A 144,179-nucleotide genomic window follows, 5' to 3' on the forward strand; every position below is an offset into this window, starting at 1 on the left:
CTTTGAACACCTGCAGAAGACAAATCAAAGTTTAGTTTCTTAATAGCCCAAAAGGCTTTATGTTCCAATTCAACCGGGAGGTGACAAGCTTTTCCATACACAAGGCGGTAAGGAGACTGACCAAGATCAGTCTTGAACGCCGTCCTATGAGCCCACAAGGCATCCACTAATCTAACGGACCAATCCTTGCGGTTTGGATTCACTGTCTTCTCCAAAATTTGCTTAATTTGCCTATTTGAATCCTCCACTTGGCCACTCGTTTGAGGATGATAAGGAGTGGCCAACTTATGAGTAATACAATATTTCTTCATAAGAGCTTCAAACGGTCTATTACAAAAGTGCTTACCCCTATCACTAATGATGGCACGAGGTGTACCGAAGCGCGAAAAAATATTTTCTTTAAGAAACTTGACCACCACCTTGTGGTCATTGGATTTGCAAGCAATGGCTTCAATCCATTTTGACACATAATCTTCACCTAACAAAATATACAAGTTTCCAAAAGAGTTGGGAAATGGTCCCATAAAATCAATACCCCACACATCGAAGATTTCTACCACTAAGATCAGTTTGAGGGGCATCATATTTCGCTTTGTAACTCTACCTAATGACTGACAAGATCTACATACCTTACAAAAATCAAAAGCATCTCTAAAAAGACTATGCCAATAGAAACCACATTGTAAAACTTTGTGCGCGGTTTTCTTTGCACTAAAGTGGCCACCACAGGCTTGATCATGGCAAAAAGATAGAATCGATTGGTGCTCATGATCGGGCACACATCGTCGGACAATCTGATCCCAACAAGTTTTGAACAAATAGGGATCATCCCAAAAGAAATACTTTACCTGTGAGTGAAACCGGTATTTGTCTTGGTTGGACCAATGATCTGGTGTAGCACCTGTAACCAAGTAATTCACAATATCCGCATACCATGGCTCACTAGAAATAGCAAACAATTGCTCATCAGGGAAGTTTTCATTAATTGGACCTTCGTCATTTTTTGCATTAGGAAGTCGAGACAAGTGATCGGCAACCAAGTTTTCCGTACCTTTCTTATCTCTAATTTCCAAATCAAACTCTTGAAGAAGTAAAACCCACCTTATGAGGCGAGCTTTAGCATCATTCTTTCCAACAAGATACTTGATTGCCGAATGGTCGGTATAAATTATCACATGCGATCCAATCAAGTAGGACCGAAACTTCTCTAATGCAAACACAACCGCTAAGAATTCTTTTTCCGTAGTGGTGTAGTTGAGTTGTGCATCATTGAGAGTCCTACTTGCATAATAGATTACATGCGTAATTTATTGAATCTTTGACCCAACACGGCTCCTATTGCAAAGTCGGAAGCATCACACATAATTTCAAACGGTTCGGTCCAATTAGGTGCTCGAATGATGGGAGCCGTAGTTAGCTCATTTTTCAAACACTCAAAAGAATCGAAGCATTCTTTGGAAAACTCAAATTTTTGATCTTTTGCTAACAAGTTGGTTAGAGGCTTAGCATTTTTAGAAAAATCTTTTATAAAACGCCGGTAAAAGCCCTCATGGCCCAAAAATGATCGAATATCCTTCACACTTTTGGGCAGTGGAAGATGGACAATGAGATCCACCTTGACTTTATCAACCTTAATTCCCTCTTTAGAAATCACATGACCTAGAACTATGCCCTCTTTTACCATAAAATGACACTTTTCCCAATTAAGGACAAGGTTCTTTTCTCTACTCCTTTCTAAGACCAATTTTAAGTGATGTAAACATTCGGCATAGGTGGAGCCATGAATAGACAAATCATCCATAAAAACCTCTAAGAATGTCTCCACCATGTCAGAAAAGATACTCATCATGCATCTTTGGAAAGTTCCCGGTGCATTGAATAACCCAAAAGGCATGCGTCTATAAGCAAACGTTCCAAAGGGGCATGTGAATGTCGTTTTCTCTTGATCTTCAGGAGCAATGGGAATTTGGTTGTAACCGGAATATCCATCAAGAAAGCAATAATACTCATGACCTGCTAACCTTTCTAACATTTGTTTCAAAGAATGAGATCCAAAAACTAAACACCCGAGCCTTGTTTCTTTATATGGCTGTGCAACTTTCCTTTTTTAAAAAAAAATTCAATTTCTTGCAGAGAAAGAGAGTGTATCACGTTCTTGACTTCATGTGATAAAGAGAGAAAGTTGGGTTGGCATAACATGGGATGATCCAACCGTCCATCTAATGGGCTGCAATGCCCCTCTCGAAATAAAAAAATTTACTATGGGTCCCACCAATGTTGACCGACTAAGAATAATGGAGAGCAAGTGATATGCTTACCACATTTGGCTGAATGTGGAAAAGTATAAATGGGCTATGTGTGTATCTCCTTAAATAGTAACAACGTCCTTTCCAATTGAAATGTGCTGCTCTTCTATTAGATGGGCCATTTCTTAATTTTTTTTCTTTCTTTCTATCACTGGCCATCCTCATTACTAATTCCATAAAATGCTAATTGGCATTATTTCTAAAATTGGACCATGTGTCCCTTTTTTATTTATTGTGCAACCCATATTGGTAATAGCAACCACTCCCCAAAAGACTCCAAACGTCTATTACTTGCCAATGATATTTTGCATGTGATTGGGCAAGTAGCTATTCGAATGACAAAATTACCCCTCCACCTTATTCTTACAAAGCTCCCAAATTAGTTCTAATATGATGATCCAACCGTCCACTTTTACAGGCAATTTCCATCACTGGCTGCCAAAGTGGGCCCTAGATGAATTCAAAAATTTTGATAGCCATAGATCCAAGCCAACAGAACTTTCCCATAATTGGACGCCCATAAAATTTAAACACTTATCCAACTCACACAAACCCTCATCAAACCGTCCATTTCATGGTCATCACGAAAATTGATCGTGTCCAAAATTATTCCCATTGGCCGATCCTAACCATCCATCTAATGAACTGTAATATGAATTGGTTGCACTCCTTCCAAATTATTTCCAATGGACGATCTTAGCTGTCCAATTAATTGACCACAATATAAATTGAATGGTTTGGATGATCTTGACCGTCCATTTGATAGGCTTGACTCCCTTTATTGGGCTGCAATATTGTGAACTGTTCCCAAATACTTCCTTCCATGGGCTGATTCTAGCTCTTCATTTAGTGGGTTATAATTTCTCAAAAGGATGATCTTGGCCATTGATGCTATTTCCTTGGAATTTCATTGTTTTTAGCTCAATTTTCCTTGAAAAATCCGAAATAACCCTGAAACATCAAAAACACGGAAAACACATCAAATAGCACTGCTCTAAAAGTAAAAAGATAATCATTTCCTACCTACAATTCACACATAAATGTGCTCATCATCTACCCATAAGTGATATATTTTCACTTGCACGAGCCATAGATGTCTCTCTCAGACATAATCCTTCATAGTCTACTTGTATTTTATCTGAGTTCTATAGATTTGTGCTAAATAGACATATGTATATAATCTATAGTTAATTCCCCTTATGTGGTATTAGCTACATGGCAAACCTAAAGTTAAAAATCACTCAATTGGTACTCTTAGTCCTCTTTTCTAGTAAGTTGGAGAGTGTACACTCACTTTAATTAAAACATCTAATCTCTTTGGCTTCTAGCCAACATCTTCACCATGACAAGCCATATGTGCATTGCAGTGTCACTTATATATATGATATATATCTATATATATATATATATATATATATATATATATATATATATATGCACATAATTAGGGGAGCATGGTTTGCTATGTTGTCATCTTCTTTTGGTATTACTTGTATTCCCCTAGCAATCATGCATTTGTAGCCCATGGATAGATTGAAAATCAGTCACCTCTAAATCCCTTAGTGCTTGTGGTTGGACACCACTTTGGATTCATACTTGTATAAGTCTTTAACAAAGGGGGAGCTATACATGTGTATTGTCTGTCCATCCATCTTATCATATGATGTTTGATGTGTACACTACATCCCATATGATAAGTACACGCATGTGGAGCCCCATTGCTCAATTTGTAGTGTATTTGGGTCTTGTCTTATGCCTTCTTGTTTTATATTATCTCTCATTATGGCAAGTACTTTTAGCCTGAGCATCAGTGTCAAATCATCTTAGGCTTTATACTTATCTTGGATGAACTCATATGGTTTCATCATTTCCAATGATAAGTATCCTATTCTAGAGTCGTAAAACTCTCTAAAAGTCTCCTTCATAGGATAATGTTTGAGCTATTTATCTCTTTGCCTATGAAGTGTGTCTCTTATTATGAGTTTTGAAGAAGAACATCTTTCATCATGACAAGACCAAATGGCTATACATTTATAGACATATCTATAGCGACTGTGTATTGTCATGTGTTGCCTCATAGGTTTTATCAAAGCCCACTAACAATCTCTTGGGAGAGAGAATTGATTCTGTAAGCTTCTCATGTTCCATCATCTCTTCCAAGATTCTAGCTTTAGAGGACTCCACTCAAATCATATGTCCTTCGCAGCTTGTCTCCCTCCATCGTGCCAGATGTAATAAGATGGTAAATGTACTCAGTTTTTCGTTGTCCATCTCTACATTCTTCCACAGTGAAGGATGAATATAGACTAAGAAAATGGAAGATTCATGTCTAAAGGCTGGCATGTGCACTTCATGCTCATCCTCTCAAGGATGACCCTTTGATGAAGGAGAAGATTTAAAACAAGTACCCAATCTCTCAACCTGAAAAAAATTTATTAAAAGATGCTCCCTTACATGGAAGAAAGGGTCAAGCATTGATCTAAGCTCTTCTAAACATTCTTCAGTAGAAGAGTTCCGGATAAAAGAAAAGAAGTTCAGTTGTACTTCTTTCGAGAGATTTTCAAATACCACTTTTATCATTTCAAGATGTATTAAATTGAAATGTGGTATCAATCTTCCATCATTTGATCATGTATATGGAGCATTATAGTTTTATCTATATACATGATCTTTGGTTGCCATGGATATGTACCTTATTTGGTTTGATTCTCTTATCCATGTGTTTATTAGACTATACTCTTTTCATTGTCATATCTCATGTCTAATAATCATCCATCCCAATTCAATCCGTGTTTATCATTTGAATGGAGCAAAATTTTAAATGGTTAAGGTGATTTCAAATCAAGGGCCTATCTGCTTGATATTTAAATTTACATTTGGATGCACATAGTCAGGGGGAGCTTCCACTTTCATAAAATTGAACTTTAAGGGACAAGGAATCTCTAAGAGATATATTATAGTTCAGAGCATATTCATGCTCTAGAAGATACTTGTTTGCTCCTTGTCAAGGAATCCCTATATCGAGCAACTTGTAAACCTAAATGGTTGTGTCATTAATCTGAGCATATCCTTGCTTAAGTAGATATTTACATGCTTAAAAAGTTGCTCATGAAGCTCAAGTGTTCAAATCATTCACCTTTTCCATCATAGTGTCCTGTCATGCCCTATCACATAAGTTTCACCTAGGGCCAATGACAAACACATAGGGGGAGAGCTAAATGGTTTCTTATTCATGTTTATATAGACCATTGTGATGTGCTCACATGGTTTACTACCCCCATAGTTGTGCTAAACTTGAAAATCTTTTAGAACAAAAAAAAAGGCTTATCATGCATTTTATTTTATTTTCTATTTCGATAAGCATCATATGAGCTTGAATGGTATATCATATACAAGGCACATAGCTTAGACAAGCTATTAGTTATCTTGACACCCCATTTCCACTTTCACTTGTAGATCCCTACCTTTTCGTTGTTGCCAAAAGGGGGCAAATTTCGGAAATTGATTAGATAGTCCAATTCTATATGCACCATATGTTTTACAGTCATTAATTATATTTGTGCATATAGTGAGAGGGAGCTATGCTCTATTGTATATATTATATCTTGCTTATTCATCTATTTGGTTGAAATCTCCTACCTCCCTAATCAATTTGTTTGTCATCATAAAAAATGGGGAGAATGTAAGCCCAAGGGTTCCCATGAGTTAATCATTCATCTTACCTTCTTGTTTTGATGCTAGCAAACTAAAGTGATTAGCTTTTATGGACTAATGTGTTGCTTTGAGGTGTTATGTCATATACAAGAATTTCATATCATAATCGCCATTACACAACTCAACTCATCACATGGCTTGTGGATACACTCACACATGATCAAAGAGCTTGCACCTACATCAGAGTCATCACCATTCGGAGATGATCAAGTTAAGAAGCTCAAGATAAAGATCCCTCAAGCTATCTAGCAAGTGTCAAGAAGGAGCTTGGAGTTGAACATGCCATGGTGACACCCCATGTACCTCAACATGCAGTGAAGATTACAGGTCAAGTCACAAGAGCCAAGACAAGGTCAAGATGTTCATCCAAGTAGAAGAAGTCCAAGAAAGTGCAAAGGAGCCGACACATTCCAAGAAGACTCATGGTATTCATTTTTAGAATGTATTTGGAGTCCTCTTAATTTTATGTTTAAATGCACTTTCAAAAGGTTTTCAAATGGTTTTTATATTTAACTTTTTACAATCTTTGGAAACCACCAACACACCCTAAAATGTGTTTGAAAACCTAGGACTTAAGCCCAAAGACCAAAGCCCAAAGCCCCTGGATTTTCAAGTTAAAAATGGAATTTTCTCAGGGCCGGTCGACCGGACTATGCAGGGCGACCGCGGGGTAATACTTGGAATTCCAGGGGATCTCTAAATTTATTGGGCCGAAACAGAACCATTCCGGGTTGGGCTTGGTGGCCGACCGCGATAGTGTTTTGAGCCGAAAAGTTATTTCAAACAGGTAGCCTTCACCAAGTGACCGCCCTAGGGTCGGTCAACTGCGACGGTATGGATTTTGAATTTCAAAATGAAAGCCCGATAAGGGCGGGCGACCGTCATGCATCGGTCGACCGCCGCGGCTTGGAAATAGATCCGTTGGGGCTTTCGCAGGTTGACTTTTTTAACCCTGTAATTTACAATTTTACCCCAAAACAGTCATATTCCCTTGTGGGCTATATATACACAATCAAAATGCTTCTAAATAACCTTTTGCAAGATTAAATCCCATATTCTTGAACCTAAACTTTTATATGAAAGGTTAAACCTCTTTGAACTTGCATTTTTACATTCTATCAAGAGGTACTCCATAGGCTTTACATTTTATCTTTCTTGGAGTGTTGGTAAGTTATACAAGGTTTGTAATCCGCCTATCTAAGAGGCAAATAGAGTTTTTCATTTTATTTCTTCATTGTATTTGAGGGTCTTCTCTTCGACCCGGTAATAAAGGTAAAAACGTTGTGAGTGTCTACTCTTCGGCCCGTTAAGAAAAGTGAAGATGTTATAAGAGGGAGTGATCCCTTGCCAAGGCTTTGTGAGGAAAGGGTTTGTACCCTTTGAAGTTGAAGGAGTTGGTGTACGGCTCTGAGATTCGCCCGTTGAAGAATCTTATTGGTTTAGTGGAGAATTCCAAGGAGGAAAACTTGGAAGTGAGGGTGTCAATTTTGGCTCGGGCTCGGCTCGAATCCTTAACGAGCCGAGCCAATCCGGCTCACCAGGCTCGTTAAGCTTAACGAGCCGAGCCCGATTTAGGCCAGGCTCGGCTCGGCTCGGCTCGTTAAGAATTTAATATATTTAATATATATATATATATATATATATATATTATATTAATATATACACTAAAAGGGTTGTCCAGGGAGTGAAAGGGGGAGGCAAAATATGTCACTTCATTTTAGGAACCCCATTTGTTACTTAGACCACCCCCCATAGTGTAAAAAAAGTAGTCAAATTACACCATATAGGGCTGTCCAGGGAAGATGAGGGGTGTGAACTTAATATAACCCAAGCTCAGTAAGGCTCGCGAGCCTGGCCGAGCCTGACCGAGCCGAGCCGAGCTTTTGAGCTTAACGAGCCGAGCCGAGCCTGGCAAAGCTGGGCTCGGCTCGGCTCGTTTACACCCCTACTTGGAAGAGTGGAGTAGGTCAAGTTGTGACCGAACCACTATAAAACTTGTGCCTTGTGGATGCTTTCTCTTCTCATTCTCTTTGCACTTTGGTGTTTGGTAATCTCTACCCTTTACTTTTGTTTATGTTTCATTGAATAAGGGTTAGAGTATATATGCATAAAGTAATATCTAATCCCTAGCCTACATGATATATATATTGATTGATCAAGGATTAGACTTGTTAAGGCTTCATTGGTAAATTAATTTTAATAATCCACTTAATTAAGCCCCAAATTTTTAATTAGCCAATTCACCACCCCTCTTAGGTTGTCACCTTGTATTTCACATGTGCTCAAGCGTATTGGTGAGACTGCTTATATGATTGATTTGCCTGATGATATGGAAGTTTCCGCAACTTTCAACGTGGCTAATTTGGAGGCATATCATGGAGATGATGGTACTGATTGTTCGGACTCGAGGACGAGTCCTTCTCAACCAAGGGAGATTGATGCAGCGGCAAATCTTGAGATGGAGATTCACGATCCTAAAATTTAGCAAAAGAGGGTTATCGAAAGACCTTTTCATTTAAAGGATTACGTTTCCTAGTTTTTTATTTGTTTTATTTAGCAAGATAATGTTCTTTAGGAAATTCTATATTGGTAGGATTCTAAGTAGATTAGTACTTTAGATATTTTAGGATTCTATTTTGGTGGAATTTGAGACTTGTATAAAAGAACGAAACGAAACTGGAGTTGGGGCTTTTGATTCATTAAAATAATTTATTCGTTATATGAACAGAAGCTTGGCTGCTTCTTCTTTGTTACGGAATTTTTTTGCAAAACCAAAAAAACCCGTGAAATTTGTAGTACTTGGATTGTCGGCATCTTCATCTTTCATCCATTAATGTCTAAAAATTGAGAATATGCATTATGCAGCTCAAGATATTGATATTAGCACCCAAGCATAAGGAGGTTGCATCACCAGAGTTCTTCTCAGGGGTTTCATTGTTTCTTCTTCAAAATATTAAGAAGCAATATAAAAAAGAATCTGATTGTCCTTGTCAAAATATCGAAATGGTCAGTCCAAGAGCCTAAAATATTAATTAAACAATGCCAATAATATCAGTAGATGAATGATTTGAGATACAAATGATGAGAAATTACAAACAGAAAATCCTTTAAACATGGATTATCAGTTAAATTTGCACCAGAATCCATACAACCTAAGACTTGTGGACTCATGAAATTAATAAAAGGTAAGAACCATCCATGGCCCCTCTCTTGGCAGTAATAACATGCCAATTCTGTACAAACCAGGAGGGGTACCACAGTTTGAGCCCACATAGACTGTTGAAGCTCAGATATCAGCTGGAATAAAAGAAGACACTCGTCACGCCAGCCACTGTAATTACAGAAACGTGGGCGATTCTCTAAGTGGCCTTCAGCTTGGTGTATTGATGTTGGTTGAATTCTTCAGAGTATAGCATCCCACTAGGAGAAGTAAGCCGTTGTAAAGCAAGGGAAAACCGAGACTGAAAGAAATGCAGCTTTGTTTAATATATATAGTAAAAATAAGGTAGAGACATGCGTTTCTTGTAGATGGACAATCTCAAAATAAAATGTAAAGATTTTACAAGCATGAATTTTGACACATGCACCTCGAAGGGAGAAAACTTATTTTCCCTTTGGTCCATTCCCTGTGAGATGATATACTGGGATAAGGAGACAGGTAAATTACCCATTGGAAAACTGCAAGGCCCCACCAGAAGCCTGGTAAACCACTCCCTCTACTGCTCACAAGCTGATAACAGAAAGTAAATTGGAATTATTAATACATGCCTATCACTGATAGGAAACCATTTCACCAAAAAACAAGGGCATAGGTTCTCTTATTCATCATTTATAAAGGTTCAAACTGTGGAAGCGCATAAATACAAAAGAATTAGCTCGAAGGATCAGCTCTCCAATAGAACTGAGCATGAAAAGGTTGAAGCAGTCTTTCATAGGGATACACACAATATTGCTATAGAAAAAACTTTCCTCAAAGGAAATTTCCCAAGGTGCTGACCTACAACTATTAGGCATGCGGTTAAGGGGATTCTACAACCTTATGATAGGATATAGTCATATACAGATACAAGCAAACTCTTGGAAAAAATTGTTTGAAGCCATGGAAGATGAGATGGGTGCATTGTGCAAAAATGACATGGAAAATTGTTACTAGACCATTAGGTATGAACTTAGTTGGATGTAAGTATCTAATTTGAAAGAAAACTTGATAGTCCAATAGACAGGTATAAGACCCTTCTAGTGGCAAAAGGATATAATTAACACAGATTGGACTATCATGATATCTTTAGTCCGGTTGTCAAGAGCACCTTGAAACAATTGATTACAGCGTTAGTTAAAACTTTTGGACACGGTGCTAAAAGTGTGCTTTTACATGGTGTCTAAAAAATAAGTATACGTTGAATGACCAATGGAGTATGAGAAAATAGGCAATTGAGATTATGCATGCAAATTGAAGAAGGCTACATACAAGCTCAAGCAAGCAAGCCCTCAGAAGCCGCAGTACAAAAGGAGCAAATCAGATAATTCTTATTTGTTAGACACATTCCATAAAGTACGAGACTCGTTTTGATATATGTTGGTGGTATCATAATTGTCAGGTGTGTTATGTGTGTATGTTGCCTAAGGGCATTTCTGTCTATGTATCTTTTCCTTTTACATATAAATACATAAGTGAGGGAGAGCTATCCCTAACTCACTCTCTTTCTCTCATTCCATTGTCTTCTCTACCTTCAACAAGGTATACGAGCCCTAGGGTTGTGGTACCCTAGGGACCACCATTGGAGGCACTCATCCCTTCCATTCTCTTCCTCTTCTTCTTCCCCCTCAACCCTAAAACCATGGTTACCAGGGTGGGAAACGAATTTGGGAAACGAAACGTGAAACGAAAACGGGAAACACATGAAAAAAAATATAGTGGAAACGAGAAACAAAAAAAACGATACGAAATCGTATGAGAAACATCTTTAGAAACGCGAAACGCATTAGAAGCGTTTCAAAAGCGATAGCAAATACACACATGAAACACAAGGAAAAAACGAAATATGTGGTTTTGTAGATTTAAACACGAAAAACATTTCTCCAATTTTTTTTATCATGTTTCGGAAACGTTTCTGAAACGTGTTTCCAGCGTTTTATGGGAAACGAGTTTCCCACTAGTGAGAAACGTGTTTCCTAGCACAATCCAATTCCTCCACTATGATGTTGTTACCTTCGACCCTATTGATCAACCGATAGGCGCTCTCCCAGTCGACAAAAATGGCCTGTAGGAGCAACCCAATCAAGAAACGACCTCTTCAAGACATACTCAAAACAAAAGTGCTCCTATGATCCTATGAATCTGATTTTTTGTGGACACCGTATGTAGGTAACGTCCTTTCAAATGAATGGTTTGGATCACCCAAACAATGTGGGCGCCCACTGTTTTTAGCTCGACCGAGTAGATAAGCTTATCAACTCGACCGAGTACGGTCACTTTTCCGTATATATAATTGAATAATATGCCCTAATGAAGTATACATAACCTGAAAGCCATAAAATAATATTCCACATTTTCTGGGTGTTGAGATTGAACGAACCAAGGAAGCAGTGACAACGAGTCAAAGGAAATACATCACATATCATAAATTTCGAATAATGAACTGTAAACTAGTAATAACCCTTGTTGTTTACAATAAAAAGATTATTGAAAAGGAAGGTGAAAAGATAAAAGATGCTCTTATGTACCAAAGTACATGTGTTCTTCAGTAACTCGCTGTCTTACATATGATATATGTTGAAAGAGAGATTAGAGAGAAAGAGAAAGTGAGATGGGCATCTCCCCCTCACTCATTTATTAATAATAATGAAAAGAGAAGTACAATGACCAAACTGCCCATAGACTTGTAGGCTTATTCTAACACTCCCCCTCAAGCTGGAATGTATAAATCATACATTCCTAGCTTGTTACATATATCGCTAAGCTTGGATTTATTCAATGGTTTTGTGAACATATATCTGCCAACTGTTCTACAGAACGAGTGAATACAACGCGTATCTCCCCTTTCTGAATTTTCTGACGAATGAAATGACAGTCGACTTCGATATGTTTAGTTCTCTCATGGAAGACAGGATTTGTCGCAATATAGATGACTGCCCTGTTATCACAATATAACTGTGAAGGAGAGGGAAACCCAATACCAATCTCAGTTAAGAGTGACCTCAACCAAATAATCCCAATCGTAGTATGCGTCATGGATCTATATTCTGCTTCTGCACTCGATTTCGCAATGACATCCTATTTCTTACTTCTCCATGAAACCAGGTTACCTCCAACAAAGGTACAATACCCGGTAGTCGATCTCCTATCAACAGGAGATCCAGCCCAATCAGCATCTGAGAACCCCTCAATTCGTGTATGACCATGCCGTTTGAATAGTAATCATTTCCCTGGAGCACCCTTCAAGTACTTGAGAATTTGAATCACTGCGTTCCAATGAGATGTGCGAGAGGAGATCATGTACTGGCTAACTACCCTAACGGCATAGGATATATCAGGACAAGTAACAGTAAGGTATATGAGTTTGCCCACAAGTCTTCTATACCTACGAGGATCTTTCAACAAATCATCCTCTTCTCGAACCAGTATCACATTTGGATCCATGGGTGCAGCTACTGGTTTCACACCAAGATTTTCTGTCTCTTCTAGCAAATCAAGAACATACTTCCTCTGAGATAGAGATAAATCATAAGATGAGTACGCAACTTCTATACCAAGAAAGTATCTGAGACGTCCCAAGTCCTTTGTTGCAAATTCTTTTTGTAAGAAGTCTTTCAATTTTTGAATTCCCCCTGAGTCACTACTTGTAATAATGATGTCATCGACGTATACAATCAACATAATGCATCCTGCTGAGGACTGATAGCTGAATACTAAGTGATCTACAACACACTGTTTGAGACCAAACCTCATAACTGCCGCACTAAATCTACCAAACCAAGCACGTGGTGACTGCTTTAACCCATAAATCGCTTTTCTGAGTCGACAGACAGATGAGGACAACTCCCCCTGAGCAACGTAACCTGGCGGTTGCTCCATATACACTTCTTCAAGGAGGTCGCCATGCAGAAAGACGTTTTTCACATCTAGTTGGTGAAGAGGCCAACCATTATTAACGGTGAGGGAGAGTAGAACACGGACAGAAGGTATCTTCGCAACTGGAGAAAACGTCTCGTGGTAGTCTACACCGAATGTCTGAGTGTAACCCATTGGCACTAGACGTGCCTTCAGTCGATCAATCGTGCCATCAGGAAGATACTTAATGGAAAATACCCATCGGCAGCCAACTGGTCGTGCGCCGGCAGGTAGAGAGACAAGATCCCACTGAAGAGCGCTCATTTCAAGGTCCATTGCAGCTCATCAGCCTGGGTGTAGGAGAGTCTCATCCAAAGACTGGGGTAACACAACAGAAGACATAGACAAAACAAAGCTTTTGAAAGGGAGAGTTAGACGATCATAAGAAACGAAATTATAAAGCGGTTGAGCAGTAGAATGGGAACGAGTACGGGAAGCAATAGGAGAGTCAGATACCTGATGAGGGGGTAAGAAGATCTCTAGTTGTGAGGACGATTTCTCGGTGTGCGAGGGACTTGCCTGCTGTGGAAGACGTGTATATTGGACTGTAATAGGGGAACGATCTACCCGGGGAGCACACGAGTCGACCTGTCCAGGAGGGCAAGCAGGAGGATGTGCAATAGGAGTAGGAAGGGGAGAAAGCTCAGGAAGAGAAATAGTCACCTCATGTTCTGATCTGACAGTGGAAGGACTAGAGGAAGAGCCAAAGAATGGTTCTGATTCGAAAAATGTGACGTCAGCTGATACATACCATCGGCGCAGACGTGGACTGTAGCAACGGTATCCTTTCTGGGTGTGAGAGTAATCCAGAAAAACACACCGTTCTGAACGAGGATTCAGCTTATCACGGCCAGGGCCCAAATGATGAACAAAGCATACGCCGCCAAAGACAAGCGGCGTAAGTGGGAATGGGTCCTGATGTGGAGAAACTATGTGAAATGGAGAATCACCATAAAGCACCGAAGATGGAAGACGGTTGGATAGGAAACAAGCAGTGAGAATGGCGTCAGACCAAAAGGATTTAGGAACCCGCATCTAAAAGAGGAGTGTGCGAGCCACCTCAAGTAGATATCGCAGTTTCCTTTCAGCGACGCCATTCTGCTGCGAGGTGTATGCACAATATGATCGATGAAGGATGCCATGAGAAGAGAGATAGTCCTGAAAGCCATCAGTAGTAGAGAAAAATTCACGAGCATTATCAGTACGCAGGCATTTAAGATTAGTACTAAATTGATTTTTTATTTCATCATGAAAATTTTTAAAAGCAAAGAAGACCTGAGAGCGGTCTTTCAGAAGATACAACCAAGTCATGCGTGAGAAATCATCAATAAAAACCACAAAGTACTAGAATCCATTATTTGACGCGACCCGAGAAGGTGATACATCGCAATGAACTAACTGAAATAAACTATCAACCCTAGTAACGACTCGGGAAGGGAAAGACACTCTATGATGCTTCCCGAGTTCACAAGACTGACAATGAAAATGAGAAATAGAACTAGGAACTAAAGATGTCTGCCGGAGACGCTGAAGGGAGGGGTGACCCAGTCGACAGTGCCACTGAAAGGCATCCATGGAACTATGTAAGGCTGACGAATAAGGGCTGCAGTCAAGTCGGTACAGGCCATCCACCTCACGACCCGATCCAATCGCCCTCCCAGTCGAAAGATCCTGAAAAAGACAGTAAGAAGGATAGAGTGAGATAGAGCACGACAGATTTTTCGTAATTTGGCTAACAGATAATAAACTAAAGGGAGACTTAGGTACACACAAAACTGCAGATAGAGGGAGATTAGGTGAAGGACAGTTGGTACCAATACCAGTAATAGGTGTAGTGGAACCATCAGCTAAAGTAATAGACTGAAAATCAGATGGAAAGGAGCGAAAAGACGAGAGCTATGACGAGTTACCAGTCATATGGTTTGAGGCTCCTGAGTCAATAATCTAGGACCTAGAGCTAGAGAGTAACGTAGTGTGTGAACTCCCTGGCTGGGCAAAGCCTGTTGTGGCCTGGGAGGCACTCTGTCGAAGACGCTGGAGCTCCTCATAGTCTGCCCTCGTGAAGGAGAATGAGTTATCAGCAGGAGCAGTCAGACGAACCAGAGGTGCAAAGGTTGGTTGATCGGGACGGGTGAAGCTCTGGATGCAGCGTATAACAAGTCTCAATGACATGGCCATCGCGCTGGCAGTGGGTGCAATAAGGACGACCACGCCCACTGCTAACACGGCCACCGCGTCCACGAGCCCAAGAAAAAGAACCACCACCCCGGGAAGGACGAGTACCACCACCTCCATCATATGCGGCAAGAGCCGAACTATCAGAAGTAGGACGAGAGGGGGTCTTGCCAACACACTGCTAGGAGTGGAAATAGACCTCGCGCAACAAAGGAATATTGCCAGAACCAAGAATCTGATGGTGCAGATATGTAAACTCGGGACCTAGGCTCTCAAGATAGTGTACGACACGAATCTGTTCCCGTTGACGCCGGAGAACATGAACATCAGAGGTTAGGGGCATGAAGACATCAAGCTGCTGGCATAATGAAATGAACTTCCCATAATGGGCCTCAAGTGACATGTCGCCACGACGGAGCCGCATCCACTCAGAGTAAGTAGAGTAGATGCGAGTCAGGTTCTCAGCCTTAGAATACGTCACGGCCGTGTGATCCCAGACCTCCTTTGCAGTCGGAAGAAGAATCACAGTAGAATAAATGTCTGGAGTCATACTTTGCCATAGGAGACTCTGCATCAGCGCATCTTCCTGTTCCCAACGTGTGTACAAAGGATCCTTTAGCGATGGAGGATCCACGCGAAGAAAGCGTACTTTACCCTGCCCAAGAAGGTATGTCTCAATCGCAACCTTCCAGGGTAAGTAGTTAGTTCCATCAAACTTGGCAATATTCAACTGTGGATAGGAATTTTCCACAGGTGCCAATTGAGAAGACGAGGAAGAAGCCGAGGGTGTGGATGAAGCACTGAACTCAGTGGTCATGCCAATAGAAGGATCAACAATGACGAGAGGATCCATACCGACAGGAAATCTAGACAAACAGAGAAACCACTACCCACAGTAAAAGAAAGATGAGAGACGAATAGACAGAACCAACTAATGCAGAGAGATGATCATATGACAATATCCCAAGTGAAAGACAAGAAACTAGAGAAGCCCATAAAGGAACAGGAAGAGGCTAGGGAAAATGAAAGACAAAAAAAGAAAGTGTTCAGCACATAGATCGAGGAGATGAAGAAGACGCGGAATTAAGGGTAGATGAGAAGAAAAAGACCTGTAGAGAATAAAATAGCGTAGTTGGGTTGGAGGGGGGCGTGGGGGAGGGGAAAAAAATTTGTTGGGAGGCTTATCTGGAAGGGGTGTAGATCAGGAGGGTAGGAAAAAAATTTCCGGGAAATTGAGTTTTTTGGGGGGTGGAGGGGCAAATCAAAATTCTGGGAAAAATTTTTCCGCCCTGGAAAATTTTAATCAAAGATCTGGAAAGAATTTTCTAGGAAAAAATTGGGGGGTCACAGATACAAGGTTCTAGGAAAAAGTTTTCCGGGGTGGAAAATTTTCCACAGGAGGGGGGATTGGGGGAGGGGGGGGGGGGGCAGATCAGGGTTGGGGGTTCGCGGCCAAGGTTTAGGGTACAAGTGAGAGGGCTGCGGGGGGTAGCGTGGGGTACAGGTGAGAGGTCACGGGGTGCTGGGGATAGCAGAGGAGGGGCGCGGCTATGCGTGGGGCTGGGGGTTGCAGTGGGGTGGGGCGGGCTGTGGAGAGGGGTTGGGGTGCTGGAAGATGCAATGGGGGCTGAGATAGAGAGAGGGTTAGGGTTACGGTGAGGAAGATGATGGAGTGAGAGAGAAGATGAGGGTTAGGGTTTTCGGGGAGACGGAGAAGATGGAGGCTACGGAATTTCCCTAGGGATCAGAAACCCTAGGGCTTTGATACCATTTTTGAAAGAGAGATTAGAGAGAAAGAAAAAGTGAGATGGGCATCTCCCCCTAACTCATTTATTAATAATAATGAAAAGAGAAGTACAATGACCAAACTGCCCATAGACCTGTAGGCTTATTCTAACAATATAAATAAGGTCATTCAAAATCTCCATGATCCATGAGAGGAGCATTCACATGTAACAAAGCAGATTATAAGGTACGTCCGGGGAACAATAGGTCATAAATTCTTTTATGAGAGATGTCAGAACAACATTTACTTGTTGCAGGATACTTTTATGCAGACTGGGAGGGAGATCTAGACACTAGATGATCTGTGATAGGTTTCTATATTGTAGTTAATGGTTGCTTAGTTTCCTGGAGTAGCAAGAACCAACAAACTATAGCAGGATCCATTACATAGGTAGAGTACCCATTACATAGGTAGAGTACAGAGTCATGACATCAACCACTGTTGAATTTACATGGATTAGACACTTCCTATAGGAGCTTAACCTCAGGTCGGAAGTTCATACTTATTTGGGTGACAATTAAAGTGTCAACAAAATGTTATATACTCCATGTATCCCATGCAAGGACTAATCACAATGAAATTGACATTTATTTCATTTTTTACATTGTAGAGAATGTGGGGTAATACCAGTGCATCTCTAACAGAGACAGAGTAGCAGAAATTCACTAAAGGCATGACTCCATATCATCATATTCCCTTCATTTACAAGCTGAAATGTAATCAGATTCAGAAGGAGAGGGGGGTAGAGAATTTGTTTGGTCATTGAGGGCATTTATGTAACTATACCTGCCGATGCAATAGCTATGTTTTGATTACTAAGCGAGAAAACATAGCCCATAACCCATGAAATTTAACTCCACTCTTCTTCTTCATTGATGTTAGAATAAGCCTATGGGCATTTTAGTCATTGTGCAAATATTTTAGTATATAAATAAATGAGTGAGGGGGAGATACCTCAACTCACTTTTCTCATTCTCTCTCAACATGGTATCAGAGCCCTAGGGTTTCTGATCCCTAACTCTAACCCATCTCACGCCCCACGCCTCCTCCTCTGCTCCATTCCCCACTACAGTATCGCTACAGTATCTCCCATCTACTTCTACTTTTCTTTCTCTTCTTCAAATCAGAGTCCCTTATCTCCTCCGATCTTCGCTTTCCCGACAACCATATTTTGGCTTAATCTTACATAAAACCCTATTTTTCTATTTTCCCTTTGATGTGTTAAATTTGTCTCTTTTATCTTCATCTCGCGCATCTTCCTAGCTTCTCTATGGGTTCATATTTGCACTTGTCCTTTGCTCGTGCGATCGTCCTATGAGTCTCTCTATTGATGATTAGTTGGTTTTATCATCCATCCTCTCCACTTCTACTCGTTGTAGCCGTTGGTGGTGGTCTCTCTGTTTGTCGACATTTGTTGCCCTGACTAAGGTCCGTGCTGCTACCACACCCTCGCCCCTTCTTCTTCGTCTTCTACTTTGGCTCCTGTAGACAACTCTTACCCACAACTGAACATTGCCAAGTTTGATGGAACCAATTATTTTCCCTGGAAGGTTGCGATTCAGACATACCTTCTTGGACGGGGTAAGGTACATTTTCTACGTGAGGATCCTCCTTCACCTAAGGATCTCACGTATACTCGCTGGGAATAGGAAGATGCGTTGATTCAGAGTCTTCTATAGCTGAGCATGACTCCTGACATTTATTCTACGTTGATCCTCCTCCCGACTGCGAAAGAGATCTGGGATCACACTGTCCTGACCTATTCTGGGGTTGAGAACCTCACTCGTACCTGTTCGACTTACTCTGAGTGGATGCGCCTCCGTCGTGGTGATGTCTCTTGAGGCTCACTATGGGAAGTTCATTTTCTTATGTCAGCAGCTTGACGTTTTTCTTCCCTTCACATCTGATGTTAATGTTCTCTGAGGTCAACGAGAACAAATTTGAGTGGTGCACTACCTTGAGAGCCTAGGCCCGAGTTTACTCACTTGCGCCATCAGATTCTTGGTTCTGGCAACATTCCGACGTTGTGCGAGGCCTACTCTCGCGCTCAGTAGTGCGTTGGCGAGACCCCGTCCCGCACTTCCTCCGACGGTTCTACTCTTGCGGCATATGACGGAGGCAGTGGTACTCATCCTCCCCGGGGAGGTGGTTCTTTTTCGTGCACCCACGGACGTGGTAGCCGTGTTGGGAATGGGTGTGGCCGTCCTTATTGCACCCACTGCCAACGTGATGGCCACGTTATTGAGACTTGCTGCACACTGCACCAAGAACTTCGCCCGCCTCGATCTGCTCACCTCAGCACTACTGGCTATTCTAATACAGTTGTTGAAATTCCACTTAGCAACCCTAAGGATTTAAAAACTTTGTTTGCACTAGTTTTAGTTTGATTAGAAAATTAAAAATAAGATTCAAAGACAATAGTGAAGCACTTACCATAAGAGAAGAGAAGAAGAGACAAGAAGCTTGACACAAGGGTTTTTATAGTGGTTCGGTCTTAAACCTAAGACCTACTCCACTCTTCTCAAGTTTGTCTCCTTGAGGTATCCACTATCTTCTTCCAAGGAACTTAAATACGGCGTTCCTTCTGCCAAGTACAATCCGAGCGTCCAAGCTCCAAGGGTCTTAACTACGGTGCCCTTTGTTGCCAAGTACAATGAAGAGAAGAAGGATGTAGCACACTTGCCTCTTAGTAGGCTGATTACAAGTAAATAACATTCACTCTCACTCAAGAAAAGGATGAACAAGTAAAAGCCCTAAGGTCTCTCAAGAACAATCTAAAGTCAAAGCGGGGAGAGTGATTTCCTTGTTAGAATGTAGTAAGTACCCTTATAAATGCTAAAGGAATGTTAGGTTTAATCATTAAGAGTGTTCCTTAAGGCCCAAGAGTCCATATATATAGGGGAGTCAAAGATATGGCCTTTTTAGACTCCTCAACGGTCATCTCGGAACTGTTGCTCGGAATTTCGAGTTGACCCTAACAGGTTTAATTTTTTCAAACAAGTCCTTTCTCGGAGTTCAGAGAAAATGTCTCGTTCCGAGCTCGGAATTCCAAGAAGGCTATTTCAGCAGGTTTTCCAGTTTTGTGTTGTTGATTTTCTTTGGGCCTTCAGAATTCACTTATACCATATTGAATGGAATGTCATGTGGGTCCAAATATGTGAGGACACCACCATGATCATTCACTATCCAATTAAGTTCATTATGGGTTCGTTTTAACTCTCTTTTGTGCCTTTAACCTAGACTATTCATGATTGACCATATACAATCTAATTATAACTTGATCTTCAATATTGTTGGCACTTTGGAGAGGATTTGATTTGTCTTCAATCAACTTTGTTGATGCTTGACCATAGCTTTGTCTTTTGAGTTGATTTTCGTCCTTTGGGCTTGAATTCAATCTTGCCTTGAAAGACCATGTCTTGCCTTGATGATGCCTTGATATGCCTTTGTGTTGTTGATGCCTTCTTCATGTCTTTGATTTTACTTTGAGCTTGAATGAATTGATCCTTGATTGTGCATTCTTGAAGGTACTAATGTTTTGAACATAATTACTTAGACATGGGAGATCATTAGTACATAAAACCATTTAATGACAAATTGGGTTTGTTAATCATCAAAACATATCAATAGGAGTACTTGTTGAACCCTTGGGCTAACAGTTGTTTCTGCTCCTTCCTCTTCTTCTGCTGATGACTCATTGACCTTTACGAGGGCAGACTATAAGGAGCTACAACGCCTTTGACAGAGTGCCTCCCAGGCCACAACAGGCTTCGCTCAGCCAGGTAGTTCACCTACGACATTACTTTCTAGCTCAGGGTCCTGGATCATTAACTCATGAGCCTCAAACCATATGACTGGAAACTCATCACAGCTCTTTTCTTTTCGCTCATTTCCATCTGATTTTCAGTCCATTACTTTAGCTGATGGTTCCACTACACCTATCATTGGTATTGGTACCACTTGTCCTTCATCTAATCTTCAGCTTTCTTCTGTCATGTGTCCCTAAGTCTCCATTTAGTTTATTGTCTCTTAGCCAAATTACGAAAAACCTTGCTTGCTCTATCTCATTCTATCCTTCTTATTGTCTTTTTCAGGACCTTTCGACTGGGAGGACGATTGGATTGGTTCGTGAGGTGGATGGCCTGTACCGTCTTGACTGCAGCCCCTCTTCATTAGTTTTACATACTTCTGTGGAAGGGAGGGGAGGGTCGTGGGGGCTGGAGAAGGGGAGGGGGTTGCCGCGGGGGGCTGAGAAGGGGAAGGGGGTTGCCGCGGGGGCTGGGGAAGGGGATGGGGTTGCCGCGGGGGGCAGAGAGGCAGGGGGAAAGGGTTTTGGGTTTTGGGTTAGGGTTTGTCGTGAGAGGAGGGTAGGGTTAGGGTTTGTAAAAGAAAGGAGGGAGGAAGAAGATGGAGGATAATGGAGAGAGGATTTAAGGTTAGGGCTAGGTGAGAGAGATGGAGAAGATGGAGGTTAATGGAGAACCTAGGGATCAGAAAACCCTAAGGCTCTGATACCATGTTAAGAGAGTTTAGAGAGAAATTAATGAGTTCGGGGTAATCTCCCTCTTACTCATATATTTATACTAAAACATAAAGAATGTACAAAGTCCTAAATGCCCTTAGGCAAGTTACATATTCCAACAACATAAATGGGTCATCAAATAGTACCTTAGTTATTTATTTTGTTGTCCAGGCATGAAAAGTGATCCAAAGAAACAATAAAAAGGGAATTCATGTAGGAGAACAAGAAGGTTCAATAACGAGAAATTTACTATAGATAAGTTTTATTAGAAGATCCAGGCAAAACCTAAAGACCTGTCTCAATCACATCTAACAAGCATATTAAGGTATACGGCAAAATAATTACCAAAATCCAAAACGTACTTGTTTGATATGTCATCATCATTTGATTTTCATTTGGGAAAAATAGATAGCTAAAACAATCTAATGAAAAGTATGAAGTTCGTATGCATTCCATGGATAACTTTATATTTTATAAAAAGAGATAGCTAAACCCGTGTAATGAAAAGTATGAAGTTCTCATGTATTCGATGGATAACTTAAAATTTTATTCATTTTTCCTAAAGAATAAATTTCATACAAGCGAATCCTTGGAAAAAAAATCTCATACCAGCAGTAAGAGGCCCCCAAAACAAAAGCATCCAGTCATTGATAAACTTAAAAACCTAAGATCCCTGCCAGCCTGCATACAGAAACAAATATGTTTAAAGCTAAAACATAAGTAACATCTTTTAATATTGTGATCCAAAAGAAAAGCAAGTAATTGTCAACATTTAGCAAGTGTATCATTTGCACAACTCTATCAAAGAAATATGGTTACGCATACAAGAATGAAAAAAATTAACAAATATAGTTACATCAACAAGGAGAAACATGGGACTTTCAAGATTCTCAAGAGAATCCAGAGGTGCTCTTTTGAAGATGCACTAGGTCCACAAAATTATCAAAAACCAAGTTGAGCACTACTCCAATCCCTTTTTTCCGTCAACTTCGTGGAAAGAAATTCAAGGAAGCCTCCAAAATCCCCTTCGCTCCGTCTATCTCTCTCATACCAACAAAAATTTGATCGACAAATGGTCATCCTTTTCTTCTCTCTCGACTTTCTCAGGTAATTTAAGGGAATTATTTGGTAATTGCAATGTTAGCATCAATGCCACTGGACAATTAGAAATTGATACTAGCACACAATCACACAGAGATAGATGGTTACATGGGTAGCACTACAAATATGGCTGTGGTGAAGACAATGCCTCATTAGATGTAGTTCCCAACATTAAAACCCTATCAAATTGAGGACTGTAAAAGGATTTTTATTTCTAATTTCTACCAAATAGCCAACCACACATCAAACAGGAGACCGGGGTTCTAGTGCAATTTTTGTAAGATGTCTTTGGCTTATAGTTCTGGGCCTACTACAGAGAATAATTGGAGAGATTAAAAGCACGCCTACTATAGCATTCTATTTTGTTTGCAGGAATATGATTGTGCGTTTCACATCAGTGTTGTGCGCACTCTCTCTCTCTCTCTCTCTCTCTCTCTCTCTCTCTCTCTCTCCCTTTTTTTGCCCTACTCTACAAAGGTGAGGGAGACACCTTTCTCTTCCCATTTATTTCTTTGTTTTCTTCTCTTCGCCAAATATTTAAATATCCGCTGTCCGCATTGGAGACAAGGCCAATCCTTGCTGTTGTGTGGATATTCAAGGGTTGATCCCTTAGTTTACCTCCGGTATGGATCTACTAGTGCATTCAACCACTTGATTTCCAATTTTTTTTCTAGGTAAAAGTGTAAAAATTTTAGGGAAGAACGTTGCTCATTTGGTGACTGTTTCTAAGCGATTTTGTATCTGTATTTTAAGTCTTTTACTGTAAATGGAATTCTATTGAAGCTATTTCATTTACTATCTCCAGATCTGATTATTCCTTGCTTAGTTCTTGGAATTTTCATTGGATGAGATCACTTTTGCATGCACAGTTTTGTGATTTCAGTTCAGGTAGTATCAGAACAAAGTTCCAGCCAGCATGTCAGAAACTTGGACTGAGCTTTACATTAAAAGTACAATACACAAGGAACAAATTCAACCCTAATCCTAAGCTTCAACTGGGAGAAAGTTCCGATCCTATGCACAACAAGAGGAAAAAAATGAAAGCTGAAAGTCAGTGTAGGTTTTGTCATGTTTATAGTTATGATAGTTATGTTAAAAGATGTTGGATTTTGTAATAGCATTTTCCAGTGAACTGGAGTTGTATACGGATCCTGCTTACGCATTGTAAATAATCTTATATTCGATATCTATTATGATGATGTGATTGGATCAGAGGAGTGCATGCAATGCATAGAGGATGGCGTTGCACTGCTCCCTCATCGTTGTATCACCTCTCGGGGAGGGAGATTCGGGGGCGGGACACAAGCCACTGGCACGCAAGCAAAGACATTATCTGACCACGATCAGAGGAGTGAATGCAATGCATAGAGGATGGCGTCACACTGCTCCCTCATCGTCGTATCACATCTCGGAGAGGAAGATTCGGGGCAAGACACAAGCCACTGGCATGCCAGCAAAGACACAATCTGACCACTCGACCAATGACCATTAGCTAGAATTTGACGGAGCAAACCGTGGCAAAGAAATGCCACCAGAAAATGAAAAGAGAAAGGATATAGGTGGTTTTTGTGTTACTACAAGAAGGGTACATCTGTAATTTTTAATGGCATTTTTGTAATTAGAACAAGTAATATTTATAATAAAAAAACAATTTATAATTTACCAAATAACCACCCTAGTAAGGGCAATTGGTGTCAAAAAAATATTTTCATGCTACTAACCCAAGCTGCACTTGTAACATGTTGGAAGATCCTATATACGTGTATGTATATAGCTTAAACCCTTCCTTATCTTTAAATATTTTGGTTTGTTATTTTTTGGAACGTATTTTTTCATATGTTGTTACTATTCCAATTGAGTTGTACGAGCCAACATATTTTAAAAATAAAAAGAGCAGGTATACGCTGCCAAAACAACGGTCAATACATATTGTACAACCATAGCATATTTGATACACATGGTAACTCATTGACCAAAACTTAGTCTAGGTCCACCACATTTTGAAGAGTTGAGAGTGAAAATTGGCTCTTCAATAACTGAGACAAACTTAGTAACATAATAAAATGAGGGAAAATTAGTGCAAGCTTAAAATGGGTAATAAATAAACATTTATAAACCAATTAACATACAATCTGAGCGGGTATGTCACTGGATTTTATCTCTTGAATGCAATTTAATTCAATGAAACTTTTACTACATGTCAAACTTGATAAAATGAATGCCTACAATCCATCCATAATGTAATGGTTTATACCTGGTATTTCATTAATCATAGGTAAAGACGCAACTATAATATCTGTAACAATAATTAAATAAATAGAAAAGAAAGAACTTCCTGAATGATTTCCTGAGATGTTATAGATGGAAATTTAAACAGACTTACCAACAATGTACCTTCAAGGCTATGAGTGGGGGGTGTCACACTCAAGGCAACAAAATACGGAAGCAACATGTTATGCATCTGCATGAATAAAAGGCTATTGAGAAGAATAGAAGAATCGTGATATAGGAAGAAAAAACTAACCACATACTATGGATGTTTAAATAATATGCAACAAATCAATTGCTTATTTTCACATAGATATGAAAGTTCTCTCTTGAACAACTAATTTCCTGAAGTGAAACGTAGATCAATTAAACATAGCATGCTAAGGTTGGATGAGCTATAATAAACAACAAACTAAGAAAAATAATGAACATTATTTTTCTAACGGTAAACATATTTGAATTGTTTACCCACGTCATCATCGACTCACCCAAGTCGACTCCCTTTTACCATAGCTGCGTTCTTTTCTGAGTTCGCATTTTGGCCTGCAAAGTCAATCAAAACACCTTTGACTCTCATGAGTTATGACCACGTCAACCAAGTACTCGGCCACACCGCGCCGTGTCGACTAGGATTTACTTTGGCCGCATTTGGGCCGGCATTTGCATTTTAAAACACTGCTTGGGTGGGTGAACTCAATGGTTTGAAAGAGTCAAAATTCTTTTGTCTAGTTTGAAGGAAATTTTAACAACACAAAATTTTGGAAACAAGCAATTGAAAAAAAAAAAAAAAACTATCTCAGAAAAAATGCTAAAATTATCTAGGAAAACCTTTTGCAGCCTGCATGCACATCATTGTCTACTATCATCATTTCTTCCTAATGGCAGAGCTCCATACGACATTCAGATTCAACTTCCATGGAAAAAAGTTTTTACAACTCTATTATGTCACATTCTTAAGAATTAGATAATACTAAAAAATAACAACCTGGGTCACTACCACAGTAGCATAACTTTTTTTGTTCTCGTCTTTCTAATGAAATTTTGTGTTTAGGGTATTAGAAATGGGGATAAGGTAGAGAGAAAGAAGAAGAGGAATGGAGAGGAAGGAGAATCTCCACTTAGGAGTCCTCTAATGTAAATTATGTATATATAGGCCCAAAGTAGAGCAATCTTGTACAAATATTACAATACCCCCTCATACAAGTAATGACTAAACTACCCTCACACACTCTTTAACACTCCCCCCTCAAGCTGGAGTGTATAGACTATGGAACTCCAGCTTGGTACAAAGAAAACTACAATACCCATACAAACAACTATAAAGTCCATACAACAAAAAAGGATAATCATCTCATACACACAACTTGGTACAACACTCCCCCTCAAGTTGGTTTGGTGAATACACAGTGAAGTACATATCAAAAAGAGTAACGGCCACAATGAGTGTAACAGCGAGAGTAATGGCCACTTAAAAATAACAGCTCCCCCCGAAGCAGCACTACGGCGAGAGCGATCATAACAAAGTCTCCCTCCTGAATGAGAGCACAACGAACAAATATGCATACTAAAGAGCAATGGAAGTGCCACCAACAATCAATCGAGAAAAAAATAGGCACACCAAAGGTGCGCACAACGAACAACGGTGAAGCATCACGAGTAGACATCAGCGGAACGGCACATCTCCAAGGGAGATGGTGATGGAAAAACTCTACTTCTTTTTCCTTCCCCTAGGATCTTAGCTCTGATAACATGTTTGAAATGGGGATAAGGAAGAGGAATGGAGAGGATGGAGAGTGTAATGACCACAATAAATAATTACTTTTGAATTTTGATATAGACACCCTACTTGAGTTCTCCTCATTTTAAACACCAAAATAATTGATAAAGACACCCCTTTTTATAATCATATGTGATTTAATTTGGTTTAGGGGCATTGGAATGCAATTATTGCAAGTCTTAGGGGCAATTTAGTAACCCCCCCCACAAAAAAAAAAAAAAAAAAAAAAACCCACCTATTTATTTGCAGTGTGCCACTTTGGGCTGAAATTTTTCACGCCCAAGGGTGGGCCCCATTTAATCATTTTTAGTATCTTGATAAAAATAACGTACCAGTTCTAATCTAAATTCCATAAAGGACCTTAACTTTATAAAAATTTTAGCATGTAGTGGGGGTAGTTTAGGAATTTTGTTAATCCTAGTGTAGTAGGACCATAGTTGTAAATTCCGTTTCGTTTCGTCCGGAATGGACGAAACGAACCGGTTTCGTTTAAATTCCGGAACAAAAATTTCGTTCCATTCCGGACGAAATTTTCCGAAATCCGGAATTTCGTCCGGAATGGACGAAATTCTCCATTCCGGCCGGAATCGTGCATAACGACTAGTTTGACTGGATTTTGCAGAATTTACGACAATGCCCCTGCAAGCTCTTTTTGGTTTTTGACCATTTTAACCTCAAAATGTGACCGTTTATAGCTGTTGGGAAGGGTATTTTAGTCATTTTTAAATGTACAATCAATTAAAAACTCTATAAATAGCCTTTTCCCTACCTTCTTACCCTTCACCTTCACATAAGTGATTCTCCTTCTTTCTCTACTTTCACTTACATTATCTATTCTACTAAATTTCCTACAAGTTTACCCTCTTCTTCAACTCAATCCAAGTCTATTTTGGAGCAAAGGGAAGGCATACATTCAACTTACCACTAGAAGGTCAAAAAGTCAAGAACTATTTCCAAAAGCTTATTTCAAGTGAGTGAAGGCTAATTTTTTCTTCTTCTCTTCAACTCAAGTTCAACCTCAGGGTTCTCTTTATTTCTTTCCATTTTCTTTCTTTTATTTCTTACTTCATTTGTTTGTTGTCCCCTTCTACTTCACTTTTTTGTAATTTGTTTCAATTTTCTTTCTTCTAATTCATTTTTCCCCTTCTTCTACTTCATTTCAGAATGAGTGGGTCGGGCTCGGGACCTTCTGCAAGAGCATCCTCTATTGGTTCGGCACCCGCTAGATCGGATGACCCGGCATGGACTTACGGTACATTGGTTTCGGGTCAAAGAAATAAAATAACTTGCATATTCTGTGGCAAAGTCATATCGGGTGGAGGTATAACCCGCTTGAAAGAACATTTAGCGGCTGTTCCTGGTGAAGTAGCATCATGCAAAAAAGTGACTGAAGATGTAAAATATCGAATGAAGCAACTTTTAGATGCAAAGAGAAAAGAAAGGGCTAGGATGAGCGTATCCAGAGCAGAGGTTGGAGGTTTTTATGGCACACCAGACGAAGAAGAAGAGCAGGATGAAGAAGACATTGGCACACAATTGCCTCAAGTCCCTCAACGAAGAGGTAAGGAAGTTCTTGTAGAACCAAGTGGTACAAAAAGGAAGAAGAAGGGAATCACAGGAAGGATCAGGAATTTCTTTGCACCACGAACAACCCCTAGAGCCCAGCCAAGCATTAAAAGTGCTTTGGCTACTAAAGAAACAATGGCACCACGAACAACCCCTAGAGCCCAGCCAAGCATTAAAAGTGCTTTGGCTACTAAAGAAACAATGGATAGAGCAGAAATGGCGGTTGGCATGCTTTGCTACGATGCCAATCTCCCTTTCAACGTTGTCAATTCACCTTTCTGGCAACCTATGTTTGATGTTGTGAATGCCGTGGGTTCGGGTTATAAGGCACCTACTTATCATGCCTTAAGGGGTCCCATTTTAAAGAATACAGTGGATGTGGTAAACAACTACTTGGAGGAGATTAAGATGTCATGGAGATACACTGGCTGTAGCATTATGGCAGATGGATGGACAGACACCAAACAACGTTCCCTAATCAACTTTTTGGTGTACTACCCTAAAGGAGTCATATTCCTCAAATCCGTTGATGCAACTGGCATAGTGAAGAATGCCGATGAATTATACAATATCTTTGCAAAGATTGTCGGAGAGGTGAATCCGGAATATGTGGTGCAATTTGTAACTGACAGTGAGCCAAGTTACAAAGCTGCTGGGAAAAGACTAGAAGCCACGTTTGGTACATTCTTCTAGACTCCGTACGCAGCTCATTGCTTAGATCTCATCTTGGAGCATCTGTGCAAACCGACTGTATTTCCTCACATAGCAACCACAATTGAGAGGGCTCGAACGATTACAAAGTTCATCTACAACCATGGAAGTCTCTTGAATTTGATGAGGAAGAAGTTCACAGGTGGGAAGGAGTTGTGCCGCCCTGCTGCAACCAGATTTGCTACAAATTTCATTAGCATACAAAGTCTGGTGTTGAATCGGAAAGCATTTCAGCAGATGTTTGTGTCTGATGAGTATAGTACTAGTAGGTTTGTCCAACACCCACTAAGTGAAGGGGTAGTTAGTACTGTGTTGGATTAATTTTTTTGGGGACCAATGCAAGTATATTCTAAACATCAGCGAGCCTTTAGTGAGAGTGCTGCGCTTGGTAGATCAGCAGGACAAACCGGCGATGGGTTACCTATATGAGGCCATGGATAAGGCCAAAGAGAACATCAAGGAGAGGTTGAAGAGAAAATTAGATTACAATCCCATCTGGAGGATCATCGACCAAAGATGGGATAGGCAACTCCACAGTCCCCTCCATGCAGCAGGATATTTTCTTAACCCTGCTCTCTTTTTCACTCCTACCTTCTCTAGGCACAGTGAAGTAACCAGAGGCTTGTTGGCATGCATCACTCGACTGGTACCTGATGAAGGTACACAAGACCTCATCACCAATCAGATTGAGGATTATCGAGAGGCTAAGGGCATGTTTGGAATGAAGCTTGCAATCTGCAACCGAACGAAGTTGGGACCAGGTATATTTGAGTTTTTTGTTTAATTAAGTATAATTCATTTTAACTTTCAGTTTCTCAACAAATAATGCTTTACTATTTGTTACTTTACAGTTGCATGGTGGAATCAATTCGGAGGTGACGTGGAAGAATTACAGACCTCTGCGATCAGAATCCTCAGTCAGACCTGCAGTGCGACTGGGTGTGAAGGAATTAGAGCACCTTCGAACACATTCACTCTACAAAGAGAAATAGGTTAGAGCACCAGAGATTAGATGACTTGGTGTTTGTCCATTACAATCTTAAGTTTCGAGAAAGGTATACAACGTAATATAATGTTTTCAACTCTCACCTCATCACTTTAAGCTTTTAAGTTTAACCTTTGACATTAAACTTAATGTTTTCCTTATCAGGGACTTGTTGAGGAAATCATCTACCACTAGTGACCCTTTGGGCATAGACCATCTGGATGTCATGATGGATTGGGTTGCAGAAGAAGAAGGTATCATATTCACGCCGGAAGACATTGGGTGGGAAAATCTTGAAGCACCTACTGCTGTGGTTGGGGCCGGGGACAACGACGACAACTTTTTCATGCCTCTTGAAGAAGATGTCCCTACTGGTGGTCCAGGTGGTGATCACGGCGGCGACGACGACGACGACGACGACGAAGAAGACATTGAGTATGATCATCCAGGTTATGATGACTGAGAGTTGTTGCTACTAGCTATTGTCTATGTTTCACTTTCATGAATCTTTTTTTTTTATGTTTTTCTATGTATCAGACTATCAGTTTGGACTTGTGCAAGACTTTATGTGTTTAAGTAATGAATATGCCTTTTGGGACACATATTTTGGACTATTTATTAGTTTTTCATCTTTTTCTCTTGATTTTTTATTTTTTTGGATTTTTCTCATATTTTTTAATATATTTTTTGTGCGAACGAAAAGTTTCGACCGAAATCCCACCGAAATTCCGTTTCGGTGGCCAAAACGAAATGGCGACCGAAACGGAATTTACAACTATGAGTAGGACTTAAAGTTAGAAGGTGATAAGGAAAAAGAAACCCAAACTTCACTTTAATTAGAAAACCCACACGATTGGGTTTATAAAGCTCAATCGTTGGGTTTTTAAAACAAACAGTACGCCCCCCTTTTTTTGTGTGTGTGTGTGTGTGTGTGTGTGTGAGAGAGAGAGAGAGAGAGAGAGAGAGAGAGAGAGTGAGTGAGAGAGAAGAAAGGAGAGTGAAAGAAGGAGAAGAAGGCTTGGTGGGATCTTGCAAAACCTAGACTCATACAAGTGAGTGATTTTATTTTTGTTTTAGGTTCTTTTTAACAGGAATAGGGTTAAAAATCTTCCAAGATTTTATTGATAGATGAAGGTTTTTCTTGTTCTTCTTTTTAGGTCAGATCTTAGGGTATTTAATTTTAATTAGATTGATTATATTATGATAAAAAAATAGATCATGGGCTAGGGCTGTAATGTTTTTAGGGCTTGTGACTTGTGATTCTACTCAAATTTACTAATTTTATTTCATAAAATTAATCGGTTCATTAAAAGTTTGTGTCTAGTATATTGTATTAAAATGATTTTTAGTAAAAACATTAAGGTTTTCTTTTGTTCAGACCATATTTTTTTGTATTGATCTAAAATTTCATATTTATTATAGGTAATATTACAATCATTATTTTCATGATCACAAGGACTAAAACTGATTTTTGTGGAACAACTGACCTATGTAGATTTTGTAATCTTATATTCTGGAACCCATGTTTTTATAAATAATAACTATGAATAGATGTATTTACAGCTTCTTCTTCTTTCACTTAATTATGATATTTAGAAAATCAGCCTTTAAGTCTTTTTTTTCGTTGTGTATTAATATCATGAACAGATCATGGAATTTCGGTTATGTTATACTCTTACGTTCATAGTCTTGGTAATTTTATGTTTTGTCAAAAATCTGGTAGTTATGTATAGTATTAAGCAAACAGTACATGATAGGGGGAAATTATTTAACAATTTTGATCAGATTGGATGCATTACTTAGGTTGTTATAAACCTATATGTTAAGATACACACACACACACACACACACACACACACACACATATATATATATATATATGAGTGTGTATATATATATATATATATATATATGTGTGTGTGTGGGTGGGTGTCAGTAAAGAAAAAGAATAATAATAATAATAATAATAAAATACTATGAATTTTCCTTCAAGTGGTACCTATGCTTACAGTTAAACGTGTAAGCACGTTTAGAATGATATCAATATTTTTCCATACTATTGTTGTAGAATGATATCAATATTTTTCCATAAACCAGTTAGGCAGTTATAATGATAATAACCTTATTATAAGATGAAGTTCTCCATTCGTGTTATAGATCAGGATACGGTTAGATGATCTCCACGAATGTCCTAGTTAGAGATTTTTACATTAGTCATATGGATAAAATTAGGGCTTAATTAATATTAGAAGAAAACAAGTTAAGACTAAAATAATAAGCAAATCACAACCATCGAATGACTGAATTGACGCCTTATCATGTGATATATTTCAGGTTAGCCTCGAACTGATACCTAGAGACTCTCCCATCCATCTCATACAAATCAAGGCAAGTAATAGTGACCGAACTACTAATGGTGACTTGAATGGTTTGACATTATAATGTGGTTTCATATGTATCTGTCTTTTTCTGTTCTTTATGGAGTTACTAAATGAATAATTGTCATTGATTGTTGAAATATTATGAATGTGAATGTGACTAACCATGGCAGGTAAGAAAGTGATAAGTATAGCCCTCATGACAATGAGGGAAAAGGTGCGTATGAAAATTCATGCATAAACACTTAATTAGGATGTGGAGGGAGGCAGGGAGCCAACCATGGGCAAAAAGCCAAAAGCCAATCCGACTGAGAGCGTACGACCTCGGGTTGGCAATGTAATTCGGGTGGGCCTAGAAAGGTGACCCAAAGGAAACCCTAGATGGAATCACACCAAGAGTCGGTGGAGGGTTCCTGATGGTCAGGGATCAACGACGGGTATATATAAATACCAAATTTATAAAAAAAGAAGAAGAAGGGGACAAGTGGATTGTCGTATGACCCTGGGGATAGGAGTCTCATGCATGTTCATGTTTAAATTCTATCATTTGCTTTGCATTTTTAATTGTTCCTAAGTGTTGAATATGCCCTATTTAGATTATTAATTGTTGTTCTATGATTAATCTGTTGATCATAAGAGGTAGCTTATAATGGAATCCATATTCTTGTATGCTCTTAGTGTTTTGGACATTATTAGTCTTGACTTGGACATGAAGAACTTGTGGATGCCGAGGAGGATAGAGCATTCGCAAATGAACAAACTTGAATCCATACATCACGGGATGGAGAAAGTCGTCGATTAGTGGTGGAATGACGTAGCTGTCATATTCACATTTTCTTTTTGTTGTTTCAGACATCTACTCAAATTATTTGCTCTCAGTTATGGACTTGATGGTAGTTAGAATTGAAATAATGTAATGGATCGTTTATTTATATGGAATAAGATTGTTAGTTTCTTTCTTTTATTATACGTTGGGTAAAAAAAAAAATCTTGTAGTTTTTGACACGCTCTTTATTTCTTTGGTAGCGACTCGGATATTGGTTTTCGGGTCGTTACAGAGAGTCTCTAGTTAGGAGTCCTAAAATGTAAATGATGTACATATAGGCGCAGGGCAACCTTGTACAAAGACTACAATACCACCTCATACTACATGTATTGACTAAACTAGCCTCACACTTTTTAACAGAGGGAAACAAAGACATTAACTGTCATTGAGCCATGGATTTTGCTTTTAATCACAATAGACCAATTTCCTTTGTATTTGATTTTATATACCAACCCAAAACATGAAAATTGTCATTATCATTTCCTATGACATGCTACAATGTATCATTCCTGGTATATAAATTTTACATTTCTTCATCGCATGGGTCCATTTTCATCTGGTCTGATGCTACAAAATCAAGATGGCAGTCTAAATTTTGGTGCCTTAAGTGTGGAGAGCCTGAACAGAAGTCTTCAAACTACCGAAGGATGTCAACAATTGTTTGGTTAGGGGAGAGCAACGGCTGATCGAAGAAGAGCTTGACTATGGGGTTGATCACGAGAACCAATAAATGGCATTTTTCGATGAGGAAGAGAAAGGCAAAGTTTCGTATGGTGATCATGGGGAAGCTCTTGTCACCCGAAGGACCTTGTTATCACCACAACATCAAGGTGAGGACGATTGACCGAGGACTAATATCGCCAATACCATCTGGACGATTGGGGTGTGAAACATGATCACGACAGTGGGAGTTGTGAAAATATAGTATCATAGGAGGCTATTACAAATCTCAGTTTAAAGGAAAAAAGCATCTGCAACCCTACCAAGAAGTCATGGTTCAAGAAGGTAATGAAGTAATAGTCTCACAACAATGCCTTATTTAATTCTCGATTGGAAATAAATATCACAATGGATGCATGCTACATACTTTTTTGGGATGACCATGGCAGTATGATAGGGATACATTTCACCATGTTCGAAAGGAAACACACTCCTTTTGGAAGGATATTATTAAGATTACCCTGCGTCCTAAGAGGGAGAAAGTTGAGCCTAAGCTTGTTCAGGGTAAGGTGTCAACTTTCTTTCCATGGCAATTTTCAAGGGTGAAGCCTAAGAATGACAGATCTACGGCAATGTTGGGAAGGAATAAATTGCAAAGCCCGTAATTCTGAAGAGCATGGAACAATTGATGAGAGACTATATAGATGTGTTTCCAAATGACAGATCTAAGGGACTGGGCCTGTAGCTCAACGGTTGAGGCTTTGTATCTCAACCTTGCGGTCTCAGGTTCAAACCCAGCTTACCTACCAAAAAAACACATGAGGGACATTCAACACTGGATTGGTCTCTCATACCTTCTATGTATGATATAGTGTATCCCAACACCGATTTTTAGGGCGGGACTATTCCCTACGGATGCACGCAAATACCCATAAACCACGCGCATTGGGTAAGCCCAACTCACATCAATGGGGAGCATACCCATTACTTTAAGCCAAAGAGCCACAGCCGTCTGGATTGGTCTTTCATACGTGTCACTGGTTTACCCAATAAGGCAGCCTATAGAATGATCCGAAAGGAGCATGAAGAATTGAACCGGTAGGTTACAGAGTTTTTGGAGATATGCTTCTTGAGGGAAATCATGAATGCATTTGCTGTTCTTGGCTTCTAGCTCTACTCATACCCAAGACAGATAATTCTTAGCGTATGTGTTTTGACTTTTGATAGCAGGGTACATTAAACAAGATTAAAGTTAAATACTGTTTCCCTATCCCTCGCCTTGATGATATATTGAACATGATAGCCAGCTCGAATGTCTTTCCTAAAAGAAACTTCAAGAGCGGTTATCATCAGATTAATATACGGTCTGGGTATTTAAGACCAAGGAAGGCTTATATGAGTGATTAACCATCCCTTTTGGTTATGGAGATGTATCAGTCTGCCCATCTTGCCCTAAGGAGGTTAGGACACTCATCTCAAATTCATTGAAGGGGAGCAAACAAAATAAGTTGGATAAAGCGAGGAGGAGAGATGAGTTTATCGATGCTGTGGCAGGAAACAATGATGGAGCAGAATGGGTGGATGATGAAGATGATGATATTGCATATCCATCTGATGTCGAGACAAGCAGACAGAGGACGGAGTATAGACGAGCTATGGCAGAGTCTGTGGCTACCGAGAACGAGAGGCGGTAGATGAACAATCTTAATGGTACCAGGCCAAATTTTGGCCCATCCATACACGAGGCGGCTGGGGGTAGTTCGAGGGGAGCCGCAGGTGAGGGTAACATAGGAGGAAAGCCAATGCAGACGGGTTTAACATGTGGGGGCAGCCTAAGGGATCCAGCAAGCATGGACCCAGCGATATGCACAAAGGGAAAACAAAGTGGTATCAGGGGCATGTGGGTTTTGACTTTGTGTGCTTAAGGATTTAATCTAGGATCTATACATGCAACGAATGCAAATGACTTAACCTTCTAGGTGCAACTAGGCTTGACATAAGAGATTGAGGGTTCGCAAGCTACCTATAGCTAAGGTTCAGCTAGCTTAATGCTTAAAATTTCCTAAGAGGCCCTAAATGTTCCTAAGCAGTATAAGATTCAAGGCCTTAAGGATTTCCTACAAATTTTGAGGCTTGTTGCCTCTTTTAGGGTTTCTACAACTTTTACTGAACTTGAACTTTGACTTCAACTTTAATTATTTACCAATTATGTGTGTTTTAATACTCTGGAATTTTTCGTATTTTTCTGGATTTTAGAGATTTTTAAAGATTTATTGAATTTTGAACAAGAAAAATTGATTAAAAATAATTTATTTACTAAAAATCAAATTTTCTTCAATGTATCTACTGGAAATAATTCACTTTATTTATCTGAACCATAAAATAAATTGTTTTTACCTTTTTTAACATTTTTATTGATTTTTCTAAAAAAATATCTTTTTTCCAATGCATTCTAAAATTATTGACCAATTTTAACTGACTTTTGAATTGGTTTGCTATTTTTAACAATTGATTTTGTGAAAATTATGACTTTCAAATATATTTTCCAATAGAGTTCTGATGTGACGGACGCAGTAAAAACATGATATTTTGAGAAAAAGATCATCCTAACATAGTTATTTTTTGCAATTTTTGAATTTTTAGCCAATTAATTTTAATTAAATCCCAAACATAATCGAAATTCCCTAAATCGTTAGATCTAACATTCGATCCAATAGTCCTATTAGGCTAATTAAATCGAACTACGTATTAAATTTTGAGAAGAAACCGCCAAGAAAAAGCCACAAAAGACAAAATTATAGCTTAAGCATGCGATATCCTATGTCACAAATGTCGGTCACGGTAATTTCTCGGCAAGGGAAAATCTCGGGATATATTAATTTTTATTAATTTTTTCGTGTTTATATCGGGAAATAAACGGCAAAATTAAAAATATTTTAAAATATTAAATTTAAGAAAAAAAATATAAAATAAAAATATCGAGATAATATCGCGATATTTTATGATAAAAATGAAAATCTCTCTATATTTTTAAAATCTCGGGATTAGTTCGGGATCAAAATCTCGCGATAAAAACACTATATTTTGAAAATATCGGAGATATTTGTGACTCCAAAATAGCATGGAAAAGAGTACCAACCTTTGATGTAGATCCAAGAATGGGCTGTAGATCTTCAAGAATACACTCCAAATAATGTTGTCGATGCAGATGATCCCAATAAAGTTGCTCCAATTTCCGCAACCGAGAACGAGTAAATCTGTTTTTGAATTACGGAGGAGAGAGAGGTTGCACCAAATTTTCTTAAACGTGAGATGGGATAGAATAAGACAACCAATTCTAATGACAGATGGAATTGCCAGAATATCTAGAGAGGGTGTGAGAGAGAGAAGAGAGTCCAGAGGGAAAGAGAGTAGGTATGAGAACTCGGGTCACAAGGATAGCCGAACTCTTGAAGAGATGGAGGAGTGGTATTGCCCGACTTTGGGAGTAGGAAGGGAGAAGAAATTTTTTTTTGTGTCTTTGAATTGGAGAAGAGTGGTGTTATTTATAGGGGAAAGGGTACCATGCGTTACTAAGATTAGAGCTTGCAAGATGAAGGGTTGAGATCAAATGTGAGATCTTAGGAAAGAATTGAATGGTGAGATAAAAGGATACTAGAATGTTCTCTTTTTTAATCTTGGAAACCCTCTATGGACAGCCATTACGTTCAATTTAGGAGTGATCTTTTGAAATTTAGAAAGAGATTTGAATGGCCTTAAACACCCATATAAATTGGAAAATAATTGAATGCTTTAAGATGTTGCCACTTGACCTCAATCTTTTGCACATTGAGAAACAAATTTGGACGACAATAGAAACGTCAGACTTGGATTTTCTTGCTATAATTTTAGACACAAATCAGTTCAATTGAATGAGGACATGTGTCCTTGGGCAATTCCTTAAACTAGTAAGCTTGCAACACATGCCTCTTTTCCCAAGTTGCAAAATTAGCCTAAAATCCCAAAAATATTCTAAATTGCTAGAAAATTGGGTAGAGGAAAGCAAGGCACGTTTTTCAAAGCTTGGGAAAACGTGTGGTGAGATGAGAGAGAAAGTGAAGAAATTGGATTTTTTCGCGATTTTACGGTATTTCACAACTATTTTCGATATAAATGAGAGCCCTTGTTCTTTTAAACCCAATATTGCCATATAAATTCCAAACTTAATTTTTTCATCCAATAAGAATCGTCGGTTTTTAACGGCGGATCGTTTTTCAAACCTTTGATTGAATTGGCAATCCGATTGGACCAACCAACTCAGTAAACTCTGGATCAATGATCCGAGCCGTCAAACCACCAATTGATGAGTTAAAATATGTTGTTGATCATAGGATTGAATAATTTCAACGGCTCTCATTTATCAGTATTAATCCGAGGATGTTTAATCGGGATTGGGATTGACCCCGATTGATTTAATTATGATAAAACGACCCTAAAGTAATGGTAAAAATACTCAAATTAATCTCAGGTCTCGATTTGATGATTTTCTGAAAATCGGGTCACAGAATGGAATTAAGGCTCGGGCTATGAAGTGACCCTAGCTAATTTTGACCCGATTAGCGATTGCTATGGTTGGATTATGGTTTAGATGACTCAAAGTATATGGTAATGGGCCTTTCATATGATTTTGCATTATAAATAGGGCCTTTTACCAATTTTTCAGGTCAAACTAGCTTACCAGGCAAATTCCGTCGTTCGTTTCGGATATTTTATCATTTGTGGAATATTGTACGTTAAAGTGAAACAAAATGGGGATGTCTACAGGAACACCTCATATAGACATTATTGAACGGCCTTAGATATTGTAAGGCAATGGAATTCTAAGGTGTATTGCTTGAATAAGATAGACAGGAACACCTCTTAGTAAATTGCAAATATCACTTGGCAGACTTTGTTATTGTATTATTGGCATGAGAACTAGAACTTGTTGAAGCTTAGCAAAACCATTATTTCCCACCAATAAAGAGAAGGTAACCATTTGACAGACTCATTAGCAAACTTCGCTTGTACGAATAAAAATAACAAATCTTTTTTGGTCTTGGGGTGAGCTTCCTACTAAAACCAGGGGAGCGGTTCACCGTGATGCTTTGGGTATTGCTAGTAATAGAGGTAACTGATATTATTTCTAGTGTTTCTTTTGGGCTTGGAGGTAAGGAGACATGTCCCCCTCTGGTATTGTGTATTCATATTAATAAAATTTAAGGTGCCAGCCCGAGTCAATAGATAAATTTTGGGTTATAAACAAAAACTAGAGTGCAACACAAATGCAAAGACAAGTGTTACATGGGAACGAAATGTAATGAGATCAACTATCATTTTTGAAAGGAAAAGGGTATGTGAATGCAGAATGAACCACAATACATCCAAGGGAAAAACTAAAGAACAGGTGGTCGACATACTCACAAAATCAATTAGTAAAGCTCACCTACAACTAGATAGGAATGGAATATCTTCATTCTCAAGCCTAACCAGGTGTGTAGAAGTTGTAATTAGGAGTATTTTATCCCTACACAGATAACTTGTCTATGAGGTAGTTCCGTCATTAAGACAAGTACAAGGTCATTTTAGTTTTTGTACAAGTGGGTTATATTATCATACAAAATCAACAAGGTTCCACATGTATCTTTTATGAAACAATGAAGTCCTGTCAATAGAATAAGTACAAGGCCATTTTAGTATTTGTACAAGTAGGGCTATATTAGTTGTCCAAGTACGGTTATATTAACATATAGTCAACAAGGTTGCATAGGTATCTTTTATGAAACAATGAAGTCTGACTTTTTATTTCTCATTGATCTTCATAATGAATGCTTAAATAGCCCAAACGGAAATTGAACTGCAAAGTTACTGATGCAGGTCTACGTCGTTCAAAGGCCAAGCATGTCACATCCATGATCGGATCGCTAGGGTCAATTGGATCGCCGAACCAGCCATCCAGATTATCAATCTTATAAGATAGAAGAAATCTCCAGAGAAATTTCGAACTTTCAAAGGTCGCTTTATTCTTCTGAAGGGATTCTGCGCCCCCTTCTAGAAGATGTAGATTTCAAAATTCTTGATGAGTACTAGAAGGAAGTCTTAGAGAGGCCTTTTTCAGAAGAGGAGGTGGAGAAAGGGATTTTTTTTTTTTTTTGAACCGTGATAAAGCCTATGGCCCGGATGGTTTCTATCTTGCTTTCTTTCAGAGGGGTTATGTTAACGAGGATATCTTGAGATCTTTTCATGAATTTTATGAGGGGATGGAGTTGGATAGAGGTACTGGTGCTACTTTCATTGCCCTCATCCCGAAAGTAAATGGTGCATTTATGGTTTCAGATTTCAAGCCTATTAGTTTGGTGGGTTGCATGTAAAAAGTTTTGCTGAAGGTTTTAGCCGAGCGCTTGAAAGTAGTTCTCCCATTCATCATTTCTGCTAATCAAAGTGCATTTGTATGTCAAAGGCAGATCCTGGATTGCTCTCTTATGGCAAATGAAGCTGTGTATCTGTTAGGAAAAATGGGGGTGGGGTCGTCGTTTGTCAATTAGACATGGAAAAAGCGTATGACAGAGTTGAATGACATTGCTTGGATCACTTTCGGGCTTGTTGGTCAGTGTATTCTCCTCTGCTTCCCAAGGGTATGATTTCTGCGGTGACGATCCAATGTGTCTTGAAAAGGCAGTCGCTTTTTGGTATGAGTATCGGCATCGTTCCAGCAAGTGGATGGTGCTTGCTTCTTGAAGTGATGTATCACTTCGCTAGCTTGCAAAGATGGGTTTTGGTTCTAGATGGCCAGGATGGATTAGGAGCTGTGTGTCTTCTGCTTGGTTCTTTGTCCTCATTAATGAGTACCTGAAGGGCTTCTTCAAGTCTACGAGGGGTTTGCAACAGGGTGATCCATTATCTCCTTTCCTCTTCGTTATAGTGGTTGAGACTTTAAGCCTCCTCATGGAGATGGGCCAATTGAAGGACTGGTTGATGGCTTCAAATTTGGTCAAAATGGATTCAGTTTGCATATGACACTTTATTGTTCTACTCCCCTCATACAAGTCAAAGATCCAATTTCTCGAAATCCAGGATGTTTACCTTAAACATAGAAGAGGCAGAGGCAATTGGTTTAGCCAATCTAATGGGATGTCCCTTGGAGTATTTCCCTAGTATATATCTTGGTCTCCCTCTGGGAGTAGGGAGACCGAAAAATTTAACATGGGATCCAATTGTGGAAAGAATCGAAAGGACGCTAAACACTCGACAAAGGAACTTGGTGGTAGGATAACGCTTATCAAGGCCATTTTGGCGAACATTCCTATTTACCAATTATCTTTGTTGAACTGCCCTGTGAGTGTTGCCAACAGAATTGAACAGATCCAAAGGAGATTCTTGTGTGTGTGTGGGGGGGGGGTCAGATGACAAGAGGGATTTCGCTTTAGTAAGTTGTGAGGATGTATGCAAACTGATAAAAGGAGGTGGCTTGGGTATCAGAAAGATAAAGCAGGTCACTCATTCCCTTCTGGGAAAGTGGCTATGGAGGTTTGGAGAGGAGCAGTCGCAGTTGTGGACTAAAGTTCTTGCAAACAAGTACGGTTCGAAACCAGGTCACTGGAAAGTTTCTGACTGTTTTCGAAAACCGGGGGTCAACAGTTTGGTGTGATATAATGCGATTGAGTGTTAGCTTCAATCGTGGCATCAGATTCAGAGTTTACTCTGGTGATCGGATTAGCTTTTGGGGTATGTATTGGTGCCCTATACTCCTCCAAAAGAGTTGTTCCCTAATTTGTTCCTTGTTGCCGCTCAGAAGGCGGCCGTAGTAAAGGATTGTTTTGAGAGATCAGATGACAAAGTAATATGGAAGCCTGCTTTCAGAAGAAACTTCTTTGATAGAGAACTATCGTCAGTCAAAAGGCTTTTTCAGTTGTTAGAAGGAATGCAAATCTGCTCTTCTAGGTCTGATAAGAGAGTGCGGATCTGGGTTTCTACCGGGGTTTAGTCTGTCAAATATTTCTACAACCAACCAGTTCCTTGTCCCACGTCTCCAATTGAAGCAAAAGTCTGGAAAATCCAAGCTCCTCCAACGGTGTGTGCATTCAATTGGGCAGGTCTTCGTGGTCGAATCCAAACAGTTGACTTTCTAAGGGCCCGTAAGATGTTGAGTGAAGACCATTGTGCCTTGTGCATTGAGGAGGGAGAATGTGTGGACCATATCTTTATCCACTGCAAAGTTGTTAAGGAGGTGTGGGATGGGATTTTTTCCAAGTTTGGATTGAGTTGCATATTCCCCTCTAAGCTTCAAGACTTACTTGAGGGCCGGCAGTCGGTCCCTTGGAAAAAAAAGGGAGGATGCTTTGGTTGATTTCTTTATTATCTACCATGTGGGTACTTTGGAAAGAAAGGAATGGCAGAGTTTTCAAAGGAGTGGCCAAGTCACCTGTTTTCTCTTTATCAAAGTTATTGCCCCATGGCTTGGGCAAAGTCTCTCCCTCTGTTCGGCTTTGTCCCGGCTTTTGATTTATGGGAAGGGTGGAGAGTGATATGTGATAGCAAGAAACACCAATCCTTGATTGTGCAGCAGTGGCAGCCACCTCCCAATGGGATGAGGAAGCTGAATTTTGATGATTCTAGTTTTGGTAACCCTGGGCCAGCTAAGATTGGGGGGTTCTAAGGGACTCCTAGGGGGAGGTAGTATGGGCTTTCTCATGGCCTATTGGTTGGAAGACGCTAGTGAAGCAGAGGTAAGGGCGGTTCATCGAGGTATAATTCATCTGGGTAGAGATGGTTTGGCCCAAACAATAATAGAGGGAGACTTGCTTAATGCCATACGGTGGCTCAAGGGTTCTCTAATTCCTCCCCAGAGATTTGATCGTTTTGTTTTTTACGAGATCAAAGGCAGATCTGAAGGGTCCTATATAACCTATGTGCATGTGAGAAGATCTGCTAATGGGATTGCCGACAAACTTGCTAGGGAGGGAGTTCACAAGCAGAATATTGAGTTTTTTTATTTTTTACCTCCTTGATAGGGCCCTATATTTTTTTATCTTTTGTATCTATGTTTATCTTTGAATTTTCTTGGTGGAATTTCTCGATTTGTCGTTTTTTAATGAAATTTGTTACCATTCAAAATAAAGTAAGGTTCTAGCTTTAGTAGAGCTAGGAAAGTGGATTTTCATATCTTTCAGAATTTTGTTTTAGAGTTATTTTAGGAGTTTGAGTTTCTTTAGGATTTGAAAAAGTTGAGTTGGACAAGTTTTGAGTGGAGAATTTTTAGGAAGTTTGTTTAGAGTTTTCCTAGTTTGTGTTAAAGTAGAAGGTTGTCAAAAGTTTATAAATACATGGCATGTAAACATTTTTATTATCTTTTACTGGAAATAAAGTTTAGTTTGTTGCATTCGGAAATTGCCCACAAAAGAGCCATCCGCTGCTCGTGTTTTACCCCTTGAATCGAGCCATCTACTGCTCGTATTTTACCCCATGAAACCTTCTTTAATAGCCACCAAATTATCATTCCAACATTCCATCTTTCCCCTTGATTTTCAGCCACGTAAACTGCCAATATCCCATCCTATTTAGTCTAGCCGACCACCATCCCAACCTTATATCTCACTGATTCACCGCCCCCTTTGATTCTCTGTTCTTTTAATTTTCTTGACCTCCCTTTCCAATCTTACCACCTAAATTCAAGAAACCTACTTGCTCGTAAACCATCAGGTATCCACGCATTGATATAAGAGCTTCCGCTATCCGACCCTGCGTTAGTTACTCCCTCCTAAAGTTAGATGTTTTATACATAGATCTTGTCAATTCTTAGAAATGAGTATTTATATGGTTGAAATGGTAATTCAAGTGCTAAATTACACCTCCAAAAGTTACACATTCTCTGCCTAGATCTCGTTGAATTCTTCAAATGAGTACTTATATAACCTAAACAGATATCCAAGTACAAAGTTTTTCCCTCCAGAAGTTGGACATTCTTTACCTAAATCTCGTCAATGAAGAACTTTATTATTCCTCTCTTCTTATTCATAACCACTTACTTATCTCTGACATATAAATGGCCTATCAAGTTTTAATGTACAATCTCATCCCATTCGTCAAAGAAGGTGAATAGTTTTTTCAATGTATTGGTTGTATGGGACAAGTATGTATGGGTTGTTTCTGAGGATTTAATTTTACATGTATATGCACCTAATAGATGAATGATTCGGATAATCGACCAGATGGCCCCCATTTGTACTTTGTCGATGATATTTTTCCAAGGAGAAGTGTGCACACCTACAAATATTGGTTCTCAACAGGTTGGACTCTTCTCACTCCATTCCAAACACCCACGTTAATTGTCATCAAAATGCTGCTGTAATTCCCACTTGTAACTCTAGTCCTCAACTTTTCAAGAAAGTTTACTCTTAACTCGCACCTTTTGATATAAAAAATCCTCATAATAGTCAGAAAAATCCTTAAAAATTTCCACTACAAATAATTAATTTTGTATCATGCCTCAACTTTTAAAGTGAGGTGTACGTATAGATATAAATATTCTTTCTTTGAAATTCATTAGGTCATGGGTCATTAAATAATTAACAGATTTCACTCATCGTAAAAAGAGAATTTTGATGATGAAATTTTTTGCAACTTATGAGATTTACAGCATATATAAGACCCTGCAGCCCCATAACATTAAATAACTCCTACAAAAGAAGAGACCCTTGACCACTTGGTTTGAAAAAGTTCACATTATGCTTACATAAGTTCCTAACCAGATGGGAATAATTAAATCCCATTCAAATAACAATTTCATGGAATGGGGATCACCAAACCAGATGTGGTATCACAAAGTAGAATAATTCAGAGCAGATGATTCTTCACGATTAACAATATTTAACAATCACAAATATCAAATAAAAATGGATCCCTTTCAAATGATCAGATAATGAGAAATACAGTTAATGAAAAACAAAGCTAACCTCACGAATGACCTCAAGGTCACTTGTAAAAACATATGGAAATAACCAAGGAACTATAGTTCCAATAGCTCCCAATATTAGGCCAGTTAAAGCTCCAAGGATTAGTAATGACTTCAATAACCTTCGCGCCTGGTTAGAGATGTATAGACCATTTAGGATATTTCTGAGAATGAGAAGGACATGCTTAAAACATGGTGTGCAACTGTTCTAAAGTATAACAAAAAGCCCTTGCAAAAAATTGATCAGTCTCAGTTTAAAATGAAATTCATATTGACTCCAAATATAAATCATGGATGACACAGATGAACTCCACAATTAAAAGTGCAGCTAAACTAAACTATGAATCTTTTAACAAAAAGAATCTTCAGATATTTAGTATAAATAGTATCCTGAAAGCCTTGATTGGATTGATCAAATGATGGAACTCCATGAATTTGAGCTCATACATCCAACTTGAGATCATTCCAGCATCGAAGTACGCTAAAACTACAAGTATCACCAGCAACGGTGGTATATGCAGAAATTTTCTAGAAACTCTGCAATAATCTTAATGAAATGCTAAATATTTTCCGTTGTCAAACAGCCAATTACTCCAAAAGGTTAAGCTGTTAGAGCTGGTGTTATTTAATCTTTTATACTTTAACACCCGTTATCTGTCTCAGGTTTATTGGCCCTAATGGCATTAGAAGTATCCTAAGGGAAATTTTGAAAAGGAAAAGAACAAGGCCCTGTCAGCTGAAGAAGAATGAAACTTATATTGTAGCTATCAAGCCAGCAACCAATTGATAGTAAACATTCATCAATGCAACAAGAATTAGTATACTTTCCCGTGAAAACCACATCAGTCAACAGATTTCTACCTACATATTTCACCAAGAAAATATTTCGGTCATACGAAGAAAGAGTTACAATGAAACTCTCCATGGATAAACGGTACAACACCAGCAAACCTTTATATTGGATCCAAAAGAAATCTTCTAAGAATTTAACAGATTTCTTTTAGTTTGTGTGATCTTCAGATTTGTATCTTCTGGAAAATCAAAGTTAGATTTTTACTGGTCACATTGTTGTACATGAGGATAAATCAGAAGTAACATACACAAAATGAATTTAAAATATTGAACGATTAACATGGACATTCTGCGAGTTGAGACTTTTCCTTTGCAAAAAAAAACGATGGTCACAATGTGGACACTTTAGATAATGATGTTATATGGAATAAAATGTAAAAATTAAGCCTGATGATGCAAACAAGAGCTCCATTATAACACAGTTTGACATGATCAAACTTCTTTTATTTAAGATTGGGAATCACCTCAGTCAGAATTGCAATGAAAAGCATGGCCATGGTGCAGCCCAACCAAGCAAACCTCATGAGCAATAGCTAATAACATTTCGATATCAGAGAGCTCAAAATTGGGGCATTGAAAAGATCCCCCAGTCTGTTATAATAAGATGTTTTATAAATCCAAACAATGCACATAAAGATTGGATCAGTTTAGAAAATGCATTTCCGGTCTTCGGAAGGGACATATACTTTAGAAACTAAACAAATTGTTAGTATGCAAAACCAACTGTAAAGTATAAGGTCTCCAAGAAGTCTCAGTTTTCATCCAGCTTTTTGGGCTGAGTAGATGACTACTTTCTAGTTTCTCCTATGTTGGTCCCACAGTTAACTGAGACTTGCCTGTAAGAATAAGGCAAGATTCACATAGTTAACTGACTATTTCCTCGTAGAATGAAGCAGCCTTGAAGAACTACACTAAATTGAAGCAGGGCTAAACGAAAACACAAGCCAGAACCCTAACCGGCAGTTGTTCTACTTTATATTCAAGCTTTAAAAAAAATGGATAACAATCCCGAGATATTTCATTATCATGTTCAAAAATCACTTGATGGAACCTTTTGCGTAAAGTGCCCCTCCCAGTCAAGAATTTTGCTTCTGCTACGAATCCTACGCCCAAACAAGGTTTGAAATTTCGGGTTCGGTTTCGGCCTCATCTGAAAACGAAATTTTGGTGGCAATTTCGGTTTTGGTGAAAATCTTATAATTTTGGCTGAAATTTTCAAATTTTGGTTTCGGTTTTAAATTTCCGTCCGGGCAGAAAGCCGAAATTTTGGTATTTCGGCCGAAATTTAAAACCATGCTCCCAAACCTCTTATTTCTCCTAGTACAAACGCTTGTGATGATGGTTCCACCAAGACCACATTCAACTCATTTGTGCATTATTGTAGCTTTTGTCATTTTGGAATTTAGATAGTCCATAATTTTCAAAAAAAATTACTGAGTACGTTAATTCCTACATTTTAGTACACATGAAATTAAACTTTCTGATGGTTCCTTAACTTCTATACTTGGCAAGGAACCATCCACGTTGCTCCTCATATTTCTTATTCCAATGTCCTCCATGTGCCTAATCTTGCTACTAAATTAGCTTTTGTTAGTAGTATGACAAAGAGTATGCAATGCAGCCATGGTTTTAAATTTCCACCGAAACACATGAAACAAACGAAATGTTTATGTTTCCATCCCCGCCGAAACCGAAATCAAAATGACCGAAATGCATAAACGAAACCATAAGTGTAATAGTGGTTTATTTTATTAGTATGTATGACATAATTATATTTAAATGAATTTCATGTAAAATGTGGTGCATGCATTATGGATAAATATTTATATGAATAACATTTGAAATTTGGTATGTACTTTTAATAGACATGCGTTACAATGCATGCCACTAGGTGGTCGATATTTTTAAACCATAATGGATGGTTGTCTTGCTTATGTGATGTTTATAAATGCTTATTTAAGCTTATTCTAGCATTTCATGAAGTTTCATCTTAAAATTCTAACATTTGCATATGCTTCCATATTTTCCTTGATTTTACAGAATTTCCAGCGAAATTTCCAACCGAAGCGAAATTTTTCAGCTTCCGTGGCAACTGAAATTGAAACTAAAACCAAAATTTAAAACCTTGATTGGAGCATAACCTTCTTTTCAAATCGATGTAAGTTTCAGGAGCTGGTGACGATGCAGATGATTGGCAGCGGAAATGAGAAGAGTGCCTTATATCTTGTGGAGACAACTGAGGATCATTTGAAGGCACTCACATCCGGTCGCAGTCTTAGTGATGTTAATAACTCTCGCATAATGCATTCGCATATCCGATTGGGTCACGTTTATGTAAAGTACTCGAAGCATTTTTATTTTTTTTTCGAATAGCTACTTAAAGCATTTGTTTCTGTTTTTATTTCTAAGTATGTTTCTGAGTTGAATTTTAAGGTGTGCCAATTAACAATACATTGTTGGTCCTCTTTCCCGTCAAGTGATCGCAAGAAAGGTTCTAGACCTTTTCCTCTTGTGCATTCTAATGTTTGGAGACCTAGTACTAACATTTCTGGTATGGGTATAAATATTTTGTTGTTATTGTGGATGATTGCACAAAATAAGGTTTATTGTGGATTTTTAGTTATTCTTGATTTAGAAATAAAGACAGTAAGAATGGTGGAGGGAAAATATTTAAACATTTTCTTCACATTAAGGCACACATAATCATTGCCACAAAGATTTCGTCAATAAGTTCGGTACATGTATTGAAACAAACATCTGTTGTCTCGAAAGCCACGCAAAGTTTCCATATATGCTCAAAGATAGACACATACGATCTATATGCAGAAAATACTGGAACCAAACATATTAGATATCAGAGTAGATTTAATGAAGCAATCAAACCTTCAGTAAACTTTGATTGATTCCATATATCAACTCCGGCATAAATGATTGAGCAGTTTGTGAGAGCGGCTCACCCCATACGGTACACATGCAAAACACCCCAATCATTACCTTCAGTGACATAATAAATTGATAAGTGTTCAGGAAGTTTCTACAGATCGCATAGAAGAGAAAGCAGATAGCGGCACCAGCGAAAATAAAGAGTATGAGTAAAACTAACCTGATGAGCTGCAAGGGTCATGGTCCCCATAGACGTAGCGGAATATGTAAGAAGTGAATAGAATGCCACCTGAAGATTAACGTATCTTAGAATATTCAAATTATCACTTGTGGAGTTTTTACTTTTTACAAGATATTTCTGTGTGGGGCCCACTTCATAAGATGATCCAAACCGTTCATTTGTTGGGCCACAGAGTAAATAGGTTGTACCCCGTTGATCATCTCCAAAGGATGATCATAACCCTGGTCCACTATAGATCGAAAGGTTAGGATCATCCTATGGAAATGATCTACGGTGTACAACCTATTTACATTGTGGGCCAACAAATGAATGGTTTGGATCATCATATGAAGTGGGCTCAACTGTACTTTTTGGAAAATATTGATGAACAGCTTAGTAGGAATGTAACAAAACCTTTGATATCATTGTTATGAACACCGGGGCGGCAATCTCAAATATTCTAAGAAGTTCATTGGCAGATGGAACAGCCAGAGAGTAAGCATTAAAACCTGTTCTGTTTAGAGACTCAATCATCATAACTGCTGCAATAACCTGTAACATACAGAAATAAGTTATGAAAGAAGGAAAGAGGGAACCAATTTCATGAACATTGAGAAATTGGTTTCAAAAAGTGTAAGACCCAAGGCGAGGCAATGAGAATTTCCAATGGGGGCTTTTTTTGAGTCTGAAATGAAGTGAGGCTCAAGAAGCAGACCAAAGGCATCGGGTTTAACCCAAAAAGGGTTCTCTCAACTCAACTAATTCTTTGTCGCAAACTAGTTGGGGTCGGCTAATGAATCAGGTAAATTTTCACGAAGAAGGTGAAAGAATGACAAGGAAGCAGGATTCTTCCCTGGGAGCCTTCGATTCCCGCTTTCGATCCCCGTTTCGATTCCCGCTTTCGATTCCCACTCTGGCAACCTTGAGCAGGATTCTTCCCTGGGAGCCTTCGATTCCCGTTTCGATTCCCGCTTTCGATTCCCGCTCTGGCAACCTTGAAAGAATCTACCTGGCTCAAATTGACTAAGTCTAATCCTGACACTAGTTGGGTTCGTCGACATGGATCATTTTCTTCCATTCTCTACTATCCAAGGTCATGTTCTCTGTTAAGTTCCTAGCCATCAAGTCCTTCCTCACTATTTCTACCCAAGTTGTTTTCAGTCTGCCCCTACCTCTTTTTACTCCATCAACTTGGCACGAGTTACTTTTTCTCACTGAAAAGGCCTGCATTGGATATGCCCAAACCATCTTAAGAGGTGCTCTCTCATCTTCTCCTCAATTGGTGCCACCCCCACCTTTTTACAGATGTCTTCATTTTTAATTCTATCTAACCTTGTGTGGCCGCACATCCATCTAAACATTCGCATCGCTGCTACACTCATCTTATGCACAAGCTGCTTCTTGGTGGCCCAACATTCTGAGCCGTACAGCATGACTGGCCTCACAGTTGTCTTATAAAACTTTCCCTTCAACTTGGTGGGTATTTTACGGTCGCACAGAACTGCAGAAGCATGCTTCCACTTCAACCAACCTGCTCTTATTCTGTGGTTAATATCCTCTTCGATCTCTTCTTCCTTATGTAGGATCAAACCAAGATAGCGAAAGATATCACTCTTAGGTACCTCATATTTACTGCATCCTCACCCCGCCTCCTTACATTATTAAAGTTGCACTCCATACACTCTGTCTTAGTCCTACTCAGTCTAAAACCTTTGGATTCCAAGGTAGTTCTCAATAACTCTAACTTAGCATTAACTCCTGCTTTGGTTTCGTCAATTAATGCTCTGTCATCTGCAAATAACATACACCACGGCAGCTCATCTTGGATACCCTCCGTAAGTTCATCCATAACTAGCGTAAAAAGATAAGGGCTTAGAGCTGATCCTTGGTGCAATTCTATTGTAATTGGAAACTCACTATAGGTGCCTTCCGTAGTTCTAGCACTAGTTACTGCTCCATCGTACATATCCTTAATCACATCAACATATTTAGTAGACACTTTTTTCCTGTCAAGGATCCACCACACAACACTCCTGGGAACCCTATCATACGCTTTCTCCAAATCAATGAAAACCATATGAAGGTCTTTTTTATTCTCTCTAAATCTCTCTATTAACCGTCTAATCAAGAAGATAGCATCCATAGTTGATCGTCTGGGCATGAAGCCAAACTGATTCTCTAACACCCTAGTTTCTTTTCATAGTCTATGCTCAATTACCCTCTCCCAAAGCTTCATGGTGTGGCTCATTAGCTTAATTCCCTGGTAATTGGTGCAACTCTGAATATCCTATTTATTCTTATAAACAGGTACTAATGTACTTTTCTTCCACTCATTAGGCATCGTCTTAGTCTTCAAAATAATGTTAAATAATCTAGTTAACCAAACCAATCCCATAACACCCAAGCATCTCCAAGTCTCAAGAGTAATACCGCCAGGCCCCATAGCCTTACCTAATTTCATATTTTTCATAGCTACTCTTACCTCTGATGTTCGGATTCTACGGACAAACCTCCGGCTTGTATCATCAAAAGCGTTATCAAAATCTATCAAATTCACTACGGGCTCTCCATTAAACAACTTATCGAAGTAACTTCTCCACCTCTCTTTAACATCGTTTTCTTTTATTAACAATCTTTGATTCTCATCTTTGATGCATTTTATATGATTCAAGTCCCTGAACTTCCTTTCTCTCATCTTAGCAAATATTTTTTAAATGATCTTAGCAAGCTTGTAAACATCTTTTTCACCCTCTTTCATCTCTAACTGGGGGTGTAAATGAGTCGAGCCTGGCCCAGCTCGGCTCGGCTCGTTAAGCTCAACACCTGAGCTCAGGCTTGGTTCGGCTCGGTTAGGCTCGCGAGCCTTACCGAACTCGTTAATGGGTCAACTGGACCCCAAAATCCTACATATTTTGGGATTTTGGACCTGTCCTGTACAATCAAATGATTCAAATTAAATACTTACATAACATGTAAGGGATCTAGGATTATAACTTATAAAATTATATATATAATATATATGTGTATATAAAATATATATATTTAAATATATTAAATTCTTAACGAGCCGAGCCGAGCAGAGCCGAGCCGAGCCGAGCCGAGCCGGGCTGAGCTTGGCCTAGCTTGGGATCGGCTCGTTAAGGATTCGAGCCGAGCTCGAGCGAGCTTCCGAGCCCGAGCGCAAACTGACACCCTTATCCCTAACCTGTGGTATAAATTCTCATAAGCCTTGCCTCTAGCTTCCCTTACTGCCCTCTTAGCTTCCTTTTTAGCCAATTTATACTTCTCAATGTTCTCCTCATTTCTACACGTGCAAATATTTATAACACTCTTTTAGACCTAATCGCCTTTTGGACCTCCTCATTCCACCACCACGTATCTTTAAACCGTGGCACACTTCCTCTAGATTCTCCAAGTACCTCTCTAGCCACTTTCCTGATATAACTAGACATCTCATTCCACATAATATCAGTCCCTTCGTCACGACCCCAAGGTCCTTCTTTAAGCAGTCTATCCTAAAACATATTTAGTTTTTCCCCTTTGAGATCCCACCACGTAGTCCTCAGATGTCTAACATCTCTATCTTTTCTCTTCCAACCTTTAATGCATATATCCAACACCACCAGCCTCTGTTGTGTGACTAAACACTCCCTGGGTATGACTTTACAATCTTTACGCCCAGATCTGTCCTCTCTCCTAGTGAGGATAAAATCTATCTGGCTACAGTTGGTGCCACTGCTAAAGGTTAGCAAGTGTGCATCTCTTTTCTTAAAAAAAGTATTTGTTAACATCAAATCATATGCCACTGCAAACTCCAAAATATCTTCTCCCGACTCATTCCTATTGTCAAAACCCAGTCCTCCATGAACCCTCTCAAAACCTCCACTAGTTCTTCCCCCATGCCCGTTTAAATCTCCTCCTATAAATAACTTCTCTCCATGTGGTATTCCTTAGCTTACTTCATCCATATCCTCCCAAAATTGCCTCTTGACAGTCATTTAATCCTATTTGAGGGGCATACACACTAATAACATTAATCGTCTCTTCACCTAATATTAATTTAATTAGAATAATTCTATCACCCTTCCTTTTAACATCTACAACCTCATTTCTCAGGCTCTTATCTATTATAATCCCTACACCATTTTTATTTCTCTCCTTCCCTGTTTGTTAACTATTAAATTTTCCCTTCAAATTCATAAATTGTATCTAACTTAGGATTTTTTTTTAAGTTGTTTAGAGAGGTACACTCTCCATGTGTTGTGTTGTTTGCATATCACCTTAGTCTTGTAACTTTATTAACTAAAAAACTGTTAACTTAAGGGAATTTGGGGAGTTGAATTTCTGGGACGAAATTCATTTAAGGGGTTAAAATGTAATATCCGGCCCCACCAAGGGTCGAAAAAGTTAACAATTTTATTTAAATTTAGGCTATAAATACTTCGATCAAAAATCAATGGTCTAGATCTTCGATTTGGAGTCGTTCAGATCGTCGGATTCGCACTTACTATAAATAGTAAGTCCGTTTTTACTATAAATAGTAAGGGGCCACATGTTGACCCAATTTGAATTTTCTCTTTTGTTTCACTTAAATAAAATATAAGAATTTAAAGAGACCCAAATAACTTGGACTCTTGCTAATTGTGAAAGACTTAGATTAGGAAACTAACTTTTAATATTGAATCTAATTCGGAAACTCACTTAAAACCAGTGTTTAAAAACGCAGATGCGACACGGAATGCGGCCAAAGAAAAACCTAGTCAACTCAATGCGGACACGGCCATGAACGCGGTTGACCCAGTCAATGCGGCTGAGTCGTAATTTTTATAAAAAATAAATGAAATAAAAATACAAGATCTGACCATCAAATGGACGGTTTGGATCATCCTATAGTATGGGCAGTACAACACCTTTTGGAAAAAATTCCGGACTATATGTGACCCATCAAATGGACGGTTAGGATTATCCTATAGTATGGGCAGTACTGCACTTTTTGAAAAAATTCTAAACTATGCGGCTACACACACTATTGGATGATCCAAAGATCCAAACCGTCCATTTGGTCACCCACAACGTTAATAGGTTGTGACAAATAAAACATTTCACAGATGATCCTAGCCCTCAATTTGACCCATTAAATGGACGATTTGGATCTTCCTATGGTATGGGCATTACATCACTTCTTTTTAAAAATTCTGAACTATATGATTTTAGACCTTTTCAAGAGGCTTTTGATGACGATTCAATACACATCAAATCATAACCTGCAAAACAATACTTGTGGTGGCATTATCAAAATGGCGGGTGAGTGAGAAAGAGAAGAGGGATGCCAGCTTTAAGACCAAACTATTCATATGTTGACAACACATACTTCATGATGAAATAGCTATCAGGTAGCTATTTCATATGCCTCGAACTATGTCTACCATGTGTAGGCGTACAACACAGTCATCCAGATAAATAAGAGAAAGTGATATATTCTCTCCTTATTTTTACTGGGGACAGCATCATTTAGTGTATTTATGACTACTCTTTTATACAACATGAGGCTCTCTCGAGTGATAAAAGGGCTAATATAAAATATCTCATACACAGCCCTACAAAATTTCATTTGCCGCCCATAAAATTTCGGGTTTTGTGCTTGTTGGTCGAACGGATGAGATTTCAAATGTTTTTGAACCATTATGAAATTAGTTTTTAAAAAATAAACTTAAGAATAAAGTAAACATTTTAGGTCGGCGTCTTTTTCTTAGTTTGACAAACGAGTTAAAACGGAAATGAACATGCAGAATAAAGACCAAGCAGCAGCAACACAAATAAGAAATCACCACCGGTTTTATTTAGACGTTTGCACAAGAAAACATAGGTGGTCGGGCTTTTCACCAGGATGAATGGGAATCGACATTCACCCAAATTTATAGGTATGATTTTTTAACAGAGATCTTTTTTTGTAATACTTAAGAGAGAAGGAATATACGGAAAGATTAAAGGTTTGAGGAGCCACAGATGGGGAAAAATGGATGCCAGAGTCGATCACATCCAGGAAAAAGATGGATTCATATTTGACTTGGTCTAAACTCGACCGAGATGGCCCGGACTCGTTGAGTCCGTGACTCCATGACGTGGTCACCACCAATCCGCGTCGACTCGGTTGATTTCCGAGCTGAGTCAATGAGTTTTTAAACGTTGCTTAAAACACAAAACTCATTGGCTATTAAAAAGGCAATTCATGTGCTTTTGCACATTGTGCGCACGCCCATAGGAGTGAGAAACCGAGAGGGAGAATAGATGAAAGAAAGAAAAGAAAGAAAAAAGAGAAAAGAAAAGAAGAGAGAGAGAGAGAGAGAGAGAGAGAGAGAGAGAGAGAGAAGAGAGGAAAGGAGAAGAAGAAAAGAGAAAAAGAGAAGAAGAAGAAAGGGATTGACCTTCGATTCGATTTTTCGTCTTCGAGTAAGTGCCCGAAAACCCGCTTTTCATATTACTTGTTCAAATTTGGTGTGTTTGTTTTTAATTGTTCCTGATTGTTCTATTAGGGTTCTAGTTGTGTTTTCTTGTTGATTTTGATTTCTTTTTTAATCAAGAAACTTGTTTTTGGTTTTCATTTTAAGTTATATGATATAAATCTATTTAGATATCATATTTTTCATATGAAAATCATCTTTGGGTGTAAACTAAAGCCTTAGGGGATTGTTTTTATATGATTGAAGCCATGCGTGTGATTTAAAGGTGATTTAATCACTATTTTTTAATAAAATCAGCACACAACAGTAGGTTGTGTGGGCTGTTTTGCAAAGATTCCTTCTTATATTTGTTAAGTAATTAATATAAGTTGTTTTTCTTGAATTATACGAAATGTATATATGTTATATAAGCTCTAGAGATCTGATTTTCATCCAAAACAACACCTAAATATGATATAAATTGTATATATAACTTGTTTTTGAAAATCAGATTTTATATATGTTGACTATATGTCTAATAGGAACTGTTTGTTGAAAAACAGCACTATACGTGTTTTTAACATATTAAACCAACTGTTTTTTTTTATAGAAACAGCCCCTTACATGTTTATTCCTAATGATAGGGCAATGCTTTCTTGAAAAATCATTACGTGTGGGTGTGTTTCAGATAGTATACCGACCATTTTTATAAAATCAATCCTCTTGGTTGAAGTTTTGATTTGTAAACATGAGTCTTTTTCAAAAATCAGCATGTATATATATATTAACCAAGTCGTATAATGATTATTTTTGTATGAAACAATTCATGTGTGCGACATGGATGGTTTCTAATGTTTTATCTTTGAAAAATCAGCACTTAGAAGTTTATATTTCAAAGTTTTAATGAGTTTTTATGAGAAAAAAAAGCAAATACAATATAGTTACGAAAGGTAACCTTTCAGTGTGATAGATTATACATAGGATTATCCAAGGTGTAGCTTGGAAATAAATTTTACGAGTGAAAACTAATAGGTTGAGATGAATAAATCAGTTTAGAGAGGAATCATTAGCACTGAACAATTTGAATGACACCCTTGACATGTAAACTTTACAGGTTCACTTTGGGATTGATAAGTAGAAGCCTTTCACTTCATCTTACACTCAAAACCTTAAGGACAGTGATAGTTTGACTCGTACAATAAAGGTTTCGATAATGATTTTGATTTTCTTTAGAATGGTTTGATAATGATTTTGATGTTATAATATGATTCTTGTGATGATGTTCTTGCCTCCCTATCTGTTCTATCTTTTAGATTTGCTAATTATACGGATTCAAATCCTATCTTAAATAACTGTTGAATATTATTTAGTGGCAGCTGGATTGCTAACCATGGACAGGTGTAAATGAATTCCTCTCATAATAAAGAGAGAAGTGTTGCCTATAAAATTCAAAACGTGTGCATTGCACTTGGACGTGGGAGGGAGGCAGAAGGGAGCCAACCTTGGACGAGATGTCAAAAGCCAGGCCCAAGGAGAGCGTACGACATTGGGCTCGTGATGCATATCGGGTGGGTCAATAAAGGTGACCTAAGGAAAACCCAGACAGGGCCCCTCTTATAGACGAGTAGTGGGGTAGGCATGTCCCTTGATGGTGCAGAGACGACCGCGGGTATATTACATACCTTTAAAATATCATGAAAAAAATCATGAAGAGAAAAATATGAGAAAAATCTCAATGTGATGGGTGTGGAATTGCCGTATGACCTTGGGGGTAGCCGTCTCACGACACTATACACCTATGCACGTAGAAGTGGCATTTTCTTTTATATGCATTCATATTATTTCTCTTGTTTTCATTCCTATTTATTATTTGTCTTGCCTATGTCAATTCATTATTCATAAGAAATGTTATTATAATACAATATTATTATTGTTTACACTTATTTTGCGAGCCGATAGATGAGCTTGCTCTTACTCTGTTTACCTACCCTACAGGTGTTGTAGGAGAGGAAGATGGAGCTTTCGCAAATGAAGAAACCTAATAAAGAAGCATAGGATGGGGAGAGTTCGATGAGTTCTTGGGAATGACAGGTTGTCATATCCCTACGTAGTAGTTGATTTATTTAATTCAAGAACTTTAGTTATGAGACTATTAGTTTTATGATAATAGTAGTGGTGGTTTTTATTAGACATGATGTAGTTGGTAGTTTATAAATTTCAAAAAGAAATATAATTAGTATTTTGCAGTTGTACGCAGCCTCGTGGTGAGCACAGAGCGAACTATCTCCTTTTACTAAAGAATACTGTGTGCTCGCCACTTCAAGAGAGGCATACGCCTATTTTTTTGGAGGGCTTATTCGCCTACCGTGAAGAGACCCTAGCAAATCATAGTATTTTATAGTTGTGAGTCAGCTTCTTTCCCTATGGGATAGCGATTCAGATTTTGGGATTTTATAAAAAAAAATTGCCCCCAAAAATCTGGGTCATTACAGTTCGCTCTTGGGACCCAGCTGTTCTTTAATTAAAATTTCCTTCCAGGTCCAGTTTAAGTAATAAAATGTCCAAATTAAAATGTTGCTATTATTAAATTTTGTTTGCTTTGTTCACTCTTAAAGCATCACATACGATTTTATGCTTATGATTCTATTAGTTCCCTGATTTCTTAATTTCTAAAAACTATTTTTTATATTTTTTCCTTTTCTTAGTGGGGCTACTGCCCAACGGCCACAAGTTCTGCGACTTTACCAGACCCATGCCACCTTGCCCTGCTTCTCACCCCTCAAATTATGGTTGAAAATTTCTATCTAGTTCAGTATGGAAAAAAATTATATATCCAACCAATAATATGCAAGAAAAAAAATCGTAACTGCAATCAGCGTACTTGTGACACCATTGTTGCCCATGCAGCACCAGCAATACCATAGCCCAGTACACTACACAAAAGAATATCACCAACGCCATTTACGACACTAGCAACCGCCAACGCCTTCAAAGGTCCCCAAGAATCTTTCATACCTAAACTGTGGAACCACAATAAGCACAAGAAATATGGATTGGTCGTAGGTACTTGCAACTACTGTAATTTCAGCAATATGGAAGTGCTTTTTAGAATAATATTTTCCCTCAAATCAATCACAGAATCTAATTGAATACAAAAAACAATAGAAGAATAAGAAATCTACTACTGAGAGAATAGTTACATAAGCTAACATAGAAGAAGAATAAACCAATTGGTGATATGACAATGACATATCGTTCTTTGTGACGGCATTGTCTGCATGGGCGTCAAAATTTATATGTTTCTTCTTAAGAGTAATATATCTATGCATCTTACAAGCATAAGTACACCAATGTCTATTCATGCTACAGTTTCTGTAGGTAATTTATGAAGTGAGAACAGTTCTTTTTTTTTTTTTAGCTATGACTAATTGCAGGTCATGTTGACCAAAAATTTGTACACATCCTTACTGACATTAATAAAGTTACTAGCTTTGCCTAGTTGTTGTTTGTCTTATCTTATCTCTTGGACTTGATATCCTTTGTTATGACGCCTGCCTTACACTGCAGGATGAAGTCAAACCTTAGGATTGCAGCCTACTAATGATATATTTGTTACAGATGACATTCATAAGGTTTTATTAACAGATGAAGGATTAATTGGGGTGCTCATTGTAATTCTTGGGCATTAGTATCGCAAACTAACAGGACTGTAATCATAATTTCATAATGCAAGTGACTTGATTCATGATAAAGGCAAACTTCTAGTGAAACTAGTTGATACTCTAATGAAGGAAAACCATCAGCTTCCTACAGGAGGAGAAACTATTAGAAGAAGAAATTAAGAAGTGGCGACGTACTAGTAAATCTAACTACTAATTGTTTTCCTTTACTCAGTTTGGTTGGTCAAGTCATGCATCTCCCAGGATTCTTATCATGTAGCTGTTTATAGAATTTTAAAGTACCTCGAGTGTTTTCTTAGGAAATATATTTTATACTCTGAGAATAAGCATTTTGATAATGAAGCAACCAAACAGATTGCATCCTATCCAATGTTTAATGAAAGGGTGAAGCATATCAAGGTCAACTGGCAGTTCCTTTGGGAGAAATTAGTTATGAAGGAGACTGTGGTGTAACTATCTAGCGTTATGAGGGAGACTGTGGTGTAACTATCTAGCCACCTACATTCTCACAAAATAGCCAACAGAAGACTTCACGGGTCTTTTTCCAAATTGATATGATGCACAACTATGCACCAGCTTGAGAGAGGGCATTGAGAAACAACATATCATCTTTATGAGGGTATTCCTATCTTTCCTCTTTACGTCCTTTAAGGGATTTGCTAGCCAATTTTGCGGAAAGCCATTTCGCAGCTGGATTATGCACGGAAACACCTCCTATATTCTCCCACTTCTTGAAATTTTCATAATTGATTGTTCCCGGTGTAGTACCCAAAACTGCTTCAGTATATTTAATTATTTATAGTAGAGAGATGTTTGTAAGGTCCCTACAAAAGATCATAATCTTTATTAGCTCTACACATAAAGAATACAAAATTCAAGTTTTATTAAAAAATAGAAACTTTACCCAAGAAAGATGGCTACATACTAGAAGGTACATAATCTTTCACTAGCAGCATTATTTTTTTATTTTTTTATTTTTGAAATGGCTAGATACTAGAAGCTTTGGAAGAAAGAACCAGGTAAATAATATATTAAACAATGACATCCCATATATTTATACCTTGCGCTTTGGGCAACCATGCCAACTAGAACTGCTGGCCATGCTAAGCCTCGAATCTATGTAGAAAACAGAATAGTTATTAATTAAAAAAATCATAATTGGAGCATAAAAGTAATAAAAAACATTCGCATAAAACTCTAAAGCTAAACAAAGATACAATGCACATTCATAATAGGGGACCAAGTAGCTACATTGCTATTCAAAAATAATAATAGAGGGACATCTTAAGCCCGAACAACTAATCAAGTTATAATTCATATGAAAGTTTATTTAATTAATGTAATATAAGAGAAGAAGATAAATGGAGAAGTTTTGAATGGAGAGAGTCGGGTAACTTTTTTCATCAACACAAAATGGGGAGTATTACTCATATATACTCCAAAATCAAAATAAAGGGCTAACATAACATTAATAAGGATAATTTTAAGTGTTCGAACCCCTTCAACAGTCTCATTGAAATCGGTATTTTCCTTGGAACATTACTGATATAAGTTAAGGCTCAAATATTAGAGTAGAAGAGAGAAGAAGAAATCAGAAGAGTAAAGACACATGAGAAAAAGTAGAAGGAAGATAGAGAAGATGAAGAAATGGTTCGTATGATTGAAAAATCAAACCCATGAACATCTAAAATTCGCAAGTGGAAAATACACAAAGGGGTCAACACAATAATGTTGACAGGTAGGAGTTTATAGGGGTTACTTTATGTTTACAAGGGTATAAGTAAAATTTTCCTTTTTTTCACTTAGTAGGGGTATAATTATAAATACCGTATAATTATATATATTGGGCCCAATGGTATCCACCGAGATCTCATGCGGGTTCTTTGGGAAGTTTGGAAGATTGGGATACTAGGGGAAGGAGACTGGATTTTGGAGTTAGGGAGTTCCCTGGTCGGCAAGCAGTGGAATCATCTCGCAGAGGATTCTCGACTGGGAGTGACTAGTTATGCTCAAAGTGCAATTACAGGAACTTTGGCACACGTACAGTCTGCAGAAAATGCTTGCTTCCTCGTAATAAAGAAATTTCAAATCTAGTTTGGAGACCGAAGCAACCCCAAGTGATTCCCCGAGAAAATGATGGTTGTCTGGAGATCTCGATGTCGGAGGTGGAAGAAAGAAAAAGATATCTTAAAACATGTCTTATTGAAGATTTGAAATCTGGATCCTGGCTCCTAGAGGATATCTGGGACTGGGCCAAGATATTCTGGGCCATTCCTAATCTGAAAAAACCTCTCGCCATCAATCCTATGGAGATCCTCTTCAATAATCTTTTCCAAACCTTTTAAATAAGACTTTTTTCAAACCTTTCAAAACAAAAAATAAAAAATACAAAAGCTAAAAATGGGCAAGAATGGTGATTGCCAGGTCACTCGAAGCCCTGTTTTCATTCCATTTCTGATTTTGATCGTGGTTTTTCGATTTTCATCGGTTTTCTGACGTTTCATCGAGTTTTGGGACGGGTGACGACGTAGTGTGGCCCCTTCACAGGGATTGTCCTCGTTGAGCCCAACGATAGGCTATGACGACCGCAAGACTGAGATTTGTCCGATCTTTAGCGGATCAGGATCGCTGGGCTTGATTCTTTTAGAATCGCTCCCTGAGCCTATCGTATGTCCCCTTTTCTTTTCCCTGGCATTTTTGGTCATCGCATACCGTCGCTTTTCCGATTTCTTCATTTCCTTACATCTTTTAGCTTATCGCATGTTTTTCTTTGGTTTCTTATGCGTTTACTTTCAGCTTGCTTACTTTTCTAGCATGTTATTAGTTACTATTTTCTTAGCATTACCTCTTGCATAGTTTCACATACTCATTCACATGTTTAGCTGTAGCATTTATTCATTCATCTTATCTTGATTATCTGCTTAGATGTAGCTCTTTACTGCTTTTCATGCTTATCTCATCATATCTGTCATTATCTGCTTAGATGTAGCTCTTTACTGCTTTTCATGCTTATCTCATCATATCTGTCATTATCTGCTTAGCTGTAGCTGTGCATGTGGTTGTTTATTGCCTTCTTAGATGTGGTGAGTTAGGATTAGATGTGATGAGTTAGGATTTGTTTGCTTTCTTTGCCCATCAATGGGTCATGCAAGCTTAGGTAGACGTTTTCTCAGGGATACATATTCCCATTTCACATGATTTTAGCCCAAAGTTTTTCAAAAATAATAAAAATGGCATAAGAGACCGAGTGCGCTCGGGCGAGTTGGATGCCTAACACCTTCCCAACTCGTAACCAAGCACGGACCTTTGTTATCTCTGGTTATCCATTGCAACAGAGTATCTTATGGGTTCCAGGGCCGACTTCCTTAGATGACGACTCTTCTTTGTTTTCAGGTACGTCTTGATTTAGGGCTTTGTCTCCGAATCAAGAGGTATCTCATATATATCGCCACTCATGCTATGAGGGCACCATTTCAAGAGTTCCTTGGTAGAGCTCTCCTTCACATGTGGAGATCCAAAGGATGCGAGGGGGATCCATCCCTCGCCGTCGTCCTCAAATCGGGGTCCACACATACCCTACGTCCTTTTTGTTTTATCCCAAAACTAATTTTACACCTTCCTGGTATACGTCTGCACCGCCCCAAACCTACGCTTAACCTAGTAGAAATATTTTTCCAATTTAATCACAAATTTTGGGATCCAAAATGCTAATCTTTACCCATCCTTTTCACCCTAAGAGGTAACAACTTGGGTGTTTAAAATAAGATTAATGGACGATTAGACTAAGAAGATTTGAGTGAACCTTGTAAGACATTTATCTAGACCCATTTGCCTTTTTGATTGGGCCTTAATGAAGGCCCACAAGCCCAACATCTTAGTCCATTAGATCTAGGACTAGAGGGTCATTTTAATTTTAAATAATGTTAGGAATGGGGTTGTTAAGTGGTGTAATTAGTGGTTACGACAAAAGTATTACAATCTTACTTATCATGAATTAAGGATGATTGGACTTGCACAGTAATTCTAAACCTAAAAGAACTCTACTTTACGGTATTATGTGAAACTTAATGTTAAGTTTGTTTTGTAGGAGTCTTAGTAAGAAATTTGAGTCCAGAATGAAGAATTTCAGTAGAAAAGTGTAAGGGTTATTTTTATCCTCGGATTTTTTTTACTCTGATGGGTAATGGACTCTAAGCCCACGTAGAGAAGTCAATGTAGTTAAGCCCATGTAGTGAAGTCCATGTAGAGAAGCCCATGTAGTGAAACCCATGTAAAGAAGCCCATTTGGTGAAGCCCATGTAGAGAGAAGCCAAGTGTCATTGAGATTGACATGTAACAACTAGGTTGCTTATATATATATATATATATATATATATATATATATATATATATATTAGGATTATAGGATGATTAGAAGAATTTTTAAGTATATTACTCTTAAGAACCTTAATTTGAATCTATTTACAATTTTATTGTATTGGGGATTAATGGAGGACCATAAGGCCCATGACCTTAGCCACTTGGACTTAGGACTAGAGGATCAATTTGATATTAATGATGTTAAAAGGTAAATGGTAGGTGTTGTAAATTTGTTTTTCATTTAGAATAGAATGGACCTTTCCTTAAAGGGTGCTATATTGTAAATATGTTAAACATGGGGGGTAAAACCTCATCCAAAGCACCTCTTTACACATGGCTGTAAAACATGAATCTTATCCTCTCTTATCTAGGTGTCCATATTAGAGAAACTACAGCACTTTATGATTAAAATTAATTACAACACCTCAGCACCATTAGCATTAATAAATTTAGTAGCTAGCATTATCCTACTAAGCTCAAATAAAAGTTAAAACAATGAATGGGGTAAGTAAAAAGAAAAGAGAGAGAGACTTGATCTAGTTTTAGGGAGAAAAAAACTGAAGATAAGAAAGAGGAAAGGAGGAGCAATAAGGAAGGGATTTGGAGAAAAGATTTAGATTAATTTGAGATGGTATAAAGGTAAGAATTCACATGCTAATTCATTGATTTTTATGGATTTATATGTAATCTTCTACAAATATTCTGGAAAAATACTTTGTTATATACTCATGATTCATAATTTAAATCCAAGTGGCTTCATTAGATGTTAATGAAAATATAATTTAATATGGATTTTTCTATGACTAAACATCAATCTGCCATGTGCAGAAATTCTGTTTAAAATCTGAATCTAGATGCATATTGTTACCTTCTTAAACCCATGTTAACAATATATAAAAATTCTTGAAAATTCGTATGTTTTGTAATATTAAGTTGTCTTTCAAGTACAATTGGTCTCATTCAATTTGAATATATATTGTGTTTGATATGGATTTTTAATTGACAAAACATCCAACTGCCCTGTGCAGAAATTTTGTTCAAAACCAAAATTTAAATGCTTCGTTTTATCTTCCCAAGACCATGATAACAAACTACAAAAATTCTGTAGAAATTATATGTTTTGTAGTTGTACGCATTCTTTCAAGTCCAAGTGGTATCACTGAATTTCAATTTAAATCAGATTTTCTATAGATTTTTCATTGACTAGACATCAATCTGCCCTGTACAAATATATTGTTCAAAACTGGAATTTAAGTACTTAGTTTATCTTCTTAAGACCAGGATAACAAAGTAGAAAAATTCTGAATAAATTATACGTTATGTAATAGTAAGTATTCTTTGAAATCCAAGTGGTTTCATTCACTTACAATTTAAATTCTAATTGATATTGAATTTGCATTGACTGGATATCAATATGCTATGCGTAGAAATTTAGTTTAACCTTTGAATTTAGATGATGATTGCCTACTACATAATTCGTGAATAAATAATAATCACAAAACTTCTGGAGAATTTATATGTTTTATAATCGTAAATATTCTTTAAATTCCAAGTGGTTTCATTCGATTTTAATTACATTGTTATATGATATGACTTTTGTATTGACGAAACATCAACCTGTCCTGGCTGCAAAATTGTGAATGCATGTATATATCCTTATAAAAATTATAATTGATGATATATACCTATGAAATTTATATTCAGGGGTTGTATTATGATTTTAATGGAATTGGTAGCATTGAAATAAGTTTCATGTGAAATCATTTGAAAGAAATCCAGGAGTTTATGCAATTGAGTTAATGCAAATATGATGAATGTGTAATCATATAAATGATTGAAATTGTGATAACGTGAATAAATGTGTTAATGTATGAATGAAATGAACTCACAGACCGAATTGGTAGTGAGATAAGCATGATAAATACTGCAAAAAAAATATAAAGGGTTATCTACCCAAAAAAAATACTCATATGGGGTACACTCTCAGGCCGAATTGGTGGTGAGACCATATGAGGTAGACTCACGGTCCGAATTGGTGGTGAGACCTAGGCTGAATTGGTAAGGGACCCTGGCAGTATATGTATAGGACCTGCGCAGTGATCCGCTACAATGTTAGGCCTTGACCGAATTGGGGAGGGACTCGGAGCAATTTTTCCATAGGCCGAATTGGTAATGGAATTCCACTGGCCGTATTGGTAGTGGAAGCCTTGACCCTTATGGGGGGAAAGTTGTTAAGAAACAAAAAGATTTGGAGTGACAAAAGAATATTTGCAATTGTGTTATGACATAGCGTGTGTGTTCATATATACATTAAAATTAATGGGTGAATTCATTGGTGAGTTCCTTTTAAGTTCATGTGTGAGCTCATGGGTTAGTTCCTTTATAAGTTCTCTTATGAATTCATTTATAAGTTCATTTGTACGTTCTTTTATAATTTCATTTGTAAGTTCATGTGTAATTACATAGTAGGTTAGTTATGTTGTTATGTTTTCTTTTGTAATCTCATTAAATGTTAACCGCTGGTATGAGAGGACATAATGTACTCCCATACACTAGGAGCACTTCGTTCAAGAGTGAACTCATTATCTGTTATTAACTTCATTCATATTTATAATAGTCTGTTTATGGTGTTGACTAGCTTAGTATTATAATTGCAAATTAATTTTCGATTGAATACATCATCCAGGTCACTTCTTATAGATTTTCGTTAAATGTTTTAGATTTTTATAGAGTAGTATAAATCTATTGAATCTTGAATGTTGCATGTGATTCTTACTAAGTTAGAGATGTACTTATCCTTAACATCTCGGTGGCAGGTGATGACATGATTTTCAAAGAATCAGAATTTTGGGGATGTGGGAGTAGAGTGAGAGATGATATGATCTGCAGAATTATTTTATGCAGTAGCATATTTTGTAAAAAAAATATGATGTTTAAATCCATAAAGAATAAGAATTTAATGTTGGTTATTATTCATCTTACTTCAGAAATGAATTCTATAAATTATATTACATTAATTCATTAACGATCCGGGTTTTAGTAATTTTGAAAATTCGGGTCGTTACATAAGGCCCCTTCCATAGATCCATCTTGCATCTGAGTGAAGTATCGATCCTTCTCATCACATGTATAAATAAAATACCATACACCTTAATTAGATTTAACATTAGAAGATGGAATTAATAATAAATTTATAAATACATGAGTAAGACTAAATCATACTCAAAATTATAATTTCAAATGTGTGATAGAAACAAGCAAAAAGCATGACAATTAATTCAAAGAGAGCGACATATAGATATTTGGACCAATAGAAGTATAAATGTAACATCTCGTATTATGAGTCTATCATGAGTATCGGTATCATATCCTACACAAATATCAAGGTTTCATAGGTTACTATTTGAAAGAACCGCACTAATATGGTATGCAATTATCGTAAAAGTAACGATGCTAAATATCTCTGAACTCATTTGCAAGTATCTTATAAAAAAAGGCAACGTGAAAAAAGTTCCACTTGAGAGTAACTAAACCTGAACATATGTGTTTGCTGCAGGTACCATATGAAAGTTCTTTGGCCCAGTAAAAGCTGACCACACGCATAGAAACACAGAAGTAAGATATTTGATGTTGAACCCAGAAACAATAGTTCATGTTGAAAGTAAACACACATGCAAAGCATGCTAAAGTAACTATCCTACAGCTTAGACTAAATATAAATTCATATGATTTATATTCAGTCAAGCTACTTCTTAATCATCCTACAATTCTATACTTTGAAGTTTGAACACATAAACCATATTCTCTATCACTGATTTCAAAATAATAGGCATCATCAGCAAGAACCTCAATTCATATTACAAATGTGCATCAACCTTACTCTTAATGAAGTGAACGCAATAACTGGCAGACAGATCCTTTTCTTGCTATGAGGAATTGTGGCCCATGTAAATCTGAGAGAACTCAAAGCTCGATCTAGTGATGAAGCAATTCGTGAATTGTTTGGATAGAAGAATGAATGGGTTTATTTTTTCGAGGTAGGGTATTCAACTTCGAGCAACATTGTCAAATCTTTCCGTGTACATTAACTTGGTCATAGGATTCCATCATTGATGGCTGATAAGTATAAATATCAACGTTTTTTTTTTATGACATAGGGTATCCCAACTCCAATTTTTAGGGTGGGACTATTCCCTACGGATGACCGCAATCACCCGTAAACCATGCGCATCGGGTAAGCCCAGGGGGATTCGAACTCGTGTCAATGGGGAGCATACCCATGACTTTAAGCCAAAGAGCCACACCCGTACGGGTTTTAAATATGAAAGTTTGACAAAGAACTATTTGATAAATGGCACTGGAGAAATATCTGAGGAACAAATTTGTGGGACTTGAACAATGAAGAAAAAAAATAAGGGAGGAGACCTTGGAAGTACAGAGATAAGAAGATTACATTTAGTCTATCATCAGTGAAAAACTGGTACTCTAATCAAATCCATTTGAAGGTCAGAGATAGAAGATAACATTTTTTTGTTTTGGGTGTAGGTAAGCTGGGATCGAACCTGCTACCTCAAGGTTGAGAAACCAAGCCTCAACCATTGAGCTACAAGCCCAACCCCTAAGAAGATTACATTTAGTCTACCATCAGTGAGAAACTGGTGGTCTAACCAAGCCTCAACCACTGCGACCATGCATGTGTTCAGACATGAGCAACAGTGTATGAATAATAAATTATATGAAATGTATATGAAATGCAGCATGTAATTAATTATCAGACATGAGCAATAGTGTATGTCATTAGGTGTTCAACGCTGTTAAACCATTATATGGCTGATTTTCTTATGTGATAGTGTCCAAGGGTGTCTATGTGATTATTCTACCATTTTCTAAAGTTTCATCTAAAAATTTTATCATTTACATATGCTTCCATATGTTTTCGTGATTTTACAGGATTTCCACTGATATTTCCAACCAAAACTGAAACGTTTCCATTTTCGTGGCGACCTAAACCAACATCAAAATCGAAACTTGAAACCTTGCCTCTCGCAACACGAAGCAACCTTGCCTCTCGCAACACGAAGCCATGCATATGAGGCTTAGGACCCACATAGCAAAGCATACGGACTCAGTTTCTGTAACGACCACCTTATTCCTAAATAATTTTTAATTATTAGGTTATGTGGGACCACTTATTTTCATCTTTCAATCCCTAATCTAATTTAAGGCCCATTTCAAAAGTGCTAATGGGGGTATTTAGGTAAATAATAAATAGAAGAAATAAAATAGGATCTTTCTGCAAAAAAATTAGGAGATGTACAATCTCCTTATTTGAAGTGGCTGTGCGCACGTCCCAAAATTGGGAGTGTCGGACCCCAATGGGTGGGCCATGTATTACATTTATAATATAAAAAATATATAATAACAAACTTTGTTCCTTTTTTGGTTAGTCATTTAATAAAGATGAGAATAAAGAAACCTAGTAAATGAGGGAACTGGCTAGTCTATTAGAGTTTGAATAGGAAACCTAGAAAAAAAGAAAATACATGCGTTAAGTGGTCTCTCTTTCTGTCGCGCAACTTGCATGCAAAAAGAGGGAGAGAGAGACTCACGTAGAGAGAGAGAGAGAGAGAGAGAGAGAGAGAGAGAGAGAGAGAGAGAGAAGAAAAGAAGAAGAAAAAGGGAAGAAAAAGAAAGAAAAAGAAGGAAAAAAAAAAAAGGAAAAGAAGAAGACTTGTGAAGTTTTTATATTAATATTGATTGTTTTTCTTTTCGAATCAAAACCCTAATGTTTAAAAATCGTTAAAAGGGATCCAAGCAAAGAAAATACGAACTATATGTGATAAATTTATCTTGAAATTAGATCTTACGCGTGATCTGTGGGCCATATAAAATATTTTTTATTCAAAATCAGTCATGTGTGATCTGTAGGGTCTAGAAAAAAAAAATTTCTTTCGAATCAGTTCACATGTGTAATCGGTAAGGCATAGACCATTGTTTTCTTTCAAATCAGTTCGTGTATGGATTTTATTTTATTTTTTTGAATGGTAACTGATATATAAATAAAAGGGGAAGGACCGAAAGGAAACCTCCCGCCCCCCCCACTAGGCCAGAACTACACACAGGAAAAGAAAAAAGAAAACAAAAAACAATACAATAAGAAATTAAGGGGGGAGAAAGTCATAAAGCTCCAGAGACTGCTTTATCACACCCGCTTTAGCCAAACTATCAGCGATTGCATTGGCAGATCTCCTAATATGAAGGAAATCCACCGAACATCCGACCGATATATCCTTTATTTCATCAAATAAATGAAGAAACTCCAAGGAGGATTTACCGAACCCTTAAGCCACCGAATGACATTTACAGAGTCTCCTTCCACGATAGTGTTTGCTACCCTCTCGCTTCCTAACATTAGGATTCCTTGATAAGCGGCTCTGACTTCAGCTTCAGTAGAATCGGCGACTCCTATCGGCCCGGAAAAAGCCTGCACAACATCCCCCTCTGAATTCCTTAAGACGCCCCCGATCCCAGCTGGACCAGGGTTACCCAAGCTTGATCCGTCAAAATTCAGCTTAGAAAAGCCTACTGGAGGATTGACCCATTGCTGAGCGATTCTAGGGGTGGGTATTTGACTGTTGCAGACCACTGTCCATCCCGCCCACAGGTCGAAAGCCGAAACAAATTTGAACAAGGGCAAAGACCTTGCCCAAGAAATCGATAAGACAACTACTTTGATATATAGGCAATAGGAAGAAGATGAACGCTCCTCGAAGATCCGATTGTTTCTTTCCGACCATAAAACCCACAGCGTAGCCAGTAATGAAATCGACCACAACACTTTACCTTTTGACCTCCATGGAGTAAACGCCCACCCCTCAAATAGATCCTTAACTTGGGAAGGGAAAACCCACTCGATGTCGAATCTCTCCAGAACCCGTCCCCATACCACTCGAGCGACTTTGCAGTGGATAAATAAATGCTCCGCCGATTCTTCTGCTTCGAGACACATAGCACAATGATTGACTATGATCATATGCCTAGCCCTCAAAAAATCTACCGTTTGAATACGGCCTTGAATCACCTTCCATCCGAAAAAACATATACTACGAGGAACCTTCATCTTCCACACTTTTGCCACAGACCGATTTGCCGCACTCGGATACAGGCCTTTGTGGAAAGATTTTACCGAAAAATAACCCGATGTGTCCCACACCCAGATCCTTTTATCCGTCCCAGATGGACTAATGTAGTTGTCTTCCAATATCTGAAAGAAAGAAACCAACGATAACAATTCCCTGTCGAAGAAATTTCTGCGGAACAACGGCTTCCATATCACCTTATTGGCCCGAAACTCAAAGCAATCTTTGACTAATGCTTGTTTGTCCCTGGCCACCACATATAAATCAGGGAACAAATCTTTTAGAGGGATGACGGAACACCATACCATATTCCAAAAAGAAATTCTATCCCCCGAGTATACTCTATATCTTATGCCGCGGTCGAAACATGGACTCAAACGCATAATATCCCGCCACAGTGTCACTCCAGGTTTGTTGAATCGATTAAGAGAACTCCAATTTCCCACGCCTGTGCCATATTTACCACCAATCACTTTCGCCCATAACTGAGTCTGTTCTTCGCCAAACCTCCACAGCCATTTCCCTAGGAGAGCGTCATTAACCTATTTGATCTTACGAATCCCCAAACCTCCGCCGAGTACCGGCTTGCAAACATCTTCCCAGGAGACCAAAGATAAGCTCTTTTTTTCTTTTGAACCTCCCCACAAAAACCTCCGCTGGATCAATTCGATTTTCTTTGCAATAGAAACAGGGCACCTGAATAATGATAATTAGTAAATAGGAAGATTCGACAGCACGGCCTTAATCAAGGTCAATCTGCCCCCAATTGATACCAAATTCCTTTTCCATGAATCTAGTCTCCTTTCGATTCTTTCCACAATTGGTGCCCACGCCCCTATTTTCGGTCTGCCACCTCCCAACGGAAGCCCAAGATAAGAAGAAGGGAACCTATCCAAAAGGCATCCCATTAGATGCGCCAAAGTCTTTGCTTCCTCCTCCCCCACATTCACAGCATACATTCTAGACTTTGAAAAGTTCGATCTTTGACCGGTGATGATTTCGTAGCACCTCAAAACAGCCTTAAGATTCAATACTTTAGAAATCTGAGGGGAACTAAATAAAAGGGTATCATCTGCGAATTGTAAATGAGACAAAAGAACGCCGTTCGGTCCGCATTGAATCCCTTCAACTAATCCCACGGATTTGCCTTTCTCCATTAAGAGACTCAAAGCTTCAGCAACGATAACGAACAGGAAAGGAGATAAAGGGTCCCCTTGCCTCAAGCCTCGAGTCGATCGAAAGAATCCTTTTGGAGAACCATTAATTAGGATGGAGAACCACGCCGACGATAAGCAACTTTTTATCCACCCCCGCCAACGATTCCCAAAACCCATTTTCCCAAGGAAATGGTCCAAACAATGCCATTCAACTCTATCATACGCTTTTTCCATGTCAAGTTTGCACACGACACCCGCAGAACCCGTATGGATTTTATTGGCCATAAAATATTAATTCCCTTCAAAAACAGTCCATGAGTGTGGATTTTTTAGTATAAAAATTATGTTTTTTGAAAATCAGCCCACACATCTGTCTTAAACGATGTGTGATATGAAATGAGTAACATTTTTCAAAATCAGTTCATATACTTGATGATTATATTTTAAATAATGATTTTCTTTCAATAGTAGTACATGCGTGTGAAATATATTATACATATAATTATTTACTGTCCAAAATAGTTCACACGTATGATGGTTAGGACCTAGAGCAGTATTTTCTTTTAAAATTCATCCACATGCATGATATTTATGATAAATACAATTGTTCCCTTCAAAATCAGTTCATATGTATGATATATATAATATATATGGTTATTTTGTTCAATATCAGTTTATACCATGATAAAACCAGGTTACATGATGATGTTCCTTTAAAAATCAGATTTTTACTAATAATGTTTATATATATATATATATATATATATATATATATATATATAATTATAGAGCTCTTTTCCATTCAAGATTTGGTCTTATGTGCGGAATTTATTGAAATTTTAGTTGCTCCTTTCAAAACAGACCCTATGCAAGTCTATGAATCATTTGTGATGGTTTTCTTCTTCAGAACAAATATTGCGTATATATTAATTTATATTTGCTTCCTTAAAAAACAATTCATGCGGGAGTGGTATAATGGTTATTTGGACTGATTTTTCAAAAGAGCATCTAGCACGATATTTTTCGGGTATATATATATGTATATGTACTCGAATCTAATTAATATATAAATATACACCCAGGTAGCCATACATATATGTAAATCTACGGGATGTATTAAACAGGAAATCTTAGAGAACTGAATTAAAGGAAAAAGCTTAGGGATAAATGACTCTCTAAATGTCTTAGGGTGAGTTAAATTAAAATGGGATGAAAAACTTAAATGCTAGGGTCGAAATTTAATTTTGATTTAATGAGAAAACTTAGAGTGGATACATAATTCATGTTTCAGATTCAGTGGCATATTCTATTCAGACGTAGAAGACTTCTCATTCTCTCACATTTCAGGTAAGGTTTGAATTGACGGTATCCTATGTTCGTACTTTAAACAATTATTGACTTGAATGTGTATGATGAAAATTATTTAATAAGCATGAGGTTGTTAGATGGTTGCACTGTAGAACTATTGAATTCTAAATGACTTCTTATGCAAAGTCTACTCTCAAAATTTGCCATGATGGTAACTGTTAATTATGAATACTATGTTATTATGTTAGAATGAAGTGTGGAAGCAAAGTAATTGCTTAAACTACTGATATGTGAATAATGATTGGTAAATAATACCAATACACTAGCAAGAGAAATAAATGCATGAGCATGAGAGTATATGGTGGTTAGGGCGGAGGATGAGTCGTCCAGGAATCATACAATTCCAAGCTGGCCTAAGGTTTTAGCGCACCCCGTTGACGGTAAATGCATCCTCTTAGACTATGATGTCAAGAGGCGGAGTTGCTAGTAAGCACGTCATAAAAAGTACCCCATGCCCACTACTTGTGAGCAGGAGTAGTGGAACGTATTGGTCGGCAAGGTAACAGGCTATTTGGGCCTTTGAGTACCTTGGGAGAGCTGTCTCATGTTTCATATCTCATACTTCAGATTTCTTAATTCTTATTACACTATTCATAGCAAATTTAGAGTTGTTATTTTCTGGCTATGACATGCTAGTATAGTTACAATTTATATCACGGTACATAGTTTCTCATTTTATCCATTTAGATGTCATATTTCTTTCAGATATTGTTAGTAGTCTATGCTCACTAATGATTCAAATTATGCACATTAAATTAGTAATTATTTTTGGTACTTGTTTAGAATACCGAATGACTACATAGTTCTATGAACTAACACTAAAAATCCACCCTACAGGTTTCGCAACATTGGACGATAACGAGACGAACACAAATGGGGGCGTTTAGATAGATGTGCAAAGTGATGGAATAAGACTTAGTGTCATAACGGATGTCGTCATTTCTTTACTCTATTTTCATTTATGCTTGATTTCTTAGACTCATTATTTGAATGGTTTCACTTTAGTATGTTAGTTAAATTAGTTGCCATGGTTATTAATCGTTCTCTTATGGTTTTAAGAAAAAAGTTCTTGGTAAATTTATTAAAGGTTTTTATGTTCTCTTTGTAGTAACGGCCCGATATGGTATTTGGGTCGTTACAGTTTCATTAGATCCAAAGCAAATCCACTAGTCAGCTACAATAACCAGTAAACATTTATTAGATAATAAATAATAAAGAAGACAATCAAGACATCAAATTAAGTAACAACTAAACAAGTAAAAAATACCTAGAGAGCGGTTGTTTCCTTGTCTCAATGGCATGAGGCTAACAAAATCTCCTACAATCTCCTACAATCTCCTACAACCTTATTGTATAGATCTAGCTAGACATCTGCGTTAATACGCTTTATAGAGTCCTTTCCCATTTTATCCGTACACTCACATAGACCATATTTTACCTCAGACACAATGGAGAAGCTATTTTCATATATGAGTTGGGAATTAATAGTACTTGGCCACATGCAGAGGGCGATGTAACTATAGAATCCGTGTCTCATCTATCTTCCTATAAATATGACCATAATTGTGTTTGTTGCCTCCAAAGTTATACGCAATCTTTTCATTAGCTAAATCCATCAGCTCATATATACAAAAGGCTACATGTGGCAACGGAGAGAATCAAAAGTTATTGTAATGTGTGCCTTCATGCCACCAACCTTCTTGGCATAAGCACTCCTTCTAAATGCCACGGAGTAAAACAAGAATATGAGATGTCGCGTCTGCTTATGCAAGCTCTATAAAGTGGGTTATGAAAAATCTATAAACCAGAGGACAGAGAAGCTTGCAGTTCTTTGTGTAGGTTCTCATCAAACTAAGAACTCATAGACCCTCAAAACTAAAATTCATTATTTTCCTAGCCTTCTCCATGCTCTCTAACAACAAGTCTATATGAGCAACACTGGGAGTTCATTACAACGTGTTCCTCTACTCCATTAACTTCTTCTCTGAACTCACATAGCTAGAGAGTGGTTATCGGTCATAACCTACACTATCTTTTCTCCAAATTCCCGAATCATGTCATCATTCAGCTTAAATAACATTTCTCCATCCATGATGGAATTCAATACATCGTGATCTCAAAAATCATGCCCCTGCTGGACAGACATGATAATGTATCGTATTTGGTTCATGCGTTTTCTTGGTCTACCATCAGGTTCCTTATGTTCTTTACTTCTTCCTTGAGGATCCATGTCTTCATATCATGCATGGAGGCCTTTATGACAACCCAAAATGCGCCTCAACCATAGCCAGAAAGTATGAGCTATTCATAATATGGAAAGGGAGGGATGCATGGCCAAATATCCCCATCTTTTTTTCCTCCCATTTGGCTTTTTAATCTGTCGTGTTCCTTATGAAATTATGGGTTTCTACTCACCATTTGATAAAGTGCCCAGTCACAAACAAACCCCACCACCAACAGCTTTGTTTTGATGATATAACTCTATCGGAAGCGACGGGTCCTGAATTCCGGATCCTAATCCGGATGAACGGTTAGAGAGAAATCACAAAAACAAAAACTTGAGGAAAGAGTCCATAAAACATCTAAACTCTCAAAATCACCAAATAGATCATTTTTTAATCGAAAATAGGTCTTATAATACCCCACCCCTACTTAACTTAAACCTTCAAGAAGGTTTTAAGTGGAAAAAAAACAACAAAAAATTTGAAAAATATCAACTCTCGAGTACGCTTTGTTACTGTCTTCCCTCATGTTACCTCACTGTGCCTCAACCCAAACGGTGTACATTTTTTAGGTGTCCTACCTATGTGAAGATGCTTTGAGGCGTTTTGATAGCATCTCAAGCCTACAGCTCAAACACCTCTAAAAAAGCTGCATAGAGGGCGGCCCAGTGCACGAGGCTCCCGCCATTGCAGGGTCTGGGGAGGGCTAGATGTGCGCATCCTTACCCCTGCTTTGCAGAGGGGCTGTTTCCGTGAATCAAACCCATGACCACCATGTCACAATGGAGCAACCTTACCGTTGCACTGAGGCTCACGCTCTAAAAGCACTGCATGTACCTAAAAATATTGTATCACTGTACATGTCATAGCTTACAATAGAAAACATTAATAGAACCTAACAAATGTGCATATTGACGAAAGAAACAAGGATTAGGTATGACCTGCACGTACGGTTTTTAGACGAATCTGGCTGAAAGACCGCCCGCGCCCACCCGACTAGAGGGACGGAGAAATTAATAGAGTACAAAATTCAGAGGGATTTCATGGAGTCATTGAATGAAGTCTTCCGTTTCTTTCGGAAGTGCTTACCCGCAGGTTTGCTCTCGTGTGAAGGTTGTCATAACTTATGTCAAGCTGCTGTTAAATGACTTTATAGATGCCTAACGGTAGTCTCAAAGACAACGGATTCAAGCCGTAGTAGTTTTGATTAGCTGTTCTAGGGGAAACAAGTAAGGATTGGCTGTTTGTCCGAGCTAAAGATCGGGTGAGGCGGGTAAACACGGGTGTGTAGCTTACTTGATAAAGGACTCCTTTAGTTTAGTGGGCATGGAGCGATTTGAGAGACGATTCCAAATAGAAAAACTTCAATCATTTCAAAAGATTGATAATCTCTATCCCTAAATCTTAATCCGAATCACCCATGAATCTCAATGACCAAGAATTGGTAATTAACGCGGAAAGGAACTACTGAATATCTGAAATCTCACAGAAAGATAGAGTTTAAAGGAACCCAATAAAAGCTCAAAACAAAAAATCTCACAGAAAGATAGAGTTTAAAGGAACCCAATAAAAGCTCAAAACAATCTTGTATGTCATCTCACGTAACTCTTTTGCAAAGACATATGCATGGAGGCAAACCAAATAAGCCTCATGATTTCCGTTCTAATGAGAAGAAAACTAGAGCCTTGTACCTCAATAACTATTTTCAATGCCTCAAGGTAGAACAATATTTTCAAATCTTCTAGCTGCTCAGGCTTCGATGGCCTCTCTCGGACTACATGTATACTTCACACTTCAAATTACTAGTGCACAACAAGAATGTATATATCTACCTTCGCTTGACTGAGATTTCTTTATAGTTACAAATATCCAATCATGTAGTACTAGTTTACAATACATGAACTGAGAAGGGAAGTATATCTACCTTCGCTTGACTGAAATTTCTTTATAGTTACAAATATCCAACCATGTATTACTAGTTTACAACAAATGAACTGAGAAGGGAATGATTCAAACTTCTTTGAAAAGTACACTCATGCACAAGTGCACAACACGCAACCCCAATCCGTGCGACAAACAACAAGTATTGTCTCTTTTTCAAATCTTCTAGCTGCTCAGGCTTCGATGGCCTCTCTCGGACTGCATGTATACTTCACACTTCAAATTACTAGTGCACAGCAAGAATGTATATCTACCTTCGCTTGACTGAGATTTCTTTATAGTTACAAATATCCAATCATGTAGTACTAGTTTACAATACATGAACTGAGAAGGGAAGTATATCTACCTTCGCTTGACTGAGATTTCTTTATAGTTACAAATATCCAACCATGTATTACTAGTTTACAACAAATTAACTGAGAAGGGAATGATTCAAACTTCTTTGAAAAGTACACTCGTGCACAAGTGCACAACACGCAACCCCAATCCGTGTGACAAACAACAATTATTGTCTCTTTTTTTTTTTTGAAATGGCAAAGAGATATCATTAAAAGAGGGGGCCGGAGATGGACCACACCCAAATGTACAGGAAAGAAAAAGGAAAGCAAAATACAAAATACAAAAAATACAGACGGAGGGAGAAAATCAAACCACTCCAACTCCATACGACCAACCCCACTTCTACCCAACCCATCTGCCTCTCGATTAGCACTCCTTCGCACGTGATCTTAGACAATAGCCGAACCCGAGATTACATCCTCAATTTCATCTAAAGGGATAAAAATCTCCAAGGAGGCAACATCACCCTTTTCAACCAACGAATCACATTGAGTAAATCACCCTCCACAATTATTGTCTTATTTATATTATATCACTAAAAAGGATAAAGTTGTATTATTTATATCAATAAGGTATAATGCAACTGAAAGAAACTCCTATTCCTTTATCAGGAAAACAAAGGGAAGCCCCAAATCCCTGCTTCAACAAAAATGTCTTAAAATAACTACAATTTAAATAATTGATATCAGTCATTCGACATGACTAAAAGATTTAATTCCTCACAACATTACAGAAACCAACAATACATATGCAGTTCCCCATATTTTACTAATAAAGATTTTTATCTTTTAATATTCTACACAAAGTAAAAGTTGGTCCATTTTACAGATCAAATGTAGCTTTGCGTGTATACCCATCTTATATGTCTAAAATCTCTAAAATGTTAATGCACTCGGACAAAAACTCTCAGCATTCAATTTTTCCAACTTGTCCCAGAAAAATTCTTTAATATGTATCCAATCATATACAATAGAGGCTGATATCCAAGAAAAAAATAAGAATTCAATCACTGAAATAAATTCCCATTTTCACATTAACAAGTGTACAGAAGCACATTTCAGATCAAGCCGTCAAAGCATTTCACAAATATTATTGAACTCTATTTTGAGAGATAAAGGCTGTTCACAAAGCAATAAAACACTAGCCGGACGTACGAATCAGGACCCCAGTGGAAATATTTATTACAATATTAAATGAAAATTTTACTTAGATTAGTACAATTGAAATACTGCATGCAAATGGAATGAGTAGAAATTTCAATATCAAGAAATAATTTTAATTTCAAGAAGCAATTATTACCAGTTAGTATCTGTGTACCCAGAAATTTCGTAAAGAAAAGCATCCCCAAGCCACAAGTAAAAGCTACAAAAAGCAAAATGGAGATCCGATGTTGTGCTTCATTTTTATCCTGGGCCAACAATAACTTGTTAGTCAGGAAATACAATATAACATACATAATTCTAATAGTATTAGATTGCTAATATGGCTAAAAAAAACATGAAACACATCATTTACCTACATATGGTTCTCTTTTATAAATGTTCCTTGCCAACAAGAGCAGTGCTGCTGCTCATAATGTCAAATTTAAAAGAGCAGGAATTCCAGTAACAAGCAAGATAATAGTACGGATGGTTACTAATCATCTTTGAATTTTTTTTTTCTTTTTTGAACTGGAAACTAGAAAATGGAGTTTATATAACGAATGACTTGTATTAGTTGTAATTGAGGATAATTGTAATGACCTGGTCCCACCAAGGGCCTATAAAGATACAAATCCTAATTAAATCTAGGACGTAGATCTTTCGATCAAATATTAGCAGCTGGATCTTCGATTTTGAGTTTTCGGACCGTAGAATGTAAATTAGATATTGGATCGATCCCCATTCTTTAAGATTCTTGTGTATTTCCTATCCCGCAATAGATTAAGCGATCTTAAAAATCAACGGTCATAGTATATTTTCGTCACTTTTAGAATAACATATTTTTTGGGCATCAAATCTTGTCCGTTCGACATGATTTTGGTCCCGGTATATGGGTATTTCGAATACCTATCCAACGGACCCAAGATTTAGCGATTCGAACGTGATTTGCGCAAGATATGACCCTTTTTCTATTAGGGTTAGGCATAGGTACGAGTTTTGCCTTATTACACAACTTTTAGGTTGTTTTATTTAAAAAAGATAAAACGTAAAAGTAACCTAATATAATATAAAACTAATAATATATTAGAATAAGCTAGGAAACCCAATATTGATATTTCCACCCCTCTTAAGTGTAAGCCGAAAGGCTATCGATCACCACTGTTTTGATTGTAATCAAACCCATATTGATTGAGAATGTCAATAAGGTTTGCCTATGAGATGAACAAGATTGATACACCGAAGGCAAGCAAGACGAAGTGAACGTCACAAGCGTCCTATGGAACCATGACGCACACAATTTAAAGGTCGATTGAAGCCAACAAGAAGAATGAAGTCTCAAGAAACCCAGAAGAGAAGTTGCTACTAATGAAGCTTAGAATGTATAACCTCTCTTGGCTGGTTGAGTATGTTTGGCACCTAGGGAGGTTAATATGGACTTGGACATTTCTAGGAATCACACTCCCTATAATAGACCCAAGTCTGTAGTTAATCTCCTCAAAGAAATATGATTTCAAGTATCCATAGGAATTACGAACGTCCGGGGTTTTGGAGGACGTCTGTCTGCACCTTGAAAAATCAAAACTGGATAACTGAGGAAAATACGGACGTCCGGGACATTTGCGGACGTTCGTCTGAACCTAAGGTATTTAACAAAAATAACTGAGAGAATTGCGATCGTCCGGAATTTTGGCGGACGTCCGTCTGCACACTGAAAGGGTTTGCAAAAACAACTGAGAAAACGGCAGTCGTCCGAAATATCGCAGACGTCCGTGGACGGACTTTGGCACGCATCTGGAATTTCAAACGGCTATTTTTTGGCGGACGTACGGACTTCGTTCGCGACGCGTTTGAAAGCCAAAATTAGGGTTTTTGCCTCTCTTGGTGTAAGCCCAATGGTTCCCACCCTTGGCATCTCATTCTTGTTTTGATGATTCTAATCTCAAGTGATTTTGTATCACTAATGAGTTTGATTGTCTTTAGTTGTAGATCCCATTAGTTTGCATTCAAGGAAACTTGGATCGAGGCCTAAAAGCTTAATTGGAAAGCATTTGAAGTGCCTAAGCTTGGAAGATCCAAGAAGTAAAGTTGACTTGAAGCCTTGAAGTTCAAGAGAAGATTGAAGTGCTTTTCAAGTCTTTTAGAATGTATTCTCCTCTCCGTTGTTTTTAAAGATGTCAAAGGCACTTAACCATGTTTTAAATATAACTTGAAAATGTAATTGAAAACATAGGACTTAAGCCCAAAGACCATTGCCCAAAGCCCCTGAACTTTATATGCTAAAATGGAATTTAACACAGGGCCGGTCGACCGGGGTTCCCCGGGCGATTGTGGTAAGGTAGTTGGAAATCCAGCACTTGTCGAAAAATAGCGGGCCGATCGACCGGGGCTTTCCGGGCAACCGCGGAGGTATTTTTTGGAAATCCAAAAACACTCCAGCATGGTCTGGCCGATCGACCTCCATAGGTCCGGTCGACCGCGGAAAGGTTTTTTGAGCTAAAATTTTAAATCAACAGATAGCCCTCGCAGGGCGACCGCCATGGGACCGGTCAACCACGACGGTTTGAAATTTCAAATTAGAAAGGTTTGTCCGATAGGAGTGGACGACCGCCGTGGCTCGGTCGACCGCGCCGGTCTGGCAAAAGAGTCGTTGGGAACTGCAAGGCTTGACTTTTTCAACCCAGATTATTACAGTTTTACCCCCAAACGGTCATATTTTCAAATAGGCTATATATACACAATCCAAACCTTTCTTAAACATCTTTTTGCATTATCTTGAACATCCAAAAGATCAAAATCAAAGTGTTTTAGTGCCTCTTTCATCTCTAAGCAAAGAAGTGGAATTAGGCTTATATTTGTACATCTTTCTTCCATCTTGTGTAACCCTCTTGAAGGGATTTTAGTTTTCTTTCTTCAAAGATCAATTGTATATTTGGCGAGTGCGAAGGGACGCGTAGCCATCCCAAGAGAGAGTGTTGAAGACGCGGAGCTTTCTCCGGTCCGTAGCTAGTCTTGCGAGGCGGAGCCGAATCATCTTTGTAATTGGGTTGATTCCCCTCCATTAAGGGAACCCGTAGTGAAATCACCAAAAAGTCTTGGTAGAGTGGAGTAGGTCCTTGGTAGTGACTAAACCACTATAAATCTCGGGTGCACTCTTTCTATCTCTTTCTATCTCTTTGTGCATTTGTGGTTTATTTCATTTGTGTGCTTAAAGATTTCATTTGCCTTTGTTTTTAGCTTCCGCATTGATTTTTGGCAAAAGTTTTTAAAACCCAATTCACCCCCCAACCCCCCTTTGGGTTGCCATCACCCCTAGGATTTCACTTGGTATATAAACAACTCTTGGCAACCCTAATTAAGCACTCTTTCATTCTTGAAAACCCTAGCCACCATTTTTAAAGCTCTTAACTCTCACCTACACTCATCTTGATATTTATTGTGAGATTTACCTTCATTTACTTCTCTCTAGTGCCATTACATTTAATCTTCCAAGAGAGATTCTTTAGGGTCTGTACTTTTGGGTGAGACAAGAGTGATTATTGTGCCATTACATTTGTATTTGCCTATTGAAGAGGCTTGAGAGCATTTACTTTCTTTCTATCATTGTAAGAGAAGGATTGTGACCCTTGGAGAGTTTAAAGACTCGGTGAGTTTAAAGACTCAGAGAGTTTAAAGACTCGGTGAGTTTAAAGACTCGGTATTTGTAAGGAGCCTAGAAGTCGGGCGTTGTGTGGTCTTCGAATAGTGGATATCTTTGAGTGCGACCTTAAGAAGAGTGGAGTAGGTCTTTTGAGAAGGCCGAACCACTATAAATCTCGGTGGCTTATGGTGTGCCTTCTACTCTCTATCTCTCTCATTTGTGACTCTATTGGTAATATCTCAATCTCTTACTTTACTAGTACATGTTAAATAACTTCAAGGTATCTAGAAGAATCATTTAAAACAAGGGTTTCAATCTTACAAGAGCAAAAGATCATGGCAACCCCTCAAGGAAATGTCGAAGGACAATCCGTATCTAGACCACCTTATTTTAATGGTTCAAACTATGGTTATTAGAAAACTAGAACGACCTTCTTTCTACAATCACATGACTATGAGATGTGGGAACTAATTGAAGATGGATATATTCATCCCACAACTGATAGAAGTGAGTGGTCGGCCGCTCAAAAGAAGAGAGCCACCTTAAATGCCAAAGGGGTAAACACAATCTTTTGTGCATTATCTCCAGAAGAAGTTAATCGAGTCTCTACTTGCAAAACGGCTAAAGAAATTTGGACCACCCTCGAAACTACTCACGAGGGAACCACTCAAGTTAAAAAGACGAAGATAAATCTTCTTGTTAGTGATTTTGAAGCTTTTAAAATGAAAAATGATGAATCTATTTCCGAAATGTATACCCGCTTCACTAACATTGTCAATGAGTTGGAAGGATTATGTAAAACCTACACAAATGAAGAGATTGTGAACAAGCTACTTCGATTACTTCCCGCTTCTTGGAATCCGAAGATTACCGCTATTGAAGAAGTAAAGAATCTGGACACCATCCTTTTAGAAGAACTCGTTGGGTCTCTCATTACCCACGAGATGATGATGAAAAAGAGAGCGGATCAACAAGGCCATAAGGACGACCCAAAGAAGAAGGGTGTCGTCTTCAAGGCCAATGCGGACAGTGAAAGTGAGAGCGTATGAGAGAAATTTCAAAACCTAGGAGAAGGTCTAGCTCTCCTCACAAAAAATTCTGTCACTTCTCAAGGAGAAAGAAAGGAGGATTCAAGAAAGACGAACCATCATGGAGAGAGAAAGATGGAAAAGAAGATGATCCTCCGAGGTGCTATAGATGCAAGAAAGTCGGACACATCCGACCTAATTGTCCCCAAAACAAACAAGAGGACAATTCAAGAAGAAAGAACAAGGAAGAGAACAAAGCTTTGATGCAACGTGGGACGGACTAAGTTGTTCATTCGCAAGCGAGTCAAGCGAAGAAGAAGATCCTAATGTATGCTTCATGGCGCTTGAATCCCATGAGGAAGAGGTAGATGACGAACCCCTTAATTCCGAAAGTGAATTAATTGAAAATGAAAATGATATTGACAAATCATTTACATATGATGAACTCTTTGATGCTTGCGAAAAGTTTCAAGAAGGCCTCCTTCTTGAAGTTTCAAAAACCAAGAACCTAAAGAGTTCACTCGAGAAAATTACAAAAGAGTTTGGAATTCTAACAAGGGAACGAGATCTCCTCGTCTATGAAAACAACTCTTTGAATCAAAGAATTGACAATCTTGTTTTGAAAAATAAAGAATTGAAAGAAGAAAATGAAAAAATATATGAAAACATTAAAAAACTCTATCTTGAAAATAAAGAACTGAAACAAGACAATGCTAAGCTCCAACTAATGTTCTCATGTTGAAAATCTAAGATTGATGAAATTCTTGAGAAGAAATTTTCTAATGGAATGGCCGCTTTGGGATACTAAAAATTCCAAGAGAAAAAGTCTTACAAGAACAAGTTCATACAACCACATAGACAAAGGAAGACTACAAAATCATATAGAAAACCCAACACATTTGTTCCTTCTCGCCATTATTGTGGAAAAAGTGGACACTACAACTATGCTTGTAGAATGAGAAGACAAACAAATGTGAAATATGTATGGGTAAGAAAAGATGAATTGTATAATGCTAACCTTGAAGGACCCAAGAGAACTTGGGTACCTAAGTCTAGAACATGAACTTTGCCTTGTAGATTTGTTTGAAATGAAATATCAACACTGACAAATGGTACTTGGATAGTGGGTGCTCGAGACACGTGACCGGAGACCCATCCAAGTTTTCATCTATCACCATGGGGAATCAAGGTAAGGTCACCTTCGACGACGACAAGAAAGGAAGGATCATCGGTGAAGGTACAATTACTTTTAAAGACATCACTATATCCAATGTTTTGCTTGTTGATGGTTTGGCTATGAATTTGCTTAGTATTAGTCAACTTTGTGATGTTGGTAATTAGGTCACATTTAGGAATGATAAATGCATTGTCAAAGGCACACACAGTAACACAGTTAGTTTCACTGCTAGTAGAAATGACAATGTTTACACTCTTGCACTAGATGAACTCACAAATCAAAATGTCAAATGTCTACTATTGATAATAACTCATGGACTTAGCATAGAAGATTAGAACATGCACATATGGAATTGATATCTAAACTTTGCAATAAAGAAATAGTCAATGGTTTACCTAAGCTCAAGTACACAAATGATCATGTTGGTAGAGCTTGTCAAAAAGGAAAGCATGCCAAAGACTCTTTAAACCCAAAAGCATCATGTCTACCACTAGACCTCTACAACTTCTTCATATGGGTCTTTTTGGTCCTATGAAAACTTGTAGCATCGGTGGGAAGAAATATGTATCTGTTGTTGTTGATGATTTTTCTAGATATACATGAGTTATGTTTTTGAGCAGTAAAGATGAAACTTTTCAACTATTTTTCAAATTGTGTAATAAGGTTCAAAATGAAAAAGGAATTTCCATAACATCTATAAGAAGTGATCATGGAACCGAATTTGAAAACATTGACTATGAAAACTATTGTTCTAAACATGGAATTGATCATAATTCCTCTACACCTAGAACTCCCAAACAAAAGGTAGTGGAGAGGAAGAATAGAGTGCTTCAAGAGATGGCAAGAACTATGTTAAATGACTATAGCACCCCTAGACATTTTTGGGCCGAAGCCCTTAACACGGCATGCTATGTCATTAACAGAGTCCTAATAAGACCAAAAACTCTTAAGACTCCATATAAACTTTGGAAAAGGAGAAATCCTAACATAAGTCACTTCAAAGTCTTTGGTTGTAAATGCTATATTCTAAATATCAAACATAATCTTCATAAATTTGATCTAAAGTCGGATGATGGGATCTTTCTTGGTTACTCTAACCATGGTTTTAAATTTCGACCGAAATTTCGAACTGAAATTTCGGATTTCGGTGGAGACCAACACCGAAATCACACTTACCCGAAACGGTATTTTATTTCGGCCAAAATTTCGGAATTTCGGACGAAATTTGACCCAAAAAAACCGTTTTTTATTATTTTAATATTTTACAGAAATTTCGACCAAAATTACCAAAATTTCGACCGAAATTACGGCTGAAATTTCAGTAATTTCAGCTGAATTTTTATATCAAATAAAATACTGTTTTCTATGTTTTGCCGGATTTCGGTCGAAATTTCGTTTTCCGGGGGGTCCGAAACCGAAATTTCAAACCATGACTCTAACCGAAGTAAAGCATATAGAGTTTATAACAAGAGAACCTTGGTTGTTGAGGAAGCAATTCATGTAAAATTTGATGAATCTCAAGACCCTAAATCAACAATTAATGATGATGAAGAAGAAAATTCCCAAAAATCTCTAGAAAACAATGAAACAAATGATATAACAAAGAAACTAGAGAAAGCTAATCTTGAAAGTGAAGAAACAAATGAAGAAGAAGAAGAAACCTTAACTAACAAGGGAAAAAGGATCATGAAAAATCATCCTAATTCACAAATATTAGGTGATCATTCTCAAGGAATTAAAACGAGAGCTCAATATGGAACTATATGTGGAGAATTTGCTTTTGTATCACACAATGAACCGAAGAACAAGATGAATTTTGGATGATTGCTATGCAAGAGGAACTCAACCAATTCGAAAGGAGCAAGGTTTGGAAGTTGGATCATAGGCCTAACAATCAATCCGTCATTGGCACTAGGTGGGTGTATAGAAATAAATTTGATGAACATGGAAATATCTCAAGGAACAAAGCAAGACTTGCTGCTCAAGGCTACAACCAAGAAGAGGGCATAGACTATTATGAAACCTTTGCCCCTGTTGCTAGACTAGAAGCTATAAGAATGCTCCTTGCCTTTGCATGTTATAAAGGATTTAAACTTTATCAAATGAATGTTACAAGTGCATTTTTAAATGGTTATATAATGGAAGAAGTGTATGTTGAACAACCCCCTGGGTTTGAAAACTTTAAATATCCTGATCATGTTTACAAATTGGATAAAGCTTTGTATGGTTTAAAGCAAGCTCGGTATGAAAGATTAACATCACTTTTGTTAAACAAAGGTTTTGAAACTGGAAAAGTTAACAAAACTCTTTTTATTAAAAAAAAGAAAGATGATATCTTGATTGTGCAAATCTATGTTGATAACACTATTTTTGGTGCCACAAATGAAAGTATGTGTGATGAGTTTTCCCAATGTATAAAAAATGAATTTGAAATAAGCATGATGGATGAGCTTAAATTATTTCTTGATCTTCAAATACATCAATTGAATAATGGTATTTTCATGAACCAAGAAAGCCGGTACCGAAACCGAAATTTCAAACCATGACTCTAACCGAAGTAAAGCATATAAAGTTTATAACAATAGAACCTTGATTGTTGAGGAAGCAATTCATTAAAATTTGATGAATCTCAAGACCCTAAATCAACAATTAATAATTATGTCTAAAAAAATTTGCCCCAAATCCGTGTCGTTACAATAATATGATTTGTCATATAAAAAAATTAATAAACTAAGATGTACCAATCAGTTCTTAAACAGGATATCACAAAAAATTGTAGGTGCGATAATAGTATGTATTGTAAATAAAGGACTGGTGATTGATGAATTCCTATGGGCAATAATAGCATGTACTGTAAAAAACAAAATGGCAATTGACATGAATGTTTCAACCTGGTGTGTTATAAAGAAATGAACTATAAGCTATGATTTGTGGACACGGACACGAGTCATGTGTCGACACGGACACGGGTGTCGAACACGGCGAACTCCAAAAATTTAGAAACGGGGACACGCCTAAAATAGAAAGAACATATAATCATGATTTGTGGGCACGGATTCATGTGTCGAATTTCGACACGGCTATGAGGTATCTAACATGGCAACCCCTTAAAATCTAGAAAAAGTGTCACACTCGTACACAGGTCCAAACACCAAATACAGATTAGCTAGTCATATGATATGGTCCAACCATGGTACGCTATTTGGATCAACCACCCAATCAATGATAAGTAAAAGTAACCATATTGGATCACATTCATGAGCGAAATACTTCACATTCTTTTAGGTCAACGTGTAATGTTAATATTGATAATAGTTGTGGTACTCAAAACGTGTTGTGATTTTGCATGCCCTAGCCTTCATGGTATAATTTGATACAACACCCACATCTAGCATTCGGTTTTGAGTAGAAATTTATGCGACATTCATGCTTCCAATCCAAATTATACAAGTCGAAGCGAAAATGATGTTAGAAAACCGACCTTTTTAGCAAGAGAAGTGGCAACCATGTTAGAAGTAGCAATCGAGAGGAACATGAAAACATAACTCAGGTAATCGCAAACAACCGTGCCGGGGCCTGAAACAAGATATGCAAAATAAGAAAACAAGACCCGGCGAAAATTTGAAGGCCTCTGTTAGTGTATGTATATGCCTATGGGCATATTGGTCATGTGTATATTTCTCTCTTTATATAAATACATAAGTGAGGGGAGTCTTCCCAACTCACGATTCTTCTTTTCCTATATCTATCTCTCACGTAACATGGTATCAGAGCCAAAGGTTTCGAGTTCAAACCTCCCCGATGTCAAAAAAATCCACATGCAATGATCGGCCCAAGGTGGGACCACATGTGCCATGTGTTTTCCAAGTGGGCCACACCTGAGGGGGAGTGTTAAAGTATAAAAGAGTAAATACCGCCCTTCTCCAACAGCTTAAGCTTTTGGAGAATTTGGTAAGTTAACATGGTATCAGAGCTTTGGATCAGAGCTTAAGCTTTGGATTTCAACAAAATTGGTCCTTACTTGCAAATAATGCTATTTTAGTACAATCTTATTTGCAAATGGGACATTAACTCCAAATTGAAATCCATTAGCTAAAATCATTTATAAAACTATCGTGTTGCAGACAATTATATTTAACCTTAAAACTAATGCCCTATTTCAATTGTAGGAATTTTCTGGAAAAGTTTGGAAAAGAAAAATATTTCCAAAATTACCTACTTTATTAACACTTGAAATAGGACAACTTGAACCAATCCTATTCAAGTTTTTACTTGGAGGGAGTTTCAATTTATGATGATATCCCACTAAATTGACTATAATCAAATTAATTTCCTCTAAATTATGGAAAGAAATATTTTACCTGAGAAAAACAATTTTCATCAGAAAGGTTGATCTCGCAATCCAAATAGATCCGAATTGCATAAAAGATTCCATAAGTGTTACCTGCCTAATTGGCTGTAACACAAATAATGAGAGAAAAGGAGAGAAGAAAACGGGGAAAGAGGTTGATTTGAGGCAACCAGAACTCCCAATGGTTCAATTCAAGAGGAACCATGACTCTCCTAAAACCAAAGTCTTCTTTGTTGTAAAACGCTTCTTCTCCCATTTTCATTAAAATACACTTCTTAAATACAAGCATAAAGGTAGTGCCACATCACTACCCCATTAACCCATTTACATAACACATAGGCAATAACTAACACCCATAACCCTACAATAGATACCCACAAGTACATAATAACTACATTACAACTACCCATAAACATAATAATGTGCATATATCAATGAGCTAATTTTTAGAGGAATCCAAAGTGGCCCTGACCTAACGCAGCAAGCTCTAAACATAATTTTACACTTGTTTTGATTTATTTATTTTTAAATACCCCCAAAACATGTGTAGAAGTCTCAAGACACTTGTAAAATTATATCTAAATTATGTTTCCAACGCGAGTTCCCTAGGGTACTTGTTAGCAAAACCCTAAAACTAATTGCATATAAGATTACATGAGCATAATTTTTCGAGGTATCCAAAGAGGCCATTACCCAACGCAGCAAGCTCCAAAGAGCTTCCCTGGCCGATAACGGCGGTATCGATGAGACTCATAAGCGGGCCGCAGATCCAGAGTCCCGTGGCGGGACCTGCAAAACTGACAATCTCCTTCAATTCCTGCAAAATGCTCTCAAAATTGGCACCAGATTCCTCATTAGAGTCTGGAGTGGATGAAGGTAGGTCGAGTAAAACATCATGATCGACGTCATAGTCATCAGAGGCGAAGGTTGATTTAGGGTTAGGGTTTTGGAGGGCATTTTCTTGTGAGGGAGGAATGCAAGCGGGGCTGAGCCGGGGAGAAGTGGAAAGAGAATGAAAGAGAGGGAAAGAGGGAAAAGATGAAAGAGGAGGAGAGAAGAAGGTTTTTTTAGGGCGAGGAAAATGGGGTTTGAAAGGAGAGCGGAGGAAATGGGAAGAGGGAGAGAGGATTTTGAGGTCCATTTGGACAGAACTGAGCAGAAAATTCAGTCTCTCCGATTCGAGGGGAGAGACAGAAGGCGAATTTATTTGTCGGAATTTTTATATCGGCACGCAAGATTTTTTTATATTGGCACGCGCTTTGCGTGTGACGTGGTCTTTTTAGTGCCATTTAAAAGAAGAGAAGGAATAGGCAGAATGTCACACGTAGGCACGTAGCAACTTCTGGGTTCCACTAAGTGACATATATGTGAAACTGAAACCTTTGAGGGGAATAGTAACATGTGAAACTCGGTTCCCTCTCTTTTCTTTCTCTTTCTTCCTTTTCTCTTCCTAACTGCTCTATTTATATGAAAAACAGAGGAGAATAGTAACATGTGAATATTTTTTATGCATAATAACTGTTATTTTTTATCGGGTATTACATATTTGTGCCTCTATCATGTTCTTTTAGTCGTTGATTACTGATTCTTTGTGGGAGGTGCTCTTGCTTGGGTTTTCTGAAGGAAGAAAATGTTCTTGGGCAAGCAACAAATTTTCAAGGATATACCCGCCCTTAATGAATGCCTATTGATTTTTGCTGATACCACAATCCTGAAATGGAGCTTGTGCGGCCGGTAACTGAACAACTACTGGGAAGTGGGCGAAGCCTTGCCCCTTATGTGTTTAAGCCTTCTCCCTTATGTACCTTATGTGTTTGATGATATTCCCAAATCAGTGAGGTATCTGTATTTTATTAAAATTATTTGAATGGTCTGGCCAGTATATGTTCCTTTCACTTATTGTCTTTGAATTGTTTTTCCTTTGTTAGATAAAAAAAGATTTGGTAGGGTTTTTGCTCTAAGGAAATGTAAAATGATGCATGTTATTCCATTTGTATGGCTCAAACGATATGTATCCCTCTGATATACAATGTTACTAATATCATCTTATAATTTTGAATTTTATTCCTTTCACTGCTCCACTTCTAATTTTTCTGTAAGCCCAAAGGTCTACTCTCCTATCTTGTTTTGATGATTCTAAACATAATTGATTATGTTATTGAATACTGATCAATTTGCCTTAAAGTATTGTGTTTAAGATAAGATTGATTACTGAAGAAGCCAACACACTATATGGTCATGCTTGAAGAAGTACCCAACAAGAGTCAAAGGAGCTAAGCGGAGCTCACATCATCTCTCAAGCAAGCATACAAAAGATGGAAGATCAATTGAAGACCAAGACTAAAGAGAAGTTGAAGGTTACATAGGTATCATTGTACATCCTTTCTCTTTAGATTTCCAAGTCAAGGCAAAGTGTTTTAAAAGAATTTTTCAAAAACACTTAAAAACTTAAAATGGATTAGTGAATGGTTATGTGGTGGACCAACATGTTGGGACCCTCATAAACATTCCAAAATTATCATAGGAGTTGAGTTCCAAAAGCCCAAAATCAGATAAGCAATAAAATCTCAAAATTCTGCTTGTTTTTAGGCTTCTCGGAACTCCGAGAGTTCCTCGGAACTCCTAGAAATGGTCCAGTAGCTTCTGGCCATTTTCTCGGAACTCCGAGAAATGGTTCAGTAGAATATTTTATTCTTCTGACCGTTCTCTCGGAACTCCGAAAAATTATCTCGGAACTCCGAGAATGGTTCTCGGAGCTCCGAGAATGGTTCTCGGAGCTCCGAGAACCTCGCAGCAGCTTAGAAAAGAGCCGTTGGGATTTGAATAAATTTGTAATTTTTGATATCAACACCCCCAAACGGTCATATTTTGATGAGAGGCTATATATACAACATCAAAAGGATTATTTCCTCTCTCTTGAACATTTGAAAAATCATCATTAAGCTTTCAAACACTTGCAAATCCTTTTAGCTTGAGAAATTATTTTCTTCTCCCCAAACTTGCCTTGCAACTTGCAAATCTTTTGAGTTTGGATTTAGGCCTTCACTTACAACCTACATTGGAGAGCTATCAAGGGATTACATTGTGCATCAAGCTTCCAAGAAGAAGCCAAGCAAATCTTCATCTTCTATTATTGTAAAGGTGGCTAGGGCATCCTATCTTAATATCTTAGAGAGCAATCGTTTAGAACTCGGCGAATAAGGAGAGTCGGTGTAAAGGTGTAAGGGCATCCTTATTTAATATCCCTCGGAAGTGTAATCGCCTCGGAGCCGGGCATTTTGGAGGTCTCACAATAGTGGAAAACCTTAAGGACGATCTTAAGAAGAGTGGAGTAGGGCTTTGCCCGAACCACTATATATCGGTGTGTTCTTTCTTGTTCTTGCACTTTCATTCTTGTTTTTGGTTTGGCATTTCATTTTGTCTTTAATCTTATTTGCACTAACTAAAATTCTAATCAAGAGAAGAAAAATTAAATTAGGTTTAATACTTAAATTTTAAAAATGTACAAATTAGTGTTAAAACCAATTCACCCCCCCCTCTTGTTTATTTCAATTGGTATCAGAGCCTCGTTTCTAATTTTTTAAAACCCTAACCGGTCTAGAGTAAAGATTCTAAAAATGGCAAATCATCATCAACACCATGAAGGTTACTCAAACACTAGGCCACCCTATTTTGATGGAACAAACTATGAATTTTGAAAAACCAAAATGAAAATCTTTTTAACCCAAGATTACCAAATGCGGAGAGCCATTAATAATTAATATACATTACCCACTAGAAATCTAAATGATTGGACCGAAGCCGAACAACAAGCCTCAAACTACAATGCCAAAGCCATGAATTCTCTAATTTGTGCTTTGTCTCCCGGAGAATTCAATAGAGTGTCAAATTTGAATTCGGCTAAGAAAATTTGGGACACCCTAGAAGTCACCCATGAGGGAACCAACCAAGTCAAAGAATCTAAAATGAATCATCTATTTCAGCAATATGAACTCTTTCAAATGACACCCGATGAAACAATTGCCGACATGTACACTAGATTCACTAACCTTGTAAATGGACTAAGGGGACTTGGAAAACAATTTTCAAATAGAGATTTAGTGACCAAAATCCTTAGATCCCTACCTTTGTCATAGGAATCCAAAACCTCCGCAATCACCGAAGCCAAGGACATGAATACATTGAACCTAGATGAACTAATAGGGTCCTTGATAACCCATGAGATGATTTTCAAAACAAAAGCACCCGAAATTGAAACTAAAATTGAAAAAGGAAAAGGTGTTGCTTTTGCTTGTAATGTAGGTGATAATGAAGATGCGAAGGAAGACATGGAAGATGAAGTTGCCCTCCTAACAAGAAGGATCAAGTTCTTGCAAAGGAATATGGGAGGCATGAAAAATAGAAGATCCAATCCTCCATTCAAGAAGAAAGAGGAGCTTGGTGACGGATCTTCTCAACCCCGCTGCTCCAGTTGCAAAAAGCTTGGACACATTCGTCCGGATTGTCCAGTCAACAATGAGCCTACCTCAAACAATCGCTTCAAGAGAAGAGAAGGCAAAAAAAGAATGACCGCCACATGGGATGAGGAAATTGAAAGTAAAGGCGAACAAAATGATGGAGAAGATTGCTTGATAGCAAAAAAAACATTTGCTTCATGGCCTCAACAAATGACAATAAAGAGGTAAATACTTTAAATGATGTCATTGTCTTAAAAGAAGTTCTAGATTCCTTGCAAAATGCACATGATGAACTTGAAATTGAATTTGATAAAAATGCATCACTTGAAAATTCTCTTGCTAATATGACAAAAGAATTTGGTTGGTTAAAGAAAGACCATGAATTTTTAGATGATGAAAATGAAAAATATAAAGTTGAAATTCATGATTTGAATGCTACTATCAAAATCTTAAATGAAAATCGACAAGAATTATCTATTGAAAACAACAAGCTAAAGCATAAAAATAGTAAACTATCTTTTGAATATGATGAACTAAAGAAACTTTTTAAAAAATTTGAAAATAGTTCATTGAAATTGGATAGGCTTGTTAATATTCAAAGAATGTCACATGATAAAAGTGGACTTGGACATAAATGGAATACTACAATATCAAACTATAAAAACAAACTTGTAAAGGCTTCTTCTAGTGGTACCAAAATTTATTTTTATTGTGGTCTAGAAGGTCATTATAAAGTTGCTTGCATGCATGCTAAACAAGATAAAATCAAATTGAACTCCAAAGTGAAAAGAAATGAACTTAGCAAGACTAGAAAGATTTTGGTACCTAAAGGATCTCACTTGCCTATTCATATGTAGGTATGCCTTAAAAGCCATAAGAAAAAGAACACATGGTACATTGATAGTGGATGCTCTAGACATATGACAGGAGACCTTACTCAATTCGCATCCCTATCACTCAAGGATGGTGGAGACGTTACCTTTGGAGATGATAAGAAAGGAAAGGTCAAAGGAGAAGGCACCATAAGTAACTCTACCTCTCCCATACATGATGTACTTTATGTTGATGGCTTGTCCCATACTCTTATTAGCATTAGTCAATTATGTGACAATGGTTTTGAAGTAGTCTTCAACCCTAACAAATGCATTGTTAAAAATAAGATAGATGGAAAAGTAAAATTCATATGATCTAGAGACAATAACATTTACACTATTGGACTAGATGACCTTAGACTTCAAAATGTTACTTGTCTTAATGCCATTAGTGAAGATCTTTGGTTGTGGCATAGGAGGTTGGGTCATGCCGGAATGAATTTCATTTCGACCCTCTCCTCAAAAGACATTGTTAGAAGATTGCCTAAGTTCAAATTCATCAAAGATCACATTTGTAGAACTTGTCAATTAGGCAAATAATTGAAGAGCTCATTTGCCCCTAAAAATATGATTTCAACCTCCTACCCCTTGCATCTACTTCATATGGATCTCTTTGGACCAATGAAGACAAGTAGCCTAGTGTAGACACCCCATTTTGCTCCGCTCTAATCAACAAAGAAATTAATGTTTTGTTATCAGTCTTTTCCTAGTGTTTTCCATTCCCGTGTCCGCTCCTTTTGTTTTCTCGATCTTTTCGGTTATTTCTGTCATGTTTCGCATTATCCCGCTAAGTGTTGAGAAAGGTTATTCACGAGAATCCGAGCAAGGGAGAATTGGGACCCGTTGGTAGGCCCGCATTGAACATTTGCTTAGATTTGGATCAAACAAGGGGCCCGCACATTGTTTTAATGAGAAATGAGTCTTGAATCTACTTCGATCCAGTGCATGAAGATGCCCATCAAGGGAATAGTCAAGATTTCAGGGAGTTATTTTAACAACCAAATTTTGTTGCGATCATCAAGATTAAATTATTCGGATAATCCTCGGAAATAATTTTGAGGCACAACTTTATAAATTAATGGTTTGGATCATCCCTTGGGGATGGTATTCGGAGGATACAAGCTGACCAATTCATGTCAAAGCCTATCAAGTAAATTGTTCGGATTATCTCACTTGAGAAGGGGAGCATCCAATTTATATCGTGGTCCATCAAATGAATCATTTGGATCATCCCATGAATATGATTTAGAGGATATACCGATGGCTCAATCATTTGGACAGTTGGGATTATTTCGAAAAAATAAAATAAAATTTGAGAGGTGCTTTGATCGAATATGGCATGAGGGGTAGTTTCGCCATTTAAGGTTTTACAATAGAAAGGGAGAAGAATATCAACGATGGATAGCTATACTGATATAAAAAAAAGGGAAACAATATACCTTATAAAAAGAAGGTTGCTATAGAGGATATGAGGATTTTCTGTTTTTGGATCGTTGAGGAAGTTTTCTATAAAACAAAAAAAGAAAGAAAGTGGAGGGGGATTCTAAAAAAAAAAAAAGAGACTCTGCTTTAAGAAGGGAGGAAAGAGTAGCAGCTAAAAGGAAAGAAAACATAAACTCTCGGCAACTTCCCCTCAACAGAGATGGGTTATAAAGGAAAAAAAAAGAAAAAAAAAGAAGAGGAAGACAATTCGGCATGTTCCCTACGGAGCCCTCTCATACTCTCGGTTTCCCACGGATTTTGATCTTCATCATCTCTCCCGCACTCTCATCTCTTGGTGCCTCTGATCCTCCCCTGATCCTGATCATCTCTTATAATCTGCATTAAAAAAAAAAACCAAAAAAAAAAAAACACAGAGGATCGTGTGATCCGTCTCTTTGTCTATCTCAAATCTCTCTTTGTTCTCTCAACATTTTCATTTAACTCCCTCACAACCTCTCTCATATATTCTATCTCTCATACTTACCATCTTAATCACCCTTCCTCTCTATCTCCCTCAAGCTTTCACACTTAGTTTTCTTGTTTTTTTTTTTTTAAAAAAAAGAAAAAAAACGTAAGAAAAACATAGCATCGCATGCTCTGTTTTTTCACGTTTTCTCTCTCTCTCTCTCTCTCTATCCGTGTCTAACTCTCTCTCTCTCTCTCTCTCTCTCTTACCCTCTCACTCTCTCTCGGCCTCTCAAACTCTCTCTCGATCTCTCTCGCTCACCCTCCATCTCTCCACAGCAGAAATAAAAAATAATAAAAAGAAAAAGCAAAGAAAAAGAGAAGAAGGAAGCGGGTCGGATCGCAGCGTCGGCGGACTTTCTCGGACTTTTCGGCTCTTAGACTCGCCAGAGATCTCGACTACAGGTTAGTACACTATTCTCAGATTTTTCCCGGATGATTTGGCATTTTTTTATGAATTTTGCATGGTTTTTAGCATTTAATTAAATTTAATTCAATATTAAATGTGTGAGCTAAAAATCATGATCTACATGAGTGTTTCAAATCCGTTTCGTCCCAAAATTTAATACGATGTTCTACTTAAATAGAGTAAAATAACTATCGGATCGGATCGGACATTGGATCAACGGTTTTTTAGAATTTGAGTGAAGAGTGGTATTTTATTTAAAATATTGGCTGAGTAATTACGAAATTCGAAAAAATAGCCATCTCAGGATGATCTATTTTTTGAAATTTTAAAATTTTCTTGTGTTCATCACATCAGAACAAGGTTGGAGGACGTTTTCCGGAATCGTAATTTTCTCGAAAATCGTGTTTTAAAAATAGAAAACTCTTCAAAAATATCTTTTCGACGAAGAAAAATAAAATATATACTAAAAAAATTCCAAAATTAATGAAATTTCGTAGGAAAATACTATAATACTGATACATTCTACCATGAATTTTTGAGAATTTTTGGAATTGGTTTGGTATATTATTTTAAGCTTTCTTTGAAAATTACCAGATTTTGGGAGAATTTTTACAGACATCAGATCATAGATAAAATTTCCAAAATTTTTACAGTAGTCTTATAGTGTATATTTTTAGTTTCTGTAAACTTTTCAAGTGATTTAGATCTTGTTTCATATGGGATGTGGTGTTAATTTATAATCTAGGCTGAAAATTGAAAAATCCGAAACTGATAGTAAATTGTTTCTAAAATTCATGAAAATCTCACAGAATACTATATTTACTCATATCTTATTTCTTTAGAAATTTCATTGAATTTAAATTTCTATTTCTAGTAGTTTCTGTGTTATTTTTGCAATCTGGTCAATTAATTGTTAAATCAAAATTAAATATGAGCTTAATGTAAAAATCTGTAAACATCTTCCAGTAAGTTACATCTCATCATATCTTGTTTCTGTAGAAGTTTCAACTCATTTTGAGTTTGTTTGCAACAGTTTCACTTCTAAAATCACTCGTATGATTAAAATTGATAAATTCTATTGAAAATTCGAAATTAATTAAAAATCAATTTAAAGCTTCTTAAAGAACCTCAAAATTCTGTCACATGTTCACTTCTCAATTCATTGAAACAGAAATTTTAGGATCCTTAGATTTCCCTGGAGAAATGGCCAGTGCATCCATAATCGTATCCCAATTGCAACCGATCTTTGACAATTTGAATACTTAAGCTATAGCATGTTGTTGGCTCCGAGGTTACTGTCCACGGAAATCCTGAGATATGCCAGGCAATAAGATGCTATAACCTAAGTATTAAATTGCGCAAGGAAAGAGCGCACGATTCCCTCCCTTGGATGCCATTCTGGGTCGAAATTGGTGAACCCTAGAACCATTGGTATTCCTTAATTGTCCATAAACTGAAAATCCTTAAAATCTAAAATTCATTAACTTCAAGAACTGAAATCGATTCATCTCGTGTCTCTCGGAACCATTGGATTATGGTTTTTGTAGTAAGAACCATTAGAGCCCAATTTAGGAACACTGGTGTCAGGTCGTGTCCTAGCTTTTAGGGAGTCTTAGGTTTTAGGGAGTCATAGAGTTAGGAGTCCAGCCTCATCACGTACGTTTGCTATAGATAGCAACCGTGCTATAGGTCTAGCTACACTAGTCACCCAATCTTTCCCTAGGACAAGCCTAGTAAACTAGGATGTAGGCTAACCTGCATTAGTCTAAGGAACAACTTGCATTTAGATAAGAATCATATAGCATCTTAGATGAAATCCTAAGATAATAAAATTCTCAACTTGAATTAAATAACTTCTCTTAAAACTGTTGAAACAGTCAAATCTGTCTAGGTCGGTGTCTTAGTTGAGTTAGGCATAAGTAGCTTAGCTTAGGTGCACCGAACTACGTCGACTCTGATCCCAGTGAGGCTTGGGTACGTAGGCAGCTTGGATGTCTGATGGCATACCAACCGCGAGTCGGCACTACAACAAATTGTGGTGTTTTGTATATTAATTTTCTTGTAAATGCTTAATCAAATCACTTAGGATTTTCCATGAAATTAGAATTTTAGGAGAACTGTCGCTTAGATTGAATCCAGACAAATTAAGAAATCAAGATACACATTTAGGATTCACATTGAAATTAGATTTTAAGATGCATGTCACTTAGTCCGCACATTAACAGAGAGTTGAATGAGCCATTTAAAATGAATTCAAAAGAGTTAGCTTTTGAAATTGAAGACCGATTATCGGGCAGGAATGGTGCATGTGGTGGATAACTCCCCATACCTTCCATTCTTGTAACCAGGTAGCGAGTCTAGATTTCTGGTGAATTATGGGTCCTAGATCCCACATCTAGGTGGCGACTCTGTCAGTCTCTTTTGTGTGGAATTCGGATTGCCTTAGTGATCCCAAGTTCACATAAAAGATGAATTAAAATCAACACTAAAAATGCACACGCCAATCGCGTGGGTACGAGAGACCAAGAGAAGGCGTGGCGGCTCGCGCCCCACCCCTCTCGAGGGATCGGGTCCCACACCTAGGTGGAAAGAGGTACGTGTTTGTAGTTGTGGATGACTACTCACGATTTACATGGGTCATATTTTTAACACATAAAGATGAAACCTATGAAAATTTTCTTAAATTGTGTAATCAAATACAAAATGAAAAAGGTATTGCCATATCTTACATTAGGAGTGACCATAGAACGGAATTTGAAAATGTACATTTTGACACTTACTTTAATGAACATGGCATCAAACATAATTTTTCGGCACCTAGGACACCTAAACAAAATGGGGTTGTAGAAAGAAAGAACCGAACCCTCCAAGAAATGGCTAGAACTATGTTGCATGAAAATAATCTCCCTAGATACTTTTGGGCGGAGGCGGTTAGCACCGCTTGCTATATCATAAATAGGGTATATATAAGGCCAATTTCTAAGAAAACACCTTATGAGCTTTGGAAAAACTTGAAACCAAATATAAGCTATTTTAGAGTGTTTGGTTGTAAATGCTTCATCTTAAACATTAAAGATAATTTACACAAATTTGATAAGAAGTCGGATGATGGCATATTCTTAGGGTATTCTACACATAGCAAGGCATATGGAGTATTTAATAGAAGAACCCTAGTTGTAGAAGAATCCATGCATGTCACATTTGATGAGAGAGAGCCAACACCTCAAGAAATGCCACATGATGAGGATGAACCTATTAAATACCTCTCACCTAAGACAAATGTTCCTCCCCATGCATCTACAAGTAATACTTTACCTAGTGAGGAAGTAGAGAATGATGATGATGACTGATTACCTAGGGATAGGAGAATATTGGTAGATCATCCTGAATCCCAAATCTTAGGTGATGCCACATCGCCGGTAAGAACTAGATCATACTATCGTAGTGTGAGTAATAACTTGGCGTTCCTATCCGAATTAGAACCTAAGTCCATCAAGGAAGTCGAAAAGGATGAATATTGGTTGATGGCTATGCAAGAAGAGTTGAGTCAATTCGAAAGGAACAAGGTGTGGAGGCTAGTGCCTAGACCTAGTGATCATCCAGTCATTGGCACGAGATGGGTGTATAGAAACAAATTGGATGAAAATGGAATTATCACTAGAAATAAAGCTAGGCTTGTAGCCCAAGGGTACAATCAGCAGGAGGGAATAGACTATGATGAGACATTTGCTCCTGTAGCCCGTATGGAAGCTATTATGATACTCTTGCCATATGCATCTCATAAAGGATTTAAACTATATCAAATGGATGTCAAAAGTGCCTTCCTAAATGGCTATATCCAAGAGGAAGTGTATGTTGAGCAACCTCCAGGTTTTGAAGACTTCAAACATCCAAATCATGTCTTCAGGCTTGATAAAGCTTTATATGGATTAAAGCAAGCTCCTAGAGCTTGGTATGAGAGGCTTTGCACTTTCTTAGTGGAAAAAGGATTTGAGATGGGAAAGGTGGATAAAACATTATTTATCAAAAGAGAAAATCAAGATATCCTCCTTGTCCAGATTTATGTAGATGACACCATCTGTGGCTCAACTAATCAAAAAATATGTGATGAATTTGCAACTCTAATGAAAAATGAATTTGAAATGAGCAGATGGGTGAGTTAACCTACTTCTTAGGACTCCAAATTAAACAATACCAAAATGGGATATTTTTAAACTAAGAAAAATATACAAAGGAGTTATTAAAGAAGTATGGCATGGATAGCAGTAAGACATCAAGAATTCCCATGAGTACAACAGCTAAGCTAGAAAAGGATGAATTTGGCAAATCTATAGATCAAAAGATGTATAGGGGTATGATAGGTAGCTTACTCTATTTGACAGCCAGCAGACCACACATTATGTTTACTGTCTGTCTCTGTGCTCGATTTCAATCGGATCCAAAGGAGTCTCACCTATCGGCAGTCAAGAAAATCTTTAAATACTTAAGAGGAACCCAAAGTCTGGGACTATGGTATGAAAGATCCACTGCCTTCACTCTCATTGGATATTTAGATGCAGACTTTGCTGGATGTAGAGTGGATAGGAAAAGCACTAGTGGGACTTGTCAATTCTTGGGAAATTACTTGTTTCATGGTTTAGCAAGAAACAAAATTCAGTAGCTCTGTTCACAACAGAAGCAGAATATGTGGCAGCTGGAGCTTGTTGTGCACAAGTCCTATGGATGAAAAGCACATTGATGGACTATGAAATTAAAATGGAAAATATTCTCATCCAATGTGACAATACTAGTGCTATAAGCTTGACAAAGAACCCCATACAACACTCTAGAACAAAACATATTGAGATTAGGCACCACCTCATTAGAGATTACTCACAAAAAGGAGATATTTTCTTAAAATATATCAATACTGAGGATCAATTAGCTGATATATTTACAAAACCCCTTAGTGAGGATAGAATATGTTATATCCGAAGTGCCTTAAATATTTGGAGTGCGGATCAAGTCAAATAAATTGCCAAATAAATACTTTGTGCCTTTCACCAGCTTATCTATATAGTATTTATATATATCATCCTTGTTTGGTAGTATCTGCTTGAATGAGATGTCAAATATTAATCTTAAAAATCACTCAATTGGTACTCTTAGCCTTCTTAGTTCTCTAAGATGGAGATGTACCTTCACTTTAATTAAAAATACCTAACAATTTGACATTTGTCAACATCTCGATCATGAACAGGTATATGTGCATTACTTGGCTAAATATGTTTATACCATAAGCATTGATTTATGGGGAGTACTTAACTCAATCTTCATTTACTTCTAAATTGCTGTATATTTTAGTTCACCCTTTCTGTCGATGACAAAAGGGGGAGAAGTTTGAAATTGATTATCTATTCAATTAACTGTATGCACCATATGCTTTTAATTGTTATCATTTATCTGTGTGCATATATTGAGGGGGAGTTCCAGCATTCACTTGCCTACTATGTCACTCCACACACACCTCATAATCAATTTTGTCTGTCATCATAAAAAATGGGGAGATTGTAAGCCCAAGGGTCTACTCTCTTATCTTGTTTTGGTGATTCTAAACATAATTGATTATGTTATTGAATACTAATCAATTTGCCTTAAAGTGTTGTGTTTAAGATATGATTGATTACTGAAGAAGCCAACACACTATATGGTCATGCTTGAAGAAGTACCCAACAAGAGTCAAAGGAGCTAAGCGGAGCTCACATCATCTCTCAAGCAAGCATACAAAAGATAGAAGATCAATTGAAGACCAAGACTAAAGAGAAGTTGAAGGTTACATAGGTATCATTGTACATCCTTTCTCTTTAGATTTCCAAGTCAAGGCAAAGTGTTTTAAAAAAGTTTTTCAAAAACACTTAAGAACTTAAAATGGATTAGTGAATGGTTATGTGGTGGACCAACATGTTGGGACCCTCATAAACATTCCAAAATTATCATGGGAGTTGAGTTCCAAAAGCCCAAAATCAGATAAGCAATAAAATCTCAAAATTCTGCTTGTTTTTAGGCTTCTCGGAACTCCGAGAAATGGTCCAGTAGCTTCTGGCCATTTTCTCGGAACTCCGAGAAATGGTCCAGTAGAATATTTTCTTCTTTTGGCTGTTCTCTCGGAACTCCGAGAATTTATCTTGGAACTCCGAGAACCTCGCAGTAGCTTAGAAAAGAGCCATTGGGATTTGAATAAATTTGTAATTTTTGATATCAACACCCCCAAACGGTCATATTTTGATGAGAGGCTATATATACAACATCAAAAGGATTATTTTCTCTCTCTTGAACATTTGAAAAATCATCCTTAAGCTTTCAAACACTTGCAAATCCTTTTAGCTTGAGAAATTATTTTCTTCTCCCCAAACTTGCCTTGCAACTTGCAAATCTTTTGAGTTTGGATTTAGGCTTTCACTTGCAACCTACATTGGAGAGCTATCAAGGGACTACATTGTGCATCAAGCTTTCAAGAAGAAGCCAAGCAAATCTTCATCTTCCATTATTATAAAGGTGGCTAGGGCATCCTATCTTAATACCCTAGAGAGCAATCGCTTAGAACTCGGCGAAGAAGGAGAGTAAGTGTAAAGGTGTAAGGGCATCCTTATTTAATATCCCTTGGAAGTGTAATCGCCTCGGAGCCAGGCATCGTGGAGGTCTCACAATAGTGGAAAACCTTAAGGACGATCTTAAGAAGAGTGGAGTAGGGCTTTGCCCAAACCACTATATATCGGTGTGTTCTTTCTTGTTCTTGCACTTTCATTCTTGTTTTTGGTTTGGCATTTCATTTTGTCTTTAATCTTATTTGCACTAACCAAAATTCTAATCAAGAGAAGAAAAATTAAATTAGGTTTAATACTTAAATTTTAAAAAGGTATAAATTAGTGTTAAAACCAATTCACCCCCCTCTCTTGTTTATTTCATTTTCTCTTATGGATTTGCTCTTTTGCATTTTTTTCCACCCTTTACTCTGTCCGGTTTCCCTTCGACCTTCACATGATCTTCCACTTTTTTGCCACGCTCTTCATTTTCCTCAAAATTCTCTGCTTTTTAATCTCTTGGGCTTCCTCCAGTTTCTTTTTTCTTTAACATTTCTTCTTCTGTGTTTTTTGTTATGAAGAACAATGCCAGTTAACTTCGATTATTTCACTATCCTCTCGTTGTTCTCCATTTCTCCGGAATCAAGAGTTGGGGACAAACTTTTTTCTTATATGTTCTTTCACTCTCTATCCTCATCTTGACTGCTCATTTGGTTTAATTGTAGCTTGACACCATTTCACTTGGTGAATTGTTGCTTCATTAGTTGGCATCAGATAGGGAAAATGATGCTTTGAGAATGTTTACACAATCAATTCCAATGAGTCAATTAAAACCCAAGACATGAAATTCGCACCCTGTCATCTTTTTCTCCAATACATTGAAGCTCTTTGAATTCTTTAGTTCTAGGTATGTGGTAGTTTTATATATTCATGCACCTATATGCATGTATTGCTTCCTCTGTTGTTTTAATACTCTCTTCTCTGGGGGTGTTCTGTTTTTATTTCATTTCAATCCAAAAGTTTTTGTTGCAGTTGAATTTCATCACTTTGGATGGGTAACATAGTGTGTACATGCACCTTTAGACACTATTGATTGATTGATCTCAATCAAGTGGCCTGTTGCTTGAATCAGTCGGTAACACTCTCGATGCATCATTGTGGTTGGATATTCATTCTAATATCCCATGTCAACTGGCTGATAGGCCCTAACACCACCATGCAACCATAGCTCCAAATTTTCATAAGTTTGTATTTATATGCAAGTAGTCTGTGTCACTAACACTTGTTTTCAAGTCTAGGGCAAACAATAGAGCATAAGAAAATGAATTACATGTTTAACAAGGGCATGTCTTTGAACATCTTTCATACAATATCCAATAATCCCCATCAGGTTCTTATGCCTCACTTTTTTCCCAATGTCTGTTGTTTCTTTTCTATCTATATTCAATAGTCTCATAGAACATCTTTTTAATTAACCATTTACATTTTCTCTCTCATCCCGTGCATCGCACGGGGTTTTTTACTAGTATATATATATATATATATATATATATATATATATATATATATATGAGAAATTATATGGTGTAAGGGCTTACAACAATAAGGCCTTTGTACGGTGGAAGTACCACCCTTGACATTTGATCCAACATCAGCTCTTCAAAAAGCTCAAAAAGTGAGTTGTTGTTGGATCAAATATTAAGGGCGGTACCCCTACCGTATTGTTGTAACCCCTTACACCATATAAAATCTCATATATATATATATATATATATAGAGGTTAGTGATTCTAGTCGGTAGAGTAGATAAGGCTATCTACTCCACCCTTATTAAGGGCCGTTGGATTATAAGGCTAATGATCCCAACCGTTGAAGTTATATATATAGAAAACAAGGTTTCTGTTTTCCCTCTCTCTACGCACGCTGGGTTTTTCGACGGCTCCCTCTTCTCTCCCTCGCTGGGTTTTCCGACGGCTCCCTCTTCTCTCCCTCGCTGGAAATCACGCACGCTATGCACGCTGGATTTTCCCTCTTCTCTCCCTCGCTGGAAATCCGACCCTCGTTGGTGAGCCCTAAAACTCTGATTTACTCTTCTTCTTTTCTGGAAATCAAGCAGCCAACAGAAATGGGTTTCAGATGTATGATTTTTTTTCCGTTTATCATCAGTTGCAACCCTTAGGGCCATGGAAACCCATTTCTGTTGGGTTTCAGATGTATGATTTTCTTCTCTCCAGCCATGGAAACCCATTTCTGTTGGGTTTTTATTTTTTTAATTTGCAACCCTTAGGGCCATGGAAACCCATTTATGTTGGGTTTCAGATGTATGATTTTCTTCTCTCCAGCCATGGAAACCCATTTCTGTTAGATTTTTTTTTTAAAATTTATCATCAGCCAACAGAAATGGGTTTTTTTTTAAATTTATCATCACCCAACAGAAATGGGTTTTTTTTTTCATTTATCATCACCCAACAGAAATGGGTTTTTTTTTTTTTTTCATTTATCATCACCCAACAGAGCTGTGGGTTTTCGAACAAAGAAAACCGACATCGTTTATCATCGGCCAACAAAAATGGGTTTCAGATGTATGAATTTTTATGTTTTTAATCATCAGCCAACAGATATGTGTTTTTTTTTTTCATTTATCATCAGCCAACAGAAATGGGTTTTTTTTTCATTTATCATCAGCCAGCAGAAATGGGTTTTTTTTTTCATTTATCATCACCCAACAGAGTTGTGGGTTTTGGAACAAAGAAAACCCAAATCGTTTATCATCGGCCAACAGAAAACACTGGCTTTTTGCACAAGGGTTTAAACGATGTGTGTTTTCTTGATTTTTTCATTGGGTTCAAGATTCATGGTTCTTGGGTTCTCTTCTTTAGGGTTACTTTTAGTAAGGGTTCTGTGTTGGTTCTGGGCTTTTCTTTGTACGGTTTACCTGAAATGGGGCGTTTGGACTTATGTTTTTTTTACATTTTTTTCTCGTATTGTGGATGTTTTGCTCTTTTTTTGTTTTCTTTTAGAAAGTACTGTATGTGGATGCTTAATATATGGCTTTGTTTTCATGAATTCTATATGGATGTTTAATGGGTTTGTGAAGAAAGTACTGAAGAATGAAGATTCCATGCTTAAAGACCGCATCAACGAAATTAAGAATGATGTTATGATGCTGAAGACTGAAAATTCCATGTTTAAAGACCGCAACAACGAACTTAAGAATGATGTTATGATGCTAAAGAATGAAAATTCCATGTTTAAAGTTTGTGTAGTTGTAGGGGTTTTCTTCTTTTTTTCCTTTTTCCTTCGAAATACTAAGTGAGAGTAGAAGTGTATCTGGCAGTGAATGTATATTTGGAGCGTCTCGTGCATGTATCTGGCACTGAATGTATCTTTCTTTTGAATTATGTTTACAGAGATGTTAGTGCACTTATCGTGTTATATCTGATTTTTTAAAATGGCGATTGTTTTTGCCATTTTTGAAAGTAGTCAAACTCAAGTTATTCTAATTCTGCTTTTGGTGACAATTCAGCTTTTGGCGACAAACTAGTCTCTGCATTTGGGTTATGTTTTTTTTTGTTAGTTTTGTTAAATGACAGTTTCCATCTTGAAGGTTTGCAGAGTTGTGGTAAGAGTTGCAGGTTGATGTGGATAAACTACTTGAGGCCTGATCTCAAAAGAGGCACATTTTCAGAGGAAGAAGAGGATCAGATAATCAGAAGAGGCACATTCTCATTTACTATAACTCTCCTAATTTTTATTTATTCCTAATGTAGATACACAATTGGCTCGGCATGTGACCATTGTATCTCATGCTTACGTTTTCCTATCACTTAAGGAATTGAATCTCTTTATTAGTTAGAAATGTTGAATGGGTTCTGCTTTTGCATGTGAACATGTACCCTTCTAAATAATTCAGCACCCAATGACTAGGATGCCATGGGAACTATTATTTTTTTAATGGGTCTCACATTTCAACTTAATATTTATCTAATGGGGGTAGTCATACATCAAATATGTGATATCTGAACAACCATAAACATAAAAGCGTGATATCTGAACAACCATAGTGGTTTGGACCTCGGCAAATATGGGTAGGCCTGGTGCGTGGGATCAGATCCGTTGATCCAAATGGCGATCATAAGTCCGGACGAATATCGTTGAGTACACCTTTATCAGATGATCCTACGCACATGATCCCACGCACTGTGCATTTGCCTAGTTCGTGGGATCAGATCCTTCAAGTCTAGTTCTAAGGATAATTTCTTCTTTCGTTAATTTAGAATGGAAATATTGCGGTTATGATTTATTTAGAGGGATGTCATAATAAATTAGAAAAGAACCAGTACCCCACACTCTCTTTGTTCTCCCCAACGCTCCATCGATTCAGGTTAAAATGGCTGGAGCATGGTATGTAATCACGGTAGCCTTAAAAGCATAGGCAGAGAGGGCCGAAGGAGCATCAAAAAGTTGTGACAGAAACTAGAGGGAGATCCTTTCATGGACACAAACACCTTATTTGAAGGCCATGGCAACACTAGCAGCCCATTTAGCCAACGGTCCTAAGATTAGGATCCATGGAATTCTGAATTTCTATACATAGATTATGAAGACCCTAAGGTGTGAAATTCACAATTCATGACCCAAAGATATACACTTAAACATCAAACACTCACAAAATCCGAACATTTTATCCCAACAAACCAGTGACTAGGTTCTTGCATAGTACCTTTATTCCTTCGAATTGGTTAAAATTATAGAAGAACTAAATTAATATTAAAACATAATTTTATTACTGATGGCACCATTACAATGTTTCCAACAAATAGAACTCCCAATTGAGCATGAGCATGACATTGATGGCACCATCTCTCCTCTGCGATTCCAAAGCAAATCCAAAAAGCATCTTCTCTACGATTCCAGTCAAGTTCAAAATCACCCTGAATATATTACATGGAAAAGACAAAATTAGTAACAAGAACCACCCACAATCATGGTGTGAAAATACAGTATTGCTAACAACTATCTTGTGTATATCCAAATTATGTACTGCCAACTAAATTTATTTCAATTACAACAGAGATATACTAGTGATGAAAACTCTTACCATTTGAAGCACATTGTTTTCTGACAGCAACTGTCCAGCCTACAAATGAAAAGAGCAAGTCAAGTTCATGTTTCTAGAAAGGTACGTATTAGCTGAAATACAATGTTTATCCAAACTTACAATGTGAAAGAGAGAAATGGGCTCCCTGATCAATGTGAAAATACACTAACCTATTTCAATCTTCCCTACGCTCCTCTTCGTGTTGTTGGTCCCCTTCTTCCCCTTCAAAATTTGGTGTGGTCATCTATTGGCACACACACAGTAAGAACAAATAAGTGATATATGTTAACTCATGTGATTTAAAAATGAATACATAAGTAAACAGAAGTCCAAACCTTTTTCTTTTTGTTACAGGTTGTTGAATAGTGGCCTTTTCCTCCACATTTTTTACACGTCCGTTTCTTTAATTCGGATTGGGAGACCTCCAACGGAGACTTAAACCGTGATGCAGCTTTCGGCCGACCCTTGGTTTTCACAACTAGGGGGTCGCGAATAGATATATCAAGGGATTCGGTTATAAAATTAGATTGCACTTTGCTGCCACTACTTGACAACGCATTTTGTTTCTCTCTCTTCTCCTGTTCACATTCCTCCAGCCACGCATCTAAAGTCTCATCCATCTTCTTGTAAACAGTTTTTCTGCTCTTAAGTACTTCTACTACTCTCTGACACTTTGATAGTATGTACCATTTCTCAACTGGAGTTACTTCATCATTATCATCTTCGCCTATGGCCACCCCATCTACATGAAATCTTGCCCCAATTGTCCACCTATTTAGGATATATCGCTCGGGAATGCAACTTAAACGCTTCAGGGACATTATGCGAATGATATGTTTGCATAAAATCCCTACGGTCTCAAACTTCGCACACGCACATGTGGCCTTTACACCTTCGTCAGATTCTTCATAGACAACTTTGCACCATTTCCAAAGCTCCTCATCACTCAATCCAACACTGTATTCTGTGACATTGCCATTCTCACCCAATAAGTCATACCAACAGTCGTTGCTATCCTTAAACTCCGATTGGAAAATGTTAAACATTGTCCTCGTATAACATTTCCCACCTTGTGCTTCCAGTTTGTTCCTTGAAATCAATACAGCATTTGAAGATTTAGTCCTGAAATCTTCTTCAGATTCTTTTTTACGACGATCAGCAAGCGCCTTAGCATATTATTTCACAAATTCTGGTAGAGTAGTGCTCTGATTAACATATCCATCAAAGAATGAATTTATGCTTTCGCTACGCGAACTAGAAGTCATGCCAGCAGTGAAAGTCTCTCTAAAATACGCTGGCACCCAATGACTTCGTAGCTCCCACATTTTCGCTAGTCAATTATTTTCAGAAATCCCATATTTATCCACAAAATTTTCCCATTCTTTCTCAAAATCGGGTATTTGTCTCTTATAAAACCACTTATTATAATCCTTACAGAAGTCAGATTCAGAATCTCGCATGCCTGCACAATGCTCAATCAGATGCCTATGAATGTGCCACGAGCAAAACCTATGACGGGTTTTCAGAAAAACATTTCTAATAGCATTTCTCATCGCCACATCCATATCTGTAATTATACAACCCGGAGCTACCCCAAACATACATTTTAACCATTGTTGAAATAACCATGTAAATGTGTCCTCTTTCTATCTCCTAGCAACGTGCATCCGAATAGAGTAGACTGCCTGTGGTGGTTAACTCCAGTGAATGGTGCGAATGGCATCAGAAACCTATTCGTCTTGTATGTGACATCGAATACAATTACGTCAGCGAAGGTGAGGTAAGCATTCCTCGCCCTTGAATCTGCCCAAAACATAGATCTCAAGTTCCCAATGTCATCCATCTCCATCGCAAAATAAAAATTTGGATCTTCAGCTTGTTTCTCATGGAACTATCGAGCTATTAGGAATGCTTCTTGCCCCATATTGTTACGCCTACGTACCCTCAAATGGGACACCACCTGATTTGCTGTGACGCCACTGCCACCACCAGATGCCGAAGTACACACCCTAGCAATGTTACAGGGCTTAACCCCATGGTCACTGAGGTTCTCCATCAAATTCTTACAAACCATATTCTTCACGAATTTATTATGTGAGCGATGCATTCCTCTTCTGGTAGGAGAGGTCAGATCATGACAATGTTTGGGTTCAAAACTAGTCACAACCCACTTCTCTTTTCTCTTTTTAATCTCCATCTGTGCCTCACAGCCTTCTCTTACAGAGCGGCGTAACTTCACTTCTTTTCTTATCTGTCTCTTATCGTTAGTATTTTTGAAACCCTCTCTCTCACATACAAATCTCCTCGTTATCACTTCCAAATTTTTCTTTGACTTATTGGTCTTCGCTTTCCGTACACCAAACCCTGCAGCCAAACCATAAACATTATAGAACTCGTACGCAGCTTTTGGGGTTTCAAACTGTTGATTAAGAAAGGGTTCATTAGCTACACTTGTCCCTCCATCATCCTTACTAGGCGTAGTAACGACACCACTACACCCCTCCTCGTTATCAACTTAACCTACAACACCCTCATTCGGAATTTCCCCCTCATTCAACATATCTAATTGATTGCCATCAACTTCATTGTCATCAACCACAACTAACCCATGACAGTCGACTTCATCAATCAAAGTCGACTTCATCAATCAAATGCCCACAAATTTGCGACACATTACTATCTATCACATACATACAACTTCAGCACCTTTTAATAACAAATACAACAATGATTTAAGACTCATACAAACAATATAGTTTCAGATAAATGAAAAATGAACAACCCCACAGCTCTGTTGGCAGATGATAAATGAAAAAAAAAACCCACTGTTGGCTGATGATAAATGAAAAAAAACCCATTTCTATTGGCTGATGATTAAAAACATAAAAATTCATACATCTGAAACCCATTTCTGTTGGCCGATGATAAACGATTTGGGTTTTCTTTGTTCGAAAATCCACAGCTCTGTTGGGTGATGATAAATGAAAAAAAAAACCCATTTTTGTTGGCTGATGATAAATGAAAAAAAACCCATTTCTGTTGGCTGATGATAAATGAAAAGAAAAACTCATTTCTGTTGGCTGATGATTAAAAACATAAAAATTCATACATCTGAAACCCATTTCTGTTGGCTGATGATAAACGATGTGGGTTTTCTTTGTTCGAAAACCCACAGCTCTGTTGGGTGATGATAAATGAAAAAAAAAACCCATTTCTGTTGGGTGATGATAAATGAAAAAAAAACCCATTTCTGTTGGCTGATGATAAATTAAAAAAAAAACCCAACAGAAATGGGTTTCCATGGCTGGGGAGAAGAAAATCATACATCTGAAACGCAACAGAAATGGGTTTCCATGGCCCTAAGGGTTGCAAATTAAAAAAAAAACCCAACAGAAATGGGTTTCCATGGCTGGGGAGAAGAAAATCATACATCTGAAACATGCAACTGATGATAAATGAAAAAAAAACCATACATCTGAAACCCATTTCTGTTGGCTGCGTGATTTCCAGAAAAGAAGAAGAGTAAATCAGAGTTTTAGGACTCACCAGTGAGGGTCGGATTTCCAGTGCGGGAGAGAAGAGGGAAAACCCAGCGTGCGTGATTTCCAGCGAGGGAGAGAAGAGGGAGCCGTTGGAAAACCCAGCGAGGGAGAGAAGAGGGAGCCGTCGGAAAACCCAGCGTGCGTAGAGAGAGGGAAAACAGAAACCTTGTTTTCTATCCCAGCAAGGTCCCTGCAAAATTTTATCAAAATCCGAGCACGTTTGCCTAGCGAACTAGCTGAGGTAAGTGTCGTAGTATAAGCTGGAAAGGGGGGTGATTTTATCTTGAAGGGGGGGGGCTAATTTATCTTGGAACTGTGCGATTTAAATCAGAATAAGACAAGATTGTGTCGTGCGCTCATCAAAAAAATCACGCAAACCGCGCGCCCATCAAACTGGTTGTGCCAATATCAACCTCCCCTTTTTGCATATAAATACAAGTTTAAAAGAGAAAAAATGGGAGAGAGAGTTTTCTTCCCCAATTTTTTCCCCAAATTTCCCAATTATATTTCCGATCTTCTCTGGCAAGGTTCCGACTAGCTCCGGTCGATATTTCTTTTGCTATCTTCTTCTTTGTTTTTCTGTAGAGATCTTAAAATTTTCTGTGCGTTCATGTCAAACCTTTGCTCAAGATCCAAACCTTAGATACGTACGATCGAGTTCCTAGGCTAGATCTGAGCTTAGAATCCTTGATCCTTGCAACAAAACCTTAGATGCAAGAGGTTTATGTTCGGATCTGTCTTTTTTTTATTTTGGATCTTTGTGTTTCAATCTCGATTCATTTTGATTCAAGGAAATCTGAGAGGAAGAGAAATCCCAAACCCTTTTCACTTTCACCATTTTTTCCGGTCATGTTCCGATCAGATTCCGGCTGAGCATCATCACATTATTTTCAATCTCTTGCTACCTTGTGCTGTTTAAAACATTAAAATTGAAGATTTTATCTTGCAAGCTTCAAATCTAGCAGAGGAGAGAGATCCTAGATCTAAAATATCCGATCTGAGAAATAGGAGGCAAATCTTGAAGATTGGAGATCTTGCCGGATTCCGGCAAAGTCTCTACTGGATTTCTTTATACGTGCATTAATTTGAGAAAGCAATCTTATTTTCACTTGAAGAATCCAGGTAATCTTCTTTCCTTGTTATTTTGTTCATGATTAGAATATATTCAAGCTAATTAGCTAAAATTATTACTGTATGTCTTATGAAAATTGTTTAAGATTATATCTAGAGTGGAATAAGTAGTCAACATGTTATGATTGTTACTATAAAGTCTTATTTGAGTTATACTCTTTTGATCCTGGATTTTGATGCTATGGTGTTTTGAGAGAAAATGAAAATATATCCAAATGTTATACTTAGTTCATCACATTAGTGCAAGATAAAAAATAAATAAATTAAGATCTCTCTTGGCCACAAAGAAAGTGTAACTGTTGCTCAAGTTAAGCAATATTGTGATATGGAAAGTCATGAAGAAAGACTGCACAAGCTGGTAATGCAAAGCAAGATCAATGAAACTAAGGATGTAATGAAGCGTAAAGCCAGTGAGATTGACAAAAGCAAGATTGATAGAACCAGAAGTGATAAAGGAGGATTTATGGATCTTCAGGGAAGAATTGAAAGTAGCTTTAGTGATATGAGTATATCTAGTAGTGGTGGAGGTGGATTTGGAAGCAAATTCTGGATTTGGATTGGGTGCTGATGTGGAGCCTTCTTCCTAGCAAGTCTAAAGGTTGTCCCCCTGTGTCTGCCATTTCTCCTCCAAAAGGACTTGGTATGCAACTTTGGAAAACACAAAAGACAAACCAATTTTTGGAATCTTTAAAAGCTGAAGGAGAAGTGATTCTTGAGGATGTACAACCAACCGCCATTCATTCAAAGTCATCCATTCCACCAACTGATCCCATTACATTGACTGCTGAGGAAAGGCTTAATGTGACACTCAAGCGAGATGGTGGGGTTGGCAACTTTGATGTTCAGGGTAGCCTTTTGCTTCAAATTTTGAACCAGGAAGATGGGCTCATTCAAGTTCAGATTGAAACTGGTGGAAATCCTGGTGTCCTCTTCAAAACTCACCCTAACATCAACAGGGAGTTATTTTCCAATGAAAATATTCTTGGCCTGAAGGATCCTAACAGGCCTTTTTCCCACCGGTCAAGCTAGTCATGCTGCAGGTGTTGGCCTTCTGAAATGGAGAATGCAGAGCACGGATGAGTCTATTGTGCCATTGACCATCAACTGCTGGCCCTCTGTTTCCGGAAGTGAGACATACTTGAACATTGAATATGAAGCTTCCGGGATGTTTGACCTACAAAATGTTGTGGTCTCTGTGCCACTTCCAGCACTTCGAGAGCCACCAAGTGTTAGGCAAATTGATGGCGAATGGAGGTCTGACCCAAGGAGTTCTGTCATAGAGTGGTCCATCCTTCTTATTGATAGCTCTAATCGCAGTGGATCGATGGAGTTTGTTGGTCCTACAGCTGATTATTGCTCCAAAATAGTGCTAATTCCGCCAGTTATTCTCTGATAGTTCACTACGAACAGTGACACCACAAAGATCTCAGATTTATTTGGTGGTTGGCTGCTTCTATTTGAAATCCGTTTGACATGGCTCAACCTAGATACAGGGATTTGTTTGAACAGCTTTTTGGAAAGTGACCAGCGACAAGATGCAATGTTCAAAGAGATCAATCGGAGATGGGATCGACTTTGTTCGCTTCAAAAACAACACAACCAGTGCCCTTCCATAAGAGGGCATACTTTTCAAGAAGGGGAGTGGGTTGAGATGCTAAGGAGATCCTTTCCAGGGCCTATTTTGCATGCTTCTTATGACCAGCCAATGGGCTCTTATGTTGAGGCTAACATTCCCGAGCTCTATTACGGAATGGAGGCCATGGGAATAGTGGAGTGGGTACATAAAGTGGAAGAAGAGTTTGACTCTAAGAGAGTATCGGCAAGGGATCAAGTGCCTAAGGTTGTAGCAAGATGTAGAGACCGGGTCAAGACTTGGTGGCAATCATTGAATTACCAGCGGCGGGAACTAGATGAACTCCCAATTCAAACTTGGGAAGAATTGAAGAAGGAGATGGCACGGCATTTTCTTCCTTATGGATATCACTACATGTTGAAATGAGCTGATTGCTACCACCGGTACCTAGGGTACTTTCTCACCCTTCACCTTTGATTTTTTCATCTTCCACTTGCTATATAAATGATCATTACAGCCAATCAACCTGTTTCTATTATCATAATTGATTTCTAATCCTCTGTTCATTTGAGAGTAGTAGTTACCCAGTAAAGAGTGAGAGGTTCTAGTACAATTCTTGGAGCATGCATGCATTATTATTTGTTCAATTCCTGGAATCTGTCACATGTTGTATGTTTCTGTGGGTTTATTTTACTGAACTATATGATAATATCACTAGGAAAGTCAACGTTAATAGAATAAGAAAGATTATATGATTACATCCTAGTTTCAATGCTCGTCTAGCTTGTCCTTGTACTCTCATGTTTCGAAGCTTGAAATTATAAGTTCAGGAATCTATTCTCGTGGGTTGGGGCGATGAAGACGTTAGTCCAAGCCCATCCTTAGAGGGACCTATCGGTTTATGGTGGTACCCTCTCTTTTCATTCTTCTTCTTCTTTAAGTAGAGTTTCCTAGTCGCCCTTAGACACTACTAGCCCTTTCTTTGCGAAGGGCAATGAAGGCGTTAGCCCAACCCCATCTTTAGGGGGACTCACCATATCATGGTAGTACCCTCTTTCTTCTTCTTCTTCCCTCTTTAGGTAGAGAATTGCTTAGACATTTAAACACTAGTAGCCCTTTCTTTGCAAAAGGGCGATGAAGGCATTAGCCCAAGCCCATCCTTATGGAATTCACTTAGTCTAAGTAGCACTCCCTTCTTTCATATAAAAGACTTGCCCAGTCTTTTAGATGTATATCCCTTAAGACCTTAGGTTCCCCCTTTCATTACACGGGCGATGAAAGAGTCATCTAGAGCCCCTGTTTAGGGAGACAGGCTATGTCTCGTGCAGAGAAAATCATACCTTTTGAAGACAGGCTTTATCTCATTAGCGAGTCATACATAGGAGACTATTCAAGTCTCAAATAGAACACCTCCTTTAGGTTAAGGACCGCCTTGGTCTGTTAAAAAACCGTACCCTTCTTATCATTGCATGGGCAATGGAGCCCATCTCTGTGTTTAGGAGATTTGCCTAGTCTCACTAACACCCTTATTATCTTCTTTTCTTTTAGGAGACTAGCCTCGTTACATTGGCACTCCCCTCTCAGGGTTGTGCACTAGTAGTCAGTCCTTTCGTATAGGAGTCAGTCCTTTTGAATAGGAGTCAGTCCTTCAGTTCAGGAGTCTGTCCTATCATCATAAGGGTTAGGATTCTTTCCAACCTCTCATCAAATCATGTGCTTTTCTATCCGCTCCTGCAAGGTATAGTATGCTGTCCAACCCTTATAGATTTGTTATTCTGTTCATTCCCCCCTCAAAGCATAGGATGCAGTCCAACCTTTGCGAGATATCAGGAGTCTATCATCCCCTTATGATGATAGGATTCTATCCTCTTGAGTCAAACACATAAAAAACATATGAAAAATCTAAAAAAATCTTAAGTCATTAGGAGTAGTTAGGAAAGTCGATTTACGAACTACGTTGGCTTGATCCCTTTCAACAGGGTACGTAGTGCAGCTTGGGATCCACATCCCAGGTCCAGCCAAACCTTTAAAAATAAACATTTCAAATCTTCCAAAAATACAAAAATACTTCAAAACCTTTTCAAAAAGATCTTCCCCTAGAGTTAGGAGTCTGTCTTAGCTGTTTGGGGTGTTTTAGAGTTAGGAGTCTGTCTTGTTTGTATTGATATGGTGTGCCCTGTCGTGTAAGTGTCCCTAGAGTTAGGAGGCCTCGAGTTGATCGGTTAGACATTTAATCGAACCGATGGCTAGACTAGGAAGCATATAGTCAGCCCATGGTTTTCTTTAGGATGTACAGCCTAGATACACATAGGATGTAGGGCCCACCTGCATTAGCTTAAGGCTAACCAACTTGCATTAGTTAGGGCATATAGAGAGTTCTGAAAATTACAATTCACCTGAACTTAAGCAATCGTGTAAAAAGCTTTAAAAATCAGTCGAGTCTAGTGGATCGAGTCTAGGATAGCGGTTCTAGATGGTTAGGCATCGTAGATAGAATAGGTCATCGAACTACGTTGACTCCGATTCTTCCCGAGGCCGGGATACGTAGAGCAGCTGGGATGGACGACCATCTTGGTCCGAGTCAAGTCACATTAGAGTTTTAGGATTCATCTTGTCCAGTCATGTATAAAATTAAATTGTGTTATGTGTTTTGCTGTGTTTTCTTACTTTCATGTACAGATCATATACTTTTAGCTGTAGCATGCATGTGTTTGTACACCAGAACTCAGACACCAACTAGGTATGACACTCATAACCTAGCTATTATTAGGCGCCACTTCTTTCATTTCTTTTATGTGTGCTTATTATTCATCTCCGAGACATGCATGATTAGATAGACGTCTTCTCGGAGATATTAGTTCCCATTTCATATGACTTTCGCTCAAAACTCTTCAAAATTATTAAGTAAATGGCATAAGAGACCAGGTGTTTGCACTTAGGCGGATGAGGTGCTCTTTGGACCTTCCGAATTCGTAACCAGGCAGGAACCTTATTTTATATCTCTGGTTATCCGTTGCAACAGAGTATAGTATGGGATCCAGGGCCTACTTCCTTGGATGGCGACTCTTCTTTGTTTAAGGTACGCCTCGAATCTGGGCTAGTCCCCGAATCGAGAGGTATCTCACCTTTTATCGCCACTCATGCTGTGAGAGGCACTTCTTTCGAGAGTTCCTTGGTAGAGCTCTCAATTCACGTGGATGATCCTGAGACTGTTAGTTTGGGGCTCGTCCCCCGCCTCTCTCTCGGATCGGGGTCCACAGCAAGAGATAAGAGAGATTGCACCCGAGATTTAAAGTGGTTCAGTCCTCCAACGCGAGGCCTACTCCACTCCACCAACCAAACCCGTTGATGGCTTCACTATATGATCTTCTTAACTTCGGCGAAGATCGGTGCCGATTACAATTCCAATTGCTTTAACCTTGGTGGTAATCTTCACCACGGAGAGTGGGCTCCCCTTTTTTGAACACTCCCCCAATACAAACGTCTTGAATAAGAAAGAAAGAACAAACAAAAAATCCCTCACAAGGGTACACAATGTTTGTAGAAGATGTACAATTTGAGCCCAATGATCCAAATCCTAATCTTAGAGGATGAGAGGCATAAACAAGCTTGAATCACTCTTAGGATGTTCAAATAGAGTTTTAGAGTGTTAGGATTGATAATTGGGAAGTTAGGAATACCAATATATATAGAAAAACCCAAATATGACTATTTGGTGGCATAGTGGTAATTATGGCAAAAACACCAACGGCTCTTTTTTCTTCCCGTTATAGTGGTCTCGGAGTTCCGAGAATTTCTCTCGGAGTTCCGGGAATACAAACAGAAGTTGGAAAAAAGCTACTGGACCAAATCTCGGAGCTCCGAGAATTATCTCGGAGTTTCGAGAAGCCTATATGTAGCAGATTTTCAATTCTATTTCTTATTTGTTTGGGCTTCCAACTTTACACCAAGTTGGGATTGTTGTGAGGGTTCCAAAGTGTTGGAACACCACAAGGACAATTCCTTAAACATTTTAGGGTGTGTGAGATTTATTTTATTTATGACTCTTAAAATCTAAAGCTAGGATTGGATCAATACAATCTAAAAAGACTTAAAATGGTCTTCACTTGCAATGCCTCAAGTCTTCTGCAGTCTTGGAGTCCCGACGACTTTGGCCTTCCGAATGTGGTCAAATGAGTGCTTCTTGGCCTCAATCCAAGCGATCTTGTCTTAGCACAAACATGATCTACAACTTAGACAAAACAACACATTAGTGATATAAATCACTTGTGTATTGGAATCATCAAAATAAGACAGGAATGCCAAGGTGGGAACCATTGGGCTTACAGGCTTTATATAAGCAGCCCCTAATACAACATAAAAGGTCTAAAATACCCCTAATAAAAATAAAATGCCTCAAAACTACCCATACTAATGTAAAATGACATGAAAAAGGGGATGCTTCTGGACTAATGAGCTACAAGGGCTGATGTAGAGGATGACAAAGGGGATGCTCTTGCATCAAACTCCCCTTCTTAAAAGAACTCATCCTCGAGTTCCCATCAGCCTCTTAGTCTAATGACTCCGTCGGGGTCAAAAATATAGATGATCCACTCTCTCAGTGAGAGTAGTAATCCATATAAGTCAGTCTGCCCCATGCATCTCATCAAGAATGGATCATCCGTGCAAATGTGGCGGTCAGGACGAGTAGCAATCCATATCAAAACAAGCATATGCTGAAAGTCGCAGTGGTAAAGTGGTCCGCCATGCCAACCAGCTGCAATCTCATTAAATATCTAATTTGTGTCGGGTGTAACGGCTATAGGCAGCACCATCTCAATATGAACAACATCTGCCAAGACATCCTTTGCAACCGTGGTAATGGTGATGTCACCTCTGGCATCTGTAAGTGTATGCTCCTCATCTACAACTGTGCTCACTAACGGTGTGATAGACTCTATCTCAACTTGCTCTGCCGTAGCCTCAATGTCTCCATCATCACCGGCCTCACTATTAAGGACAACAAGATCACCTCTAGAATAAACAACATCACTAGTATCAAGCTCGTCACCGCCATCGTTTGGCTCTGAAATGATGGTCTCAACAACCTCTCCTGGATGGCCATGTGAATCCTCAGTATCATGCATAAGCTCTCCCTCCCCTTCTTGTTCGCTAGCCTCATCATCAACCTCTAGGGGTGGAGAAGGATATTTATGTACCCGTCTCTCGAGTCTCTGTATCTGTACGGTGAGAGCATCAAGATCATCCTTCCCTTTATCGCGAGCTTCTCGTTCTCGGCAATGCTAAGCCAAGAACTTTTCCCAGCTATCCTTTTGGGATCTCTCCTCATCAAGTTGTCGTCGATACTCTATCGGAGCATAAATCCTCAACAAGCGATCATGGACTTGCTCCCACTGGCAGAATGGAGGTTTGCCAGCTTATCTGCAACTGTACCCGAGCCATATAAATCCTGAGTGAAGGACTTCAGGAATCAAGTGAAACAAAGGCCAGTTTAAGCAAAGTCAGTTCAATTGGAAAGACAGTTCAACAACAAAAGCCTTCAAGAAATGCAGTTTCGTTAGAGGGTCATATAAGGAGGGAATACCTCGGTCTTGGAGGAGTTTTGGATGTAGTGGCATCTAGGAACTTGTTCCCAAAAGTTATGAAAGTTTCAAAAAATATTTACTTGTCAAATTGTGTCCATGAGCATGAATTGTATCTGTTGTAATAGAATACCCAAAATCCCCAGCAATAAGGCCAACAGTTTCTTTGCGAAAAGGTCTTATAAAAGCTTCCTAAAAGCATTCTTAATCATTCCCATAAGTCATGTTTCGTCATTTCTCCCCTACGGCTTGATGGCAATAGTTGTTGCGTTTAGTTCAGGATATGTGTTGTTGCGTCATTCGTCAAAGTCTTTGTGTCAATATCTTAATCGGGCATGATCTCTATTGTCATGGTCATATCTTAAGTACTCGAAATTCGTCATCTTCGAAGTCATCAATTCATCTAAATCATGGTCATATCTCTCAATCAATCCATCTCAATCAATCAATCATGCAATCTTAATTTCAGTTTAAAGCAGAATACCAATCCAATATCTCCAAACCTCTTGACCCCCGGGCTTGCTCGCAGCCAGGTCAATCCCTTAGCCTCTTGACTCACTCGTAGATAGGCTAATTCCTTCCGACCTCCCGTCTCGCTCGCAGACAAGTCGATCCTCTTTACCCGGGGCTCGCTCACAGCCGGGTCAATCCCTTAGCCGTCTGTCTCGCTCTTAGACAGGCTAATTTCTTCTGACCTCCCATCTCGCTCAGAGACAGGTCGATCCTCTTGACTCCCAGGCTTGCTCGCAGCCAGATCAATTCCTTAGCCTCTTGTCTTGCTCACAGACAGGATAATTCTTTCCGACCTCCCGTCTCGCTCGCAGACAATCTAATTCCTTCCGACCTCCCATCTCGCTCGCAGATAGGTTAGTTCCTTAGTCTCCCGTCTCGCTCGCAGATAGGCTAATTTCTTCAGACCTCCCATCTCACTCGTAGACAGGTCAATCCTCTTGGCCCTCGGGCTCTCTCGTAGTCAAATCAGTCTTGGAGCCACCCGTGTCGCTCGCAGACAAGCTAATTCCTTCCGACCTCCCGTCTCGCTTGCAGACAGTTCAATCCTCTTGATCCTCGGGCTCACTCGCAGCTAGGTCAATCCTATGACCTTCCGTCTCACTCGTAGACAGGTCAATCCTCTCTGCCCCTGGGCTCGCTCGCAGCCAAGCCGATTTCTTAGCCTCCAGCTCGTGGACGGGTAAAATCTCTATTTCTTTCCAGAGAAAAAGCTTAGTGCCTCTATGTTAGAAAATCCCATTATGACAGTTTATCTTGTCCACTAAACCTCTCTATTTCATCCAGTATACTATTTTAGAGTTCCAAATCTAGGATATTGCATTAGGTAGTGTTTCATGCATCTGCATTTAGTTGCATTAGAGTTTTAAGTCTTTTGTTGGCTAAAGCTACGCAAAAAGTCATTGTCTCTTTGGCTTTGGCATTCGGTTACTCCGTCACCTCTGCCAACGAGGGGCATTTGTAGACACCCTCATTTTACTCTTGAAATTCCAAGGGTAGGTTCGAGTACTATTCTAATGGCAACAAATGAGGACGTAAAATTAGGTTCCTAACAAGTTTTAATCTTTTGAAAACTTCTAACCCAATTTTGAAGATTAAGAGATCAACAATGAAAATTAAGCGCACAAGTTAAATCCTAAGTGCAATGCCAATTTAAAGTAAGAGATAAGAGAGAGTGCACCCGAGATTTAAAGTGGTTCGGTCCTCCAACGTGAGGCCTACTCCACTCCACCAACCAAACCAGTTGATGGCTTCACTACGAATTCCTTTAATGGCGAGGAATCAACCCAATTACAATTTGGTTCGGCTCCGCCTCGCAAGACTTGCCACGAACCAGAGAAAGCTCCGCGTCTCCTTGCACTCGCTCTTGGGATGGCTCCGCGTCCCTTCGCACTCGCCCAAATACAATCTTTTGAATAAGAAAGAAAGAACAAAAAATCCCTCACAAGGGTTTACAAGGTTTGTAGAAGACGTACAAATTTGAGCCTATGATCCAAATCCTAATTCTAGAGGATGAGAGGCATAAACAAGCTTGATTCACTCTTAAGATATTCCAATAGGTTTTTAGAGTGTTAGGATTAATAGTTGGGAAGTTTAGAATACCCATATTTATAGAAAAACCAAATATGACCCTTTGAGGGGCATAATCGTAATTCTGGCAAAGTTCCAACGGCTATATTTTTCTTCTCGGAATAGTGGTCTCGGAGTTCCGAGAATTTCTCTCGGAGTTCCGGGAATACAAACAGAAGTTGGAAAAAGCTACTGGACCAAATCTCAGAGCTCCGAGGATTGCTCGGAGCTCCGAGAAGCCTATATGCAGCAGATTTTCAATTCTGTTCATTGGGCTCCAACTCTACACCAAGTTGGGATTGTTATGAGGGTTCTAAATTGTTGGAACACCACAAGGACAACCACTTAAGCATTTTAGGGTGTGTGAGATTAACTTTATTTATGCCTCTAAACACCTATACTAGGATTGGATCTTTACATTCTAAAACGACTTCAATCTTCAATTGAAGCTTGAAGTCTTCATGCGTCTTGGATCTCCGATGTCTTTGGCCTTCTGAATGTGGTCCAATGAGAGTTTCTTGGCCTCAAACCAAGAAATCTTGTCTTAGCACAATTATGATCTACAACTTAGACATTCAAACACATTAGTGATATTAAATCACTTATGTATTGGAATCATCAAAAGAAGATGGGAATGCCAAGGTGGGAACCATTGGGCTTACAATCTCCCCCTTTTTGATGATGACAAGCACAAGAGATTTTCCAATAAAAGCACACATATATTTCCTTACACTAGATTTTTCTCCCCCTTTGGCATCTATAAAAAAGATGGGGTAAAAGAAAAACAAAGGGTTAAAATTTTCAATTTTAAGCTCCCCATTTTTTAAGGAAAAAGACAAACATAGAACTCCCCCTATTTAGAGTTTTTATTCAACACAAGAGGGGATATTTAAATAACCATAAAACGATATTCAATTTTAAGAGCAAGCCCCTAATCTAAGCACATATGAAGAGAATCATATGGGGGCTTTGGGAACCCAAGCTTTCTTGGTTCCACCACAATCCCTAATCTTAGATGCACATTGGAATTGGTAATGAGCATTGATTCAACAATAATGGCATCTAACATGAGGGTTAGATAGACTAGTCCTATCAGAAAATGCATGATTAGGTCTATGACTAGCCTTCCTCAAGATTATGTCAATAATTTTATCATCATTTAGGAATCCATGGAGACATAATCTTAACCTTTCATTTTCATTATGAAGATGGGTTATTTGATTTAGAAAATCATTAGTGTCATCTTCATAAGATTTCGAAGAGCTTGCCACATCTTGAAGTTTAACAATTTGGCAAGTTTTCTCATCCATACTACCCTTAAGGGTTTTAATCTCAAGTTTAAAATTTTTAATTTGTGCTTGAGATTTAGATATGGAAGAAGATGACTCATTTTTTAAAATATCAATTTCATTTTTTAATTTTGAAATAGATTTTTTAAGAACTTTATTTTTTGAAATTTGAGAATGCAAGGTTATGCACAATTCATCATAAGATATGTTTCCACTATCACTACTTGATGAATTACAAGAGGGGTTAGAATTTACCTCATCTTCATGGGTGAGTGCCATGAAGCAAAGATCATCCTTATTAGCTTCCCCTTCACTTGAACTTTTGCCCGACGTGCTTGACGTATCCCAAGCGGCGACGAGACCCTTATTCTTCTTCCAATCCTTCTTCTTTCCCTTGTACTTTGAGGAAGATGACTTGAGAAGTGGACACTCCGGTTTTATGTGTCCCGTCTTCTTGCAATTGTAACACTTTATTCCTCCTTCACTTTCTTCTTTCTTCTTCTTTTTATCCTTTTTGTGTTTTTTCTCCATAAGCTTTTAAATTTTCTAAACGCTTCTTCCTCATCACTATCCGCATCACTTGAGGATGATGAGTCCGTCTTGGAGGCCTTTAGAGCTAGAGATCGACTTTCTTTTTCTTTTTCTTTTGGCTTTTTCTCTTCTTGACGGCTAGTGAGGAGCATCTCATGAGTGATAAGAGATCCTACAAGCTCCTCCATAGTTAGTGTCTTGAGATCCTTTGATTCTTGTATGGCGGTGACTTTTGGATCCCAATGTGGAGGAAGTGACCTAAGCAACTTACCCACAAGCTCATCAGTAGGATAAGATTTTCCAAGATTAGCTAATTCATTTGATATTTTAGAAAATCGGGTATACATTTCAGAAATATTTTCATTTTCACCCATTCTAAACATTTCATATTTGCTCTTTAACAAGTTTATTTTGGAATCCTTGACTTGTGATGTTCCCTCATGGGTAACGGCAAGAGTATCCCAAATAACCTTGGCGGAATAAAAAAGAGCTACTCTATTAAACTCCTCCGTAGATAAGGCGCAAAACAAAGAGTTTATTGCTTTGTAATTTAAATTTGCATGCCTTTTCTCTACAACATTCCATTCTTCAAATGGTTTGGAAGGCAAAATGTATCAATTTTCAACAATATGCCAAAGTTCCACATCTATCGAAAGAAGATAGATGCGCATCCTTGTCTTCGAATGTCCATAGTTAGACCCATTAAAGAAAGGAGGTCTAGTTGTGGAATGGCCTTCCGAAAGTCCTGTTCCATTTATGTTTGTCATTTCACAATTTGAAAGTTGCCAAAGATCTTATGATATTTCCCTTGTTAAAATTTAAAAATTTTTTTACCAAAGATTTTAAGAAAAGAAAATCTTTTAAGAGCCAAGGCTCTGATACCAAGTGAAATTCCATGGGTAGGCCCGAGTACTATTCTATTGGCAACAAATGAGGAGGTAAAATTAGGTTCCTAACAAGTTTTAATCTTTTGAAAACTTCTAACCCAATTTTGAAGATTAAGAGATCAACAATGAAAATTAAGCGCACAAGTTAAATCCTAAGTGCAATGCCAATTTAAAGCAAGAGATAAGAGAGAGTGCACCCGAGATTTAAAGTGGTTTGTGATGGCGTCTGAATCCGGGTCTGCGACTGTGCGGTCGGTAGAGGGCCTCCGCGGGATGTGCAATCACAAACAGAGGGGTCAGGGGGTCCGGGGTGGGTCCCGGACGACCACTTCGACACCCAAGTCAGATCCTTCGACCAATCAATATAAAGAACAGCGAGAGGGGAAGGGGTTTTGATCAGGGTTACCAGGGGCAACGTACGGAATCTTTTCTGGGTGCGTGAGTGAGTGGGTCGGAGGGAACTAGCAGGGAGAGTAGGATTGAGTTCCTAGCCTCCTCTGTTGTTGCCTCGCCTCTTTTCCCGGTGTCCAGAGTGGAGAATGGGTGAAGTCCTCTTTTCAGAGAAAAAGGCCTCCTCTATTCTTCCTTTTCCTCCCTTTTAAAGGGAGGCGCGCGGCCCCTTTCATCATTATGGAGAGAAAACCTTCTTTTGCAGGATTGGGCCATCCTCCTGCTTCGCCGGCGCGCATGGCTTTGGCGGTCATTTCCTTCCATAATTTGTGATGATGGGGCTTGGGCGGCGAGAGGGTGACACATGTCATGATTGTGTGGTCTTTGCCGTTTTCCAACGTCTTTCTTCATGATGATTGGGCTCTGGTCGTGCATGGATGATAGGTGGCGATATCTGGAAACACAGCCGTATTTGTGTCCTATCATAACTCCCCCTTACTCCTTTGGTCCATTGAATGGGCCAAGGGAGTAACTTTTTGTTCGGGCGAAGTCATGATGAGGATATTTACGAGGGCTCCGGGGTACGAGGAGGCACGCCGTTTTATCCGGCGGCCGTCCCCGGGAATCGGTAGCATCGTTAAATGTGTTGCCTTGTTTCGAGGTACTAGGATTCCCTTCTTGAGTTTAAAAAGGGGGATTGCCCTGGCGCCTTGCAGAATGTGTCCTTTCGCACCTGTTTCAACAACATGTCTGGTCTTCCTTCGCGAGTTAGGGGCAAGGCCCGCCTCTTCCAGGAATCGTCGAGTGACCCCGACTTGTCTTTCGATCCGAGGGAGGACCCTGCGGCTCGTCGGAGGAAGGCTAGGAGGAACCCGGGTTCTTCCTCCGGTCCCCCCCCCCTTCGCCTTTCCTCTCTGCCCAGGGAAGACAAATCGTCTCGTTCCTGTGCGCCAGGGAGTGGTCTTTTTTCTCCCGAGCCAATCACCAGGGGACGGAATTATGTGGCCGTATTGTGAAGATGGGCAAGGAGAACGAGGTTCTTCAGAAAAAGGTTGACCTTCTCAATGAGCAGCTGTTTGAATATGAGGTGGACCCCCTGCTGGAGAGTTCTTGGGAGGAGGAGGGGAACCCTTCGGGAGATGAGTCTTTCTCCGATTAATCTCTGGCTCCTTTTGTATTTTTGCGTGCCTTTCCCCTTCTTTGTTGGGGATTTTTTGGGGCCTGTGTGCCCTGTGCTTTTGTTCCTTGTTTCCCTTTCTTGTTGTAGGCCTGTGGGTCAGGAGGATGGGAATGGATGATCTTTATGAATTGGTGCCGTGTCTTTTTGTGTTGCTTTTTGTATTTTGATAAATATTATCTTTGTTTGTAAGGAATTCCGACGGTCTGACCGGACTTGCGCGGGAATCTGAGCCTTTTCTGGCGCTTTTAATCTCCTTTGCTCATTGTGCTCGTGTGCCGTGGCCTTGCACCCGGGCTCCGGGCCTCATCCTTTTCTTTCTTTTTTTGAAGGCCTGCGCTCCGGGCCCCGAACCTGCGTGGGGTCGAGATAGCGATACATGTTGAATTCGTACGGTCTTGCCGTTTCCCATCGCCTTTCTTTATGAAGTTTAAGCTTTATATAGGTGTGGGGGCGACACGTGGCGTGTTCTAGGAATAGTGCCGTCTTTATATCTCATCATGATATACCTTTGGTCCATTGATTGGTCCCGGGGAGCGGGCTTGCTTGCCTGGTTAAAGAATATCCTGACGAAGGCATTTATGGGAGCTTTGGGGTACGAGAGGACGTGCTGTCTCGTCCGGCGGTTCCTTCCCGAGGAATTGTGTTGCCATTACGCGGCGCCGTTCAGTCATTCAATAGGAAACGAACACGCGGATGGTAATCGCTTGGTTTTCCTACCCCAGGGTTTCCCATGAGGTTTTATAAGGGGTGAGCTCTCCTATTTTCATGCGGATTGCCTTTTGTTCTTTGTCGTTCGTTTTTTTGCTTTCTTCTGGCCTTTCTTCAGGCTTGTCAGATATGTCGTCGTCTTTCCAGGGTCTCTCTATTAGTGGTGGGGGTAGAGTTGCTACCGAGGGGAGTCCTCCTAGCAGTCCCGAGAGTAACCCCGACGGGTTGGGGCCCCGGCAAACGATTCCTGAGAGGAACCCGCCTCTAGGGTTTTCCCCGCGTTCTCCCCTTCCTCCGTTTTACGAGAGGGAGTCCCATGAAGCTTTTGTCCATCGCCACCGGTCGTTCTTCTCCCATGTCCATCGTAGGGAAATGGCGGTTTGCGGTCGAATGATTGACATGGATCGGGAGATTGTGGCCCTGCGGGCGGAGAATGATTTGCTGAGGAATCGGGTGCGCTGGCTAAATGACCAGGCCCGATTTGCTGAGAGTCACCGCTGGGGGAGTTCTTCGGAGGGGGAGCAGAGTGATAAGGAGCTTTCCGAAGCGGAGAACTCTTTTAGCGGCCAATCGCTCTGAGCCGGAGGTGGCGGGATGAGTAGGGTTTGGAGGAAGCCTCTTTTTTCTGCGTCTTTTTTTTGTTAGGGGCCTTGGGGGTCCGGGCCTGTGTGCCTTCTGTTTTTACCCCCCCTCTTTTGTAGGCCCGTGGGCCAGAAGGAAGTAGTTTATGAATGGCTCTTTTTTTTCTGCTTCTTACAACTTATGTCTTATGTTTGCTTTCTCCTTGCGCGTTTGCTTTCCCGCGCGACCCGAGTCTTTTCGTTATTTATTGTTTTTGGTGGCACCGTGTGTCGGGTCTTCGTGACTTGCTCTGAGCCTTTCTTGGCCTTACGCAGTATTTTCCACCACACGGATCCGCATACCGTCCCCTTGTGAAGGGTCTCGAGCCCTTTGCCATCGAACGTGGTTTTGTCCATCTTGTGGATATGTATGCCGGACCTTTGTGACGGGTCCCGAGCCCTTTGCCATCGAACGTGGTCCTTTCCATCTTGTGGATATGTATGCCGGACCCTTGTGACGGGTCCCGAGCCCTTTGCCGTCGAACGTGGTCCTTTCCATCTTGTGGATATGTATGCTGGACCCTTGTGACGGGTCCCGAGCCCTTTACTGTTGAGTGCGGTGAGGGTTTAAGGATGGCTTGCTGGGGAAGTCACGTAGGGGTAGGGGCGTCTTTTTCGTGTGGGACTTTTGGCGGTTCCCTCGGGTTTCCCAATCGGCGCCACGTGTGGGTGTCCCATCGATTTAGAAAAGGAGGGAAATCAAACGACACGTGTCGAAACCCTAGCCCCTTTTAAAGCCTTTTGGGGATTTCCTTCTTTGCTTTATTTCTTCGTCTTCCTCGGGTTAGACGGGTTTTCCTCCGCGGCGATTTTTCTGCACGTTGCTTGCTCATCAACCTTCTTCCGGTGAGTTCTGTGTCTTTTTTTATCCGCCATTTGATAGTTTACGATGTCTATCGCGACTGTACCTCAGAGCTCTTCTTCTGAGTCGGTAGAAGTAGTGGAGAGGGCTCCGCCGAGAAAAAGGAGGCGGTTATCTGTAGAGGGTGGGGGCGGCGTCTCTGAAGATGTACGGCAGCCCACGGAGTTGAGAGATAGCTCCGGGACCTCTGGGTCATCGGTGGGGGCCGCTCCTTCGGAATCTTTGGCTCGAGTTTCTTCTGCTCGTGAGGCGGAGATTGGAGATATTCGGTTTGGTGCCGTTATTCGTCCCGGTCGGGTGGCGTGTTTCAGGAACACTTTGGGAGAAGGGGCGGCAGAGAAAATTAGCAATGAGGAAAGTTGTTTAAGCCTAACTGGAAGATAGGCGTTGAGGATAGCGTTCTTGCAAATCCCCGGGTTGAGGTGGAGCTGGGGGTGACGACCGCCCTTCCTGGCGACGAGGCTGAGCTGGAGGGCTATGATCGTAGGGCCCTTGGGGCTCAGTATTTTCAATCAACATCTTGAGTAAGTACCGGGTGGCCGGTTCTCTGTTTGTACGTTTCTCTCTTTGCCATTTTGAGAACGTATGTTGGAAATTTTCTGATAGGTTGCTTTTGTAGTCCTAGGGCTATGCCAGGAGGATGGTGCAGTGCCTGCTCGAGGATGAGGCTGAGATAAGTGCCTTTGAGGAGTGAAACCAGCAGCTAAGCGAGGACTTGGATAGAGCCCGGGCGGAGAAAGCGACCTTTGATGATACTGTCGCTCGACTTTGGGAAGACCTCCAGACAACCATAGAGGGGAGAAGTCGTGCGGCGGACAAATTGGCGGTGGCTCGTCGAACGCATGCCCGGGAACTGGCGGAGGAGTGGGAGGAATGGCGTGGTTCAGTGGAGTTCCTCAGGTCTGCGGCCGCGTTTAGCGTGGATGTTGAGATTGATGCTTTCGCTGAAAGCCGGCGGCGTGTTCAGGTGGTTGATCCTTCCTTTCCCCTTGACAGACTGATGCATGAGGCTGAGGTCGATCCTCCGCAGGTACCAGTAGAGGCATCAGAGCTGGTTGGAGAGGAGGTGGCTGCCCTGGCGGATCCGGTGGTCCCTGAGACCTCTGAGGAGGCTCAGTGATGCCAGGATGTATTTTGGACCTTATATTTTACTTTTTCTTGCGGGGTCTGTAATAACTTTTGAATTCTCCTTCTTTTCTTCTTCTTTTCTGCTTTTTTTTTATATATACGATGTTCTCCGGGTTATCCGAGCCTTTTGGTATTGAATTTCAATCTGACCGTCGAGAATATTTCTGGTGCACCCCGTGAGGTGTCTTTTTTACGAAAGGACTATCTTCCCCTCGAGTGATCAGTTCGGGGTTAATGGGTCTCGCCTGCCCTTTAAGGGGAGGTCTTGTCTTCATGGGGAGCATTTTAGGGTATTCTCGGGGGGATCGGCCCCGATGCTACCTCTGTCTCACTCCCTGTCTTCTTTCGGGTCCCTCATTTTAATATGGGCCGGAAAGTGCAGATACGTATGGCTTTAAGTAGAAACGCTATTCCATTGATTCATTTAAGGAGAAAATACATCTTTGCTTCTAGAGACACAAAAAAAAACAAACAAACATTCGTCATGCTTTTAAAGAAAAACACGGAACTTACCCTGTCTTTTTACTGGTAAAATTCTCGGAGGTTTGTCCATGCTCCAGCTTCGAGGGACTGGGGTCCCGTCGAGGCGTTCTAGTTGGTAGGCCCCGGGGCGGAGTGCTCGAAAGACCCTGTACGGTCCTTCCCATTTAGGGGCGAGTTTCCCGGTGTTGCGGGGGTCGGATACCTCCGCACGCCGTAGCGCTAGGTCTCCGGGCTTTACCGAGCGCTTTTTTACCCGGGCGTTGTAGTACCGTGCCACCTTTTGCTGGTAGGAGGTGGTCCGGAGAAGAGCTTGCTCTCTTTTTTCGAGCACGAGATCGAGGGTGTTTCGGAGGAGCTTGGAATTTCCTTGTTCGTCATAATTCGCGGTGCGGAAGCTGGGGAGGCCAATTTCTAGCGGAATGACCGCTTCGGCCCCGAAGGTTAAGCTGAAAGGGGATTCTCCAGTCGCGGTCCTCGGCGTCCTTCGATAGGCTCAGAGGACGCTAGGGAGCGCCTCTACCCAGTTTTTTCCGGCTTCTCCCAGTCGCTTCTTGAGGCTCTGAAGCAAGATCCTGTTAGTTACCTCCACCTGCCCGTTGGCCTGCGGGTGTGCTACGGAGGGGAAACGATGTTCGATGCTTAGGTTATCGCAGAATCTGCTGAATTCAGCACTAGCGAACTGGGGACCGTTGTCTGTTACAAGTGTCTTTGGAATGCCGAAACGGCACACCACGTCGTGATAGAAGAACTTCTCCGTCGCCTTGGAATTGGGTTTTACCACGGCTTTGACCTCGACCCATTTGGTGAAGTAGTCGATGGCGATGTACAACATTGTATGCCCCCCGGGGGCCCTGCTATCTCGGTGTATGGTGTGGCCGGTTGGCGGGGGGTGGTCGCGTACCTTTGGCATGGGTTGCACTTCTTGACGAACTCCTTGGCGCTCTGAGGATCGTAGGCCAGAAGTAGCCGTGCCTCACGATTTTTTGAGCGAGAGTCCTGCCGCCTTCGTGGTCTCCGCAGATCCCTTCATGTACTTCTTGTAGCACGTAGTCTGATTCGGAGGGCACCAGGCATCTGAGGTATGGCCATGTGTATGACCGTTTGTAGAGCCTGGGCCCGTGGACCACGTAGTGGGCGGCTCTTACAGTTAGGCGCCGGGCTTCCAGCTTATCTGTGGGCAGTATACTGTCTTTCAGGTATCGCATGATGGGGTCCATCCAGTTTGGTCCAGGTGGAATCTCCAAAACTTGCACCTCGTCGATGCTGGGGTGGGGTAGTATTTCTGTGAGCACGGTGCCGAAGTCATGGGTCTCTTCGGCGGCCATTTTTGATAATGCGTCCGCTCGATTGTTCATGTCTCGCGGGACCTGGAGGATCTCTACCTCTCCCATTCCTTGCAGCTTTTCTTGGACCTTTTGGAGGTATCTCTTCATCCTGAGGCCTTTGGCTTCGTATATTTCGTTCACTTGGTTGACGACGAGCTGGGAGTCGCTATGGACTTTTGACTTGCCCTAGCCGAGCTCTGCGGCTAGATTCAGTCCTGCCAGTAAGGCTTCGTATTCAGCTTCATTGTTGGAGGCTTTGAAATCTAACCTGAGGGCGTATTCCAGCGTAAATCCTTCTGGGTCGTGGAGGACCACTCCCGCCCCGTGTCCTTTTCTGCCGGCTGAGCCGTCAACGTGCAGGGTCCATTGAACGTCGTCGCTTTGCCTGGCCGAGTCTGGTGCGACGTCGTTGCGAGCCGTCTGTTCGGTGGGGCCCTTGCCGTCCTCCGTTGTTGCTGGTTCCGCGGCCAGGGCCGTGGATTCCACTATAAAGTCAGTGAGGGCTTGGGATTTGATAGCTGGCCTCGGGCGGACCTGTATGTCAAATTCTCCCAACTCGACGGCCCAACTGACCATCCTATCCAAGGTCTTTGGTTTTTGGAGAATCTTCCTCAGGGGTTGGTCGGTCAGCAGCACAATGGGGTGGGCCTGGAAGTAGGGGCGGAGTTTTCGGGCGGCGCTGGCGACTGCGAGGGCGAACTTTTCTATGTTAAGGTACCGGATTTCTGCACCGTGGAGAGTCTTGCTCACGTAGTACACCGGGTGTTCCTTTTTGTCGCTTTGCTTGGCCAACACCGCGCTCACCGCCGTGGGGCTGACGGCTAGGTATAAGAATAGCTCTTCCCCCGGCTCGGGTTTGGCGAGTACGGGTGGTGGTTGAAGGTATTGCTTCAAGGAGTCGAAAGCCTCTTGGCAGGCCGGGGTCCATTCGAATTCCCGCATGCTTTTTAACTGTTTGAAGAAGGGTTGGCACTTTTCTGCCGATTTGGGCATGAATCGACCGAGGGCCGTGATTCGACCCGCGAGTCGCTGTACTTCTACCGCTGTTGTCGGGGGTTCCATGTCTAGGATGGCCTGGATCTTCCCGGGGTTGGCCTCAATCCCTCTCTGGCTGACCATGAACCCTAAGGACTTTCCGGAAGTTACCCCGAAGGCGCATTTTGCGGGGTTTAGTTTCATCCGGGCTCGTCGTAGGGTGTTGAAAGTTTCCTGAAGGTCGGAGATGTGCTTGGAGGGTTCGAGACTTTTTACCAGCATATCGTCGACATACACCTCTACGTTCCTGCCGATTTGCGTATGGAATAGCTTATTTACGAGCCGCTGGTAGGTGGCGCCCGCGTTTTTTAAACCGAAAGGCATAACAGTGTAGCAGTAGACGCTCTGATCGGTGATAAACGCTGTTTTCGGGATGTCTGGCTCGTGCATTTTGACCTGATTGTAGCCTGAGAACGCATCCAAGAAGGTGAGAAGTTCGTGCCCGGATGTGGTGTCGATGAGTTGGTCTATGCGCGGGAGGGGGTAGGGGTCCTTTGGGCAGGCCCGGTTTAGGTCTGTGAAGTCTATACAGGCCCGCCATCCTCCGCTAGCCTTCTTGACCATGACGACGTTTGACAGCCACTCGGGATACCGGATTTCTCTGATGAACCCGGCTTGTAGTAGGTTTTCCACTTCGGCCTCTATGTGAGTTTGACGTTCTATCGCGAAGTTCCTTTTTTTCTGTCGGACGGGTTTAAGCGCTGGGTTCACGTTTAACTTGTGAATGGCCAGTTCCTTGGGTATCCCGGGCATGTCCTTAGCGGACCATGCGAACATGTCTTTGTTTGTTCTGAGGAAGTTGATCATCTGGTCTCGCAGGGGGCCTTTTAGTAGGGAACTGATCCAGACTTGTCTCTCCGGCTGATCTTGGGCTATGGGGATTGAGTCTAGCTGCCGGGGATCTTCGCTATCGATCGTGAAGTTTTCGGCCGGGGCATTGGTTCCTCTGAGGCTGGCTGCGTAGCACTGGCGCGCTATCATTTGCTGTCCCCGGACCTTCCCTACTGCGGTCGGAGTGGGGAATTTCATCTTGAGGTGGGGGGTGGAGACTACTGCCCCCAAATCTCTTAGAGCAGGACGCCCAATGATGGCGCTGTAAGTGAATGGTATATCCACAACCAAGAAGGTGGTCATGATGGTTTTTTGGAGGGGGTATGTCCCAAAGGTCACGGGTAAGTCGATCTTGCCGTCCACCCGTATGGACGCACCGGAGAATCCGTAGATGGAGAATATACGTTCAGCATATGCCCGCCGACCGGCGGTTGTCGGCCCTCCCGCTGCCGGCCCACCCGTGATGATATTGATTTTTCCGATAATGGTGGGTGGCTGTTCGCGGGCATGTGGTTGCTCGGGGGGCTCTTCTTTCCGGGGCGCTGGTGGCGGTGCGTGTCGTGTCTGCTGCGGGATCGGCGTCTGCTTCGGGAGCGATGCCGGCTAGGGGATTGGTGTCGGCTTGTGGATCGGCGACGGTTGTTGGACCGGCGTCTATTGGGTGACCGATGCCTACCTCTGGGCTCGTCGGGCGGGTGCTGGACCTCGCGCGAGCTTTCGCCAGGGCTCCTGAGATACTGATTTAGGTGTCCTTCTTCGGCCAGCTTTTCGAGCTGTAGGCAGAGGTGGAAGCAATGGTCAGTTTCGTGGCCGTGGTCCCCGTGGAATTCGCAGAATTTTCTGGCGGACCTCTTCTTTGGGTCTGTGGCCATTTTCTTGGGGGGGGGGGGGGGTCAGGAGACCCTGATCCATGATAGCTAGTAGAACGTGGGAGAGGGGGAACTTCAGTGGGGCGGTTCCCAGTCTTTCGAAGACGGGGACGGGGTTCCGGCCCGCCTGCCTCTCGTCGGCACGCGGCCTTATGGCTCTTCGGCCGTCGTTTTTTCTCTCATCGGGGCCGGGCTGATTCTACTCTCGAGCGCAGGCTTCCTCTGCTCAGACGAACTTATCAGCCTTGGATTCAAGTTCCTGCAGGTCCCGTGGTGGCTTGAGGGTGAGGTGCAGCTTGAGATTCGGATCGGTGGTGGCGTGCTTTAGCGTCGCGACCGCTATTTGGACGTCCATGTTAGAAAGCTGGGCCAATTCGGCGTTAAATTTTAACATGAAGTCTCTTAGGGTCTCATTTCTTCCCTGCCGGAGGGCTAGGAGGGAGTCCGCTGGATCATGGCGGAGGCGGTTGTTGGCGAACCTTGTGCTGAACTTCCTCCCGAATTCGTGGAAAGATGCGATGGAGTCGGAGTCCAATCTCATGTACTAGTCGTTAGCGGTTTTTCTTAGTAGGGACGCAAAGGCTCTGCACATGAATCCGTCTGACGCGCTTCGAAGCGTCATTACCCTTTTGAAGGTTTGGAGGAACTCGAGAGGATCCGTGCTTCCATCGTATAGACCGAAGCGGGAGAGGTCTATGCCTGTTTCTGCTGGGGTTTTTAAGACCTCCGAGGTGAATGGGGATGCCGTTTTCCTTTCCCACTCATTGAGGATGCCGTGGGCGTAGGGTTTTTTCATTTCCAGTTTTACCTCTCAGATTTGCCTTTGTAGGTCGGCTATCGGATCCATGCCGGGCGGCTGTGCGGAGGTTGCTACTTCTTCCACCCGAGTTAGGGGCGGTTCCTGGAGATGGGCTGCCTGGACAGGGGGTGCGCGGCTTAGCGTGGCCTGCCTCCCTCTATCTCGCTGGTGTCCCCTGGATACGGAGGGCAAAGGGCTGTTCGTGGATGGGGACGGTGTCCGGCGAGTCGGTGCTCGCTTTCGCCGGGGATGACGCTCCCCTGGTTGTTCCTCGTTGCCTTCATCATAGGCTTCTGTTTGGTCCTGTGTTGTCAGGGGCTTCTCCGAGGCCGGAGGAGGCAAGCGCTGGAGTAGTTCTCGGCGGAGTTCGTTGAACATCTCCATGGTGGGGACCATCTGCGGCGCGCTAGAGGAGGGCTGGTGTCGGCCCGAGGGCGGTGAGTTGGGTTCTCTGGAGCTTGAGGTGTTGGTTTGTGCGCGTTGAGCCTGGCTTCTGGTCATTACCCCTATCTCTTGCTGTTGGGTGTGGTTTCTCATCGCCATAAGGCGTTCAGTACTCGACGAGTCCCACGGATGGCGCCAATATGATGGCGTCTGAATCCGGGTTTGCGACTGCGCGGTCGGTAGAGGGCCTCCGCGGGATCTGCAATCACAAACAGAGGGGTCAGGGGGTCCGGGGTGGGTCCCGGACGACCACTTCGACACCCAAGTAAGATCCTTCGACCAATCAATATAAAGAACAGCGAGAGGGGGAAGGGGTTTTGATCAGGGTTACCAGGGGCAACTTGCGGAATCTTTTCTGGGTGCGTGAGTGAGTGGGTCGGAGGGGACTAGCAGGGAGAGTAGGATTGAGTTCCTAGCCTCCTCTGTTGTTGCCTCGCCTCTTTTCCCAGTGTCCGGAGTGGAGAATGGGTGAAGTCCTCTTTTCAGAGAAAAAGGCCTCCTCTATTCTTCCTTTTCCTCCCTTTAATGGGAGGCGCGCGGCCCCTTTCATCATTATGGAGAGAAAACCTTCTTTTGCAGGATTGGGCCGTCCTCCTGCTTCGCCGGCGCGCATGTCTTTGGCGGTCATTTCCTTCCATAATTTGTGATGATGAGGCTTGGGCGGCGAGAGGGTGACACGTGTCATAATTGTGTGGTCTTTGCCGTTTTCCAACGTCTTTCTTCATGATGATTGGGCTCTGGTCGTGCATGGATGACAGGTGGCGATATCTGGAAACACAGCCATATTTGTGTCCTATCAGTTTGGTCCTCCAATGTGAGGCCTACTCCACTCCACCAACCAAACCCGTTGATGGCTTCACTACGGATTCCTTTAATGGCGAGGAATCAACCCAATTACAATTTGGTTCGGCTCCGCCTCGCAAGACTTGCCACAAACCGGAGAAAGCTCCGCGTCTCCTTGCACTCGCTCTTGGGATGGCTCCACGTCCCTACGCACTCGCCCAAATACAATCTTTTGAATAAGAAAGAAAGAACAAAAAATCCCTCACAAGGGTTTACAAGGTTTGTAGAAGATGTACAAATTTGAGCCTATGATCCAAATCCTAATTCTAGAGGATGAGAGGCATAAGCAAGCTCGATTCACTCTTAAGATATTCCAATAGGTTTTTAGAGTGTTAGGATTGATAGCTGGGAAGTTTAGAATACCCATACTTATAGAAAAACCAAATATGACCGTTTGAGGGGTATAGTCGTAATTCTGGCAAGGTCCCAACGGCTATATTTTTCTTCCCGAAATAGTGGTCTCGGAGTTCCGAGAATTTCTCTCGGAGTTCCGGGAATACAAACAGAAGTTGGAAAAAGCTACTAGACCAAATCTCGGAGCTCCGAGGATTTCTCGAAGTTCCGAGCTCGGAGCTCCGAGAATTCTCTCGGAGTTCCGAGTAGCCTATATGAAGCAGATTTTCAATTCATTTCATTGGGCTTCCAAATCTACACTAAGTTGGAATTGTTATGAGGGTTCCAAATTGTTAGAACACCACAAGGACAACCACTTAAGCATTTTAGGGTGTGTGAGATTAACTTTATTTATGCCTCTAAACACCTATACTAGGATTGGATCTTTACATTCTAAAACGACTTCGATCTTCAATTGAAACTTCAAGTCTTCATGCGTCTTGGATCTCCGATGTCTTTGGCCTTCCGAATGTGGTCCAATGAGAGTTTCTTGGCCTCAATCCAAGCAATCTTGTCTTAGTACAATTATGATCTACAACTTAGACATTCAAACACATTAGTGATATTAAATTACTTGTGTATTGGAATCATCAAAAGAAGATGGGAATGCCAAGGTGGGAACCATTGGGCTTACAACTCTACTTTAGCAAACAAAGGCTTTCATTAGTTTTCTCTAGTTTAGAGTCAATTCCCATGTTTTCCCCCCACTTTTCCATCGTTGTCCCTCATCTCTTTTGTCCCCAAGATATCTCTAGGTTTCATCTCGGGCCTTCACTTGCAATTTCCCATCTATTTAATCATTTTTCTATTTTTCCGAAATTTGCAAAATTTTCTTGTTTTTGGAGATTTTTATCATTTCCTGGGGATTTTTTGTGGTTTCCACTGCTTATTTCCCAATGCTTCCCATTTGTTGGTGTTTTCTATTTTTTAGAGTTTTTCTTTGAAGTTTCCTAGAAATTCCCGGAATTCTTTGTTCTCCATTCGTTTTCTTTTATTTGTTCTTCAAGGGGATTCATTTTCCATGGAAAATGAAAAAGTGATTTCGGTCAACTCAAGTGGGACGTATTATTGGTAATTTTGAAATTTTTTCCCATTGGAATCCGACAATACAAGTGGATCCCGCTAACATTTATTAATTTCAAAATTTTGTGGAAATCCAAATTCGTCCAAAAATTGAGTGGAGGCCCGCTATATTTATTTAAAAATCAAATTTTAGTCCACTAGCATTTAAATTTTTTTGGATTTTGTAGAGATAATAATTCGTCCCCCTTGATGTGTTACTAATGTTTAAACAACAATGATAGATGCAAGGGTCCTCTTTATGCAAGGGCTTACGAAGGGCACTTGAATAGATCCACGTCATTAAGTGCAATCGAATTCAGTTTCTCAACCGACTTTAAATTGACGTGGATCTATTCAAGGGCCCTTCTCTGGCCCTTGCATAAAGAGAGCCCCTGCACCTATCATTCCTCACGTTTAAAAATAATTTGCAATGGATATTAGGCCACGGGTGGGGTCTACCATTTTTTGTACAGAGGTTTCATCCAAGATGATGTTTTAGTCCAATGTGAAAGTAGGGCTCACCTAAACATTTTGGGGTTTATCTCTTTCTTTTTAATCCCGTTAAAATCCCTTCTAGTGGGGCCTACCATGTATTAAAAAAAGATTATTTTTAAAGAGTTGTGCACAAAGTGGGATTCGGTCAACATAAATGCCAATCAATATAAACCACTTTTTCTTCATCTTATACGAGTTGTAGAAAGGAAAAGAGACCAACGTGATTTTGTCCAAGTAAAAATATGCCCATGCTAGTGAGACCCACTTGGATTTCATGGATGAAGCTTTGAGAACTATCATTTCTATTTGGAATATATGAAATACTAAGTTGGGCTGCCTTAAGAAAAGATTTTCACGATCTTTCATTCCGGAATTGCGTTGAATCTTGCCTAAAAAATTGATTCTTTTTTTCCCACTAAATATTGAAAAGCATGCAATTTGGGAAACTCTTTCTATTTTCCACCTTGAGGAACTTGGCAACAGATACATTTCTAAGAAAAAGCAATCTCTCTTTCTTGGATATTTAGAAAGCAACTCATATCGAAAACTGTAGAGGGCTCTAAAAAAGAAGACTTGCTGGCAATAGATAGAAGGGAGAGCACTCCCCTACTATCCCATCCGATCACAATAGACCTCCCTATCTCTTATTTGTTTAGGGAATTCTCTCTTTCTCCCCACTTGGAAGAACGGATCTACTCTTCTTTGTGATTTTCTAGGCTCCTCACTACCATACGTTTAGCCTTCTCGATTATTAGTAGCCCTTTCTCCTATTGATATTGGCCGACCTCTCCCATGCATTGAATCAAAACCCAGACATTAGAATCCCATCAGATTTGGTCTCTCTCCTATCTAATTCTCAAGAGACCTCTTTCATCTCATCTCATCACCGAAACCTCCCATCTCATCTACTCGGAGTCTGAATTAATTTGGAGGGTTTCCTTAGGCGGCCATTCCACAATCCGCCAACCTGCTGGCCGTGCACTTCTACCTCTCTCTTGGTGGTGTTCAAGCGCTTACTTCCTTATCTCTCGCTGGGCCAAATCAGCTCCAAACCAAGTTATATTCTCTATCTTTAAGGTGTCAAAAATATGTCAATTCTTGCAATAATTCTGAACTTTTGTTTTGATTCCATTATATTACTCATTGTTAATCGCTTCTCAATACTTTAATCCATTAAAAACCTTTTACGATCTCTAATTTAAGATGGATTTTGAATCAACTGATGCCATGGAAATTTTGAATTCTCTTGGACAAAACAAATTGATAAACAAAGCTCCCACCTCCTTATTATATTCACAGCCCATTTTTAACCACAACCCTGATGGTGCCGGAATCTGGATCTGTGATCGTGCGGTGGGTAGAGATTCTCCGTCAAGTATCTACAATCACAGATAAACGGGGTTAGGGGGTGTAGACACCCCATTTTGACCGGCCCCTTTTCCCCAAAATCGAATAAAATCCTGAAGCTGAATAAGATCCCTGAGTGCAAAATATGTTAGAGGAATTAGGTCAAGCAAGAGGTTGCTTGAAGCATTACACCCGAGGTATCTAATTTGGAATACCAAGTTTGTTGCCTCCAGCCCATATATATGTATATGTATATGTATATATATATATATATATATATATAGAGGAATATGTTCGTGCGCTCAAGCTCTAATAAGGAATGGTGCGCTTGAGTGCACCAATCACATGGGTCCCACAATCATAGATAGGGTGTGTACCAAAAATAAGCTCCATTGAATCATCCTAAGCCCTCCAAAAGTGGAGGGCAAAAATGGGCAGATTTGTGGTCTGTCCATTTTGACCTCCACAAATGGATGTGTTAGGATGATCCTATGGAGCTGATTTTTTGTACACACCCTATCTATGTAAGGCCCTTTCTAGTGAATGCTTTGGATCATCCTAACAATGTGGGCCTCAATGGTTTTTGAGCTCAAGCTCACGAATATGTTCCAACGCTCAAGCTCACAATCCTTTTCCTCATAATATATATACATATATATATATACACACACACACACACACACACACACACACACATATATATATATATATATACATATATATACATATATATCTATATACTATATAGCAGAAGAGAACATGAGAGATTTTTTTGATATATATACATATATATGTATATATACATATATATCTATATACTATATAGCAGAAGAGAAAAGGAGAGATTTTTTTGAATTTTTTCAAAATGCTATGAGATTTACACGTCCATGTTTGATTTCTTTACCATCTAGTCCTTTAATATTATACTTCATCTAATCTATATATCTCTATATACAAGGGTAAAATGGTCTATTCCTGAATTGTTACTCTTCAATCAAAAGAGAGTATTGACTCCCAGCTGCTACTATTTACACGTGGCTGGAAATTTGGGATATTTTCTCTATTCTTATCGCTATTAGACATCCCCTCAACTCTCTGTCTCTCCACGTGCCTCTCCCCACGCCTCTACCTTAATCTCTTTCTGTCCACGCGTCTCTGTCTTCGCCATATAACAGAAGAGAAAAGAGAATTTTTTTTTTTAATTATTTGAAAACTAACATGTCTACTTTGTTTGTTTTTTCTCAGCAAATAAACCCGTTTAAACAACATAATTTCAGTCGTGCCCCTCCTTCATGCGTCTCTTTGTTTCCTATCATTACTCTTCCTCTCTCTCTCTCAGCAAAACAAGAAAACCACTTCCATCGTCCTCCTCAATAACCCCTTTATCTCAGTTCTGGGTGGTTTTTTTGGGCTTTGGATTTTGCATTTTGTTACAGTTTTGGGTTTGGGTATTGCATATAGGGTTTTGGGTTTTTCAAAATTTATTTACTCCATCATGTTTGGTTGCAGCTACAATACGAAGAGGAAACAGGAGAGGCAGGAGAGAAGGACCGCAGGAGGAAGACGACCTGGCTTTTGTGGATTTTGTTTCTCGAGCTGGTTTTCCGATTTGAGGTTGGGCTTTTGTAATTTCCATGCAATGTTTTTCATTTGAAAATGATTTTTTGCTGGAAATCGCTCTTGGGTCAGTGGAGGGCGGTTACGGTCGATGGAAGATTTGCCCATGTAGCTAGAACAATCACCCTCCTGAAACTTCTGGGTTTTCTCGGATGGGTATTTATCTAGATTATTATGTCCATTTTGACTTCTAATTTAGTTACTTGGATTTTGCAAATTTTGCCTCTAGGCTTTAGGATAAATACTCATCTCAAATTTTTTTTTTCCAATTTCAATTTCCCAAATAAGAAAATGAAACTCTATAGAGATTGAAATGGTAAAAACACTTCTCTTTATTTATTTATGCTGATAATTAGATATTATTTTTGGTTTTCTATGTGTCAGGTTATTTCCCTTTCTTCTTATTCATCATAGGAATATTTCATTTTACTATAGCTCTGTTTTGGAGCTTTTATTAAGGTCAAATGCCCATAAAAAATTCCCAATTTTAAACTGGATTTTATTTGACTTCCAATTTCTACATATCCATACAAAATTCCCAATTTTATAGACATAAAAATTGTATTTTTATTTTTTGTTGGTTTTTAAATGTTCTCTAATTTGGAGCTAAAAGTCTTGGTATTTCTTCAGGGCTACCATGGGTTTGGAAGTTATCGTTAAATTCCATCTACACCTTTTTCTGTATTTTTTTTGGGACAATTTACTCCGGACGTCGATTTTCTGTTATCAGGGAACGGTGCTCTGATAGCACTTATTCTCTTTCTATTATTTTTAATTTGAAATATTTTCTAATTTTAGCTTTTACTTTTGTTGGTGAATGTGAGGGCTTCAATTTTATGATTGGATTTGTAATTGTATACTTATTATGCTTCAATTTCATTATTGTTTACAAATTGATTGAATTGTCTGATTGATTATGCTGAGGACAAAAGTTTAGGCCATGTTTGTTCTATTCTTCATGATATTTACTTCTTCTTCGTTTTTTTTTTTGGGGTGGGGTGGGGGGGTTTCTTTAATGTTTATAATGATTTTGTGCGGACATATTTGCTTTTGGTTGTCTACAAATGTCGTGGAATTTCATGGAGATGAAGATAACAAACTACATAATCTTCTTCTTCTTCTTCTCTAATCTTTCTGTAAGCTTCTTCATTGTTTTTCCCATCTTTTTCAATATCGTTATTTATTTATTCGATGTACTAACAGGAGGAGATTTCCTTACATTTTGTGGGAAAACATAGATTCCTGGGTTTGGGCTGCTGTAACCACGATGTTCCACTTGCTCTTCATGAAATTAAATCTCCCTATAATGTAAATGGAACTCAGAGAACAGATAGTGGAAACAAATGGACTTCTTTTGGATTCGACTTTTCACATTGGTGATTGTTATATACCTTAGTCAATGTTGTTTAACTGCCTGTTCTGTGCTATCATTTTTCTTAAAAGTGACTGCAAGTCCACGCCTATGATTTACCTTTTTTCCTAGAAATAAGTTCATTTTCATGAAAAGATAAATAAGGGCCTGTTTGGATGTCGAGAAGATTTTGATTTGGAATTCTCACATTTGCAGCCCTTTTTGTGTTGACATTTGGATCCGGATCAAATCCTTGAATTTCCAATTCAGCGACAGACAGTGAAAAAATTTAGATTTCCAAATAAGCTGGGAAATAAGAAATAGAAATCCGGCAGTTTCCTTCACCCTCTTGGCTCCCCAACCCCTCCCCTGCAGCAGGAATTACCCCCTTCCCTTTCTGTCTCCCTCAACATGAGCTGGCTGATCTATTCATTTTGTACTGAAAACTCAATTCCAAATCCAAATACAAAATCTGAGGTATCCAAACGGGCCCTAAAGGGCAGTGGAAATATCAGTTTTCAAAGGGGGTTTGTAGGAGAGAAGCGAGGTATCCTAGAATGAAGCTTGGAGAGGTATGCTTTTCTTTTTCCTTTTTTTTGTGCGTTTTTGGTGCCGGTAGATGGCTTATTTCTTTGAATCAGATAGAGATGTTATGGTATTTTTCTTTTTTAATGATTGTTATGGTATTTTCTTGTTGCCTTTCTCCGTTGAATACATCCATAATCTTACTAGGTCTCCTTTACTGATTTGCATGAACAATGACTTTCTCTAGAATATTGTAAGACGCTATAGGCATATAGACAAATGAATATTTTTATTACAAATCAAATCAATACATGGAAAATTAAAAAAAGAAGGGTGATTGGAGTAAAAAGTCTTAATGGTTCTTTTGTTTCTTTCCTACAGGGGATTCGATTTGTGTTATATCTAAGCCAAGAAAATATGGGGGTTTATCTGATTCTCAGCTTTGTGAATAACTATGAGACTTTTGGGGAAGAAAGGAATATGTTCAGTGGGAAAGAGATCATGACCAGTACTTCAGCTCTGATGATGACTTCTGAACCATGTAATAGGTATTGGAAAATGGAATTCATGTTTTCCTTTGATTCATTTACTGCCTTGATGAATTAAAGATGCTATAGTATTTTCTTTTTCCTATATCTGTTGAATTTACAAGCTCTATATCAATAGGCTTTTTAGTGTAGAATTCAATTTTCTCACTGTTATGTGACTACCCTAGAGATTGATCCTTTACTTTCTTGGTTTTGCAGCAATTTCAAGTCTTCTATCTCAATAATTTCCTTTACTTTCTTGGTTTTTCAGCAATTTCAAGTCTTCGATCTCAATAATTTCCCTTACTTTCTTGGTTTTTCAGCAATTCCAAGTCTTCTATCTCAATAATTTCCTTTACTTTCTTGGTTTTTCAGCAATTCCAAGTCTTCTATCTCAATAATTTCCTTTACTTGGTTTTTCAGCAATTTCAAGTCTTCTATCTCAATAATTTCATCCGTGGGTTCTCCTTTGCAACGTCTATGCATTGATCACATGAAAAATTATGCATTGATCACATGAAAAATCCAGTTAGATTCCTCCAAAACCCACATATATATAGTCTCATTTTAATGGCTAAACTGGTTGCTATGAGCTT

The 144,179-nt window shown here is 39.2% G+C and overlaps 2 protein-coding genes, 1 non-coding gene and 1 pseudogene across 3 annotated transcripts; 2 read left to right on the plus strand and 2 right to left on the minus strand.

Annotated features, from left to right (window-relative positions):
• Window positions 1-9,024: 9,024 nt before the first annotated feature.
• LOC143886376 (MATE efflux family protein) lies at window positions 9,025-89,985 on the minus strand. The gene is made up of 14 exons (XM_077390321.1): window positions 89,484-89,985; window positions 87,921-88,015; window positions 78,755-78,863; window positions 66,823-66,878; window positions 59,991-60,046; window positions 58,132-58,270; window positions 49,225-49,362; window positions 48,811-48,879; window positions 48,591-48,701; window positions 44,857-44,985; window positions 25,099-25,176; window positions 22,224-22,295; window positions 9,688-9,750; window positions 9,025-9,481 (listed from the first exon to the last, which is right to left on the minus strand). The coding sequence occupies exons 1-14, from the start codon at window positions 89,929-89,931 to the stop codon at window positions 9,380-9,382; spliced, it is 1,665 nt and encodes a 554-aa protein (XP_077246436.1). The 5' UTR covers window positions 89,932-89,985; the 3' UTR covers window positions 9,025-9,379.
• LOC143886960 (U5 spliceosomal RNA) lies at window positions 57,506-57,615 on the plus strand. Its single transcript, XR_013253952.1, has one exon. It is a non-coding gene; the product is annotated as a U5 spliceosomal RNA (small nuclear RNA).
• A 20,041-nt stretch (window positions 89,986-110,026) lies between the features above and the next one.
• On the minus strand, window positions 110,027-110,779 carry LOC143886948 (protein FAR1-RELATED SEQUENCE 5-like). The gene is made up of 2 exons (XM_077391116.1): window positions 110,660-110,779; window positions 110,027-110,554 (listed from the first exon to the last, which is right to left on the minus strand). Exons 1-2 carry the CDS (start codon window positions 110,777-110,779, stop codon window positions 110,027-110,029), a joined length of 648 nt encoding a protein of 215 aa, XP_077247231.1.
• Window positions 110,780-112,929: 2,150 nt separating this feature from the next.
• On the plus strand, window positions 112,930-114,201 carry LOC143886949 (coatomer subunit delta pseudogene; annotated as a pseudogene).
• Window positions 114,202-144,179: the final 29,978 nt, after the last annotated feature.

The sequence above is a fragment of the Tasmannia lanceolata genome, unplaced genomic scaffold (assembly GCF_043159265.1).
Source record: "Tasmannia lanceolata isolate RefF3 unplaced genomic scaffold, GAP_Taslan_0.1 ptg000011l, whole genome shotgun sequence".
Lineage (NCBI taxonomy): Eukaryota > Viridiplantae > Streptophyta > Magnoliopsida > Canellales > Winteraceae > Tasmannia > Tasmannia lanceolata.

Coding starts and splice junctions, on each gene's coding strand:
- LOC143886948 (XM_077391116.1), bottom strand. CDS start 110,779: ATGAAGTCGACTTTGATTGATGAAGTCGACTGTCATGGGTTAGTTGTG. Junction 110,555..110,659: donor AAATTCCGAATGAGGGTGTT/GTAGGTTAAGTT, acceptor CTTAATCAACAG/TTTGAAACCCCAAAAGCTGC.
- LOC143886376 (XM_077390321.1), bottom strand. CDS start 89,931: ATGGACCTCAAAATCCTCTCTCCCTCTTCCCATTTCCTCCGCTCTCCT. Junction 88,016..89,483: donor TTTGGAGCTTGCTGCGTTGG/GTAATGGCCTCT, acceptor ATCTTGTTTCAG/GCCCCGGCACGGTTGTTTGC. Junction 44,986..48,590: donor TCAATCAAAGTTTACTGAAG/GTTTGATTGCTT, acceptor ATCTCTAACCAG/GCGCGAAGGTTATTGAAGTC.